Source organism: Pelophylax lessonae, assembly GCF_965119305.1.
Source record: "Pelophylax lessonae genome assembly, chromosome: 3".
NCBI classification, from domain to species: Eukaryota; Metazoa; Chordata; class Amphibia; order Anura; family Ranidae; genus Pelophylax; species Pelophylax lessonae.
Window position 1 is genome coordinate 315,984,077 of NC_138770.1, and position 144,179 is coordinate 316,128,255.

A 144,179-nucleotide genomic window follows, 5' to 3' on the forward strand; every position below is an offset into this window, starting at 1 on the left:
GACAGGCAGAGATACAGTGTAGAAGAAAACAGCAGGGGGAGTGTAGTAATAGCTGTACTCCAGCTGTAAATAACAGAGATAAATCCATGGGTGGCATGCACCTTGTTAGACTTTAGGAGGAGCTATACCCACATTACCTGAGAAGCAGCTCGGCTGTCGTTATAAGGAGCGGAATGGGACGTTCGCCCTCCCGCCGCCTTCTGCGGGTCGCCTGGGTCTCCCATCCCACTGGGAGACCCGGGCATCCTACCTGCACGGCCGCCGAACAGAAGACCCGATCAAAGCCACATTCGGCTCTGATCGGGTCTCCATGTAAAAAACCCGGAAGTGATGTCATGACATCACTTCCAGGTACTCGGTGTCACATTAAAAAAACTGACAGCATTCAAAACAGCTAAACTTGACATTTTGAATGCTTTTCAGTGCAGAGGAGGGGTTTGGGGTCTTTTAGACCCCCAGATCCCTCCTCAAGAGTACCTGGAAAAAAAAATACTAAATTTTTTTACATGCCCGAAAATATCGGCCGATACCGATATCCGATGACCAAAATATCGGTATCGGCATTAAAAAAACGATATCGGTCGATCACTACTTTCCAGGCTCCTGCAACAAAAATAATAAATGCACATTTTTTTGACTGCAAAAAATGTAAAAAGGTTGTAAACCCCCCCCAAAAAAAAAAAAAAGACAAAAACAATAATCCCTTTAAGACAAAGGCATAATGAGCTAGTATGCACCACATACTAGCTCATTATGAAATACTTACCTTAGAACAAAGCCCCCACAGTGCCGCCCGCTCACTGGTGACACGGCCGACATGTTTGGCTGCCCTGCTTCCTGGTTTGCATCCTCCGGCCATCTGATTGGCCGGAGGTGCCAAGACATCACTCCCGAACATGCGCGTGGGAGCCGCCGTTCACGGCACAGGGCTCTGAAGAAACGGCACGAGTGGCCATTCCTTCAGAGCGCATGCGCCGATGACGTCATCGGCTGTATGAAATGTAACTATCTCCTAAACGGTGCAAGTTTAGGAGATATTTACAGTACCTATAGGTAAGCCTTATTAAAGGCTTACCTATAGGTACAAGTTATAAGAGTGGGTTTACAACCTCTTTAAAAGTGAATTTATCCTTTAATGAACAAATTTAAACGTTATTATAAAAAACACACATTCTTGTGGTTGTACAAATACATTTTTCCAGTTACGACCCGTAGCCATTTGAATAAACATTTAATTTTTGCAACAAAAAAAATGCAGGCACTCCATTTTAAATTATTATTTACCATACTGTATTGCCGTGGGTTACATGTTTGACCAATTCTTTCACCCCTTTTTTTTTTTTTTTGCAAAGTGGATGGCAGGAGAGGAACAGGTTAAAACACAATCCCCTTTTCCAGTTCATTAGTCTGTGCCAAATTCCAGCATTGCAGGGGCTAGGAAAGTAAATTCTTCAGGCTTTCATTGTCCTGAGGCCCCTTGTAGACTAATAAGGCTGGCATTTAAGGGATACAAGATTATACAGCCTCCCTGTCTAGAAATCCCCAACACTTCTTGCATGTACCTTTCATTTGCTCTGCTGCCTTTGTGTCCAGTGGCAAGCAGTGCTTAGTCCTTCACTTGCTAGAATACATGCTAAGCACTTTCCTCCTCCTTATGACTGATATCAAAAGCTGAAAGCAGATTATTAGATTCACATCTACACTAATATTTGTTCAATGAGTCATCAGAAGGCCACTGAGGCAAGATGAAAAACAAATTAGCAAAATTGGGAAAGTGTGCATGTCTATATTGATCATCAAGCAATCTGGCAGCAGAGTGCCCCTCTTATAACAGGTTGTCACTTTTGCTTTAATTGTGTTGCACTCTAACTATACCTGTCTCCATATTCTCCACAATACTGAGGAATATGTTGTTGCAATAAAACAGAACAAAATAAAAACAAGTTGCCCTGGTGTCACTCTGGTTTTGGAAGCATGGAACCATGCCACCCACAGTATCTTCAAACATATACAGTGATTGTGAAGGATTAATAAAAACCAATCACACCACTTTTAGAACTCTTAAACAGATGGCAGCACTGATGTGCAACAGGTACTCACACTCTGCGTAGGTTCTTCTGTCTCCCCTCGACTAACATAATGTAATGACGGTAAAAGGCAAAACTTTTTTTTAGATTTTAGAACACTAGTTCTGGATACCCTGGTGACAACAAGGTATGTCCCTCACTTTGGAGGAATTACCTACTGTGGCTATGGGACAGGAAGTGAAGTGAAATCTCCGTAATGAGACACAGATGCCACAAACACACTGACAGGGGTTATAAACCTCCCTTAGCCAAAATGAAAAATGGCAATAGTTATTCTTTAAAGTGATTGTAAAGTATTATTTTAAAAAAGAAAATAAATAAATAACAAAGTTTGTTATACTTACCTCCTCTGTGCAGTTGGTTTTGCACAGAGCAGCCCTGATCCTCCTCTTCTCGGGTCCCTCATTCCTGCTCCTGGCCCCTCCCTTTTATCGAGTGCCCCCACAGCAAGCAGCTTGCTATGGAGGCACCTGAGCTGAGCTGCAGCTCCGTGTGTCCATTCAGACACTGAGCTGCCATTTGGCCCCGACCCCCCCTCCTGATTGGCTAACTGACTGATTGTCCACGGGTCCCAGGACGGCCGAGGGACTCGTGGACATCGCAGGACAGGTGCTGGGGGGGGGGGGGGGCTGCTACACACAGAAGGTTTTGTATCTTAATGCAAAGATTGCATAAAGATAAAAAACCTTCCTGACTTTACAACTCCTTTAAATGTAACCCTAATCTGGACCTTATCAGAGCTATTTAAGGAGAAACTTCGCTCTGGAAACCATATTAAAACTCAGCAGCTACTTTTACTGTAGTTGCTGACTTTTAATTAACATGCACTTACCAGTCCAGGGATCCGGTCCAGGGATCCTCACCCGGACTAGTTCTTCTCAATGGAACTGCAATGAAGGAAATAGTTGACATTGTGGGTACAGTGGCTGCAGAGTTTATAACAGCTTACCCTGTGAAATTAATGCAAACGTATTCACTTGATCTAAGTTCCCTGCCTGTCAGCACATTTGTCACTAGCAGAGGGTGTCTGATAGAAATGTTGCTCAATGAAGTATTCAGAATATGGCAGAGAGGAAGAGTTTTGTAAAAAAAAAAAAAATACAAGGACCTTTCTAATACTAGACTTCAGTGATAGTTTGAATAGTTTTTCACTGCTTTAATAGTGAGAAAGATATGTTTTCCTCATATGCTGCTGTGAAGGGAGGATAACAAAAACTATGCGAGATGGCGAAGTTTCCTAAAACATCACATACCCCCTCTCTCTGTTTCTATACTTTGAGGCACTGTGTATTTCACCCTGTTACCAATGTACTTACCGTAAAATCCATTTCTCTGAGTTCATTAACAGACACAGCTCTCCATAATTCAGAACCACAGGGTTATATTGCCCCCTACAGGACTTAGCTACGCCTATGGGCAATCCTAGGTGGTATACTCCCACTCTCTGCTACAGGCTTTCAGTTTAGTAACAGTGTCAGAAGTATTAAAACCCAGTAGAGGAATGGATTTTACGGTAAGTACAAAAATCTTATTTTCTCTTTCGCTCATTGACAGACACAGCTCTCCATTATTCAAAACCACAGGGACGTCTCCAAGCAGTGCCAAACATGAGGGGTGGGACAACAAAAAATCCCAAGGAGCTAAAAAGCAACTGGAGCCCAAACTGAACAATACACCCCTAAAAAAGGAACAGACTTTCAAAACAGCAGCCTGCGAAACTTGTGGCCAAAGAAACACATCACTTTGTAGAATTTAGTAAAAGTGTGCACCGACGACCAAGTGGCCGCCTTGCAAACCTGCGCCACTGGTGCCTGATGACGAAAGGCCCAAGAAGCACTAAGTGCCCGACTAGAGTGTGCCATTACAGGGAAAGGAGGAACCTGACCATTGATAGAATAGGCCTAAGTCACTGTCTGTCTGATACATCTGGAAATGGTCGCAGAAAACGTGGACAGCCCTTTTCTTGGCCAATCTGTGATCACAAACAGTGAGTCTGACCTCTGAAAAGAGTCAGTGGCTGCCAAATGCACCTGAATCCCATTAACCACATCCAGGGCACGCAAAGCAAAATTATTAGGATGTTTGGGCCTGGGACACAGGGAAGGCAACACAATGGGGTTTATTTACTAAAGGCAAATCCACTCTGCACTACAAGTGGACTTGGAAGTGCAGTCGCTGTAGATCCGAAGTGGACATGCATGGAAAATAAAAAACAGCATTCATTGTTGCTTGCACATGATTGGATGATAGAAATCAGCAGAGCTTTCCTCATTTCAGATCTCCTCCTCAGATTTACAGGACTGCACTTCTAAGTGCACTTGCAGTGCACTTGTAGTGCAGATTGAATTTGTCTTTAGTAAATCAACCCCAATGCCTTAAATCAAATGGAAATCAGAGACTACCTTAGGAAGGAAGGATGGACATGGGCCAAGAACCACCTTACCTTTGTGGACCACCAAGTAGGGGGTACGACAAGATAACGCCGACAGCTCCAACACCCTGCGAGCAGAGGTGATGGTGTAAGAAGAGGCTTGCTGTTCACATGCAAAGACATGCTCCTATTAAAACCCGCAGAGACTTGGCAATGGCGAATGCACATGCGCAAACCCACGCACTCACGTTCGCAAGTACGCAACGTGCGATAGATGCTGGCGCCAAATGGGCTATTTAAACCCAGCCTTTGCTCAGCTCCAGTGCGCTGCTTTGTCTTCAGCCTTGGCTACCTGCTACCTGCAAACCTGTATCCTGCTTCCAAGTTCCAGACCTGGCTTGTCCTAACCATCCTCTGCTCTCCGTCTGCACCGACCTCGGCTTCTCCTGTGACCTCCGCTTCTGCCTGCACCCACTGGCTTCTACATTACCGATTGGCTCCTGACCCGGCTTGTCTTACCGCGCTCTTGTCTTCCCCAGATCAGTCCATCCTGCCTGAGAAGGTTCACCCGGCTTCTCCTGCTATCCTGGCTACTGTCTCCAGCACCTGCAGCCTGCTCATCTTCCTGCTCACCGAAATCCCCTGGCAATCCTTGCCTGTGGCCACCTGTCCGCTTCCAGCAACCTTCAGGCACTCGTGCTACTCTACACTTTGGTGCCTCCTGTCTGCACTATCAGGGGCCCTGAGTCAGAGGCATAAGAGAGGCCTTCCTCACCATATCAGGCTCACCTCCAGGTACGTGATAGTACAAAGCAGCCAGATGTCTGAGCCTGAATGAGGAACCTCTGCCATGGACGAGTGAGGTCATCACCTGGCGGCACTTACCCAGTCTGTCAAGGACTTACAAGAGGGCTATAACTGGCTTGAAGAACTGGTCCAGTCACTAACCTCGTCAGCCCCTGCTTTATCCGCTCCTGGGGGATCTCCTGCCACACCCGCAGTAATGTTTTTGCCACCAGAACCCTGAGTACCTACCCCGGAAAGGTTCTCTGGTGATCGCAGCAAATTCAGGTCCTTCCATAATGCCTGTGAACTGTACTTTGCCCTACAACCCCATACTTTTTCACCTGAAGCTACCAAGGTGGGCTTTGTCATTTCCCTCCTGCAAGACGAACCTCAGTCCTGGGCCCACTGCTTGCTTGAGCAGAAGGACCCCTGCTTATCTAGTTTAACCTTATTCTTTGGGGCCATGGCCCAGTTGTATGAGGATCCCCAGAGAACCACTACTGCTGAGGCAGCCCTTCACACCCTTCAGCAAGGCTGCAGAGCGGCAGAGGATTATGTGAGAGATTTCAGACGATGGAGTGCTGACACTAATTTGAATGATGCTGCCCTCCGCTACCAATTCCGGATGGGACTATCCGACTCTCTGAAAGATGAATTGGCCCATGTAGGGATGCCAGATTCTCTGGAAGCCTTGATTTACCTGGCAATCCAGATCAATCGACGCCCAAGAGAACGTCGTTCAGAAAGATCGGCCGGACAGTCCCGACCCGTGTGGCCGATGCACCGAGTCTTCAACCCTCCTGGCCCTACACCCTCAGCCTCTGTTATTCCTGCTGCTGATACTTCAGAGCCGATGCAGCTTGGCATGCTTCCTCCCTCTCTCACTCCAGAAGAACGTCAACGTCTGCGACTGAACTTGTGCTTGTACTGTGGGGAGAATGGACACTATGTGAGGTCCTGCCCAGCCAAGAGCCGTAAGTGCCTAACCCTTTCCTCTACCAACCAACGGTTGCGCCCCCACAACTCATCTCACCTGACTGTTCTTATCTCGTTACAGCTTCCAGAAGGGGCTATCCAGGTCCCCACCATTATTGACTCAGGAGCCTGTAGTTGCTTCATTGACCTGGAATTCGCCAACCAACTCAAAGTCCCCTTACAGCTGATATCACATGGACTGGCAATTCATTTGGCAGATGGGTCACGTATCAAATCCAGACCCGTCACACAAGAGACTCTCCCCTTGCCTGCCATCATATTCGGTAACCACCGGCAGCTGTTACGCCTGGATGTCATCACCTCTCCTTTATTCCCCATCATTCTGGGTACGCCATGGCTACAGGTGCACAACCCCTGTATTAATTGGAAAACGGGAGAGATGGAGTTCCTGTCTCCTTACTGTCAACAGCTCTGCTCCTTCCAATCACAACCCCACCCGTCTCCATTACTGTGCATGGACTCTGATGCTGAAGCACGCTCTTCTGTTCCTGTGATCTACCACGATTTCTTGGATGTCTTTAGCAAAAGAGGAGCAGAGACTCTTCCCCCTCATAGACCATATGACTGTCCCATCGAGCTCCTTCCTGGGGCCGAAATACCCTTCGGACAGATCTTTCCTCTTACTTAACTTGCAGCACTAAAAGAATACATTGATGACAGCCTGAGAAAGGGTTTTATTCACCCTTCCACATCCCCGGCAGGAGCTGGGATTTTCTTTGTGAAAAAGAAGGACCACTTTCTCTGCACCTGTGTGGACTTTCGTGACCTAAATAAAATTACGATCAAAAATCAATATCCTTTACCATTGGTACCAGAACTGTTTCAGAGGCTCTGCTTTGCCACTGTTTTTACCAAGATGGACTTACGTGGGGCATATAATCTGGTGCGAATCAGGGAAGGTGATGAGTGGAAGACTGCGTTCCGCACTCGTTTCGGGCACTTTGAGTATCTAGTAATGCCCTTCAGACTTTGCAACGCCGCGGCCACCTTCCAGCACTTTATTAATGACATCATTCAAGACTTTCTGGACTTATTTGTCATTGTTTACCTTGATGATATTTTGATATTCTCTGCCACTTTAGACATCACAGACATGTAAGAAGTGTTCTGGCTCAACTCAGACAACATGGCTTATACGCAAAACCTAAAAAAAGTGTGTTTGGTCGTCAGAACATTCAATTCCCGGGTCTAATCCTTTCTACAGAAGGCATTAAAATGGATCCTCAAAAGGTTTCTGCCATTCTACACTGGCCTGCCCCCACAGACAAGAAAGGGGTACAACGGTTTGTGGGATTTGCAAACTTCTATCGAAAGTTCATCAAAAAAAATTTCTGCGGTTATATCCCCTATCACCCAGTTGACCAGACAGGGTAACCGGTTCCAGTGGACTCCTGAAGCACAGACTGCATTTGAAACCCTGAAAACCTTCTTCACCTCTGCATCGGTTCTCCGACACCCAGACCCTGTTCTGCCTTTACGTCCTAGAAGTGGACGCATTGGAGTCGGCAGTAGGGGCAGTATTATCCTAACGTCAAGAAGCCAAAAGCTCTGTTACACCCTGTTGCATTCTTTTCAAGCAAGTTATCTCCGGAGGAAAGAAATTATGACGTGGGTGATCGTGAACTTTTGGCAATAAAGGCAGCTCTGGAAGAATGGAGATACCTCTTAGAAGGGGCAGCCCACCCAATCCTGGTATACACAGATCACAAGAATCTGGAATACTTGCGAGCTGCTAAACGCTTGAATCCACATCAGGCCAGGTGGGCCCTCTTTTTCTCCAGATTTTCTTTTCATGTCACTTATAGACCGGGATCAAAAAAACCAAACCCGATGCACTTTCCTGCATGTTCTGTGATGCAGAAAGATCTGCGGTCCCGGATACAATCCTATCTTCCGGAAACTTCCTATTGCTGCAAGAAAACTTGCTATTGCAACTTAAAGCAGGCTTCTGAGGGTATTCCACCACCTCCCGGAGTAACCCTACAAGCTAAGGATGGACTTTTGTGGCATGATAATAAAATCTTCATACCTGAAAATTTGTGGGTCTCTATCCTGGGTCTCTGCCTTGACCATACCCTCGCAGGACATTTTGGAACCCATAAGACTTCTGAACTACTTCAGCGTACCTTCTGGTGGCCTAGTCTGGAGAAGGGCTATAAGAGATATATTGAAACCTGTGTCACTTGCATCCGGAATAAGACTACCAGGTCAGGGTCTTGGGGCTTACTCAAACCTTTACCGGTCCCTGACAGAGCATGGAAAATGATTTCAATGGACTTCATAGTAGAGCTCCCCCCATCTGAAGGCCACACTACCATCTTCGTGGTCCTAGACCGGCTATCCAAGATGGAAAATTTTTTACCCATGAAGGGTACACCCTCAGCTGTGGATACAGCCAAGGTGTTCATTAAAGAAATTGTGAGACTGCATGAAGTTCCTGCCAATATAGTATCCGACTGTGGGGTTCAGTTTACCTCTAAGTTTTGGAAGTCCCTTTGTGAGAAGTTAAAAATTGAATTGTCCTTTTCTTCTGCATATCATCCACAAACTAATGGTGAGACAGAAAGGACCAATAAGACACTGGAGCAGTATCTATGCTGTTTTTCTTCTTTTTCACAGGACGACTGGGTAACGCTGTTGCCACTAGCCGAGTTTGCATATAATAACTCAGAACATTCTGCTACTAAGGTTACCAACCTTCCTTCCTGATCACCACAGTTCCTGAGTGCCCTGTCCCTGCTGTCCAGGACACAGTAAACTTTTTTGCATCCAATAAAGAATTGCTGCAAGAAACTATGGCAAAAGCTCAGGAAAATTATAAAAGATTCTTTGACAGGAAAGGAAGGGGAGAGCTGATATTGGAACCTGGCGACCAGGTATGGTTGGCCACAACTAACCTGAAGCTAACCTGTCCATCAAGGAAACTTGGGCCTAAATATGTGGGTTAAAAGGAAACTTGGGCCTAAATATGTGGGTTAAAAAAATATCTGTTAAAAGGAAAATCAATGACGTCTCCTATGAACTGGTGTTACCCGACTCTTAAGATCCACCCTGTTTTTCATGTTTCTCTGTTGAAACCTGCATTGCCAGACCCCTTCCCTGAAAGGAACAATGGTCCCCCTGAACCTGTATTAATTGACGGAGAAGAGGAGTTTGAAGTAGAAGCAATTATTGATTGCAGGAAAACGGGTAACCAAATTCAATACTTGATTAAATGGAAGGGTTACGGACCCGAGGAGAATTTGTGGGAACCAGTAGACAATATCCATGCAAGAGACTTAATCCAAGCATTCAAGCCCAATCACCCAGAGAGATTGGCCCAGTTGGGCATCTGGAGGCTGCCCATTGGGAGGGGGCAATGTAAGAAGAGGCTTACTGTTCACATGCAAAGACGTGCTCCTGTTAAAACCCGCAGAGACTTGGCAATGGCGAATGCGGATGCGGGAAACTCGCACACTAACGTTCCCGAGTACACAACCTGCGATAGATGCTGGCGCCAAATGGGCTATTTAACCACTTCAATACCGGGCACTTTCACCCCCTTCCTGCCCAGGCCAATTTTCAGCTTTTAGCACTGTTGCATTTTGAATGACCAAATTTATGTCATTTTCCCCCCACAAATATTTCTTTTGGTGGTATTTGATCACCGCAAGGTTTTTTCTTTTTTGCTAAACAAATAAGAAAAAGACCGAAAAGTTTGAAAAAAAAAAAGTTTTTTTGTTTATGTTATACAATTTTGTAAATAAATACGTTTTTTCCTGCACTGATGAGCACTGATGAGGCTGCGCTGACAGGCACTGATGAGGAGGTACTGATGGGGTGGCACTGATAGGTAGCACTGATATGCAGCATTGGTGGGCACTGATAGGCGGCACTGATAGGCGGCATTGATGGGCACTGATAGGCACTGATAGGCGGCACTGTTTGGCACTAATGGGCACTGATAGGCGGCACTGGTGGGCAATAATGGGCAATGGTGGGCAGCACTGATAGATGGCAATGATGGGCACTGGTGGGCAGCACTGATGGGGAGGGCACTGGGGGGCTCCCTGAGCCCTGATTGCCATCCCTGGTGGCCATAGTGGGCATCCCTGGTGGTTCTAGTGGCACACCCCCCCCCCCCCCCCCGAGGGTCTGCACTGGTAATCAGTGATCTGATTACCAGTGCCGACCCCCCCCCCCGTCAGGGGAGCCGCCGATCAGCGCTCCTTTACTCGTGCCTGTCAGGCACGTACTGAGGAAAGCCGATCAACGGCTCTTCCTGTTTACTATGTGACCAGCCATGATTGGACACGGCTGATCACATGGTAAAGAGCCTACGTCAGTAGGCTCTTTACCGAGATCGGAGATGCGGTGAGTCGGACTGCCACGCCGCATCGCCGCTCTGTCATATGACGTCCGGTCAGGAATAATACAACCACATTCCCGCCGTCATTCTGCTATAGGGCGGGCGGGATGTGGTTAAACCCAGCCTTTGCTCAGCTCCAGTGCTGCTTGTCTTCAGTCTTGGCTACCTGCTACCAGCAAACCTGTATCCTGCTTCCAAGTTCCAGACCCGGCTTGTCCTGACCATCCTCTGCTCTCCGCCTTCACCGACCTCGGCTTGTCCTATGACCTCCGCTTCTGCCTGCTCCCACTGGCTTCTACATTACCGATTGGCTCCTGACCCAGCTTGTCTTACCATGCTCTTGTCTTCCCCAGATCCATCCATCCTGCCTGAGAAGGTTCACCCGGCTTCTCCTGCTATCCTGGCTACTGTCTCCAGCACCTGCTGCCTGCTCATCTTCCTGCTCACCGGACTCCCCTGGCAATCCTTGCCTGTGGCCACCTGTCCACTTCCAGCAACCTTCAGGCACTCGTGCTACTCTACACTCCGGTGCCTCCTGTCTGCACTATAAGGGGCCCTCAGTCAGAGGCGTAAGAGAGGCCTTCCTCACCATATCAGGCTCACCTCCAGGTACGTGATAGATGGCCACCAAAAAGGCCACATTTTGGGACAGCGTAAGCAGGGGTCACTGAAAGAAGACTGTCAGGGTCGACACCTGGCCCTTGATGGTACTAAAGGCCAATGTCTGCTCGAAACCTCATTGAAGGAAGGTAAAAATCCGAGCCACCAAAAAAGAACGAGGGTGAACCCCTGATCGACTCACACCACAAAATGTACACTTTCCACGTACGATAGTAGATCTTCCTAAGGGTAGCCTACCTAGCCTTCTTCAGCAGTGTCGAAATCAACAACCAAGGCAAACCTCTATCCTTCAGCACCTGGCATTCAACAGCCAGGCTGTCAAAGCCAGCAACTGTAAAGCAGGAAGGACAATAGATCCTCACTGAGAGGTAGTCTCTAAGGGGTGTCGGTGACCAGTTGCACCAGGTCGGCATACCAAGACCGGCGAGGCCAGTCCGGGGCCACAAGAATGAGTGGTATCCCTTCGATCCCGCACAAAAGTCGCTGCAGAAGCTTGAGAGGAGGAAAGGTGTAGATCAGATGATACTGGCCCCGCGGGGCCACCAGAGCGTCTGTGGCATCCGTGACCTTGCCACACCCTCGGTACCTTTCTGTTGAGCCGGGATGCCAACAGATCCACCTTAGGGGTACCCCACCAGAGACATATCTGATGAAACACGTCTGGGTGTAGGGACCACTCCACTTGGTCCAACGCCTACCGACTGAGATAGTCCGCCTGCCAGTTTTCCACTCCTGGAATGTGTACGGCAGAGAGGGCCAGAATGAAGCGTTCTGCCCACCAAAGGATGCTGGCTTCCAACACACTCTTTGTTCCATCTGGTGATTGACATAGGCCACCACTGTGGCATTGTCTGACTAGATCCATACCAGGAGCCCCTGGAGTCGATCTGCCCAGTGATCCAGGCACAGCCTGATCCCCTGAAGTTCCAAGACATTAATCGGTAGTATGGACTCTTCGATCATCCAACAACCCTGAGCGGAGCTCAGTCTCAGGACACCTCCTCTCCTGAACAGACAGGCATCTGTGGTGACCACTGTCCAATACAAGGGGAGAAAGGATTTGCCCTGTAAAGGATTTGTGGGATTTTGCCCTCCGCAAGAGCGGGAGAGCGAAGCCATCCCACTAGACCAAGAACCCCCTGGTTTCCCGGCTCAGCTGAATTGGATTGTCCAGAGACCTCGGACCCTTGTCCCATTTCACCAGGATCTCCTTTTGAAGAAACCCCAGTGCAAACTGAGCCACTTCAAAGGCAGATACCATCAGGCCCAGCACCCGCATGCAAGTCCAGGGGGGGGGAAGACCATCTGCTGAACAGCAGTAGATGAATCGCAGCATGCAACTTCTGGACTTTGTCCACAGGAAGGAACACTCCATCAAGGCCGCAGAGGTCTCCGCTCTCAAGAGGAGGTCATCCAGGTAGCCCAGTCCCACAATCCACCACTGACGTAGCAACGCCAGAACCAGGGCCAACACTTTTCTGAAGACCCCAGGAGTGGAGGGTAATGCCCCGATCTGATATTGCTCCTCTCCCACAGCAAAACAGAGGAAGCACTGGTGTCAGACACGTATTGGGATGTGCAGGTAAGCATCCTTGATGTTCATAGAAGCAAGAAAGTCCCTCTGATGTAGGGACACCATCACCGTGCAAATGGACTCCATTCTGAATGTCTGTACTTGCACAAAGTAATTCAGGGCCTTGAGGTCCAGAATCAGGCTCCTTCTTTAGGACCGTGAACAGGTTTTGAATACAAACCTTGAAACCATTCCGATACCGGAAATGGAACAATCACACCCTGAAACAACAGGTCTTGCACCACCCCAAAGGGAGCTTGCAATCAGTCCTGGGACAGACACACACTGGAAGGGAAGAGCCTTTCCAGGGGGCAAGAACAAAACTATCTTGTAACTGGACATTATTACTTGGTGGGGGGACATCTTCGCTGGTTTCCAGGCCTGTGGACCTCCTTGGTAAACAACAAATGGGTCCACGGGCCTGGACACCAGCGAAGATGTCCCCCCACCCTGAGCATTGGTGAGGGCGCACCTTCAGGAGGAAGGAGGAGCCCTGTCCACGGGTCTAGAGAATCCCGCTTTTGGCTTGCCAGACCAGGGCCACTTGGATCCTCCCGAAGAAAACTTGAAAGGTTTTGTCAGTGGACCCTGAGGGATGAAAAAACTTTTTGTGAACAAAGAAAGATGGGCCATGTCGGCGACGAGGTTCTTTTCCATTTCCAGACTGTGGAAGAAAGGTACTCTTCCCTCTGTGAGACTCTAAATGATGTTATCTAGTTTAGTCCCAAACAGAAAGATGGGCCATGTCGGTGATGAGGTTCTTTTCCATTTCCAGACTGTGGAAGATAGGTACTCTTCCCTCCGTGAGACTCTAAATGATGTCATCCAGATTAGCCCCAAACAGGCGATCGCCTTAAAAGGGTAAATCAGTCAGAGCTTTTTTTAGCAGTCTGCCGAAAGGCGGCACAAAAAAACTGCAGCCCCTGGACCAACTGACCTGCCAACTCAGCAAAGGAAGGGGGAATCTGCTAACCCTCTAGGTCATGGCTATGGTTGCCTTGTTCAACCTAGAGACAGGGGGATCCACCACTTGTGGCACAGTCCACTTCTTGAGAAGTGACTCTTCAAAGGGTTACGCTCCCATTCTTTATAGACAAACTTGTCAAAATAGTCACTATGTGGTAGATCAGGGAGTGTATACCACCCAGGAGTGCCCATAGGTATAGCCAAGTCTTTTTTCTTCCTAGTGTCCTACTCCTGTAGGGGGCAATATAATCCTGTGGTTCTGAATAATGTAGAGTTGTGTTCTTCAATGAACGAAAGAGAAAATTATTCTAGCAGATCTCTACCAAAACTTAGGAGACGGTCCTGATATAAAAAGATTCTGGCATCAAATAGCAAAGCATGCCCATGCACACCTTTTAGATTTTTTTTTACCCTGTACTGAATGGGCAATGCTGGGGCTGGCTGGACAGGATGACCAAAGGTTTTCTAAAGATACCAGGTGCCTGCTTCAGGATTAGATGCTACAAGGTCTTCTTTTCGTACACCAATTCCACCAAAAACTCCAAAGTGTTTTCAAATGGAGAACTCCGAGACTAAAGACCCTTACACACACGCCGAATATCGCGTGGTATTGCCTGGTTCAACAGAAACCGTCCGACATCTGACGGCAACCGGTCCAACAGAGGCCGGCCAAACGTTTAGCTTCTTTAGAAGGGGCATAATCGAAAAAGGTCTGCAGATCGGCATCCGCTATCCGATGTGTTCTATTGGGGCCGTCCTCCTGTCAGAACACTGTAGCTCAGCGGGGGAGATCGCTGTACTAACATTTGATTGTTAGTACGGGATCTCCTCCCGAGCTCTTCAGTTTTGTTCAGCCTGCTGGGTTGAACTAAAAAAAAAAAAAAAAAAAAAAAAACAACTTATAGTGTAAGGGCCCTCTGCATTACACATGCATCTCATTAACCACTTGCCGACCAGCCACCGCAGATATACGGCGGCAGGTCGGCAGGCTCCCGCGAAACGCCGCACCCATACGTTGCTCCGCAGGATCGATCGTGGAGGCGCTGCCCATTCGCCAGCGGGAAGCTGATCTGCAGAGCCGGCGGCCCTAATTGCCGCCACATGCCATCGCTCACTGTGGAGACAGAACGGCGGTCTGCTGTTGTAAACACAGCAGACCGTTATTCTGACAGCAATCAACACAGGACTCCTGTGTGCCCCCTATTTAGGAACACAGGTCCCTGTGTTGATTACACAAGCCCCCCCCCCCCCACAGTTGGAAAACACCCCCTAGGCATACATTTAGACCCTTTGATCGTCCCTGGTGTTAACCCCTTCCCTGCCTGTGTCAGTACAGTAACAGAGCATATTTTTTAGCACTGATTACTGTAGCAATGTCACTGGTCCCGCTAAAAGTGTCAAAAATGTCAGTTAGGTGTCTGATCTGTCTACCGCAATATCACAGTCCCACTAAAAATCGCTGATCACTGCCATTACTAGTAATAAAATAAATGAATTAATAAAAATGACATTTAAATCTTTCCCCTAGTTTGTAGACGCAATGATTTTTGCACAAACCAATCAAAAAACACTTATTGGGATTTTTTTACCACAAATATGTAGCAGAATATAAATTGGCCTAAAATTATTTAAAAAATTTGATTTTTAATTTTTTTTTATTTTGAATGTTATATTAGCAGAAAGTGAAAAATTTTGTTTTTTTTTCTGTTTATAGCGCAAAAAATAAAAATTGCAGATGTGATCAAATGCCACCAAAAGAAAGCTCCATTTCTGGAGAAAAAAATTGCCTAGTAATTAAGGGGGAAAATCTTCTGGTTCAGAAGTGGTTAAAATGTTGTGGGGGGGGGGGGGGGGATTCCGCAGCCTTACATATCCAAGAGATTGAGAAAGTGGTTACTCCCAGAAGAGAGGGTAACGCCTTTAGGGCCCTTTCCCACGGGCGTTCCGCATGTCCGTATATCATCCTATTTTTTTGCGGATGATATACGGACATAATGTATGTCAATGGCATTGCGGATGTCAGCGGATGACAATCCGCTGACATCCGATTTTCGTCCTTTCAGTTCTTTTCCGTTTTTTGGAACGGAACAGAACCCTATTTTTGTTCCGTTTTAAAAACGGAACGGATGCAAAATCGGATGTCAGCGGTGTCATCTGCTGACATTCGCAATGCCCATAGACATACATTATGTCCGTATATGATCCGCAAACGGATGGGATGATATGCGGACATACGGAGCGGATGACACAAGTGTCATCCGCTCCGTGAAAAAAAAAAAAAAAGTGCCGGAGCGGATCGCAATGCGGTCCGCTCCGTGTGAAAGAGCCCTTAGACTATTGTGTAAGCAAGAGGTTTTTTTTTTTGTTTTTCTTTACAAACTAGTATTGCCATCAGGTTTGAATTTTGAGTGGGGGCCTTATGATTAAAGTGGAGTTCCACCCATTTTAGTGACTTTAGATCTATGTAATCCCCTTTAAAACGACTTTTACCAATGGAAAGTTTTTTTTTTTTTGCTAGTAAATACCTTATTTTCTGCTTTATTTATCCTCTTCTCACTTCCAGGTCCGGTCGGCGATTACGTCATTCAGCGATTCGCAGTGTGTGCTGAGATGTATATCAGGCCATGAAATCTCGCATTATTACACAGGAGATGAGCTGTACCGCGTGCTCTGCCCTGCCTCCGCCCCGCCTCCTCTCAGTGAGCTGTATGTATGTATTGTATTGAGGCCGTGCTCCGCCCCGCCTCCTCTCAGTGAGCGTGGACTGAAAGCATTATATCCTCACTGAGCTCACTGAGAGGAGGCGGGGCGGAGCACAGCCTCAATACACTACAAACATACAGCTCACTGAGAGGAGGCGGGGCGGAGGCGGGGCAGAGCACGCAGTGCAGCTCATCTCCTGCGTAATAATGCGAGATTTCATGCCCTGATGTACATCCCAGCACACACTGCGAATCGCCGAATGACGTAATCGCCGACCGGACCCGGAAGTGAGAAGAGGATAAAGCAGAAAATAAGGTATTTACTAGCAACAACAAAAAAAAAAAACTTTCCATTGGTAAAAGTCGTTTTAAAGGGGATTACATACATCTATGTAATCCAATTTATTAAAAATGGGTGGAACTCCACTTTAAGGATCCTGTTATAACGAGCCACTATTTTTGCAGTACAGAGATGTACAAAATAATTTAAATAATGTCCTATCAGGGTTTTGATACTATGCAACGTTTTTTTAAAAGCTTTTTTGTTTATATGTTGATTTTGGTTACAATGTAGATTCTTTTTCTTTTCTTTGTATTGATTTGTTATGATTTTATTAGAAACATTGACAGAGAGAAACTGCCTTCTGATTGCTATGCTGCACCTGTGTGGTCTGCTTGTGTGTGGATAACAGATGCATCAATCAGGGGGCAGTATAGGTCTGGAAAAAGCACAGCAAGTGTGAAACATGTGTTACATGTCTCTCTCTCTCCCCCGTGTGTAAGTTTGTATTATGGAGCTTCTTCTATGGACTATTTTATATAAATATTAATAAATAAAAGTGTTGCTCTGAAGAACAAGGTAGTGCAGCCATCCAGATTTTTTACTTGTGCATGACCAGCAGCGAGCTGGGCTAGCACCCCTTTGTTTTTGTGAAAGTGGCAGGGTCTGCATCGCTTTAAGCTGGCCATACATGATACAATTTTCTTATTCAAATACCTTTGGATTTACCTTCAACTATGTTGTGCAGGGACTTGCATGATTGCATACAATTGTGATTAGGTTTAACTTCCTATTACATAGTTTTGGTAAATCTAAAAGAAGATTGTACAAGAAAATTGTATCATGTATGGCCAGCCTTGGACGTTATTTCCATTTGGGAGTATCCTACCAAAAATTACATTTTTGTTGCAGGGGATGCTGAAAATCTGACTTGTAGACTTCAGGGAAAATCAGTAAGCCAATCACACAAGCAGGAAATGATGTTTCTGGGGGCATTCTGTACACATTCTGTGTACAGAACACCTCCAGGTAGCCATATTGCATTGCACTTTACAGAAAATTACAGTAGCTGCAGATTGAAAAGGAAAGGTAATTTTCATTAACATTTAATTACAATATGTCTTGTGTCACAATTGTATATGCTATATTCTTTTTTTTTTATTTGATATTTGTTTCCCCATGAAAGTGGAGTTACCCTATAAATCACTGTTAAATACAGCATTACAGCACTAGTAGAAATACAAAAAACTAGAGTATTCACCTTCTCTCCAGCATACTGCTCTGAGGTCCAGTGTCAGTCCTCTACCAGTCCTGACTAATTCCTAATGTCATTAAATCCACTTCCTATGAGCTCAGGGAGTCATGTACCCCACCCCACTGGTAGTGTGTCAAGTTGGCTTTGGCTTACAATACTGCTCCATGAATGACGATCATGTCACCATGTCAGTGACGCCTTCTGCAACACTGAGGACCACCCCACTGCTGATGCAAGAAAAGGACCCAATGGCTGCACATGAGTGGATGGAAAAAAACGTAGGAGGTAGTGCCCAACCTGGAGCTAGGCTTTATTAATTCAGATTCCTAAGTAATCCTTAGTGCCCCACTCACACCTGACTGAAGCGTCTTTGGACGTTTTTCTGGCTCTTTTTTTTTTTAGTGTTTGTACCAGTGGTTTTGTGCAATTTTCAGGCTCGATTGATACAAATTACTAGGCAATAAAATGCATGTTGTGTGTGTTTTTTAGGCCCTCTGGTAATCACCTGCCTACTGGCCACATTCACCCCCTGCCCAGGCCAATTTTTAGCTTTCAGAGCTGTCGCACTTTGAATGACAATTGTGCGGTTATGCAACACTGTACCCATATGATGTTTTTATCACTTTTTTTGAGACAGATAGAGCTGTCTTTTGGTGGTAATAAATCACCACTGGGTTTTATTTTTTGCTCAACAAACAAAAAAAGAATGAAAATTTTGAAAAAAAAAAACAAAAAAACATTTTCTTCGTTTTGGTTATAAAATTTTGTAAATACCGTATTTTCCGGCGTATAAGACGACCCCCCTAATTTTCAAGTTAAAACATAGGTTTTGGGCTATACTCGCCATATAAGACTACCTCCCTTCCGAAACAAGGCAACACCATTGAAAAACATCAGATTTCTCATAGATCTCCAAGGTACCCCAAGTACTGTAATACATGTAATCTCTCATAATATCTCCAAGGTACCCTAAGTATAAGTATTAATGGTAGATGTAATCTCAAGACGCTGGCTGTGCGGGAATCCTGTACCGGTATACCATATGTACCGTAGCTTCGGCTACATACAGTGTACCGCGCTGAGCCAATCACGGAGAGCGATGTATTTGATTATTTAATGCAAAACCTGCTCGGATTGGCAGAGTCAGAGAGGCGGGCTGATGTTACTCCGCCAATCAGAGCAGGCTTTGCATTCAATACTACGGTTCATACGGTATTCCGGTACAGGATACCCACACAGCCAGCGTCTTGAGAAATTACATCTACCGGTAATACTTATAGTTAGGGTACCTTGGAGATATTATACTCGGCGTATAAGACGACTCCCTATTTTTGGAGGATTTTTTTTGAGGTTCAAAAGTAGTCTTATACGCCAGAAAATACAGTAAGTAATTTTTCTTCTTCACTGATGTGCGCTCATGAAGATGCACTGATGAGACTGCACTGATGATCAGTGCCCTGATTATCAGTGTAAATGTGTGCTGTCACAGGATAGTGTGTGCTGTCACAGTTGCAGTCATCTCCCTGGTATCTTTTTTTCAGCAGGCGATGCTGAATAATGTAAAAGCCATCCAAGTGGCTAAACAGCAGCTGGATCTCTTTTACATGTGGAGGAAGGTGCCCCTCCTTCTGCCTTCCCCCAATTTCCTGGGCTCTACCATTACACCCTTGTGATAGTAACAAAATTGATTAAAAAAAAAAAAAAAAAATTACAGTGCCCCAGTCCCCCCCATGCTCACTTGCACATGCAAATGCCTATATTAGTCCCACACACATATATAAATGGCGATCACACCAGACGTGTGATAAAACTGCAAACATCAGAGAGAGAGAACAATAATTCTAGCACCAGACCTCCTGTGTAACTCTAAACTGATAACCTGTAAAGGCTTTTAAAGCATTGCCTATGGAGATTTCTAAGTACTGTAGTTTGTCGCCATTCCACGAGTGCGCACAATTTTAAAGCATGACATGTTAGGTATCTAGGGAAATAAAGGAGAAAAAAATGTTGGACTTTATAGGCACTGTTAGTTAAAATTGTATGCTTTATTAAGGAATAGTTAAAAAGTCAAAACAAAGAAAGAGAAAAAAAAGGGGGTAAGAGACCTTAATAATAAAGGCATGTTACCTCAATAAACATACATCACATAGTCACACATATAGTACACTACATATGAATTGTTAAAAACAATAGTGACATAATACATCACATATTAATAGGCCTCAAAGACGATTACAAAAGGGGTTAATGAATCGCCCCCGAGTTCCACCTATGTGAGCGTTGATAGACAGACGTTGCATGTAGCCAGGTTGCCCTACATGTTTCGCTTACAAAGCAAGCATACAATTTTAACTAACAGTGCCTATAAAGTCCAACATTTTTTTCTCCTTTATTTCCTTATATCCATTGGGATGTGGCACTTTCCTATTCCTATTGCGCCCAAGCTTACTGCGGCTTGGTAGCGCAACAAACAATCCATTTAATGTTAGGTATCTATTTACTCAGCAGAACATCATTTTTTATACTTTAACAAACAATAGGGTGTTATATTGTGTTTGTGTGCACTAAAATTCATTAAAGTGTATTTTTTTAAAAAAACTTGTGTTTGAAAAACTGCTGTACAAATATTGTCATTAAAAATTGCAACAGCCAATTTTTTCCTTTGCCTTCAGAAAATATATAATGTTTGGGGGTTCTAAGTAATTATCTAGTAAAAAAAAAAATGCTAATTTTTACAAGTATATGAGAAGTGTCAGAATACATTAGGGACAGAATTAGATTAGGGACACTGGCTGGTAAGAGTCAGTTAAAAAGAAGAAAATATATATTATTTTACATTTTTTATTTTTCCCTACAATTTTTTATTTTTTTATACATACTGTCACCCTAGCACCACAGTGACACTGTATTACTCTGGGGGGAATCTACATTTTGCTTTTTTACTCTGTAATTGTCTTTACAGTCATGACGGCTGTGAAAGCAATGATTTCTCTTTGGTGACAGTTCTGCAGCTATTGGGAAATACTGTGATAGCTGTTGGTCACAGCTATCACATGGTACAGCGCTGCTGTGAATGGTCAGGGAAGAAAAATGCAGCTTAAAAAATGCATCTAAAGCCACAATTTGCATGTGCGTTTGCGCATTTATGCATTCTATTGGTCGGAATATGAATTTCATTGTGGCTATTAGAATACACTAATGCGCAAACACGCCTTAATGCTCTCCTTCTGAACAGCCAAGTGATGGTTTTTTTCTACCTCTAAATGTGGTGATTTTTACATCCTGTGTGTGAAGGGGTTCTGCCTGGCTTTGAAATGTCGCAATCTGCTATAACAATGGGATCACTGATTAAAGCTTAGAACCCCTTCCAGAGATCCTTGGTGTGCTGGTGACTAGAGATGGCCTCGGATGTGTTAGACTCCCCACCTGCCCGATCCCGCCAGGAAGCCAACACTGCACTCTGCTAATCACAGACACTGAGACATTTCCAGGTCTGTGCAGCTGCGGATCGGGAAACGTCACACTGCCTGTGATTAGCAGAGTGCAGTGTTGGCTTCCTGGCAGGACCCGGCACATGTGGACTCGAACACGCCCGAGCCCATCTCTACGGGTAACATTCTATTGCTCAGAGTTGACAGGGTTCTAACCGCTGGTCGCTTCAGCACCCGCTTATAGGCACAGCCACTTCTACAGTAACAGGTGCTTTGAAAGTAGTACGTTGGAAGTTAAAGCGGTGTTCCGGCCTCCCCCTCCAAAAATTAAAAGTCAGCAGCTACACATAATGTAGCTGCTGACTTTTAATATTAGGACACTTACCTATCCAGGAATCCAGCGATGTCGGCACTGCAGCCGATGTTTTCATTGGCTGTCAGATGATGCCACCACCATTGCCGGTAGGAGAACCCGACAGCCTTGCGGCTTCACGGCCGGGTCCCTACTGCGCTAAGCTCGGTTACTGTCCTGGAAGCAGAGAAAGGGGGATGGAGGAGGAGGGGGCCAAACTTCTGACGTACCTTGCCGCGGCGAGGTCAGACGGAAGTGGGGACAGGGTACCTGTCAAAAACAGGTACCTGCTCCACCCCTCCCCCAAAGAGGTGCAAAATGTGGCACCGGAGTGGGGGAGGAGACAGATAAGCGGAAGTTCAACTTTTGAGTGGAACGCCGCTTTAAGGTGCGTTTATATAGAACTTACTGGAGGCAGTTGCAAAGTGTCAAACCTTGCTGAACTCTACAGGCAGCGTTATTTTTGTGGCGCAGTGTGAACACCTCCATCCGCTCCCTATTGTAGCAATTTTGTGTGGCATTGATACACGTTTGGAAAGCATTTAACAACTGACCCAACTGCCTATTTTCAAATCCTCTGTGAAGAAGCCCGAAATTAACAAACGTCCAAGCGCTTAACATTAAAGCGTCTAAGCGCCTTATGGCCCATACACACTATAAGATTTTCTGAAGACTTTTTCCTTTAGACTTACCAAAACCATTTAATATGAGGTCAGACCTAAACACTTTCAATTTGTATACAATCTGGCAGGCCCTTCTACTACATAGAAAAGGTAAATCTGAAGGAAATCTAACCACAAAAGTTGGATAGTGTGTATTTCACACCTGAGCGTATCGTTTTCAGGCATTTTTTTGGGCATTTTTTGCAGGTGTTTGGAGGCAGGCATTGACATCTAACAAAAACGCTTGTAATCTGCCGAAAAAAAAAAAGTTCATGTACTTTTTTGTGCTTCAGGCGTTGAAATGAATGGGATTTTGCTGGTTGGGCGTTTTGAGACTTCAGAGAGGAGTGTTTTTTACGAGCTGAAAAATGCTCAGATGTGAACAGGGCCTAAATGCGCCTGAAAAACAGGGCTTTAGGTGTGTTTATGATGCTGCTTTTCTCCTGTCAGGAGAAAGGTGTTTAGAAGCGTCTAGTGTGCATGAGGCCTTACACTCACTCTTCTCTACACCTCATAAAAGCTAATTATCCGTGTGTTCACAGTATATCCATTGCAGCCATAACACCTTTCCCACCCTCTCCTACCTCAGCTTCCCTCGCCTGACTGCAGTCACCACCTACCCGGCCGGCGAACTACATTTCCCGTCATCCTCTGCGTTCCCGGAGTTCCTTTACACATGCGCGTTGCCGGCCGGCCAACATGGCGACCTTCGTGGAGATACTGAGGAGCGAGTTCCCGCAGCTGGATACCGAGCTTTTCCAATACGTGACTGGTGAGAGGAATGGCTGAGACTGGAGCTGTGTCTGGACGGCATTCCCCGGCCACACCGGCCTCACTGCCCCCTCCAGACACCTACCCGGCCTGAACATTCCATGGCTAGGACCTTAGAGCACTCACACATGCGCCTTCTGTCTGGGGAGATTCTTCATAGGAACACGTAGCCAGGCATTGTGTGGTGGAACTACAAGTCCCAGCATGCCTTGCTAGCCAGAGGAGACCTGCTGAAACTTGTAGTCCTATATAAGGTGGAGCCTAAGTAGACTGAATGGAGACTCTAGTCACCATGTGAATGTCAGCCCTCCTGTATGATTAGTGGTGATGACTGATTATGGGGAATTAGAAGAATTGTATTATCTTTCTGTTTCCTTTTTTCCCCCCACGTTTTATTGAACTGAATATCTTTAATTAATAGCTGATATGGCAGAAATACTATTATATGTAAAATAAGAGATTTAGGATAGGTTTATTAGAGTTCAGACTCTTCACACAATGACGGCTCATGCCTACACGTCCAGGGCTGTACATAACCCAGATCAGCCGGGATGACGAGCCGCTTCTGATTAGCCACATACAGGAAGCCTGTACAAATCAATAGGGATGAGTTTAGACATCTTCAGATCCCAGTCCGAATTAGGGCTCTTTCACACAGGCGTTCAGATCCGCCTGTCAGTTTTTTTTGGCGGATCTAACGGATGCCCCATGCATCTCTATGGGGCATCGGATGTTAGCAGAGACATGTCTGCTGACATCCGATCCGGTCCGTCAAATCTGGACGGATGGAAACCCTATTTTCCACCCGTCCAGCGGATCAGAACGGACCGACGGACCGTTCCCATCCGATTCCCCCATAGAGATGTATGGGGCTGTGACAACTGTGTCTCCGCCCACCGTGCAGAGAACAGCTGTCATTCTCCTGCTCAGCGGGGGATCGGCGGATCGATCCCACGCTGAGAAAAACGGAGTCCGTCTGACGGATGGAGTGTGTGAAAGGGGCCTTAAGGTGCATAAGCCTGCAGGGAAGCTGTCACTGTCCTGGCCAATCATAAGCAGTTCGAGGGTTTCCCCACCCTGTGGCCCATGCAAATCAATAGGGATGAGCTCAGGCGTCTTCAGATCACAGTCTGAATCCAGGTGCATGAGCCTGCAGGGAAGCTGTCACTATCCTGGCCAATCATAAGTAGCCGAGGGATTTCCCACCCTATGGCATGTATAAATTAATAGGGATAAGCTCAGGCATCTTCAGATGCCAGTCTGAATCCAGGTGCATGAGCCTGCAGGGAAGCTGTCACTGTCCCAGCCAATCATAAGCAGTCAAGGGTTTCCCCACCCTGTGGCCCATACAAATCAATAGGGATGAGCTCAGGCGTCTTCAGATCACAGTCCGTATCCAGGTGCTTGAGCCTGCAGGGAAGCTGTCACTGTCCTGGCCAATCATAAGTAGCCGAGGGATTTCCCACCCTATGTCATGTATAAATTAATATGGATAAGCTCAGGCATCTTCAGATGCCAGTCTGAATCCAGGTGCATGAGCCTGCAGGGAAGCTGTCACTGTCCTGGCCAATCATAAGCAGTCAAGGGTTTCCCCACCCTGTGGCCCATACAAATCAATAGGGATGAGCTCAGGCTTCTTCATATCACAGTCCGTATCCAGGTGCATGAGCCTGCAGGGAAGCTGTCGCTGTCCTGGCCAATCATAAGCAGCCAAGGGATTCCCCACCCTGTGGCCCATACAAATCAATAGGGATGAGCTCAGGCGTCTTCAGATCCCAGTCCGAACCTAGGTGCATGAGCCCACAGGGAAGCTTTCACTGTCCTGGCCAAGTGGCTGCAGTATTCCCCACCATGTGGTTGCAGAAAAGGGGAGGCCTTGACCACCTATGATTGGACAAGGATGGTGACCAACAGACAGATGCAGACATTTCACATCCCTGCTCCATGAGCAATTACAGCTACAGATCCTGTCAGCCTTTCATTGATTTGCACAGACTTCCTACTGATTGGAATTGCCCAGCTGTACCGGTTTCATAAATACACTATATTAGACTATGTATGGCCCTGCGCAGCCGTGGGGATGGGCTCTACATTGTGTTCACATCAGTTATCCTATTTAAAGTGGAAAACTCAGAGAATTTTATTTTTTTCTTTGCACACTTACATTGGGCCAGCTTGGTTTGATGTAAGTATGTATATGTGATATCTGGATGGCCAGTGGGAATACTGTAAACCACAATAGTAGCGCGCACTACACACAATGATAGCCGTGAATGGTGGCAGTTCTGAGTGAGCGACATCCTGTGGTCATTGTGCACTGCTAAGAGGAAGCCACTCACACAGAACCTGGGAATCACAGCTCCCACTGTATGTAGCACCGGCTACCACGGTGGTTTACAGTAGTGATCGACCGATTATCGGCAAAGCCGATATATCGAGGTCCGATCCGCACTTTCCCCGATACATCGGAATTGGCCCTGGAGGTTACCGATATTGCCAATATTTAGAGAAAGTGCTTGTACCGAAATGATGGCTGCCATTGCAGGGAGGGGGCCTCCCTCCCTCCCGCAGCTCGCCCGTGTCTGCTGTCCCACCAGTAGACCCGGGCAACCAGCCTGCACGGCCGCTGAAGACTGCAATTCGGCTCTAAACGTGTCTCTATGCAAAAACCCGGAAGTAATTTCATGACATCACTTCCGGGTACTGGTGCCAGTTTAAAAAAAATGACTGCATTCAAAACAGCCAAATTTGCCGTTTTGAATGCTTTTTAGTGCAGAGGAGGGGTTTGGGGTCTTTTAGACCCCAGATCCCTCTACAAGAGTACCTGTCAAGTTATAAAAATAAAAAATTTTAAATGTATGAAAATTTCGGCCGATACCGATGTTTACAGCATCCAAATTGTCCACCTGGACATCCGATATGGATACATACATACATCAACCAACCTGGCCCAATGTAGTTATGCCAAAAATAGAATTCTTGAAGTTGAGTTTTAAGGCCCCTTACACACGGGGGCAGGCTTGTCCACTTGCTTAGCGGGGAATCTGTAGATATCCACTGAACAGGCGGATGGCGGTCGGAAGTAAAGGGACGGCCTGTCCGTGTACACCCGACTGCCATCCCATCCACCAGACAGATGGGGAACGGATCCCCATCCATTTGTTTTTAGTGGACAGGATCAGATTGGATGTCGATGGCTGTCAATGGACATATGTCTGTTGACACCTGTGGCTCTGTACAGTATACTGGAGGGTCCCATCGGGTCCGCCCACGTGGAAAAGCCCTAAATGTGCAGATGAAATTAGTAGACAGGAATTGGATTTTTACAGGAATGGATAATTTCAATCAGTGTGAAATAAACACATTTTATTGTGTGAAGATTGTTACTCATCAATGTAAATCCCCCTCAGTGTGTACATGTTGGGCGAAGATGTTTGGTCATACCATATAAACCTAGTGCACTTACTGCTGGTGTCTATAAATGGCACATCCCGATTTGTAACAATGTAACAGTATATTTCAATTCTGCCCTGATCAAGCTTTTTACATATTTTTCTATCCAGATGTCCTGGACAGTGGTAGATCAGACTTTGAATCAGAGCACGATCTTTTTGAAGCAGTGGGGGAGCTACTACAGGATGTATCTGGAGATACAAAAGATGACGATGACATCAAAGACATCTGTCAGAGGATGTACAGAACAATGCGGTTGTAAGTAGATCTGAAGAATGTAAGAAGACATTAACTTTCTAGTATAGACCTCTAACTGTACAGTAGGTATAGAAAATAATCACCCCCTTTCAAATAATCACCTTTTTTTGCTTTGCAGCCTGAAATGAAGACCGATGCAGTTTTTGTTTCATCAAGCTGTAATTACTCAGTGCAACTTATAAAATGCAAGTGAAAGATATACACCAACATGTCAAAAACGGAATCAATGAGTTGGAAAAAGGATCACCCCCCCCCCCCCCCCCCTTGTGTCAGTATTTTGTTGAACCACCTTTTGTTTTACTTACAGCTTTTAGTCTTTTGGGATATGTCTCTGCTTACTTTGCACATCTAGACTTTGCAATATTTGCCAACTCTTCTTTGCAGAACTGCTGAAGTTCAGTTATATTTGATGGTGACTGTTTGTGGACTGCAGTCTTGAAGTTATTTCACAGAATTTCAGTGGGGTTTAAGTCTGGGCTCTGACTAGGCCACGCAAGGACATTCACCTTTCTCCTTCAACCACTGTGTGGTCATTTTTGCTGTGTGCTTTAAGTTATTGTCATGTTAGAAGGTAAACCTTGCCTTTGACAACTTTCTGGCAGAAGGCAGTAGATTTCCTTCAAGAATGTGACGGGGAATGTGTTATTTGGATGACGGTGTGACATATTCGTGTTTAAAGAGAAACACCCCCATGACAGGATATTACCACCTCCATGCCTTACTGTAGAAATTGTTATTTGGATGGTTCGCTGTATTGGACTTCTACCAGATATATTGTATGTGTTGAGGCCAAATAATTCAATTTTTGTCTCCTCTGACCATAACACCTTTTTCCATGTGGCCTCAGAATCTTCAAGGTGCAGTTTGGCAAAGCGCAGTCATTACTGCATGTGGCCTTTCTTTAAGAGTGGCTTTTTTCTTGCAACCCTCCCATACAAGCCACATTTGTGGAGAATTTGTGATATTGTTGTCACATGCACACAATGACCACTCTTTGTCATAAATTCCTACAACTGCTTTAGGGTTGCTGTAGGCCTTTTGGTAGCCTCTCTAACCAGTTTTCTCCTGGCTCTTTCATCCAGTTTGGAGCGACGTCCTGATCCAGGGAGGGTCTGCGTTGTACCCAATACCTTCCACTTCTTAATAATAAACTTCACTGTGCTTCTAGGCATTGCTAAAGCCTTTAATTTTTTTTCTGTACCCATCTCCTGACTTGTAAGTGTCCACAACTTTAAATCCCAGAGCTCTTTTGACAGTGCTGCCACCCATAGTTGACTGTGTGCTTCGTTTCCACTACCAGGGACTGAAATACTCCAAGAAAACTTTTCATACTGAGTTATCCAAAATGACCACAGTGGATGACAGTTGTAAGTCAACATTTTTGGAGGGGTGTGATCCTTTTTCCAACTCAGTGATTCTGTTTTTTAAAATTTTTTTTTTTTTCTGACATGTAGGTGTTCTATCTTTCACTTGGGTGTTATAAGTTGCACATGTAAATACAGCTGGATAACACAAAGACTGTCTGTCTTCATTTCAGGCTGGAAAGCAACAAAATGTGATTATTTTAAAGGGGGTGATTTTCTATACTCACTGTATATAATAGGTAATACAGTTCACACATGTAAATTAACATTGTGATATTTTCATTTTGCTAAGGGAGAATCATAAAGTCCCTTCACAGGACCAGGTGTTACTCGAGGCTCCAATACAATTGTCTCAGATTACTGAATATGGTAAGACTTGTTTATGACTATCACAGCCAATGCTACTTTCTTTGTAATAAACTTTTTTTGGTGAGTTGATCAAGACCTAAATCCAGGTTTACTTTCAATTTAAATAGCTAGTGTTAGTTCACTGTTTCAGAAAAAATAATTAGGTAAACTAACATCCTACACCCTCCCCAGTCACCACTGTATTTACCTCCTGTGGTTGATGCACTATCAGTCACGTAGCCAGTGTAGCGGTCCGGTAATTAAATATCCCCACTTTTCTCCCTTTTTATTCTCTAGGGCTTCTGGGATAGAACAGAACATTTCTTATAAGTCAGCATCAGCGTTGACCAATCAGAAGTGCTCTGAGCTGTCCTGGAAGCCCTACAGAGTGAGCAGAGATTTTAAATCCTTGAACTGCTACACCAGCTGTGTGGGCACTGACAGTGTATCGCCCATGGTAGGTAGGTACAGCAGGGCCCGGGGGATGGAGAGAGTGTAGAGCAGTGGTTGTCAACTTATGGGCTAAAGGGGACCTCAAATGCGGCCCCTGACCCCTCTGGACCATGCCTATCTGTTGCTGTTTATACCTGCTCTTAGGGGTTTTTTCATATATCATATCTTCTTTGCCTTTTTTTGCAAACTAACCCTTGTTACAATTGTTAAAGCTAGCCCAAGACAGCTAGCAAACAGGAAGTCCCCATACTGCTGCCAGAACACAGCAGCTGCTTACTGCGCCATACAGCCTTGACAGCAGTTTCATCTATTAGTAAAATAAATATTTTTTTCGGGCCAGTTTTGCCCAAACTAACAATTTAAAGTGTATTTAAACCCACACATTGTAAAACAGCCCATTCAGTTTAAAATATAAATGAAAGGCAAAACATATAAAAACAATTTAAATACTCCCTCCCCCAACATTTTTATAACTGAGCACATCACTTCACATGACCCAGAGCACACTGGTCTTCCCAGTGAATGGCTGTGAGTGTTTTGGAGGGGGGGGGTGGTGTATTTCACCAGATGTCTGCTCACTGGAGGAGAGATGCACAGCCAGAACACTGAACACGCTGTGCTCTCATGTCTAGTGTGGTCAGTTTTTTTTTTTTTAAATAGAAAAGCAGAGGGACTGACCAATGCAAAGAGAACATGATACTTTTTAATACAAGTACATGGTACAGGAGGCACATATCGGAAATATGAAATGTTGGGTTTACATATTCTTTAAAGTGAAAGTAAACCTGGATTTAGACTTTAAAGTTTAACTTGGGTTTAAAATGCCTTTTCTTGCCCTCCCCTCTCCACTGATGCATCTTCAATAAAAAGTTCTAAGTGCAAATATATTATTATACAGGATTTATTTAGCGGCAACAGTTTGTGCAGCGCTTTATAACGTGAGGGCAGACAGTAAAGTTACAATACAATGCAATACAGGGGGAATAAGTGGGCCCTGTTCGTTAGAGCTTACAATCTAAAAGGGAGGGTCGAGTGATACAAAAAGTAATAATTGTAAGGAATGAGCTGATGAAGAAAATAAAAGTACAGTTGTTAGGTGGAGACAGAATAGACTTCTCTGAAGAGAAGGGTTTTCAGGGATCGCCTAAACGTGGACAGAGTAGAGGATAGTCGGGCAGGTAATTCTAAAGGATGGGAGAGGCTCGGGAGAAGTCCTAGAGGCAAGCATGGGAGGAGGTGACAAGGGAACTAGAGAGCAGGAGGTCTTGGGAAGAATGAAGAAAACAATTTTGGTTGGTATTTTGAGACTAGGTTAGTGATTTAGCTGGGGGCCAATTTGTGGGTGGCTTTGTAAGTTATTGTTAGTATTTTTAATTAAATTAGTTGGCCGAGTAGCAGCCAATGGAGGGATGGGCAAAAAGGGGTAGCAGACTAAACGGTTGGTAAGGTGGATGAGTCTGGAAGCAGCAGTCAAGATGGACTGAGTAGGGGATAACCTGTGTAAAGGTAAGCCAATGATGAGGGAGTTGCGAGAGATAACCAGGGAGTGGATTAGGAGCTTTGCAATGTCATTGGTTAGGAAGGGGCGTATTTTGGAGATTTGTTTAGGAAGAATACTTGTTTATAAACCCAGTGACATCACCACTGGGTGATCTTTGCTGGGGACCAAGTTCATGTTTGGGATTGGAAGGGGGTGGGGGTGAGCCAAGACATCCTCTTTCCTTGTCCTATTCATAAGCCTTGGAAGAGACTGTGGACAGGGTTCAAAGAGGGTATATGTTAATTTGAACCAGTGTTGGACAAGATTGTCGGCAGGTGCATAGAACACATAAAACCACACCTGCAAAGATGGAATTCGTACACCCCCAACATGATGCAGCCAAAAATGACTGATGGCAGGAAGAATTAATAGATTTGATAGGCAGGTCAATAACAGCATGGATTTAAAGGAGTGAGGCTTTGTAACACAGGAAGTCATTAGGGCAGGAAATTAAGCAATCTCCAGATACTGCAAATTGCATAGCTCTCTCCCTGTCGACATGACAGCAGGTACACAATTGAGACTAATATTTTCACAAAGCAGACATTGCTACTTGTTTGCAGAAAAAAAGCTAGGGCTGGAGTTCAGCTTCAAGTGCTAAAAGGCCATTAGGGGATAATGGTGACACTAATAAAGATGAAATTGTGTGTGTACCTGTATCACTGTCCAGTTTGTCTACACAGACTAATTGGCCTGAATCTTATCATATGTCCCTGTGGCTAGTAGTTCATCTTGTACAAAAGGTAAAAGTAGTATTGTTCACAATAGGGCAATGGTGTTTGTATGGTGTTAGCCAAAAATTCAAAATTACTTCCGTTTTTTTACAATTAATAAAAGGCTAAAAAGAAGAATGGTCATAATGTTTTCTCTGAGGTCTCATTTAGTATGATGTCCGAAAGATTTTATTCCTTATTGCAAATACACGGTCAGCATTATTGCTAATATTGTTAAGCTGCAGGACTTATCGTTGTATTGTCTGGCCATTTCTAAGTGTAAGTTGTTCAATGCTTTTCTTGTTTGTTTTTTTTTTTTTAGACGCTGACCCTCAAATTTTGAATGTCTTGCTCATGAAGAAGGGCCAGAACTCGGTAAGATCATGCTCCTTTATTGAACCATGCAGGTGTAGTGTGCTTTTGAGGATTTGAGAAGACTGACATATGCCACCTTCAGATTGAATGACCACAATTATAGCTATAGCCGTTTTGTAGAGTATAGTTCCCATTCGCCTAGTTATTTGTTGACCGTAGTGGTTACAAGCATGCTCCCATGCCATCTCCCGTGGATTATTTATCTAACTTCTGCAGCCTTAGTGGCTTCAGAACCATTAGCCACAGAGACAGTCTGATTCTTGGTTGCTACAGTCCTTGACTGATGCTTTTGCTCCTTAGGTGTCAGTCTACTACCATCATTCCCAAATCAAAGGAGACTGTTTCAGCACTTATTGATGCTGGCATGCACCCCTATGAAACCTCCTGGGCCTTTTAAAGCTCCTAAGGCCTCAAAGATTGTCCCATTTCATCCACTATCCAGCTCTTTCTATACAGAGATTAGAAACATACTCATTTTTCTCCCCCAATGTACTTATTGGCATTGTACCCATCTGGGGAGGATTTTCTTTATATCTTTGGTCCAAAGTGGGTTTTTTCCCCACTGTGGATTCAGCAGTGTCCCACCTTAACAAGGCTCTTGCTATTCCAGTAGAAGACACACCTGTCTTTAAGTGGTTGCAAACCCTTTCTAGAGCACTGTTCTCACTGGCGGGACCTACCCTTAGCCCAATCCTGGCTTTGATTTTACTTTGTCAAACCATGTCTGACTGGTCTAAATATCTCGAAAGACACTCTGCCACTGCTGCAGTTAATCCCTTAATTATCAAATGCTTTGGAGCACCTGACTGTAGCCTTTTATTTCCGTTAGGATGGCCTGCTTGAATTCTTCTTTCACATGGGTCTCATTTCAGTACACATGTATAGGGCACTTTGGTTGAAGTGCTGGAATGCGCACCCTTGAGTACAAAACGTTGGATCTGCATGGCATTCAAGGGACAATGTCTCTGGACTGACTCTTGATACTATCATTGAGGATGCTGCTGTGGCAAAAGCACTCTCCTTTCCCTCCTCTGGCACTCAGTCTGCCAAAGTTTCCAAAGTGGAGGGATATTTATTACCCTTTGTTGATGCTTGGACCACTTTAATCTCCAATGCTTGCTGCATCCCAAAGCTACAAACTGGAGGTTGCCCCCTGCTCTTTCTCACTTCTAATCTTCCTATGTCACTGCACAGATTTGTAGATCTACTTCAAGTCTTCTGGACCATGGTGTTCTTGCCCTAGTACTTGTGACACAAAGGTTTCATTGGTCCTACTCCAAACTGTTCCCAAACCCAAAGGGAGAATTCGCCCCATATTGGATCTCAAAGCTCTAAATATCAATTCCACATGGAATTGACCAAATCTATCATCAAGACGTTTTGTCTTCTGTTGTCTTCTGTTGACATTAGAGACGTATACCGACATGTTTCCATCTTTTCAGTGCCTCAGTGTTTTCCTACGTTTGCTGTGAAACCCTTGCACTAACAGTTTGTGTCTTTGTCCTTCGGACAATCATCTGCACCTCAAGTGTTCACCAAGCTGTTAGCCCCAGTATTAGTCTGGCTGCAGTCTAATGGCATCCTTATTAGATTGAATCCTTTTGAGGGGCCTACTGGTGGGGGTTCTGTTGGACAAAGTGGCTTTGAATTTCCAGACGCTACAGAGGTTTGAGTGAATCCTGAACTTTCAGAAATCATTGCTTGAACTGACTCAGCATTTGGAGTATCTGGGTCAAGTCATAGACACACCACCGGCCAGAGTGTTTCTTCCACAGAAGAATATTCAGATTCTTTGATCCCAGATTCTAGCTCTCATGTGTAGCAGTTGTCCAACTCCCTGCCTTTGCATGGGCATGATGGTAGCCTACCTCAAGGCAGTTCCCTTTACCTAAACATCTACAAGAAACCTTCTGTCATCATGGGTCATTTCAATCAACTTCCTTGGGCAGATCACTGAAGACAGGTTGTCCCTGGCTTAGTAGCACAGGAATCTGTCTTTGGAACCCAGGAAGTCTTCCCTTCCTGTCTATTGGTGGATCCTTACAATGGATGGCTTGCTGTCGATGCAGGGGACTTGGTTGTCATTGAAGTCTTATCTTCCTATCAACATTCTAGAGCTTTGGGCAATTTGACTGTCTATACAGCTTTATATTATTCTGCTGGACAGTTTTGGATTAGGTAAGGTGTCAAGCAGACATCCCAAGCATGAGCAGCTCTAAATCTGTAATTGCCTTCAATGCTAAAAGCGCGTAATGCTACATTCTGCAAGGTCCATCGTTCTGTCCATCTGTCCTGCTTCAGTTCACCAAAAGAATACATATCTCCATTGTCTGGATGTGGTTCAGGTTATGAGAGTCTCAGTTGCTACTTTTTCAGAAAGGCTGATTTCCATTTTTATCATCCTAGATGGTCCTTATAAGAGTGCACCAGCTTATCATTCCACCTTCTCTAGGTGGCTTAGATAGACCACCATCCAAGCCTATGGTCTTAAAAACAAAGTTCCACTATTTCCTGTCAAGGTGCACTCTGCTAGATCTATGAGACCTAGGACTTTTCTGCAAGAGCTGTTTACCAGAGTTTCCAGTCTGCTATAAATTCTTCTGTTCACACATTCTCACGTTTTACCTGATGGAGGTTTTGTCTTTATCTGATGCCAGTTTTGGGTGTAAGGTCATTCAGCTTTAAGCTGCAAGCATTTTCCAGTTCTATTTTTGTGTAGGGCCTGTTAGCATTTGTTTGATGTGTTGAAGTCCATGCAGAAGTCCATTGAGAAATGTTTGCCCCACCCTCTATGTTTAAAGTGGTAATAAACCCAAAAACAAATGGTAGGCATTTTTTCCCCCCTTATTTTTACCTGATGATCTAGCCTGTAACTGACCTTTATCAGTCTGGGGACAGCGTAGTGTTCTATGCACTAACCGATTTAGAAGGACCAACAAATTAAAGCTGAACTCCTGCTAATCCTGCTAATACAGGAAGAGATGTTTTTTTTTATTGGCATAAAGGTTTTAACTGCCACTTTTGTTGAACAGCTTGGTCTGTGAAAGTGGAACTAAACCTCTTCCTATCCTTTACAGCCAAGGATGCTGCTATCTTGGTCTCGGTTTGATCTGCAGTTGCCTTGATGCTGCGTATGTGATCAGTTATAACACCAGCCATTTGATGGCTTCACAGTTCTGTTTGGGAGCACAAGCAACTATGACGGTTGTCATTCATGGCATGCCTTGAATGTAACTGTTTTTGGGAATTGATGGGTTTTATTGCGTATAACCGGCTCTAGAGGTAAAAATCAAGGAAAAAGACGACTAATGCAGTCACCACTTGGTAAGCTGCAAATATAATGCTTTTTTGGTTTTGGATCTTATACCGATTTAAGATCATGCTCTTGGAACTGCTGTACTGGGCTGGACTGGCCTAAAGTTATTTTGTTTGCCTGTGGCTAATCATCCTGCAGTTGACAGTATAACTCAAAGATAAAGCAGGAAGGATATTATGGTGAGTGCAAAAAGCAAACATTTTATTTTATCTTTGAATAGTGTGAGAAATGGTCAAAGCCATCTTCCTACTGGATAGTGATAGGAAATTAGTGCAGCGCTAAAACTAAAATGAATCAATTGAATAGGAAATATAGTCCATGCAAAGGAGGAAGGACCCCGTGTGGATAAAGATGCACTCAGAACAAATGCTGTGGTCTTGAAACTACAAATCCACCACCAGATAGAATGGCCTCTCACCTCAAAGCACTGACCACAAAGGGTCAAATCACCAGGACAGATTCCACTTGCAACTGAACACTGACGATAACACCTTTGGCAGAATGGATGGATGGGATGATCCTCAGTTGCTCCAAATACCTCCAGGGGTTATCGATTAGACAATCCAAAAGCTTGCTCTCTTAGTGGTGTGACTCAAAGAAAAGCAAGGGATCGCACATAGTGAAGTATGTCTAACACATTTATTGATTAAAACATAAGAAAGCCTCTTACTTAATATCAGCATACAGCAGGCACATCACATCCTCTTGCTGAACAGTCATACACTTCCTCGAGCGACTCTGTGAGACAGCGGGTGATTTCACGGCTCCTCCCTTCCGCACGCGTGACGTCCCATAAGGGAAGGGACTTCCTCAGCGGCTTTGACCCTTTGTGGTCAGTGCTTTGAGGTGAGAGGCCATTCTATCTGGTGGTGGATTTGTAGTTTCAAGACCACAGCATTTGTTCTGAGTGCATCTTTATCCACACGGGGCCCTTCCTCCTTTGCATGGACTATATTTCCTATTCAATTGATTCATTTTAGTTTTAGCGCTGCACTAATTTCCTATCATTGTTTTTTTGGTTATTTAGATTAACTTTGAGTGTCAGCTGCTTTTTGTCTTTAGTAGAGGTGTATGCGCTGATATATTTTCACTTTTGTACATTCCTACTGGATAGACTTTATCTCATTTCTGTCCCAGTGATTATTGTCATTGGGAGAGGAAGTGAGGAGAATTTCTCTACGAAGGACACAGACCGCAATAGAAAGTTCATAGGGGTCCTAAATCGTCTCTGCTCTACAAACAAATGTTTTAATAATGCCTGCATCCCCTTTAGAAAGATTTCTAGTTCTATTCCTGTCCTGGCTACTACACTCTGGACCAGGAAGTAAGGGGATAGCTTTCCAATGTGATACAGACTATAACAACATCAGTTCTTGCCTTTTTCTAATCTATCTAAAGCAGAAAAAAGCCGTAATACTGATCAGATTCATTATTTTAAAACTACTATTACTTTAAAGCGGAGTTCCAGCCTAACCGCAAACTCACTTGTCCCACGGTCCAGCGATGCTCTCTGCTCCGCGGCGCCGGCATCACTGATGTGGGCACCCGGCTGTGACAGTTCGCGGCTTCACAGCCGGGTACGCACTGCGCATGCGCGAGTTGCGCTATGCGCCGTGATTGGCCGGCAATCTTCTGGGACCTCTGACATGTCCCAGAAGATTGCAGGGAGGGAGAGCGGAGAACTTCCGCTCAGGGCACCGTGGCGCTCCGAGCGGAAGTGGGAGCGGGTACATGTCAAAACTAGGTACCCGCTCCCCCACCCCCCCCAAAAATGACATGCCAAAATGGCATGTCAGGGGGTTAGGACTATTTAAAGCGGAAGTTCCACTTTTGGGTGGAACTCCGCTTTAAAACTCATTTGAAAAGCTTTAATAGGTAATTCTTTTGAGAGCATTGTTGCAATAATGCGGTTATGGTCCCATAAAGGATGATCAGGGGAAATTGGTTACCACTGACCAGGAGAAGGCAACTGTACTAATGATTACTGCATTGTCAGTAGTAGAGAATAATCTGGTTGGCCGCACATCCAATAAAATCACCTTTTATATAGACATATTTAAGAAAGACTCTCCACACTACATCCAAGGAAATCTATCACTCTAGCTAACGTGTTGCACGCCAACATCAGCGCTTAGTCATAGCTGATACTAAATTGTTCACAAAGGTGTGTGTGTGTGTATATGTGTATGTATGTATGTGTGTGTGTATGTATATGTGTGTGTGTGTGTATATATATATATATATATATATACACATATACAGTAAAACCTTGGTTTACGAGCGTTTTGAAAGACAAGCAGATTTTTTTTTTAAAATTTTGCCTTGGTTTATGAACGCTGTCTTCATATATGAGCAATATCCAAACACTAGTTAAATGTAAAAAAAAAAAGAATGACACTCACAATGTTAAAGTGCTTGTTAACCCACACTGCTATGTTGCTATAATCCTCTGTTTCCCAATGGTAGTTGCTTCTGTCACTGTGCTTTATAACAAAAAATGCTGGCTTTATCCGATTTCAGAGCACTGCTCGGCCTTAATGTGACCCTCTGCCTCTCTCCTCTCCTTGCCTGACAGCTGCAGCAGGCGGATCTGAGATTCCCCCTGCTGACGTTAGGAGGAGGAGAGAGCCGGCCGGTCACGTGACAGCAGAGCGGCGCTCTGAAATCGGGTAAAGCCAGCATTTTTTTTTTTATAAAACACAGTGACAGGAGCAGCTAGCATTGGGAAACAAAGAGGATTATATAAGATATTAAAAGGTTTTTCAACATTAGAAGGGGAGGGGGCGGGCTCCTGACACGGACCAAATTACATAGTAGACTTCATACTGTATTTTGTATTGCCGTAATCATTTTTATATGAATAAATGGTTGTGGAACGAATTATTTGAGTTTCCATTATGGGGAAATTCGCTTTGATATAAGAGCGCTTTGGATTACAAGCATGCTTCCGAAACGAATTTATGCTCGCAATCGGTATTATTGTATGTGTGTGTGTGTGTGTGTGTGTGTGTGTGTGTGTATATATATATATATATAATATATATATGCACTTAATGATGAAACCTGAGGAACAATGAGGCACAGTTACCGACAACTGTCGGTTATTAACTGTGTCTCACAATCTGCAGCGCTAATACAGAAAAATCCTTTAAAAACAAATAAACAATATGTGCGTATAGATTATATAGTAGATCTAAATACAGCATATAAGAATATAGAAAAACATCATTATCCATGTACAGTATATATTTGTTACTTCCCATATAGCTATGCAAGAATACAAAGGTAACTTAAATGGGTGTCTACTCTCTAAAAAAGACAAAACAAGGACAAAAAACACTGACAATATCCGAGTATAAAAGAACCAACTGGCTCATTTTGAAGGGATATTTCCAATACAGTGAGGGAAAAAAGTATTTGATCCCCTGCTGATTTTGTCAGTCTATAATTTTAATGGTAGGTTTTATTTACAGTGAGAGACAGAATAACAACAAAATTATCCAGAAAAACGCATTTCAAAAAGGTTATAAATTGATAACATTGTAATGAGTTAAATAAGTATTTGATCCCCTATCAATCAGCAAGATTTCTGGCTCCCCGTGTCTTCTATATAGGTAACGAGCTGAGATTAGGAGCACTCTCTTAAAGGTAGTGCTCCAAATCTCAGCTTGTTACCTGTATAAAAGACACCTGTCCACAGAAGCAATCAATCAAATTCCAATCTCTCCACCATGGCCGAGACGAAAGAGCTGTCCAAGGATGTCCGGGACAAGATTGTAGACCTACACAAGGCTGGAATAGGCTACAAGATCATCGCCAAACAGCTTGCTGATAGGGTGACAACAGTTGGTAGTATTTTTCGCAAATAGAAGGAACACAAAAATGTCAATCTCTCTTGCTCTGGGGCTCCATGCAAGATCTCACCTTGTGGAATTTTAATGATCATGAGAACGGTGAGGAATCAGCCCAGAACTACACAGGAATATCTTGTCAAAGATCTCAAGGCAGCTGGGACCATAGTCACCAAGAAAACAATTGGTAACGCACTACGCCATGAAGGAATGAAATCCTGCACCGTAAGGAAAAACATTTATATCAGGCGCATTAGCCGCACAGTTTATTCAAAAAGTCCATGTAAGTCTATGTTTAGGGAGGAAGTCCAACATATAGGGCAGCCATCAAGTGAACCAATAAGCCAGGGGTTCCAACAGGGCTAGGAATGAACAAAAAGAAGAGGCTCGGTTTCATCTGACGGATTCCACGCCTCGTTCCCACTCCTGCTCCATCCACTGTAATTGACAGCAACAGTGAAGAGGGGACACGCTTCCTTGTGATGGCAGCGCTGACCGGATGATGCACACCCCCACCCGGGATACCCCCAGGGAGGGTGCCTACTTGTACCTGTCACCCTGAACCTATGTGAGTGTTTTATTACACACCAATAAAATGTCTTAAAAGTCTACACTTGCAGGCACCTCTTCTTTTTGTTAATTGAAATCCTGCAGCGCCTGCAAGGTCCCTCTGCTCAAGAAAGCACATTTACAGGCCCGTCTGAAGTTTGCTAATGAATATCTGAATGATTCAGAGGAGAACTGGGTCAAAGTGTTGTGGTCAGATGAGACCAAAATTGATCTTTTTGGCATCAACTCAACTGGCTGTGTTTGGAGGAGGAGGAATACTGCCTATGACTCCAAGAGCCCCATCCCCACCGTCAAGCATGAAGGTGAAAACATCATGCTTTGGGGGTGTTTTTCTGCAAGGGGGCCAGGACAACTTCACTGACGATGGACGGGGCCATGTACCGTCAAATCTTGGGTGAGAACCTCCTTCCCTCAGCCAGGGCATTGAAAATGGGTCGTCGATGGGTATTCCAGCAAGACAATGACCCAAAACACAAGGCCAAGGCAACAAAGGAGTGGCTCAAGAAGAATTACATTAAGGTCCTGGAGTAGTCTAGCCAGTCTCCAGACCTTAATTCCAAAGAAAATATGTGGAGGGAGCTGAAGGTTCGAGTTACCAGCCTAGAAATCTTAAAGCGGAGTTCCGGGCACAAAATCGACCTAATCGATTTTGTGGCCATCCGCTTGCTCTTCTTCACCTGAAAAGGAATTGGATAGTTAGGATTATTTTTTTTTTTACTTACCTTGTAATTGTAGAAAGAAATACTCACCTATTTTCCACTTCCTCCCTCTGTGGCCGCGGCCCGCGCTGTCCCTTCCGGTTTGCAATGATTCCTGGGAGCTGAACGTCATCGCTTCCAGGAATCAATGAGACGGCACCGGCCCCTCTCGTCACTTCCGGTGCGACGCCGCATTCCCTGCTAAACAGCTTCTGGGCATGCGGCGCCGCACCGGAAGTGACGAGAGGGGCCGGTGCAGGCGCATTCTGGTAGAAGAAGACACGGAAGAGGACGCAGAAGAGGATCGCGCTGGCTTTAGCTGCCCACAACAGAGATGGCAACGCTATAGAAGAAATTCTGTAAGTGAGTAGTTCTTCTTGCAGGTAAGTGCGAACCGGGACAGATCAGAGGCTAGCCATTGTGGAATGTACTAGCCCTGACTGTCCCGGGGGTATGTTCATTGAAAAAATGTTTTTGTGCCCGGAACTCCGCTTTAATGACTTGGAGAAAATCTCCAAAGGGGAGTAGGATAAAATCCCTCCTGAGATGTGTGCAAACCTGGTGGCCAACTACAAGAAATGTCTGACCTCTGTGATTGCCAACAAGGGTTTTGTCACCAAATACTAAGTCCTGTTTTGCAAAGGGGTCAAATAATTATTTCACTCATTAAAATGCAAATCAATTCATAACTTTTTTGAAATGCATTTTTCTGAATTTTTTTAATTCGGTCTCTCACTGTTTAAACAAACCTACCATTAAAATCATAGACTGATCATTTCTTTGTCAGTGGGCAAACATAGAAAATCAGCAGGGGATCAAATACTTTTTTTCCCTTTACTGTATAAACCAAAACTTTATTCATAATATGAGACCTCTTATTCATGGATTGAGTCCTAGCGGTTTCCTAGAACCTAAAGTAAAGATCCAAAATAATTCATTTTTTAACATATAATAGTCTACTTTTCTGCAGCTTCTCCATTGAAGTCTATTGAACCGAAAAAAGCAGAGTACCGTTTTTGCATTTAAAAGAAAAGTCCCTGGCCCTTTCTAAAAACGCAGTCACAAAAATGCATTGATGTGAGCATGTTTCATGTAAAAAAAATTGTCCTGCATTTCTGCAAAAAGCATGAAAAAGCGAATTGGTGTGAATGGAGACTTAACATATGAACAGCATGTACAATCGTTTATTCCACACTGAAAAGTACCTTTTAAATTGCAACCGATCAAAAGGGGTTCTACCTTTACTAGAATATAGACTGGGAGACAAAAATCTACCTACCGTAGGAGCTTTACAATATATTAAATGTATTCTTCTCCTCAGTTTTTACAAAGGATAATGAGGGGTATGGTAATCAGGATTGTATTGTTAGTAACACGTCACAGAATGTACCCTTGTGGCTAACGGAAGCCAGTGTCGGAAATAGACTTGAAAAACTTAATACAAACAAATATGGCTTACAACTGAGAGCCCATTCACACTAGCGCGACTTGTGAGGCAACTTGTGTTGCCCCAGGTCGCTTGGCACTACTGAAGTTGCTCCGACTTCAGAAAAGGGTCCTGTACTACTTTGAGGCGACCTGTGATCCGACTTGTCCCATATACTTCAATGGGAGTCTCCTCCTTATCTTAATTGAAGCGACTTATCAGACTTTCCAGGAAGAAGAAAGAGATTAGCCAGGCATTCCCCACATTGCGGCCATGCCTATATGGTGTGTGTGTGTGTGTGTGTATGTATATGTGTGTATATATATATATATATATATATATATATATATATATATATATATATATATATATATATATATATAATGTGTAATGGTATATATATTCCATTATATCTGCTTGGTCTGTGTGAGTGGCACTGGTGGACACAGATAAGTGGCACTGGTGGACACTGTTTCATGGCACTGATTCGTGGCACTGGTGGACACTGATTCGTGGCACTGATTTGTGGCACTGGTGGACACTGATTCGTGGCACTGATATGTGGCACTGGTGGACACTGATATGTGGCACTGGTGGACACTGATATGTGGCACTGGTGGACACTGATTTGTGGCACTGGGGGGCAGTGGCACTGGTGGACACATACGTGGCACTGGTGGACACATACGTGGCACTGGTGGACACATACGTGGCACTGGTGGACACATACGTGGCACTGGTGGACACTGATACGTGGCACTGGTGGGCAATGAGGAAATGAGTAAGAAAAAAACAGAAAAGGGGAATTAGGTCACAACACATCATATTATGACTGGCCAAACACAAAGTCGTCTGCCATATAAGTCGTGCAAAATAATTCACAAGTTGCGGTAAAATCACTGTAAAGTCGCGGTAAAATCGCGGTAAAAAGTCGCACCGACATGGGGCGACTTTATGGTCGTGGCAGTGTGAACCGGCTCTAGTCCTTAAAGTGATATTAAAGTTTTGTGGGTTTTTTTTTTTTTTTGTTTTGTTTTTGTTTAAAAATGACAAACCTGTTATACTTACCTGCCTAGATCCTCCTCTTCTCTTCTCTGGTCTCTCGCTGGCTTTTCTGGCCCCTCCATTCTGCTGAGTGCCCCCACAGCAAAGCTTGCTATGGGGGCACCCAAGCTGCTTGGCCCCACCCAGTCTTTCTCCTCATTGGCTCACTGACTTTGGTTGCCAGCAGAGGAAGCCAACGACACTGGCTCCTGTCTCAGCTAATGAGGGAGAGTCCCGGACAGCCGAGGCTCTCGTGCATCATCGCTGGATCAAGATAGGGCCCAGGAAAGTATTAGGGGGGCTGCTGCACACAGAAGGTTTTTTATCCAAATGCATAGAATGCATAAAAATAAAAAAAACCTTCTGCCTTTAGAACCACTTTAACCACTTGCTGACTATGCTGTAGTCAAATGATTGCTACAGCGCGGTCGGCTGGTTCTGGGAGGGTGTCTATTGACAGCCTCCAAGAACCCCACCCCCCTGCGCGCTGCCGGGCTGTGCTCTGTGTTCGGACACAACTGATCAGATAGTAGTAGAGGGCCAATCACAGTGGCCCTTTACCATGTAATCAGCTGTGTCTAATCACAGTGTAAACAGACTTGCCGGCTATCCGCGGTCTTCTCCTCATGCACTGTGACAGCGTGAGGAGAAAAGTCGGTAACCGGCGATTCACACAGGGGACATCTACGCTAATAATCCGGGCACTGAGTATCGGTGCTGCCCCATAGGTGTCATTCAGTGCACATTGATGGAGATTGCTCATGTGCAAAATTTTATAACGGAAACTAAGAAAAACTTTTTTTTTGTTTCCAAAATTTTTGGTCTTTTTTATACTTTATTTAGTAAATTAAAAAAACCCAGTGGTGATTTAATTTCCACCAAAATAAAGCTCTATTTGTGTGAAAAAAATGATCATTTTATTTGGGTACATTGTTGCATGACCATGCAATTGTCATTCAAAGTGTGACAGCACTGAAAGCTGAAAATTGGCTTTGGCAGGGAGGGGGTGGGGTGAAAGTGCCCAGTAGGCAAGCGGTTAAAGAACTTAGCCAGGTTATAGCCAGACCTTTTTTCCTATTTTTTATGGACAGCTTAATGACTGGAATGCTACCAGCCGATTGGCAAAAAAGTAAACGTGGTACCAATATTTAACAAAGGGCCGATATATATACCTGGAATCTACAGGCAAGTCATTCTAACATCAATAGTATGTAAACTATTAGAGGGCATGATAAGGAACTATATTCAAGAATTTGCTGATGAATACAGTATCATTAGTAGTAATCAGCATGGATTTATGAAAGATCATTCTTGCCAGACCAATCTGTTAACATTCTACAAGGAAGTGAGCTGTCATCTAGAGAAGGGAAGGCCTGCGGATGTGGTGTATCTCGATCTTGCAAAAGCATTTGATACAACCCCACATAAATATTTAATTTACAAACTGAGGTCTGTTGGCATGGACCACAAGGTGTGTTCCTGGATATAAAATTGGTTACAGGGACATGTCCAAAGGTTGGCGATTTAAAAAGCGAGAATAGTCTTGAGTGGCAAGTGGGGTCCCCAAGGTTCTATCCTGGGACCAATTCTGTTTATTCATAAATAGTATAGAGGATGGCATAAATAGTTCATTCTCAGTGTTTGCTGATGATACAGATCTAATCAGTACAATAACTTCACAGCACTATATAGAAACTGTATAAGAAGACTTTAATAAAATAAAGGGGTGGGCAACTACATGGTAAATGAGTAATGCATTTGGGGCTAAAAATATGAACGCAAGTTGCTCGATTCCAGGATGGAAAAACATCTGGGGGTCCCTGTAGATCACAGGCATAGCAACGACATTGAATGCCAAGGTGCAGCAACCAGAATATTAGCATGCATAAAAAAGGTACTCTATCATTCTACCACTTTAAAAGACTCTGGTCCAGCCGCATCTTGAGTATGTCTTCCAGTTCTGGTCACGAGTCCTCAGGAAAGATGTGCTGGAACTGTAGAGAGTCCAGAGAAGGGCAGCTAATAAGGCGATGGGAGCAGTGGTGGGATTTAGCCGGTTCGCATTGGTTCCATAGAACCGGTTACTAACTTTTTGCAAGTTCGCAGAACCATGAGTTTGACCATGATCTGTATAAAAATCATCCTCCTGATGACCGCTCTGCTGCTCCCTCCCCTGTCGGCGCTGTCTCTCTACAGGGAGGCGGCCGGAGCCCACACACAGTCAGTGGTTGCTAGGCTAGAGCCGCTTAGTGTCTAGCAACCAGTGACGTCACCCATTTCTCCTGCAGGCCGCCGCCTCCCAGACAGTCCCCGACTCCCGAGTCCCCGCCTATTAGGCTCTAGTAGGAAAGGAAATGGTGGGCCCGGGGCGCAGAGCAGTGTGTGCGCCCCGAGCCCACCCATTGTGTGACAATAGCGAATGAAAATTCGTTATTGTCACACGGATCCTCCTCCTTCTCGGCCAATGCCATTGGCCAGGAGGAGGCGGGACGCGGGAGGACTCGAGGAGACGCGGGGACTGAAGAGCAGAAGCCGCTACAACAGGTAAGTCACTGGTCTGGGGGCTTGGCAAGTTAGCACGCTGTTCACTCTGCATTGAAGGGGGCATGATGATGTCTGCATTGAAAGGGGACATGCAGCACGCTGGCCTGGTCTCTGCGTTGAAAGGGGGCATGCAGCATGGTGGTCTGTGCTACATTGAATGGGGGCATGAATGATGATCTCTGCATTGAAGGGGGCACGCAGCATGGTGGTCTCTGCATTAAAAGGGGGCATGAATGATGATCTCTGCATTGAAGGGGGCACGAATGATGATCTCTGCATTGAAGGGGGCATGAATGATGATCTCTGCATTGAAGGGGGCACACCGCACGCTGGTCTCTGCATTGAATGGGGGCACGAGCACGATGATCTCTGCATTGAAAGGGGGCACGCTGGTCACTGTGCATTGAAAGGGGGAACGCTGGTCACTGTGCATTGAAAGGGGGCACACTGGTCACTGTGCATTGAAAGGGGGGCACGCTGGTCATTCTGCATTAAAAGGGGGCACGCTGGTCATTCTGCATTGAAAGGGGGCACGCTGGTCTCTGCATTAAAGGGGGCACACTGGTCTCTGCATTTAAAGGGGGCACACTGGTCTCTGCATTTAAAGGGGGCATGCTGTTCGCTGTGCATTGAAAGGGGGCACGCTGTTCACAAGCATTAAACTTATTCTACTTGAAGAAGAGACTCTTGAGAGGAGATATGATAGCGATATACAAATACCTCAATGGTGATTCTAGTTTAGGGAAAAAAACGATTCAGTTTCAGGGAAACACGCGGTCACTTATTCAAATTCGAGGAGAAGCAGTTTAATCCTGCACTGCATAGACTGGCATAGAGGGTTCTTTATTGTCAGTGCAGTAATAATATGGAACTCCTTCCACAAGCGGTGGTGTTAGCGGGGAGTGTAGATAGTTTAAAGAAATTATTAGATGGGCAATATTACTGACAAAAACACACATTCACACCCACAGAGGTTGAACTGGATGGACTGGTATCTTTATTCAATTTTACCAACTGTGTAACTGTTTTACAGTATGGCTCTTGCTGAATTTCTCCTTGGTTTTATACACGGTGTAACCACATTTCTCAAGATAGCAGAATAAAGGTTATCATTTGATTTACAGTCACACAAACAATACCACATATAAGCGCTGAATGGGCCCACCAGGTGATGAGTAATGGCGGCAACAAATGTCATAGCTGGCGCAAGACCCTGTATAATGGATGAAGTATTAAAAAGTTTTGTTAAGGACAATTCCATAAATATGCATCTGTGATGTGAGACAATAGTAAGCCTAATGCAAAAAACTCCAGACCTGCGCTGTAAAGCCCAAAAGGGTAGAAAACTCACAGGATAGTTCCCATCCGACACGCTGTTGAAGGCATAAGACCAGCACCAGAGTCGTGGAGGAGGACAGAAAAGGTCACGTAGTGCCAGGTGGAAAAGAGGCAGGAGGGATGTGGAGTGGTGGTAGTGTCGCCGTGACCAGCCAAAAAAGGCCCACCTGCGGGAAATGCACAACGGGGGGAATATCCCGGATGTGACGTCAGTCTCTGAGAGTGGCTGTCCAAAGCGAGGCTTGAGTCGCTGGTGGTTGGCGGCTTGATCCGCTAGGGAAGTGCAGATGAAAGTGGAAGGCAGGAGAAATGACTGCTGTCATCTGTTGTCCTGACAACGCGTTACGGGCAACTCACTGGGACACCCCTCCACCATCATTCCAGGGCCTGGAGTACAGCATGGCTGCCTGCATTGCTGCACCGTCCTGGCTGGTCTCATGCCTTCAACAGCGTTTGCATAAGGCTTACTATTGTCTCACATCACAGATGCATATTTATGCATTTGTCCTTAATAAAACTTTTTACTACTTCATCCATTATAGTATCTTGCACCATCTATGACATTTATTGCCACCATTACTCCTCACCTGGTGGGCCCATTCAGCGCTTATATGTGGTTATTGTTTGTGTGGCTGTTTATCTTGAGCACCTATCCTGGTGCATCATTCCCACACAGCTGCTTTATGACCGCCATGTGTTATTTGCCCTTCATTATGGAGGGGGGCGCAGGTCCTGTCATTTTAGCGCCTGACTTTTTTTGCGTCTACAGTATCGTTTGTGATTATTTACTTTTTGATTGACATCACATTGCTAATTTCTCATTTCTGTACAGACTGTTAACGTAAAGAAGCTAGAAAAGGCTGAGGCTAAACTGAAGTCTAAACAAGAAAAGAGATCTGAACGTGACTCACAGAAAGTTGGTGGGAATATGTAAGTGTAAAAAAGATATTTTGTTTCAATCCTTTTTATTGAGTTTTTCTTGTAAAAAAGAATACAAACAGAGAAAATATTAGTTCAGCTTTGAGACATATAGCAAAGAGCTGTTTATGTGTTTACAATGCCAACAACCGAGTCCTATGAAATTTGAACAATAGATGCAATGTCGATACCAAGCCCACGACAAAAGCGTTGCCTGTCACACCCAAACTTCCCATTAGGGAACAAACTGTGCTGTAGGGTGGAGGGCAACACATCCAATCACATGCCCACAATCCCATAATTAAATGAATGGGTTTCATTTAATTATAGGGGCTTCTAAGGCCCAATCGGTATGCATATTAAAGGGTAACTCCACTTTCATGGGGGGGGGGGGGGGGAATAGCAAATAAAAAAAATTATAATATATTGTATACAATTGCGACACAAGTCCTATTGTAATTGAATGTTATTTAAAAATACTTTTCCTTTTCAATATGCAGCCCCTGTAATTTTCTGAAAATGTAATGCAATATGACTACCTGGAGCTGTTCTGTACACAGAATATGTACTGATCACACCCCAGAAACATAATTTCCTACTTGCGTGATTGGCTCACCAATTTTCCCAGAAGTCTGCCTAAGACAGACTTCGGGCATCCCCTGTCATTTTTTGGTGAGATACTCCCAACAGGAATACATCTCTAAAGGGATGCAGGCCTAGCAGATATCCTCATTAGTGCTCTGCAGCTAGACAGCTGACTTATAATCATGAAACCACTCCCATTAGATCCACTTAGCACAGAGAAACAAACAGGGATTTCTTCAGAATAACAAAAGGTAGGAATCTGCAACAAAGTTTACATAGATCACCAAGAGGGGAATGTTTTTTTTCTCAACAAAAGTGGAGTTACACTTTAAGTATCACGGTAATAAAGTGAAAAGAAATGAGAGTAAAACAAAAAGAGTGGTGTACCATCAGCATGAAATTATAACATAATGTACATTGTTTAGATGCCATACTGGACCATGTTGTTTTTTGGATACCAGAGAGTCCAAGGAAGCCATAGGTCATTGATGTTTTCAAATCTACTTTGTGTGTATGCAAATCTAAATTCGTAGCTATAATGGAGTTGGACTAGATTGATAATCTCAGTTATAGAGGGTACGGTTTGTAATTTCCAAAGTCTGGCTATACAAAGTCTAGAAGCAAGGAGAACATTGGTAACAACTGTCCTAAGGTTCGGAGGGATAACTTCTATACCAATGTTCAAAATCGCCAGACTGGGCGAAAATTCCTAAAGGCCTATGAATTTTTGAGATCATTGCAAAGACTGCCAGCCATAGTCTAGAAAGTGTACTGCAGGACCAGAAGATGTGATAAAGGCTGCCAATCTGTCCTCATTGTCTCCAACAATGAGTAGAGATGTCAGAGTGGAATTTGGAAATGCGATAAGGTGTTGAATACCAACAAAGTGTAATCTTATGAGATAATTGCCATAGTCCAACACATTTAGTTGCTGTATATATCATGGATAGTGCTTTCTGCCATTGGATTGGCGTAAAGGAAAGGTCGAGTTCCCTTTCCCAAGCCTGAAATGGGGGAGATTTGGAGAATAACTTCTTGTTATTAATAGTAACTTGGGACAGGGAGCTACCTCCTCGAGCGATCTTCACTGGTACTTTACAACTGATATTGGGTATTTTATGTATTAAGGAGATCATGCGTCGGTAGGTGAATTGTTCAGTTTGCAGAAGAGCATACACCTTGCATAATGTAGGGAACATTTTCAGGGTTTTGCCTCTGTAAAGTCCTGAAATCTGGGCTATGCCCTTCCGAATCCAAAGGGACAGCAACAAATTAAAAAATATATTTTTATGAGCAGATGGGTATAAAAAACCTTACTGTATGTTTAAAGCAAGCCTGTGAGCTCCCCAAGTCTATTGAAGATCCTCCGTTAATCTTCCTAATGCCCAGGTACTCCCAGTACTGTGTTATACAAAGATCCAGCAAGGCTTGTTTCATTATCCTAAGCCCGTAGTTGGGCTTAAAAAAGAAACTGAGATTTGGAGCATGCACCTGGAGATAAAGGTACAGTATGCTCACAGGTTTCCATTGCTGATCCTTCCCTCTGAAAATGCTAGCTGCCTGGCTGCATCTTTAGTCATTTCTTGAGTTACCGGCCCAAAAACGTGCGCAGGTCTGTGTGTTTTCAGCTTCAGACTGTTTTTATTTGCTGCTTACTTTTCCTGGTCAGTCATTCAAAGTTTTAAAATCCGTGGCAGCAAGGTAAGGAGCACCTTTAGAAGGAGAACTGTAATGACATCCTTTTATATTTCTCTCAATATAAATAATATTTAAGTATATAATATACTTCTAAAAAAGTTGGAATACTGTGTAAAATATACATAAAAACAGAATGCAATGATTTGTAAATTTTATAAACCCATATTTTATTCACAGTTGAAAATACAAAACATATCAGAGGTTTAAACTGAGAAAAAAAAGTACAATTTGCGGAAAAAATAGGGTGATTTTGAAACTGATAGCAAAATGTTATTCCAGCTTTACGGTGTTAGTGCCACTTACTTTGCCAGCTTTTTGTTGCCCTGTCCCAACTTTTTGAGACGTGTTGCTGCTGTCCATTTCAAAATTACCTTCTTGCTTTTTCAAAATGGTACATTTTCTCAGTTTAAACATTTTGATATGTTTTCTTTTGTGAATAAAATACGGGTTTGAGATTTTCAGATCATTGCGTTCTGTTTTTACGTAAATTTTACATGGCATCTCAACTTTTTTTGGAATTGGGGTTGTAGGCTACTTTCATTTTATGTCAGTGTTCATGCCTACCATTTTTGCTTCTTCAAACCTATATTACATTTTCACTTATACCCTACAGAGTGATGGAAGAGGCATCCGCTAGTCAAGCTGCCAGTAAAAAGGAGAATCGGATAGAAACCAGTGGCAAAAACAAATCGTATGACATTCGAATTGAGAACTTTGATGTATCATTTGGAGAAAGGTAGGTTTTTAGGGTGAAAAAGGGTAAAAAAAAGAAAGTTTTTTTGGCACTTATATTAACTTTATTATATGAAGACCCCCACATACTGTAGGTCGTTTCAGAAAATTGCACGTTCTTTACTATTTCAGTTTACCCGCTGCTTGAACTGAAAATTATGTAAGAAACTTGTCATAATTTTAAGTATGTAGTGAAGTCGAACTAAATATCCCTGAGAGCAGTATTTTTTACAAGGACATTGATTGTTTCAAGAAACAGTCAATGCCCTAACAATATAAAAGAGGATCCCTGCTAGATCATTTATTGATTTGAAAAAAAAAATGTCCATGTAAACAAATCAATAATGTTTAAAGACTGTCAGTGCCGGTTCACACTAGGGCGACCTGGGAGGCGACCTGGTCGCCTCACAGGTCGCCTCCCATAGGGAAGCTACGGACCCGTTCTAATAGGAGCGACACAAGTCGCTCCGACCTAGAAAAAGGGTCCGGAGCTTCTTTGGGGCGACCAGGAGGCGACCGCCATAGACTTCAATGTTATGAAGTCCGTGGCGGCCGCTCCGAGGTCGCGGCGCACTGCTCGCACCGCGACCTCGGAGGTCGCCACCTAAAGTAGCGTCGCGGTAGTGTGAACCGGCGCTTATTTGGATATGTTTAATCTGATTTTATTACATTTTTCAAATGTATGTACAAGCACAGAAAGGTATCCTGTACATTGAATAATGCATACATAAGGAGAAGAAAAACATCATGGGAGGAAGTAGAACATAGTAACATATTATTTGAATATCTGGCACAAATGACTATAACCCATAGTAGTTTTTTCCAAATGAAAAACCAAAAACCGTGTATCTATACAACAGCTATGATCTTTGAATAGTAAAGATTAGGGATCAGCCGATTATCAGTGAGGCCGATGTTAACTTTTTTTTTTTTTTTTTTTTTTTGAAGTATCGGTCACAAACTTGGCGATATGACCGACATTTCTTCAAGTAGTGGTTGTACCGGAGTAATGCCTGCAGCTACAGGTATCACTCCGATACTGTTTTTTTAGAGCTGGCTTTCTTGTAATGACAACCAATGCAGCTGAGCAGCCGCATGATTGTCATTACAAGGAGTGGGACGGGACGTCCCGCCACCTTTCAAGGCTTCCTTGATCTTCCTTCCCACTGGGGGACCCGAGCAACCAGCCAGCACGTCTGCCGGCGGGCCGAAGACCCGAACAAAGCCGCATTTGGCTCTGATCAGGTCTCCAATATAAAAACCCAGAAGCGATGTCTTGACATCACTTACTGGTACTGGAGCCTTAAAAGTGCCATATTTTTTTAAAAAAGACTGCATTCAAAAGAGCCAAATTTGGCGTTTTTTGAATGCTTTTAAGTGCAGAGGAGGGGTTTGGGGTCTTTTAGACCCCAGATCCTTCTATAAAGAGTACCTGCCAAAGGACAGTGTAAAATAAAAACTTTAAATGTGCAGAATATCGGCCTGAAGGGTGGCTGGAAAATCAGTATCATGCCCTGAAAAAACAATATCAGTCTATCCCTAGTAAAAATAAAGGATTCAAGTAACTCTTCATATATCTAGACTATATGCAAGATATGACCTCTATTTCATAATGCGATGTTATAAATCAAGTTGTAATGGGACCAACATTTTGGTGAATAGTATTCTGGTTGAAAAGGTAACGTTTAGATATATTACAGGAGAGAAACAGAGAGGTATTGACCTTTTTTCAAAGAAAACATCAGTAAAAAGAGAATGCGAGGGTGAGGGAAAAACAAACCAAAAAAAAATATGTGGGTATGTTCACCTTTTGAGTGCCTTCAATGATTCTGAACAACCCTAGGTAAGCGTAATCCCTCTACTGCCCTTCATAAGTCTATTCAAAGGTACGAGGAGAAAGTGGAGTACCTGAAGTATTCCCATACAGTCTTAATTGATCTTGAAAGAATCATGTCTGTCAGTGTCGCAAGAGATTATTCTTTCCATGTGACAGAGTCCATTTCGCAAGCCCAGTCTGTCATAGATGGGTACAGTATATGGTTTGCGCCAACGTCTGGTGATTGTAGTGCGTGGGGAGATTAAATGCTGCAATAAGCCCTATTTAATTTGTTTATATTACCTATGTAACCTGGATAAATAAAGGGGTCTGGTTAGCATTAGGAATTTTGTCACTAACCAGTTTGACATATATTGCCAAGACTTATTTTATCCTAGAAGGGACGAATCAGAGGGCATGTACCCCTGATATGCGTTAAAGTACCCAGGAGTTAGAGGTACCTAACGAATGTATCTGGGATAGAAGAGTAAATATTATGTTAGACCTTAGGGCATTGGTAGCTTCTAGACATCATTTTATAATTGCGGGAATACAGAGTCAGGTGTGTGAGCATAAAAATCCTATCCCAGTCCAACACATCAGCAGATTCCTTCACATTCCCATTTTGATTGAAAACCCAGAGTTTGGGGAATAATAATCTCAATAAGTTGGTATATTAAAGACAAAGAGTGATCCGGTCTGTTTGGGAGAGAAGGGATTGAAAGTCTGTGTGGGGCCTACCGAGTGTGACTGGGGAGGGTAGGGTCCCTAGATAATGTTATAACCTTGGGTATTCAAGCCAGGCCCTAGAATGGTTATAAAAGACTGTCAAACCTCAACGCTCACTCTGTTTGAATGGTATTGTTAGCGATGCGGTTCTCCTTGAGCGGGAAAACTCCAAATCACTAAAAACAAAATGCCTACTGCATTACCTTAGACACCTTAAATTTTTTATTTACAAAAGCATACCAACAAACATAAAAGGATAAAACTCAAATCAAATGCAACTCCAGTTTCGAGGAAGACACATCTCTGTGGTTGGACAGCTGGCGCTTTTCAGGAGGCACACTGAGGAAGGGAGCGTGTCTCCTGAAAAGCGTTCGCTGTCCAACCACAGAGATGTCTTCCTAGACACTGGAGTTGCATTTGATATGCGTTTTATGTTTGTGAGTGTGCTTTTGGCTTTTGTAAATAAACATTTTAAGGTGTCTAAGGTAATGTACTAGTCGTTAGGCCCTCCTGTCTTTCTGTTCCTAGAATGGTTGACTGGTTAGGATAATCCTTGGTAAGGGAAAACTTTTACCCCCTGAAATTAGATGGCACAAGAGTCCCATCTTTTTTTCCAGGAGAGAAAATGAGAGCATGATAGGGCAGGAGGAAATTCATTATTACCAAAAAGGGGGATTAAAGGCCTATGTTAATTGAAAATGTACATATTCTGACATAATGAATATCAACACCATATATTAATTTTCTATTGAAGTCCAGTATGTTAAAAAAAATCCCAGCTTAGTGAATAGGACACTAGATGAGATGTTGGACAGGTGGAATTTTCACATCCTCCCTGGAGCAGCAGTAGTATTCTCAGTAATCAGACTGGAAATCCTGTATCCACCTGCCATTCTAGTAAAGAATGCTGGTGGAGGAACCCTAATCCTACAATTTAAATTATTCAGAATGTAGAACCTGAAGGAGACGGACACCAGGGAACAATGTGATTTGGCCATTCAGATAAGTTCCTGCTTTTCACACACACTATATTCCATCAACCTTTGTTTGTATTTTTGTGTGAAGTTAGCCTTTAAAATGACTTGTAGTCTTATTTTTATGGAACATTTTATAATTGTGGTGTATTCTGTTCTCTGTTCAATAGAGTCCTGCTCACAGGTGCAGAGTTGCATTTGGCAACAGGTCGCCGATATGGATTGGTTGGCAGAAACGGTCTGGGTAAAACAACGTTATTGAAGATGCTTGCTAGTCGTAACCTTCGTGTTCCTTCACACATCAGCATCCTGCATGTGGAGCAAGAGGTGGATGGTGATGATACACCAGCATTGCAAAGTGTATTAGAGTGCGATACTTTGCGTGAGAGCCTTCTATGTGAAGAGAAAGAACTGAATGCAAGGATCAGTGCTGGAAAGTAAGCTAAAGTTCATACTTGGAAAAATGCAGCATCATATATGGTTCATAAGATTTGTCCTGTTCATTTTGTCATGTACAGTGCTAATGTTGAAATAATAAAGCTATCGTTCTTCTGCCTTGTTACTGGAGTCACTGGGGGAGAATTACTGAAACTAGTGCAGCTGTGAATAGTAATCAGTCAGCCTTTAGATTTTATTGTCAAAGCTTAATTGAACAAGTCAAAGTTAGAAGCCGTTTGGTTACTATGCACAGTTGCACCAGATTCTGTGTGCACCATTTTTAGTAAGTCTCCTCTACTGAGGCCAAGGGCAATGTCAGAACCCCTGACCTGTTACTTGCACTGGATCTGTGGAGCTAACTATGTTGTGAAGCCAGAGGATCTGCAGAATGCCACAAAAGTGTTTTCAGAACAGTGTTGACTATAGTATCTTTTAATTTTCTCATGAAAGGTTCTCTTTTTATTAACTGATGTTCTAATACATACTGTCTTGCTAGACCTGCCTGTAATAGGGTTTGTATTGATTGTTAGTAAAGTATATCTGGATTGTCATCTGTACTCATTTAGTAACAAAATGAGTTATTCGCTGTTCAGTATTATAAATAACATAATTTTCCTATATTTTATTGAAGGACAAAACAGACCTTTAAGGGTTTAGGCCATGCCACTACAATGATTCCAAGAAAATAGTTGCTTCTGCCTTAAAGTGGACCCCACCCTCCCACAGCACTCTCCACCTCTGCACCCCCCCCCCCCCCTCCAATCACCAATATCGGATTAATTTTATTTGTTCACCAGTGCCTCCTGGGATGCATGACGTGCAGTCCCAAGTTATTTGAATTTTGTACATGCTTGATCCAGGTCTGTAATTCCAAATTATGAATGTAGACACAGTAAGGCAACTAACTAGCATTTTTACAAGAAGAGCAGTAGCTGCAGCACAATTATTCCTCTGGTGACAGGCATCCTTAAAAGGGGAGTTTGGTGAAAAAGGAACATCATTTTTGTTGGGGGGGGGGGGAGACATTCCCCCCTCTGAATGATCAATCTACATTCCATGAATTTTACCAAGCTTTGTAGCAGATTACCTTTTGTTGTTGTGAAGAAATAGCTCTTGTTTCACTGATTGCATACCAATTCTGAATGGGATGGTGTGGTTTATTACTAATCAGCTGATGCACTGTGTTTTCTATGAGAAAAGCTGCATTAACCCCTGGGGAGTATCTTACAAAAATTTACATTTCTATTGCCGGGATGCCTAAAATCTGACTTGTATCTTGATGCAGGCTTCTGATAAAATTAGTGAGCCAATAACACGAGCAGGAAATTACATTTTGGAAGGCGCTCTGTACACCAGCTGAGTACAGGAGACCTCCTGGTTGCCATATTGCATTTCATTTTTCAGACAATAAAGTGCTGCAGATAGAAAAGGAAAGGTAGTCTTTAATCACTATAAATTACAACATTGCTTGTGTAGAAATTGTATATGCTATATTATTTTTTATTGACTATATTTTTTCCACAAAAGTGGTGTTATACTTTTAAATCAAGAAAGTTAATTCTTGCTTTAAAACATCTTCTTGCACTACTTTTTATATTACTAGCCTCTGTTGATTCCTCCGCTAACAATTCTGCAGGGAAACAATGGGGTTGATTTACTAAAGGCAAATTCACTGTGCACTGCAAGTGCACCTGGAAGTGCAGTCGCTGTAGATCTGAGGGGAAGCTCTGTTGATTTCCATCATCCAATCATGTGCAAGCAAAAATGCTATTTCTTCATTTTCCTTGCATGTCCCTCTCAGATCTACAGCGACTGCGCTTCCAAGTGTACTTGAAGAAGTGCACAGTGGATTTGTCTTTAGTAAATCAACCCCTATGTATTCTAGCCCATCCACTGAGATATAATAATGGCATTCCAGTCTACACTCTATATCGGAATGGGTGGATATAGCCCAAAGGACAAAATATGCTGCACAAGGATGTGTTATGCCTTATTTACTTCCCAGAGACACGTTTTTAAACCTTTTAATTTAAAACCCTTTCGTTTGAAAACTTAGGATGGCTTCACATTGCCCAGCTGCATTTTTGCTAGAGTGAAGCTTACCCGTGTTTTTTTTTTTTTTTTTTTTAACTACGCTTTCCCATTGACTTCTATGAGGCCCTGCAGTTTTGGTGTGGTTTCAGAAAGCACATCAAAATTCCTGCAAACTGTATCGCTTTCTGACACCGCACCCAAACCATGGAACATCATAGAAGTCCATGGGGAAGCGCAGCTAATCTGCACAAACCTGCTGGTTAGCTGCACTTTGCCCCAAGTGGGAAGCCGCTCTCAGAGCTAAAATGTCAGACTCACAACAGAGATACAACACAGACATAGGTCAGATGCTCCCAGGAGCCATGAAATGGACACCGACTGTAATTTGACAAGATCAATTCACTAAGTTATAATGCATGCATTATTGCTATAATAATCCTTATTTACAGCAGATGGCTTTTATATTTGTTATAAACATCGTATGCAAATAAACTGTATATTTTGTGAGCAAAACTGTTTTTAACTTGTAACCGTTCAGGATTACCTTTGTTTCATGTATATCTTCAGGGGTGATGGTTCAGAAAGTGTTCGTCTATCAGAGATATACAGCAAACTGGAAGAAATTGAAGCAGACAAAGCACCAGCCAGGTACAGTATAATATTTTGGTTCCCTCCAGAATTTTTTTTTTGAGAGTTTAATCTTATTGTTTTCTTTCATTTCAGAGCCTCTGTGGTTCTCGCTGGATTGGGATTCAAACACACTATGCAGCAGCAGATGACTAAGTAAGTGAATATTTCCAACAAAATTGATGATGATGTAATTCTGTCTTTGATCTTTCATCGAAGGGACACTACTGACAGAATTGCAATTTAAGACCAGAATCTTGTAATCTAAACATGCAACAAAGTTAAAATTTATCCATAATAACCAGGTTGTAGTCTTTCCATATTTACTTTTAGGCCTCGTTAACATTTGGGTGATTAAGATTTGTGGCAAAACGCTTGTTTGGGTTCCATTCATCCTGTCCTGACCATGACTATAATCTGTCAAACTAACTGGCTCGTCTAAGGCTTTTAGGATCACCATGGCAGTTGATACCTTGGTCATAGAGCGTTAGGAGCTTATGCATGCAGATTTGAATTACTGTGTGGTTGGGCTGTTAGAGGTCCCTTTTGTTACACTCAAGCATCAACTTCTAAAGCCAAACCTAAACTTGGCACCCAGTCTGCCCATAAGTCATGGACTTCCAGGTCCTTTAAATAAATCGTCTTCAGCATGAGGGGGCTTCCCAGCTTTCCAAAGCTGGGGACATCTGTGTTAGCCTTTGCAGACACTGTGACAACCTGCATCCTAGATGCTTGGGTGTGGAAGGCAGTTTCCATATGCTTTAAACTAGAGTTTTTCTACCAGCCCCCTCTCTGGTTTATTGCTTACAACTTACCTGTGTCACAGCACAGGTTAACACGTCCATATAACAATGGTGGGTCTCCTGGAGCAGGACGTCTTTACCTCAGTCCCTGTGGCAGAAAGATACTAGGGGTTCTACTCCAACATTTTCACAGTTTCTAAGCCAAAGGGTGATGTCTGCCCTATCTTAGATCTAAAGGCAATAAATGTCTTCATCCAAACCCAGAAATTTCGGAATTAATCAGGGTAGGTCATAGCCTCCCTTCATCAGAGAGACTTTCCGGCTTCTGTGGGTATCAAGGACTTATCAGCGATTCCTTTTTCTGTTAGCAAAGGTGCTGTCTGCTGTCTATGCTCTCAGGGCATCTTCAGTGTGGGCTATCTAGATGACCTTCTGCTGCAGTCTGTGTGGGTTCTGGCAGACCTTGCTGAGTTTCATTTGGGTCCTTAAGTCAGCGCTGAAACCAGGTGATACTTCAAAGTCTATCCTTCCCCCCCCCACCCATTGGTCTTTTGAGAGCAAGAGTTACTTAACCCTTCAGTTCTGCGTGAGAGTCCAAGTACTGCACTGCTGGTATTCTCCATTTGAGGCTGTCCCATTCGCCCAGTTCCACTCTAGCCCCTAAAGCACAACATCTGTCATCATGGGACAAGTTGGCCCAGTCCTTTGACTTCTTGGCTTGGTCATTCAGGAATTCTGCTCTTAAGTTGAGAAAGTCCTTCTTCGTGGTCTTTTGATTGATCCTCCTGAAGGATGCTTGCCTGTAGGGCATGAGAAGAGGGTTAGTCCTGGGCACCTTGTCTGTGTGGGGTACTTAGCATTGGAGCATTCTTATCTCCTGATTCTGGAGCTTAGGACTATTTCTCCTTGCAACACTGGACCTCCCGGCTGGAGGGTTGTTCAATCCAGATTCAGTTAGACAATGCTCAATTAACCACTTGCCGACCGTTCACTGAGCTGGTCCTGCGGCAAAGTGGCTCGTTATCGTCTGGCGACGCAGACCTACGTCACCAGACTCTCCCCTCTCTCAGCGGCGCGCTCCCGCTGTATTCAGACACAGCAGGGGTCGGGCCAGGGGAGGAGAGGCGGTGATCACCGCCGCTCTTCCCCCAATCGTCGGGGATCGAGTGAGGAAATCCGCCCCTTGTGTAAACAAAGCGGGCGGATCTCCTATGTGACAGACAGGGGCAGATTACAGGATTCAGCATAGCTGAATCTGCGATCTGTGTCACACAGCCCCCTCCTCCCACACAAGTCAGTAAGCATGAGGCATACATTTAACCCCTTGATCACCAATAAAGTTAACCCCTTCCCTGCCAGTGTCATTATTACAGTAACAGTGCATATTTATAGCACTGATTACTGTAGTAATGTCACTGGTACCCCCAAAAGTGTCAAAAATGTTAGGGGTCCGATCTGTCCGCCACAATGTCGCAGTTCGGCAAAAAAATCCATTTCTAGTAAAAATAAATAAACAATAAAAATGACAAATCTTTCCCGTAGTTGGTAAACGAGATAACTTTTGCGCAAACCAATCAAAATATGCTTATTGTGTTTTTTTTTTTTGGTTTTTTTTTTACCAAAAATATGTAGCAGAAAACCAATTGGCCTAAAATGTTAAAAAATTTAGATTTTTTTTTTACATTTTTTTTTGTTGAAGTTCTATATCAGAATGTAAAAAATATTGTTTTTTTTTTTTTTTCAAAATTGTCGCTCTTTTTTCAAAAATTTAAAATCGCACAGGTGATCAAATACCACCAAAGAAAGCTCTATTTGTGGGGAAAAAAAGGACATAAATTTAAATAGGGGAACAGCGTCGCACGACCACGCAATTGTCCGTTAAAGTAACGCAGTGCCGAATCGCATAATATAGCCTGGTCAGGAATGGGGTAAAATCTTCCGGTCTTAGAGCAGTTAAAAATACGCTCATTGAGACATTTTTTGTCAAAGACATATATAGCTAAATACATTTTGGCCTAAATATATGACAAAGATTGAATATATTGGATATTTTTTAACTGTCAAAGTAGAAAATGTTAATTTTTTCGCAAAATTGTCGCTCTTTTTTTTATTAATGTCGCAAAAAATGAAAAGCGCAGAGGCGATCAAATACCACCAAAAGTAAGCTCTGTTTGTGGGAAAAAAAGGACGTAAATTTCGTTTGGGTACAGGGTTGCATGACCGCGCAATTGTCAGGTAAAATCACGCAGTGCCAAGTTGCAAAAAGTGGCCTGGACGTTAAGCAGGAAAATCCTCCGGTGGTAAAGTGGTTAAAGGCGTGCATCAATCATCATGGATGAAGCAGAAGTCTCACCATGGCAAGAGGTAAAGTGGATCCTGTCCTTACCAGAACTTCATGTTCCAGCCCTATCTGCCATTTACATCCCAGACGTGGACAGTTGGCAGGCACACTTCCTTAGCCAACAGCTTGCCAACAGGTTTGCCTCCAGGGACAGGGACTCTTTAGCGGAAGCAGTGAATTCTCTGGGATCTCCAGTGGATCAGTACATACTGACCTATGCCTTTGCTTCCCTGAAACTCCTTCCATCAGATCTCTGAATTGAGAACATCACAGTGATCATAATCACTTCAGACTGGCCTAGGCAGATGTGGTACTTCGACTTGATAAGTTTGTCTGGATCAAGGACAAATTTTACAGTACTATTCTTCTTCATGGTCCCTGGCTTTTACAGCATAGTTGTTGAAACCCAGGTTTTAAGGGACATATAAGTGTCTTCTATGTGGCTTCCCTTTTTCTGTTCCCTGTGAGTCTGTGGGATCTGAATTTAGTTCTCTCTGCACTTCAAAATACTGACATTGAATTGATCAAGGATAGTCCCATTTCCACCCTCACTCACAAGCTTGTGTTACTTGTTGCTATCACCTCTGCGAGGTGAGTGTCTCAGCTAAAAGGCTACTCCTGTAAAGAAACCTTTCTGATCTTACACCAGGATTGTTGAAACCCTTTTGTCCTGAAGATAATTTCTGCTTTTTACCTAATCAGGACATAGTCCTTCTATCCTTCTTCCATCCCTCTATCCGACTCCAGCTTGCAGCCACCGCCTCCATTGAAAAGACTGACTCTCCTTGTCCTTCCTGATTATCCTCCTCAAGGGAACCTACTTCTCCTTCCGTCATTTTTCAGTGGCTCAGACAGATCAGTGTTCAAGCTTATAGTCTTAAAGCAGAAGTTAATACATTGATTTAACCATTTCAAAAAAGTTGTATTTCTGGCACTTGACATTGGTTGTGCTCTCAACTATACTGTCAAACCATCCAATAGCTGGTGTCATAACTGATCACATGCGCAGTATGATGGCAGTTTAGGATTAAACTGGGCCCAATATGGCAGCTTCCTTGGCTGAAAATGATAGGGTTTACTTCCACTTTCACAGACCAAGCTGTTCAAAAACAGTGGCAATTAAAACTCTTATCCCAAAAAAAAAAAAAAACTTTTCCTGTAACTGGGTTGAGGTTCCAACCTTTTCTTCCAAGGTGCACTCTACTAGATCTGTGAGTGCTTCTTGGAATTTTCAGAGTCAAGCAACCCAGATTTTTTGTTCATATTCTTTAAGTTTAACCAGGTGGATCTTCAGGCCTCTTCTGATGCCAGCTTAAAGTCATGCAGGCGGCTCTTTGAGCTGCAGGCAGTTCCTAGTTCTGTTGACTTTTTTTAGTTATGTTAGTGCTTGTTGCTCACCCTCAGTTGGGCTGCTTTTGGATGACCTGGTAGTCTCTGAATTCCTGGGTTTTTGTACTTACTGTAAAAGCCATTTTTTGGAGTCCATTGAGAGACACAGGTCCTACCCCTCCCCTCTGTGTTTATGATAATTGGTACTACTTTACCACAAACCTGAAGCATCCTGGGAGCAGGAGCGGTTATCTTAGGGTGACCCGCAACTTTCTTCCGACGTGCGACTGTCCTTGGTCCACTTACAGGCTCTTTTTCTTTTACAGACCTTTTACTTTATGGGTGATGGTTCCAATTTCGGAGCGTTTTCAGGGGTATTTAATCAGAATAATTAAGTATGTGCGCTCCTAGGTCGCAGGGTGTCTAGGCACACCAAAGAGAAGGTAACTAAAAGGTGCCACATCCTAATTGGCAAAATGATGAAAGTAGGGGAAGAAGAGATTGGACTTTATAGGCACCAATATAAAATAGTATATTCTTTATTGAAAAATTTACAAAAGCACATAAATAACAAACCACAAAAAAGGGACATATAAAAAGAACAACATGTCATACACGTCAATAATTACAATAAGGCGGCAGAGCCTCCAAACAGTAGTGCAAATCACATAGCCTTATCAGGTATTGGTTATCATACAGTGTTCACAGGTGATACAAAGATGACCTGTGTTCATGAGGCGGCCCTGGAGAAGGGATAGCCGTCTCCAAAGGGTCGTCTGTACATAGTAGATGCAGATGTTAGGTTGAATCCCAGCTGCTCTACATGTTTCGCTTAACCTATTAAGCTTCTTCTGGAGCATATATGGTAAAGGCAAACATCTGCATAAGGACAAAGCAATGACAATGAGTATTCTTATGTAAAGACACAACGTTTACCTTTTTTAAAAAACACAAAACGAGTTATTATACAGTCGTGACTGAGTAGGTCTAATAATCAGTCAACACATGATTACATTTGAGGCTACATGCCATACCCTTGTCACAGCAAAGGACCAAGAGAAAATGGAGAAAAAAAAAAAAAAGTAAGAATAAAAGGGCAGGGTGGCAGGAAGAGAAGAGAAAGAAGAAAGGGGAGGAGTGAACTGGGGAGGGAAAAAGAAAAAGCAATGAAAAAAAATTTTCTCTTGGTCCTTTGCTGTGACAAGGGTATGGCATGTAGCCTCAAATGTAATCATGTGTTGACTGATTATTAGACCTACTCAGTCACGACTGTATAATAACTCGTTTTGTGTTTTTTAAAAATGTAAACGTTGTGTCTTTACATAAGAATACTCATTGTCATTGCTTTGTCCTTATGCAGATGTTTGCCTTTACCATATATGCTCCAGAAGAAGCTTAATAGGTTAAGCGAAACATGTAGAGCAGCTGGGATTCAACCTAACATCTGCATCTACTATGTACAGACGACCCTTTGGAGACGGCTATCCCTTCTCCAGGGCCGCCTCATGAACACAGGTCATCTTTGTATCACCTGTGAACACTGTATGATAACCAATACCTGATAAGGCTATGTGATTTGCACTACTGTTTGGAGGCTCTGCCGCCTTATTGTAATTATTGACGTGTATGACATGTTGTTCTTTTTATATGTCCCTTTTTTGTGGTTTGTTATTTATGTGCTTTTGTAAATTTTTCAATAAAGAATATACTATTTTATATTGGTGCCTATAAAGTCCAATCTCTTCTTCCCCTACTTTCAGGGGTATTTACTCAAACCTGTTTACAGTCCCCAGAAAGGAAGGCAAGGTGCGTCCAATTCTGGACCTCAAGGCTCTGAACTGTGTGGGTGCAGAAGTTCAGAATGGAGTCCGTTCGCACTGTGATGGCTTCCCTGCATCAGGGGGATTTAACATAAAGGATGCTTATCTTCACATTCCAATATGTGTCGGTCTATAGCACTTCCTCCGCTTTGCCGTGGGAGAGGAGCATTATCAGTTTGTGGTGTTACCTTTTGGTCTTACCTCTGCTCAGGTCTTCATGAAATTGTTGGCCCCGGTGTCAGCATTGTTATGCCAATGAGAGATCGCGGTACTGGGCTACTTGGAAATCCTCCTTCTGCGAGCGGAGTCTCCTACTGCTCTCGTGGAAAACCTGGAAATCACCATATAAGCTTGAGGGAGTTGGGCAGAATTCTTAATTTGTAGACGTCTGCTCTGGTTTCATCCACAAATTACACTTTCTGACTCTGGACTCGGCCTTAGCCAGAGTGCTCCTTCCTCTGTACAAACTCCAGAAACTACAGGCTGCAGTTCGTCTCCTGCTGTCCAGCAGATGGTCATTTCTCTGGACTTGCATGCGGGTGCTGGACCTGATGGTGTCTACCTTTTGAGGCGGTTCCGTTTGCACAGTTCCATACGAGGTCTCTGCAGGGAGATTCTGGCCAAATGGGACAAGACTCCGCAGTCTCTGGACAATTAGACCCAGCTGAGCCGGGGAACAAAAGAGTCCCTGTTATGGTGGCTTCATTCTTTGGCGCTCTGGCTGGGAAAATCCTTCCTCCCCTTGTATTGGACAGTGGTCACCACGGATGCCAGCCTGTCTGATTGGGGAGGCATCCTCTGCAAATATTCTGCTCAGGGGATCTGAACACTGGAAGAGTCCATAGACAGACTACTGATCAATGTCTTGGAACTCCGAGCGATCAGACTGTGCCTAGAACATTGGATGGTTCATCTTCAGGGATGTCCAGTGCGTATTCAATCAGACAGTGCCACGGCCGTGGCTTATGTCAGTCACCAGGAGGGCACAAGAAGTGTCCTAGCAGCTCTGGAGGTAGCCGCCATTCTAAGGTGGGCAGAACAGTTGGTTCCAGTCCTCTCCATCGTACACATTCCTGTGGACAATTGGCAGGCGGATTACCTCACTCGGCAGCTGTTGGACCAAGGGGAGTGGTCCCTTCATCCGCAGGTGTTTCATCAGTTGTGTCTCCGGTGGGGCATCCCCCAGGTGGATCTGTTGGCTTCCCGCCTCAACAGAAAGGTGCAGAGGTTTGTGGCTCGGTCACGGGATCCTCTGGCAGATGCCACTGATACGCTGGTGGCCCCGTGGAAACACGGAGGAAAAATGGGAGTGCTTCAAAAGCATACTTAACAAAGGAATTGACCAGTGCATTCCAAAGGGAAATAAATTTAAAAGAGCAAAACTAAACCCTGGGTGGCTAAACTCCAACATAAAAATGCATATTAATGCTAAAGGGAAAGGCCTTAAAAAAATATAAGACTGAGGGGTCATTGGCAGCATTCAAGCATTACAAAGAGTGTAATAAGAAATGTGAAGACGAAATCAGGGCGGCTAAAATAGAACACGAGAGACCTATAGCGGAAGAGAGTAAAAAGAACCCCAAGAAATTCTTTAAGTATATAAACAGTAAGAAAGCGAGGCCAGAACACATTGGCCCCATAAAAGACGATAAGGGAGTTTTGGCCACAGAGGACAGGGAAAAGCCGGTAGTGTTAAATAATTTCTTCCTCTTCAGTCTTCACAAAAGAATCGGGGGGGGGGGGGGGGGGGCTACACTAACCCAGCTTGTAAGGCCAAACTAAACAACACACCTCAGGAAATACCGCCATGGCTAACAGAAGATAGACTTAGAACTAAACTAGAGAAACTTAACATAAATAAACCACGGGGACCGGATGGCTTGCACCCGAGGGTTCTTAAAGAGCTCAGCCAGGTGATTGCCAGACCATTATTCTTGATCTTTAAGGATAGTTTACAGACGGGTATGGTGCCAGCTGATTGGAAAAAAGCCAACGTGATACCAATATTTAAAAAGGGGCCGAGATATATCCCGGGTAATTATAGGCCGGTCAGCCTAACATCAGTAGTCTGCAAGATTTTGGAGGGGATGTTAAGGGACCACATACAAGACTTTAGTAATGAAAATGGTATTATTAGTAGTAATCAGCATGGATTCAAATCGTTATTGCCAAACCAATCTATTAACCTTCTATGATGAAGTGAGCTGCCACCTAGATAAAGGTAAGCCTGTGGATGTGGTGTACCTGGACTTCGCAAAGGCCTTTGACACCGTTCCCCACAAACGCTTACTGTTCAAACTAAGGAAGGTAGGTATGGACTATAAGGTGAGTACCTGGATAGAGAACTGGCTCCAGGGGAGGTTGCAAAGGGTGGTGATTAATGGGGAGTACTCAGATTGGGCGGGTGTGGAAAGCGGGGTCCTGTCCTGGGGCCAATCCTGTTTAATTTATTCATAAATGATCTAGAGGAGGGGATATCGAGTAAAATCTCAGTATTTGCGGATGATACTAAACTAAGCAGGCCAATATCTTCTGGGCAGGATGTGGAAACCTTACAAGCAGACCTGAACAAAATTATGGGGTGGGCAACTACATGGCAGATGAGGTTTAATGTTAAAAAATGTAAAGTAATGCACCTGGGTGCCAGAAACCAGAAAGCAAGCTACTCACTAGGGGGGGAACCTCTGGGTAAGTCTAGGATGGAAAAGGATCTGGGGGTACTGGTAGACAACAGGCTTGGCAGCGGCATGCAATGCCAAGCCGCTGCAAGCAAAGCCAACAGAATACTGGGATGTATAAAAAAGGGGATTCACTCCAGAAATAAAGAGATTATTCTCCCACTCTACAAGACTCTGGTCCGGCCACATCTGGAGTATGCTGTCCAGTTCTGAGCACCGGTCCTCAGGAAGGATGTGCTGGAACTGGAGACAGTCCAGAGAAGGGCAACAAAAATAATTAGGGAAATGGGGGACATCAGCTATGTGGAAAGACTACAAGCACTGAACTTATTCTCTCTGGAGAAGAGACGATTGAGAGGGGATATGATATCAATGTACAAATATTGTACTGGCAACCCTAGCATATGGAAAAACCTATTCAGAGAAAGGGAATACAATAAGACACGTGGCCACTCACTAAAACTAGAGGAAAGGCGGTTTAACCTTTAAAATACGCAGGGGGTTCTTCACTGTGAGAGCAGTAAGGATGTGGAATTCTCTTCCGCAAACAGTGGTATCAGCAGGGAGCATCGATGGTTTCAAAAAAACTATTAGATGGGCACCTTAAAGACCACAACATTGAGGGGTATACAATGTACGGTTGACAGCAAACACACAAACACATCATAGGTTGAACTGGATGGACTGGTGTCTTTTTTCAACCTCACTAACTATGTAACTATGTAAGTATTGTCTGATTTAAGCCTTCCCTCCTTTCAAGCTTCTGCGAAGACTTCTGCGCAGGATCGAGGCAGAAGGGATTCCATTCATCATAGTGGCCCTGGACTGGCCACACTGTGCTTGGTACGCCAATCTGGTGTGCCGATCTGGTGCGACTGGTTGCCAATGTTACTTGGAAGCTTCCTCTCAGGGAGAATCTGCTGTTCCAAGGACCAATCTTCCATCCTGCTTTACAGTCATGAGTCGGTGTTTCTAACGCTGTTAAAAGCTAGGAAACCTACTTCTAGGAAGATCTACCGTCGTACGTGGAAGACCTACATTTCGTGATGTGAGTCTCTTGGGGTTCATCCTCGCTCTTGTTCGGTGACTCGGATGTTGACCTTCCTTCAACGGGAGGGGGTTGAGCAGAAACTGGCCTTGAGTACTATCAAGGGTCAGGTATCGATCTTATTTCAATAGCCCTTGGCAACATACTCCTTGGTGCATACTTTACTTCAAGGAGTTAGGCACTTGACACCTCCAGTGCAGTCTCTGTTGCTGCCTTGGGACCTCGATTTGGTGTTCTGTCCTCCAGAAGCCTCTTTTTGAGAATCTTCAGGAGAGTCCCCTGCTTAAGCTGTCCCAGAAGGTGGCCTTTATATGGTGGCTTTCACCTCTGTGTGCAGGGTGTCGGAATTGGTAGTGTTATCCTGGTGTTCACCTTACTGGTGGTTCACAGTGGTTAGGTGGTTCTTCGCCCCTGTCCATCGTTCCTTCCTTAGGTTGTCTCTGATTTTCAGTTGAATGAATTCATTGTGTTGCCTTCCCTGTGTCCCAGGCCAATCCAAGGGAAATTGCTTTGCATGCTTTGGGTGTGGACCGGGCAATTAGGGTGTGCCTGGCAGCTACGGAGTCCTTTTAGGAAGTCAGACTCACTATTTGTGCTCACGAATGAGCCTCGGAAAGGGTTGTCCGTTTCCTCTGACCGTTTCCAGATGGATGAGACCAGACGGTGGTTCAGGTCTATTCTATCCAGGGTCAGGTTCCTCCTTTCCCTGTCAAGGCACATTCTACTCGGGCGCTTAATGCCTGCTGGGCTCTCCGTCATCAGGCATCAGTGAAGCAGGTTTGCAAGGCAGCCTCTTGGTCGTTGGTGCACACTTTCACAAAGTTCTATAAAGTGGATCTGTTGGCATCTGCGGATGCTTCCTTTGGCTGCAAGGTTTTTGCAGGCTGCTGTTTAGAGGATCTGGTCCTCTTTGAGAGTGTATTGTTTTTTCAGGTGAGCTCCATTTGTTTTGCTTGAGCTCCTGTTTACCTGGTTGGCCTATAGTTTAGCCTTGGGAATTTATTTTTCACTGTTCCCACCCCTCATGTTTAACACTGCTTTGGAACGTCACAATGGTTAAGAAGATCATATCTGGCTAAACAATGATGCAGCAGGCTAGTCCATTTTGCTGAAATTTCATTGCAACAACTCAAAATGGTACTTAGTAGTTTGTACGTTGGGGCATGCTCTTAATGAGACGACGGATGGTGTCCTGGGGTATTTCCTCCCAGATCTAGACCAGGGTATCACTGAGCTCCTGAACAGACTGAGATGCTACCTGGCGGTGTTGGATGGACTGAAACATAATGTCCCAGAGGTGTTCTATTTTATTTTGGTCTGGCGAGCATGGGGGCCATTCAGTGGTATCAATTAATTTATCCTCCAGGAACTGGTTGCATACTCTCGCCACATGAGGCTGGGCATTGCACCAGGAGGAACCCAAGACCCACTGCACTAGCATAGGGTCTGACAATGGGTCCAAGAATTTCACCCTGATAGCTAATGGTAGTCTGGATGCTATTGGCTAGCCTGTAGCGGTCTGTAAGTCCTTCCATGGATATGCCTCCCCAGACCATCACTGACCCACCACCAAACCGGTCACGCGGAACGATGTTACAGGCAGCGTAATGTTCTCTATGGCTTCTCCAGACCCTTTCACATCTGTCACATGTGCTCAGGGTAAACCTGCTCTCATCTGTGAAAAGCACAAGGCGCCAATGGCGGACCTGCCAATTCCATTGTTCAATGGCAAAATGCCAGTCGAGCTCCACCATGCCAGGCAGTGAGCACAGGGCCCACTAGAGGAGGTCGGGCTCTCAGGCCACCCTCATGGAGTCTGTTTCTGGTTGTTTGGTCAGAGATATTCACACCAGTGGCCTGCTGGAGGTCATTTTGTAGGGCTATGGCAGTGCTTATCCTGTTCTTCCTTTGCACAAAGGAGCAGATATCGGTCCTGCTAATGGATTTAAGGACCTTGTACGCCCCTGTCCAGCACTCCTAGAGTAACTGCCTGTCTCCTGGAATCTCTTCCATGCTCTAGAGACAGTGCTGTGAGACACAGCAAACCTTCTGGCAATGGCACATATTGATGTGCCATCCTGGAGTTGGACTACCTGTGCAACCTCTATAGGGTCCAGGTATCGCCTCATGCTATCAGTAGTGACACTGACCCTAGCCAAATGCAAAACTAGTGAAAAACAGTCAGAAAAAATGAGTAGGGAAAAAAAATTTCAGTGGCCTACATCTGTAAAACCATTCTGGTTTTGGAGGTTGTTTCCTTGTCGACCATCTAGTTCACCTGTTAATTTCATTAACACCAATGCAGCTGAAACTGATTAACAACCCCCTCTGCTACTTAATCGATCAGATCAATATCCCAGAAGTTTAATTGACTTGATGCTATATCCTAAATAAGAAGTGTTCCTTTAATTGTTCTGAGGTGTGTGTGTGTGTTTGTATGTGTGTGTTTGTATGTGTGTGTTTGTATGTGTGTGTGTGTGTGTGTGTGTGTATATATGTATATATGTATATATGTGTATATATATATATATATATATATATATATATATATATATATATATGAATATAGATTATTTAAAGGCAGAAAGCCTATCTGCTCACCACACTGTAATGGCTGCAGGAGTATTTGGGTCCCTCAGTAGAAGGTGACATGTTTCATATGTTTTTTTTTTTTTTCCAGGGAGTTTTCTGGTGGTTGGCGTATGAGGTTGGCATTGGCTCGTGCTCTTTTTGCAAGGTAAGTGTTTATTTTACTTTTAAAATTATTAGCAGTAGTGGTGTTAAAATACAAAATATAGACATGCAGAATATTAACAAATTATCTTTTGTTTTATCAGACCAGATCTGCTGTTACTTGATGGTAAGTATTTTCATGTGCAGGCATCCTACCATGTTTTATTTATAAAGTGTCAATGCTATATAGTACAGGATACATAAATCAATTCATATATACTCTTTCCTCTGAAGCGCTTACAATATTTTAATGTCACAGTTTTAAAAGCTTTTACACACAAACCAGGGCCCATTTGCTCAAAAAACAGGTAAACTACCAGTGTGATTTGGGGTGGTGAGAGAAAGTTTCCTGAGGAAAACTATATTAATACATAGAGAACATACCCCATGCAAAGAGTAGCATTGAGTAGGTAATGAGTTCAGGACCCAATAAATTTTGATGACCGATAAGCCACTAGACCCACCACACCACCCCGGATGCCTTAAGTCATACCTTTTTCATGGATTAAACTATTTTTTTTTATTTTTTTTATTTGCACAGAGCCTACAAACATGTTGGATGTGCGGGCCATTTTGTGGTTGGAGAACTACTTACAGGTCTGTATGCCACTGGTCGGTTTCATGGCCAGCTTTTAGACATTTGTCTCTGCATTTTTGTAATTTAACATCTTGAATCGTTTTACAGACCTGGCCCTCTACCATCTTAGTTGTTTCCCACGACCGTAACTTCTTGAATGCAGTGGCCACAGACATTGTGCATTTACATAGCCAGCGATTGGAAGGGTACCGTGGCAACTTTGAGAGCTTTCTAAAAACTAAGGAGGAGCGCTTGAAGAACCAGCAGAGGGAGTATGAGGCACAACATCAGTATCGTGAACACATACAGGTAATGCTGGGCAACTTACAGTTGTAGTCCTGTAAAGTGTAAGTCCATTTTGTTTTTGGCAGATATGCTGAGCTAAAGTGGAACAAAAGTCTCTATTCAAAGAACTGCAAGCAGGAAGGCTTTTTCGCAGAAGAGACATACAGTGCCTCTTCTGCAATAAAATAAGTCTACCTGCCTGCTCGCAGTCTTCTTTAGAATGTACAAGTGTACATTCTGGTACAGATCATGTGTGCCAGGATGACTAAACGCCTGCACATGCTAAGGAGTGATGCCATCCTCGGCCAGCCAATAAAGATGGCCACAAGCGACACCTGGGAAGAAGCTGGATATAAGATGTTAGTGAGGGACCTAAGACCATTTAGGGAGAGGTGAGTCGCAGATATTTTGAAAGTTAGATCTCTGTGCATGCATACTTATTCTGGGTATTATAAGGGGGATTCAATAATTTTTTTCATATATTCCTATATATTTTGGAGAATAAGTGTTCTGGAGAGTGGCTTTAGAGCCAGGAATCATTGACTGAGAAATATTGCTGCGGGAGCCTCCAAGAGATGTAAGATGCCAGTGGACGACTCCAAGTCGGGGGGTGGGGGGGGGGACTCCATTTCTAACTGAAATAGAACTTTTAGCTGGACTTTTCCTTTTTTAAGGGGTATTTCCACTTTTGCAGTCAAAGTTTAAGGATAACCCCACTATATGTTTGTGTTCCCATTCACACAGCAAAAAAACATATATATATTTTTTGTTTTTTAGTTGTTTCTAAAGGTGTCGTGGCTGATTTATAAGAATTTCTGGACAAATTTAAGCCGACCATAGATGATGCAATTTTCTTTCCAGCAACTATGGGTTGCAAGAAAGAAAATTGCTAGTTTCCTCCATCAACACAGTAAGTGTTGATGGGAGAATCCCTCATGCGGAGCTATTGTTGTGTTCTCCTGTTGTGTTTTACCGTAATAAAAAACCTTATTTATTAAGAATAACACTTACTCCAAAATATTGGCAGGCGAGCATAAACAGTATGTCCCATACATATAGATCGCAGCTGCGGCGTCCCGCATGTACTAGGAAAGTCTCGGGCCGACGTTGGGGGCGTGGCTACGTCGTTTCTGGAACCACCCAAAATAAGTTTTTTTTTATTACGGTATCATGCTATGTGCCTCTTCTCCTCCTTTCTGGATTATTCTTATATGGGCCTTACCCATCTCTATGTGAGGATTGGCTTTATTTTGATGACATCTGCTCCAGCTCTCCCTGGATCTACTACCTACGAGAACTCAGAGGAGTGTCCTGTGGGATCCTTTTGACTTGCCCCTATTGTTAAGCTTGCTGTGGTCTATCTATTAAACTTTCTTTTTTGGGCACTCTTTATTTACCCTCTTTTTTTCACGTAAGGACTTTTTATACTATTTTTGGGACTATTTTTGTATTGAAGGACATTTCTTTGGTGTCCTTTATCACTTGTTCATTATTCATTCTCTAGCGCAACACATATTGGTTATGTATTGTTTTGACTTTGTTCTATGAGTCTGTGTATGCAGCTTGTTTTGTTTCACATTTTTCATATTGTTTTGACTTAGCGCAGAAATTTTTTTGATTTATATTTTGAAAGATAACTCAAGGTGGCCCCAGTGTATTTGATCCAATGTTTGCTGTAGGTTCCCATTTAGGCCCCTTTCACACTTGTGCGACTTGTCATTCGATTTGGGACTGCAAAATCGCATGACAAGTCGTTCTCCATTATTTCCAATGAGTACCATTCATATATGTGCGACTTGAAGTCGCACCGACTTCAAAGTAGTCCCTGCACTACTTTGTCACGATTTTGAAGCATTTTAAGGCCAAAGACATTTAAACCTAATCAAAGTCGCGGCAAAATCGCTGTAAAATTGCGCGACTTTGAAGTTGCACAAGTGTGAAAGGGGCCTTAGTGACAATATTTAATGGAAGGGGTGTCCATTTAGCAGTTATGTTGTCATACAGGAGATCATTCCTGCTAAGTGGGGATCATTTTTGCAATTGGATTCAAAGGGTGTAATAGTCAGAGTTTTCGTCAAGATTGCACTGTGAATAACACTTAATGTTTGTCCTACGGGTATCAAAATAATTTGATTGCGATAGGTGCCGAGGACTACAAATCCGCAACGGATTTGAAACCTCTCGGGATAGGTAAGGTTTGGAAAGGAGTCATCTTTGAAGCAACCCAGTAACAAAAAACCCCAGGAGATTCAAATCCGGGTGGAAATGAAGGATTGGGAATGATTGATACTATTTAGGGATTTTTAAAGCAAACAAAAAAAGATAAAAATGTTGGTTACCTTTTTAAGGACTTTAAGATATGCTATGTTAATGGCAACATGTCACATATTTAAAGTATGTGTTATGCCAATATGGCAGCAAATGTGAAAATACACTTTATTGGAAACCTGTACTAAAAAGAAATATGGAGGTTAAAGGAATTGTAAAGGCAGAAGGTTTTTTTTATCTTAATGCATTCAATGCATTAAGATAAAAAAAAAAAACGTGTTCTGTGTACAGCAGCCCCCCTAATACTTACCTGAGCCCATCTCTATCCAGTGATGTTGCAGGAGTGTCTCAGCTGCCCCGAACTCCCATCCTCATTGGCTGAGACAGCAGTGTGGCGCAATTGGCTCACGCTGCTGTCAATTAAATCAGTCAGGAGATAGAAGGGGCCGGGTCGCGGCTCTGTGTCTGAATGGACAGAGGGAGCTGTGACTCGGCTCATTTGCCCCCACAGCAAGCTGCTTGCTCTGGGGGCACTCGTCAGGAGGGAGCAGCGGAGAGGGACTTGGAGCAGCGGAGAGGGACCTGAGAAGAGGAGGATCCGGGCTGCTCTGTGCAAAACCAACTGCACAGAGGGCATAAGTATAACCTGTTTCTTCTTATTTAAAAAAAAAAAACTGAGACTTTACAATCACTTTAGGACTGCAAACATCTTCTAAAGTAGTAATGGAAGGTTGTAACCCTGTCAGTTTTTTTTTTTTTTCCATGTGTATCCCATTAATGAGATTTCCCTTTACTTCTTGTCACCATAGCCACATAGTAAGTAAGTAAGAAGTAATCCCTCCAAAGTGAGGGAAATTCCTGGTATTCAGCAGAACTAGTGTCCTCCCTGGAGGATTTCTCCATTGATTCCATTTCTGGTGACCACTCAAAATGATTTTCTTTCACTTCTGGTGATAAGGGTCATCAGGACAAGTAAAGAGGGTGACTGTCCTCAATGGGGGGCATAGACAGCAGGAATAAACTGATCTGTGTTCTAATCCCTCTGAAAAACTGAAAAAAATTGCCTTCAGTTATACTTTAAAAGTATTAGTTTCTGACTGTCTCTGGTTTTAATGCTTGCTTAGTCACGGACCTAGGCTAAAAATGCAGAAATTAGTCATAAAAGTGATCTCAATGCTTACAGTATTTGAGGTCAGTGACTTACTCAGAAAGCTTCAAAGTCTATTGGATCAGCAGGAGAGCCAGCAAACACTGTTTCCAACCTAGTTCAGCATTGGGAGCCTACATATTTCTGTCATCTAAAGATTCCTTTCCAGGGCATTTAGACTGTTTTTGTTACAGGTCTTTATTGATCGATTTCGATACAATGCCAACCGGGCCTCCCAGGTGCAGAGTAAGCTGAAACTGTTGGAGAAACTGTAAGTTCTTCATTATAACCTTTATGGGAGTTATTTTTTGGAAAAGGGTGTCACTATAACTTATATATTTTTTTTTTTTTCTAAAGGCCAGAACTGAAACCTGTAGAAAAGGATACTGAAGTGATATTAAGGTAAAGGGGTTAAAATGGAAGCATGTTTTTAGTACGGTACTGGAAACGATAATAATTTCTGCCATTTACTTCTTTATGATCCCTGAAGGTTTCCTGATGGCTTTGAAAAATTTTCTCCTCCAATTCTACAGTTGGATGAGGTTGATTTCTGGTATTCTTCAGATCAGCCAATCTTTAATAAACTTTCAGTATCTGCAGACCTGGATTCACGAATCTGTGTGGTAGGTTCTAATATAGTGTGTCTGTATTACAGAATTTTGTAAAGGTATGGCTATGGCCAATGATCTGTGTTTTACATTACATGTTTTAGGTGGGAGAAAATGGAGCAGGAAAATCCACAATGCTAAAGCTACTGATGGGTGAGCTGTCCCCTGTGCTGGGGATTCGACATGCACACAGGTGAGCTGTGTTTTAAAGCATCCATATCTCTTTTAACTGATAACACCACTGGAACAGTGTAAGGCCTCTTTCACACGGAGCGGACCGTATTTCGATCCACTCCGGCACCTTTTTTTTTTACGGACACGGATGACACTTGTCATCCAGTCCGTATGTCCGCATATCATCCCATCCATTTGCGGATGATATACGGACATAATGTATGTCTATGGGATTGCGGATGTCAGCGGTTGACACCGCTGACATCTGATTTTGCGTCCTTTCCGTTTTTTAAATGGAAGAAAAATTGGGTTCTGTTCCGTTCCAAAAAACGGAACAGAACTGAAAGGACGCAAATCGGATGTCAGCGGGTGGTCATCCGCTGACATCCGCAATCCCAATGACATGCATTATGTCCGTATATCACCCGCAAACGGATGGAGTGATATACGGACGCCCGTGTGAAAGAGGCCTAAGGGACTTTTGAACCGGGCGGCTAGATGGACTCCCTACGAATATTCGGGAACACACAAAGACACACATGAGGGTAGAGTCAAAGCATGTTCGTTTATTTCAGGAAATGTCCTGAACATATATACAGTTAGAACAACAGAAACATTTATTTTGCAAAATGGGGCTTGGCTTCAGTATGACTCACAATCACATGATACTTTTTGGCATACTACACAAGGTTAAACTGTTCCCATAACAAATTTACCAATCAAGATGTTCTTATGTGCAACTATTTCTGCAGAGTCAAACATAGCCGAACAAACAAGATGTTATGACTATAAATCGGGCATAATTGCAGGAATAATAGAGAAGAATATACAGCATGAAAACATGAAAACACCACTAACCTTTCAAACTGCAATGTTCAAACAAATCCTAATTTAGAACTAAACGTTCAAATTAATTCAAAGTACCTGTATATTCTGTGTGCCACAGTTCACTGTAAACTGTAGTGTTGAGAGTGGATGCTGCTATCTGCTCTCCATACTACACCAAAAAGTATTCTTTTCCATGGCCTGCATTTTATGACCAATTCACAAAATGCAGGCTGGCATGGGGAGCCTGTAATGTGTCTTATATAACCTAATAGGTGTGTTAGGGAGTTCTCTCTGCTTAAAGCTGAACTTAAAGCGGAGTTCCACCCAAAAGTGGAACTTCCGCTTTAGGTAGTGCTAACCCCCTGACATGCCACATTTGGCATGTCATTTTTGGGGGGGGGGGGTACCTAGTTTTGACAGGTACCCGCTCCCACTTCCGCTCGGATCGCCGCGGTGCCCTGAGCGGAAGTTCTCCTCTCCCCCTCCCTCCCTGCAATCTTCTGGGACATGTCAGAGGTCCCAGAAGATTGCCGGCCAATCACGACGCGTAGCGCAACTCGCGCATGCGCACCCGGCTGTGAAGCCGCAAACTGTCACAGCCGGGTGCCCACACCAGTGATGCCGGAGAGCAGAGAGGGAGAAGATCGAGGCTTCGGGTGGCCGCATCGCTGGACCGTTGGACAGGTGAGTGTGTTAGGCTGGAACTCCGCTTTAAGAGAAAGTAAAAATCCTGCCTTGGAGTGGGGCTGTGGCCATACTGCAAGGGTTAAATACCTATTTATGTCTATGGGAAGTGGAAACATTGTTTTAATTACCCATTCCTCAGCTTCTGCAGGCTTTTCTACACTTGTTTTTAGTGGACAGTGAGCTACAGACTGCTGTCAGGTGACGTCACTCTGCCAGTGCTTGCTCAGGAAAGATCCCAACCATAGGGTCTCGATCTGCCCAGAAGCCTGGACTGGCACTTGGCTCAGCACTGAGAGGATGAACCAGCCCCTTCCTCCCCCTCCACAGCCTGGCGCTCCACTGAAAGATGGAGGGGAGAGCAGAGAGCCGCTGATTGACAGTCGTGGTTCTCTGCTCAGAGCAAAGGATGAGAACTGAGTGATCAGCGTTCTTTCATTGCTCAGTTCTCACTGCAGAGGCAGGTGGGTATAATTTTTTTAAACCCCAAACTTCTTTTCTAAGGCTGCAAATGGAATTGGAATAAGTAGATGATTGGCTAAGAGGCCAGTCTTATGACAGGTCACAAGGCTGGGTTCTACTTTTTTTTTTTCTCCATTTATTCACTTTGCTTGCTTTGAAATGCAATGCACATTTGTAAAGCACACCCCGCTGTGTTTTATAAATATGTAATGCTTTTCTTTTGACTACTTTTTTAAATGGACCCCTAAATCACACATCTTACAATTGCAATACTTTGGATGAATATGTGCTGCCACTTTGTCTCCTGTTTCTGATGTCTCTGCTTTACTATGTTCAGGAATTTGAAGATTGGTTACTTCAGCCAGCATCATGTGGATCAGCTGGATCTTAACATAAGTGCAGTGGAGCTTCTAGCAAAACGTTTTCCAGGTGACCTTATTTATTTTTTTATACTTTATAAATTATGAGTGCTGGACTAGTTGTGTTTAAAGATGGTCGATTTTGTGTTTTGAAGGAATTGATTTTTAAACCTCAAAAATCCATTAAGATTTAAAGATTAAGTCAGTTTAGGTGGGTACCGGTGTGCTGCAGCACATAAACGCTATGCCATACCTCTGGGGCAGACAAGTGTGATTCATCTGCTGCAATTTGCAGCCTTCCATCTTCTCCTCTGGGGCTGTTTTCACACCATTATTTGGTGCACTTTTTTTTTTTTTTTGCCTGAGGCATTTTTAATTGAATGAAAAGGAAATGTATGTTTCGTGTTTTTAAACGTGCATTGCAAGCCACTTTTACATAGCACGTTAACACATGTTAATATACAATTTGAAAGGTATTACCCTGCTTGTTAACATGTGTTTTCTATTCATTTTACTGGAAAACTGATCACAGTGAATTCAGCCTTTGAGAAATGACCCAAAAACAAACTATGGCAATAATATAAATATAAAAATGAAAAGTTAATTGCATTTAAACCTTTGCCACATTAGTGTTTGTTTCATGTTGTCTTTATGTAAATGCTTGTTCTATCTAATCAAATTTAGGTAAAGCAGAAGAGGAGTACCGTCACCAGCTTGGAAGCTATGGGATCTCTGGTGAACTTGCAGTACGGCCAGTGGTCAGTCTGTCTGGAGGTCAAAAAAGTCGTGTTGCCTTTGCCCAAATGACCATGCCATGGTGAGAATATAATGAAGAGTGTTTATAGGAATTCCAATGTAACTTTTTCTTTTCCTCATATGTCCTATGCATTATTATTTCAGCCCAAACTTTTACATTCTCGATGAGCCAACGAATCACCTTGATATGGAGACTATAGAAGCCTTGGGTCGAGCGCTGAACAAATTCCGGGTACCCTTTCTTCTGTTCTGCCTTTTCTACTCTCTAAATAATGCTTTCTGCAACTATGTTAAAAATAATATATTTAGCAAATGCCTAATCCTGTGGCTTAGCTCAAAGGATATGTTAATATGCTAGTTCCTTTTAAAAGCAGAACTTTATTCACTAGTGAAACATTCACTCCATTTGACATTCCTCACGTTTCAAAACAAGTACTGTGGTTGTGCAGCCATTGAAGTAGTCTCTGCATAGCAGTGATGTCAAAATGTGCACCCTACTCTGTTGCAGGGGCAGCTCTTTCAATGCTACAGTTGTTGCTCTGTCTGTGAGCAAGCCTCATATGTTAAATATAGCCATATAGGTATACTAACCTCATTCCCCCTTAGTTTAGTAGCGACAGCAAGGTGGTAGCATTAGGTTTTAACTTCTGAAGCAGAAAGCTGTTTTTACACTGGTCATTCTTTCTGGAATAAAGGAAGCAACTCTGCTAAAATTAGCAAGTACATAGAGAAAATTAATATAAGTACTAATGACTACTGGCTCTCATTTGATTTTTATAAAAAGGCTACATTTCTCTTACGTCCTCCGACAGTCGCCGCCCACTCATACAGTCTTCACCAATGGGGTATTGACTTCATCTCCACAGGAGTAGCTAGGCATAAGACTTGTTAGAAACAAAGCATTTACATAGACCCACCCATGGGGGCTGTCCCACTGGTCCAATACCCCCCCCCCCCGCAATAGCCATCCTAGCTCTGTTTGTCTTCTGCCTAGTTAAGGAGTAGATAGGCTTCCCTGTGCTGGGGCTACAGTCTCAGCCTTCTTCTATTTTATGATTTTTATTTTCTGCAAATGTCATTTTTTTCTTTGCATTACTAGCTGTTTGTCAGCATCAGTTAGTCAGATCTTCGGATGAAGACAGCGTTTGCGGAGCTGGGAATCGGACTGGTCACCCTGGTTTTTCAGGACAGAGGGTCAGATGGAATCCCAGCCCACCATCGAGCGTTTAATAGGCTATGTGTTCGCCCTGGCCTCATAAACGACCCGTCCCTGTTTTCAGGGATGCAGCCTGTGAGGTGGCTGCCTCACCGGACACATCCACGGTTCGCCCGTGAACTACCTGTGTCCTGTGCTTTTTGGCTGACGGCACTCCCCTGCCATCTGAGGGCGGGCGGTTTCCCGTTTTGATATGAGGCACCCCACGCTATCTGGTACAGGTAAGTACACTCTGTGTGGGGCCTCTGTCTGGTACTGGCAGTCCTGTGTTGTCTGTGGTGTCCCCTTGTGTCTGTGCATTTCGGGCTCTCTGCTCCCGATCCCTGCGGGGGTTTTTTTCTCACACAGTCAGCGCTGTGTGGATTATTGTGGGGGTCCCTCTCCTGTGTCACTTTTAGGGTGCTTGGAGATACAGACACGTGCGGCGACCACTGCGGGGTTAAAAACCGCCGGTCCACCATTTTATGTGTGGGCAGCATGTCTGGCTTCACTATGGGCGCTTATACAGCATGCTATGTAGTGTATTTTGGTGCCTGTGGCAAACGATCGTTCCGAGCACATGTTGGCGGCCATTTTGCCGAAGCCTCCCATTCTTTTCTATGGGCAACCATTTTTCCTTAGCCTGCAGCCTCAGTTCAGTCTCTGGTGGTGACATCACTTCCTTCTTTCACACAGGAGCGATCTTCTGCGGTGGTAACACACCTGTGGGGCTCTGTTCTGCTGTCCTTTTGTCCTTCCTTGTGCAATCTTCCTGGCTTTCAGTTTTGTCCCTGTGGGGGGTCTGTGTTCAACAGTCATTGTAGCGGTCTGCTGCGGGGGTCCGTGGCGCGCTTAAAGGGCCAGTACCTTCAAAAAAATATATATATTTTTTTGCAATGGAATCCCAGGACAGCAAATTTCCTTCAGCCTTGATGGGGGATTCAGGTTCCTCTGAATCCTCTACCCTGACTAATTTGTCTGCTGTAGTGGCGACTTTGGTGTAAAAAAATGGATGTGCTGATGACTAAACGTGCTGCTAGAAAAAGGCCTAGGATTTCTTTTTCTTCCGATTCTGAATGTGACATGGTTGCTGTAGGTTGCGTACCCCTTGAGGGGTCTCGCTCTTCTCAGTCTGAGGGGGAGGCGGAGATTGCAGGGGTGGATAATTCCCCCCCTGGGACGCCCGAAGAACGTGCAGCTATGGATGCGCTGATTCTTGCAATAAAAGAAATACTATATTTAGAGGATCAGCCCAATCCTCCGGGCATTGTGTCCTCTTTTGGTACACACAGGACCCACAAGATGGCGCAGGTTTTTCCCTGCCCCGCTGAGTTTCATCACACGGTGAATGAGCAATGGCGCAGTTTAAAACACACCTTCACGGTGCCTAAGTGGTTTCAACTTCTTTACCCTTTTGCGTCTTCTACGGTTTCGCGCTGGTGTGTGGCTCCTCAAGTGGATCACACTGTGGCCAGATTGAACAAGGCTACTCTGGTTCCCACCGAGGATTCTACGGTATTTAGGGATCCTACGGATAGGAGACTGGAATCCCTTGCCCGCCATTCTTCCATGGTGGCGGGTTCCATGTTAAAGACGATTTTTGCCTCTGTCATGGTGGCTCAGGCTGTGGCGGATTGGACCAAGGCGATCAGACGTGTCCTCGTGGCGGATTCTGCCCCCCTTACTACCTTGGAGATGGTGGACCAGGTATATCAAGGGGTGATGTATCTGTGCGATGTGGCCTTAAATGAGGCCCCATTAGCTGCGCGCCTGTCCAGTGTCACGGTGCTTAACCGTCGACTGATCTGGTTGAAAGGTTGGTCGGCTGACCAGAAATCCAGAAAAACGGTGGCTGACATTCCCTATGCGGGGTCTCGCCTTTTGGGGACTCCCTGGATGAATTGGTTAAGGGTGTCACTGGGGGCAAGAGCACTCTGCTGCCCCAGAATCCTAAGGGCAAGTTTTTCCACGGTAAGCGGGGTCCCGCCTTTAAACCTAATCAGGGGTCCTTTCGTGCCTTTAAGGCGCAGAACAAGGGAAAACCCTTCAAGGGCCAGGGTGGCCAGAGAAAACCCTGGGCCGGCAAACCAAAGTCCGGCCACGCTGGTGTGGCGGCTCAGTCCGCCTCTGCCTGAAGGGGCGCCCTCACCCGTTTCAGGGGTGGGGGGACGTTTGCGCGGTTTCCTCCAACCTTGGCTGCTCTGAATTCCGGACAGGTGGGTTCAGGAAATCATTCGATCAGGGTACAAGATCGAATTCCTTTCCCGACCGGCGGGCAGATTCTTTCCCTGGGGTTGATGGTGTCAGCCTTCGAGGCGATACCATTTGCACAGTTTCACACGCGGTCTCTCCAAGCGGAGATCCTGGCCAGGTGGGATAGACTACCTCAGTCCTTGGACCTGAGAGTGTCTCTGAGTCGCCAAACCAGAATGGATCTTGTGGTGGCTTCAGTCCCTGGCTGTATCGGAAGGAAAATCCTTCCGGCCGTTACTGTGGACAGTGATTAGCACGGATGCCCGTCTGTCGGGCTGGGGTGGCGTCCTGGGCAACCTGTCTGCCCAGGGCACTTGGTCGAAGGAGGAATCCTCCCTTCCGATCAACATATTGGAATTGAGAGCGATCAGGTTATGCCTGCTCCACTGGTCGGATCGTCTTCAGGGCCATCCTGTACGGGTGCAGACGGACAATGCCACTGCGGTGGCGTACATCAATCACCAAGGGGGCACCAGGAGTGCCCGGGCAGCCCAGGAAGTGACCAGTATTCTGTCTTGGGCCGAGACTCATGTCCTGGCGATCTCGGCAGTTCACATTCCGGGTGTGGAGAATTGGCAGGCCGATTATCTGAGCCGCCAGACCCTGGACCAGGGGGAATGGTCCCTGCATCCGGAGGTTTTTCAATTTTTTTTCAAATGCTGTGTGCGAAGTGGGGATCCCCGGATGTGGATCTGTTCGCGTCTCGGCTGAACCACAAGGTGGAAAGGTTCATGGCAAGAACGCGCGATCCTCTGGCAGACGCCTGGGATGCGCTGGTGGTGCCTTGGCATTGGTATCGTCTGATATATGCCTTTCCTCCGATTCAGTTGTTGTCCAGGTTCCTTCGCAGGTTGGCCTCGGAACAATCACTGGTGATTCTGGTGGCGCCTGACTGGCCACGCCGGTCCTGGTACACGGACATCGTTCACCTGGCCGTCGAGCCTCCGTGGCAGCTGCCAATGCGAGAAGATCTGCTGTCTCAGGGACCGATCTTCCATCCTGCTTTACAGTCGCTGGCTTTAATGGCATGGCTGTTGAAAGCCAGGCCCTGAGAGACAGGGGTGTCTCATCAGAGGTCATTCCTACTTTAATCAAGGCTAGAAAAGCCTCGTCTGGTAAGATTTATTACCGGACATGGAAAGCTTATTTTGCCTGGTGTGAGTCCAGGGGCTTCTCTCTTCGTTCTTACTCGGTGGCGAGAGTGTTGGCTTTCCTCCAGTCTGGTGTGGACCAGCGCCTTGTGTTGGCCATGCTTAAGGGCCAGGTATCTGCACTGGCTATTCTTTTCCAATGCTCTGTGGCGTCTAATTCTTTGATTCGCACCTTCATTCAGGGTGTGCGTCACTTGGCCCCTCCTAGGAGGGAGCCCTTACCTCCCTGGGATTTGAACTTGGTTCTGTCCATGTTGCAACGTTCCCCGTTTGAAAACCTCAGGGAAATCTCGTTACCTCTGCTGTCAAAAAAGGTTGCTTTTCTGGTGGCAATCACTTCGGCTCGCAGAGTGTCGGAGTTGGCGGCGTTGTCTTGCCGCTCCCCTTACCTGGTGGTTCATAGGGATAAGGTGGTCTTGCGACCTAACCCGTCCTTTCTTCCAAAGGTGGTTTCGGATTTTCACCTTAATGAGGTCATTGTTTTACCTTCGCCCTGCGCGAATCCTAAGCATCCTAGGGAGGTTGCCTTGCATTCATTGGATGTTGTCAGGGCGATCAGGGTTTACCTGTCGTCGACTGAATGCTTTCGAAAATCTGATTCTCTCTTTGTCCTTCCTGAGGGACCTCGGAAGGGTATGGCTGCGTCTGCGGCGACCATTTCAAGATGGATCAGACAGACAATTGTACAGGCCTATTCGTTGAAGGAACGGGTACCACCCTTCCCTGTCAAGGCGCACTCTACCAGATCGGTGAGTACGTCCTGGGCTCTGCGGCATCAGGCCTCTGTGGCCCAGGTGTGCAAGGCTGCGACTTGGTCGTCAGTGCACACCTTTTCCAAATTTTACAAAATTGATGATCTGGCATCAGCTGATGCCTCCTTTGGCCGCAAAGTTCTCTGTGCGGCAATACCTTAGGGGACCCTGGTTTTGTTGCGGGTCCCTGACTGTTGGGGTTGTTGACCCCCTTGGTTATTTGCTTTCCTGGGTTGTTGCTCCTGTTGAGCTTTCTTGTTGCCCAGCCGGTTCCCTTGCTGTTCATGTAAGGTTCCTTTCTCTGATATGGGTACTGCGTTGCCTTTCTGACGGTTGTGTTTCCCACCCCTCATGTCTACACTGCTTTGGGACATCCCCATTGGTGAAGACTGTATGAGTGGGCGGGGACTGTCGGAGGATGTAAGAGAAAACTGAATTTTTGTAAAATCTACCTGTAAAATTCCTTTCTCTGAGTCCTCCCGACAGTCGCCGCCCCCGCCCCTCTTTTGGGGTTCTTATACACTTGACTGCTTGCTACCAAACTGAGCTGGGATGGCTATTGCAGGGGGGGTATTGGACCAGTGGGACAGCCCCCATGGGTGGGTCTATGTAAATGCTTTGTTTCTAACAAGTCTTATGCCTAGCTACTCCTGTGGAGATTAAGTCAATACCCCATTGGTGAAAACTGTATGAGTGGGTGGCGACTGTCGGAGGACTCAGAGAAAGGAATTTTACGGTAAGATTTTACAAAAATTCAATTTTTAGCTTTAAGGACAGACTGGTCAACAAGGAATGGGGCAACTTTGCATGTAAAATTTCATTCAGTGAACTGGTTGCTATAGTCAACAGGAACACATTTATCTTCTGTTTATTGAAGGATACAGCCAGATCTTCATGACTGATGGGTTTTATGGCATCACCCGCAGAAGCAGGACACCAGGTGAAACTAAAACAGGACCTTGGGCCAGATCCTGCTGGTGGCCAAACCACCCATCTGCAATACATAGTTCAGTTTCTTTCCTAGTGCTTAGGAGTTAGGACCTGGGATCTTTTTCTGCCTTGATTTTTTATTTTTTTTTTCTGTCAATGGATTCTTGTTCCAGTCTATGGATTTTGTCTTCAGTCAAATACAGTGCTGGGTGACAGGCCAGATATACAGTATATAAAGATTTGAGTAGTTCCCCCAGCGCTGCCACCGAGTGCATGCCAGTTCCCTGCTATGGTGGGATCGGCTGTTGATGAGTGGGCTGACTCCCTTGGTGCATGTGTATGACGGTTGGACCTGGTTCTCTCATCACAGTGCAGACAACACCTGGATTATAGTAGTATCGGAAGTGGGCCCATCTTGTGGTTGCTAAACTGATGCATTTGCTTGTCTCACCCAAGGTGGCTTCTTTACTCTGTTCTGCTGTTCCTGAAGTCCTTTCTTCCCCTTAGCTGGCAGATTGTCACTTTGGACACCAGCCTCTTCCACAATGGACTCTGTAGGAAATCCGAATTCCCATCACACTCCCACCAGCATGGGGTTGCCCTGAGGGATTGCTTTGGTTTTGGTTGCAAGTAGCATCCTGCACTTGCAGTACGCGACATCACACCCATCCCTCATGAAGATCTGGTGGTGTCGTTCAGTGAACCCAGAGGAAAGGAATTTATACTTCTGGCATCATTGGACAATTATATGCATTCCACAAAAAAAAAAAAATCCTTTTTGTATATGTGCTGATGGGTTAAATCATCCATTGGCTTCCTAAGAACCACTGGACACGGTGTGTGATCAATTCCACTATTGTCCTATAACAGGAATATCAGTTCTAGCTGGACCAGTAGCTTAGCAAATGTCGTTTTTTATGGTTTTCTTTGTAGTAATAGGTAATTATTATTTATTTATTTTTTTTTTTTTAGGGTGGGGTAATCCTGGTATCCCACGATGAACGCTTCATCCGTCTAGTTTGTCAAGAGCTGTGGGTCTGTGAAAATGGAAGCGTAACAAGAATTGAGGGCGGTTTTGATGAGTACCGGGACATCCTACAGGACCAATTCCAAAAAGAGGGCTATCTATAAATCCACTTGCACAGGAGTGTGTCACTGCTCTTGTTGGTGTCCTCCAGATTTGCAGGTTTCCTGTGCATACCGTTACATACCTCAGTATGTGATGGTCCTGACCCTCAGTGAAGTCAGCATTTTTGCCATGACTATGCTCTGGGAGCCTGTAGCTAAGACTGGTATATGTAAGATCCAAAGGAAGGTATTTATTATGAAAACAACTGAAGCCAAGCAGAGATAGATGTGAAATAATGCTGCACATTACCAATAAATTACAATATAATGAAAACCATTGTCCCATATAAACAATTTATGTTTAACTCTTTAGTATTATTCCATTGTTGTATAATATGTAATACTGCTATGCTTCTCATGCTGACAGACATGGGTCAAACTACATCAAGTGTAATAGAGAAATCCTGGAGAACATGTGGTTTAAAAAAATAGTGGTAAGCAAGGTATTTCTTGCAAATGTGTGGTAAAGAATTGGGTGTTTTCCCTGGCAGCTTCATTTAGTCACTATGTCCTGATCTTAATGATTAATTATTCTACTTTTTAACCAAATTACTGCTTGTGTGTATATATATATAGCTTTGCTAACATTAGCTATTTATCCAAATTTGGTTCAGTGATGTATAGTCTCAACAATACAATGTGAAAATACATTTTAAAAGTAATTTATAGTAAAAATACATACATAATTCAGTAGGTTTAAATAGCAAATTAAATATATTTGTATAAAATAATGGAGCATGACATGCTCCAGGAGGTATATTGTAAGATTCTACCATTAACAATTCAATCTTTTATGACCTCTGCCATATTTCGCAAAGTAGATTTTATCGCCTGGCCACAGACCCCCTTTAAATCCCGAACCCTACCCGTTTACCTACCTCTTTCTGCCTCTCTATTGCTTTCCGCCCACTGGAAAATCTGTAAAATTACACTCTCGGTTGCACGACATAGTTTCTTGAAATTGTGAGTACTTGTACCATCATGGAATTAAAAAAAAAAAAAAAAAAAAAACAACCTTTTGTGTACTGCAACCCTGTCAATGAAGCTCTCTAAGTTGGGCTATACTTCTTGTATTTATACTTGTAAAACATCAGTTAAAAAAAAAACCTATTGAACAGATAAGTAGATTTTATTGGTGAACCATTTCAGTTAGAAAAAAAACCAATCTAGATATATACATATTATTATAATGGAATAATACTCTAAAGATAAATAACATGACAATCCATTCTCTTCTGGAAAATTGTCCATTTTTTTTTGTTTAGTTTACCACAGGTCCAATTTCTAAATAAGTTTCCATTATTTATTTTATAAATAGTTCAACTGTATGTATAGTTGAATTGTTAACTAATACTGCCAACATATTGTTCTTTTTTTATAGTGCAAATCTTTGATTTGTGATTTATCTATATTTAACAATATGATGTCTTGGTTTTGTGCAGGAATCTGTGTTTTCTTATCTCACCATGTAAATCAGAAATTGACCTTTTTACTATTGTACAAAATAAGTAGTGGAAACCTATGTCTGCGATTTAACTTCTTGATATACTTGGTAGAGTGCTTTACAGATGTTGGTATCCAGCTAAGCTTCTCTGACTAATAAAGGTTAGAGGCCAAGTCTTTTTCTTGGGTGTTAAATAAGCCTACCAGTGTTCCCCAGCATCCACACTATATGGATATATGGCCTACTGAGATGATCATCATCTGCTGAATGACTTGACTTAGGTCTCTCCCAAAAGCAGTATGGCTGCTGTTTATCTTCAGTAAATAACTATGTGCAGCCAACATCATGCTCAGATTGAATAACTATCTCTTGCTTCCTAAGTTATTAAAGGTGTCAGATGATGTGTAAATAAAGAGCAAATCTCCTTAATTTTGTTGTTGGGTTATCTTTTTGATTGCATGTTGTAGAACTTTAGTAATATAATATCTCAAGGTCCCAGATTTCAATTGTTTACATACTACACTGATCTTTCTCCACTGATGCCTACTTAGTGGATGTATATTTTAACATGTAATAAGGACTGGGGAATAATTGTGCTGTTACCCAAAATATCGTATGCAATCTCTAATTTAGGAGAGAGCAGACAAATTTGAGTATGTGAAACCTAAAGGGCCAAAGTTTTTACTGTATTTTAATGAAACTTATGGCAAAGGCACAAAGCGGCAGTTGATAAATTGTTCTCACAACTTGTGATCACTCGCCTGTCATTTCTTAAATGAAATATTATGAATTCTGCTTGTTTAAGCATAGTGCACATTTTATTAAATATAAGCAAAAAAAAAGTCCCACCATGTAAGCTGATGCTAAAGCTTTTATATGTAGAAGAGTAAGACCTAATGATTCACAATTTAATAATCGCTCGGCAATGTTCATGTTTTGCTTGAAAAAACAAAAGCATTTAACATGATGCAACATGCATTTTTCCCATTCTGTTCTATGTAAACTATGCTGCTCATTATGTAGTAGGCGCAAACCCTAAATGAGTCCTTTCAAAAAGTATATCCAAACTCAATCAGTGCAACCCTAAAATAATTAACAGATGAACTACTATACTGAAGAACTCGTTGCTTGCTCAAACACTGCGTAGGTGTTTCCACAACACTTTCTCAAAAAATCAAATAAACCAAAATTAGTGTAGTGCAATAATATAATGTAATTCTATAAATAAAGTCCATAAAATTGTGAAAAAACACCACTGTAATATGTTACTCTCTATTTTAAATCTTCATCAAGTGCAATGTGTGTCCCTACCAAATAGATGGAAAATCTGCTCACCTCATAAGTGATCAATTTGCGCTTATCAATATTCCAAAGATAATAATAATATCTGCCCGTTTCCTGCCGAAAACTCCAACCTGCCTAAATCTCCAACCTAATTATAATGTACTCGGGTGTATAGGCTGCCGGTGTTGTGTGAAAACACCAAGTGCTCGAAATCTCCAATTATTCCCAGTGTACAGTCACCGGAAATAACGTGGTTGGAGTTTTCGGCAGGACGCTATATTCTTTAAATAACCTTCTTCACGGTCCTTCTTTAGGTATAGGGTTTGTATACTGTCCGAAATCAAATATGCTCATATGCCATGAGACAGGGATCCCGTAAAACAAAAAAGCAAAACCATAGTGACAATCCACCACATCACATCACATTCTATGGCAGCAGTATGCCAGCACGGGCTTGGTCCTGGAGCTGGGATTGTCACAGTATTAGAAAGCTTTACTTTTTGCTGTTTTTGTAAGTGTTTTTAATCTTTTGGGTGTCTAATACATTTTATAAAACTGAGAGCACTATAGTTATACCTTTTTTTTTTTTTTTTTTTTTTTTTTTAATGGGATCTGTGTCTCATGGCGTATGAGCATATTTGATTTTGTAGTGTATACAAACCCTGGACCTAAAGGATTCCCTGTGAAGGGGAATACTTAAAGAATATAGCAGGAGAGCTCTTTGGGATATTGATGAGTGCGATTTGATCATTTTGAGGCAAACAGGTTTTTCAGTTATTTGGCTGAGGCACACATGGCACTTAATGAAGATTGAAAATAGAGTGCCCCGGATTGCACAGTGGTGGTTTGGAGTTTTTGCGCTATTTTACGGATATATATATATATATATATATATATATATATATATATATATATATATATATATATATATATATATATATATATATATATATTTGTATTATTTACATTATGTTGTTGTGCGACACTCATTTTGGTCCTGGACTGCAAAATTAAAGGGAACATACCCTTACAGAAAAAATTCGGACTCTTGCTCTGTAGAGCAGATATCCATAAGACCACCCTGAAACCCCCCAATAGGCTGCATTGATATAAATTACCAGGGCAGGGACAAGGGGTGGGCAGGAGGGGAGGTTGCCCTGTGCGCAATGGTTTATTGGAGGGATGGGGGGTGCGCCTTGACCCTAACCTTAAGGGAAGGGGGGGCGCAGTTTGGCATCCTTGCCCTGGGCACTGGATGACCTTGTCCCGGCACTGTAAATTACCAACATGCTTACATGGTGGCCAGCTCTCAACTCCTGTGCTGGGTATACAGTAGTAGATTTTCAACAAAAATTAAAATTTTAGGAACACTTGCTCAATTTTTGTAATCAATAATATGCTGAAAGTGATGTTCGTTTCTGACTGCAGTGACAAGAAAACTGAAAGGAACAGGATGGAAATTTGTTTCTCGAATGAACAAATTTCTAAAAGTGTATGTGGTTTTTGTTCAGTATAGTCCATTCACTCAAAAATCAAATATTAAAAGCGAGTGAAATTTTGAACTACTTTCGAATTGACTGAGCATTTTTCTACAGATTTTCATTTGAAAATCCACTGGTGTATACTCTGCTTCAGGGACCACCCCTGAAATTAGCAGCTTCACTAACCAACTGTAAGGCACAGGAGAATGCAGGCAAAGTTGGTGATCAGGAAGCTTGCTACAGAAGAATCCTGAAGGTGTCTGCTATCCAGAATAAGTCAGAATTTAATGTTTTTATTTTATTTATTTTTTTATCCTGGCCACAGGTTCCCTATAAGGAAACCTATATGCATATGCAGTCTGCTAGTGCTAACTTTTGCTTCTAAAAATACTGGTTACCTGGTGGCCACTGTGATCCGATGGCTTCAGTAAATTATCTGGAGCAGTTATGCAAGTCAGGCATTCAGGTTTCATTCTGACTATACTTGTTCTCAGTAAAGCAAATTTAATAAAGCCTCAGATTATTAAAGTGCTTCTAAAGCCTTAAGGTTTTTTACCTTTAAATTACTACTAAACCCAAGACACTGCGTTCATTATATCTGGTCTCCCTCAGTACACAGAACATGGAAATGAAATTATTTTAGTAAATATAAACTGCTAAATAACTTTTCTCATCAGCAGTATATAGCAGTTTTATGATTTCTATCAGTGTCCACCAGATCACTGGTTAAAGCTTGTAGGAGGAGTTTTCATTCTCCTTTGCACATGTCCAGTTTGGTTTTGACAGTCAGAGTGCCTCCAAGGCTTTCTTCTATCAGGAGATGGATTGGGGACAGTAAAAAGACAGGATCAAACAGTTTTTTTACACAGTGCAGAGGATTAACCCCTTAGGCTCCACAGCGAGTATAACAAGCATGCTTTCGGCTGGTTTTACATATGTGCAGCCACGGTTCCCAGCATGGGGTTCGGTGCGTTCCTGTTCACCGATTCGGACTGGATTCGCACCTGAACCAACACCTGTACCGGACCCAAACACGCACAGGACCCTTTAGAAATGAGAATTGTGGCCACCCAGGACCTATGTGGATTGGCCATCCAGTAACACTCGCATGTCATGCGAATTGGATGCAGGGAAAGCTCTCATATATGTGAACCCGGCCCTTACTGCATATGCAGACTAATTTTATTGTTGCGACTTTAGTAACACTTTAATACATTCTGTGCTGCTGATCCCCCCCCCCCCTTTATTCTTTCCTGAGCCTGATCCGATCCAGCGATGTGAACGAGAGCAACGGCTCACTGCTGTCTCCCTCCTCCCTGGATAGATTGATAACAGCTGCTGTCAATCAAATGCTTTGCCAAGCGAGTGGGGGGAGAGCAAGCTCAGACAGGGCAGCTAGGGAGCGAGCATGCACGGGTGCCCCATGGAAAGCGGCTTTCTATGGGTGCACTTGCCGAAGAGAAGGAGGGCTGAAGAAGAGGATGGAGGCTGCGCTGCAAAACCATTGCACAGAGAGGGTAAATATAACGTGTTTATTTTAATTACAAAAAAAAAATGAAGCTTTAATATTGCTTAAAGGCTAAATTAATAGAGACTCAAATTATTGTCAGCAGGGCAAATAGCATTTTCAGAAGGCAGTTATCAATGGCAGTTTTTTTTTTTGTTTCTTTTTTTAACCTACTTCCTTTTTGCAAGAGTAGTACATAAACTTGGTTGTATGTAATGATTTCAACAGCTGCTCAATTTTGAAATGATTTTCCACTTTTTCTTAGCTGTCATCTTCCCTCATTTTTCACTTATAGGGTACTCCTACTTTTATTCTTCTGGTGCATGGATATTATATTTCTGCTCTTCTTTGTCAGTTGCATATTGCTTCTTTATCTGTGGCACAACTGCCTCTTTATAGAATCTTTCCAGCTTTGGTTCTGTTTCTTTCCAAAACTCTGGGTTAAATTTCAGTGGGACAACAGCAGTTTCCTTATTTGTATGCACAACAAAGTCTGCATTTCTCATTCCTGTTGAAGCCAGCTGGCACTGTACCTGAGTATAATATGCATGATTTGACTTAAGGACATAGGAATCCCCATTCAAAGCCAGGCAGAAGTTGCGGTCAGCACACGCCTCCCGTATTGTGTGATCTTTGTGCTTGTATGGACACTTCACCTCTAAGATGCACAGAGTTTCTCCTGTAATCTTATCTTTTACTATTCCATCCGGACTTGCTGCCAGCCAGCTTTTGGTTGGATGAATGAATAGGCCGCAATCTTCTACCTTCACTTCCTTACCCTTATTCTTTAATGCCTGTTTCTCATAATTCCGCACAGCACATTTCTCATTTCTAATACCCCAGCTCATAGCTGCTGTTTGCACTTTTGGTCCTGTGCCCAGCACAGACTTTAGATAGGATTGTGGAATATCACTAGTTTTGTTATTAGCAAATTTGCTGTTAGATATCTGATGAGCCAAGGATGCTGTAATACGATTTTGACGCCAGTAGTGCCAGTCTGGATTATCCCTCTGACCTCGGGTTAGACATTCTATTCTCTCTGTATCTTTCTGAGATAAATGGGCTTGAGCACTAGCTTCCGATGTGCTTCTTGTCTCAGATGAAACTTCCTGAAGGACCTGCTCAGAATATCCAGCTGCTTTTGAGGTTGCTGCACGCTGACTTCCGTCAGTCCTTGGTCTTGCACCAGCAGAGGTGGATCTGGTGGTCCGTGTTGTAGGATGAATATCTCTTCTCACTGGCATTTTGGGTGGTTCGCTGGCACTCTTTGGTTCTTCATACCTCCTGGATGGTGCAGACGTACGGTGTGCTGTTTCATAAGAGGTGGGTTCCCTATGTGCTGTACTTCCAACGCTATTTGCTGCTGCCGTTTTCTTTACATGTTCCTTTGTTGTAGGTGGTCCCATTTTTAAAATTTAAAGACTGGAATACCTGTAGTGAGATAAAAATAGGTTTAGATTGCTGACTGTACAATCAACTTAAAGATTTTCTAAACCGCAAAACTTATTAAGTCTAGAGGAGAAGAAAAATGAACTAGTAATCTGCTAATGTTATCCTGGAAATACTATAGCTACAGTCAAAGACAAACTGAGAGAACTATGTAGGGTGCCATTTTTCCAGACCTCCTGGAAAAACTAGCAGGCTGGAAGTGTCTTGCTGCAAAAATTTCAGGGCTCTTTCACACAATATGTTTTAGGCTTGTTGGGCAGCCTTGCCAAATGCAGTGACAAGGCATCTTGCCTTGAGTCCTATAAGCTCAGGTAACGCAACTGCTCTGCACTGTAAAAAGGTTAGGGCATGCTGAGATGCATAAAAATGGATGAAATGCAATTTTGTGATTTTTCAGTAAAGTTGCAATGGGTCATTATTGCATCAGCTCCTTTCACAGTGGTATAATGCAGCCATTAGTGTGAATTGGCTCTTGACAGATAGTTTGCTGCATTCAGAGGCACTCTGTGCTATAGCGGCAAACAAACTAGCTGATAAGCTGCAGTTTGTGTGTGGCAAAAATTCCCCAGAAATATCAGGCGTAGGTTCTATTCATATGCAAGCGCTCAGTTGAGCGGTAAATGCAAACAAAGGTGGCAGCCAGCTATTTGGCCATCTGTATGTAGCCTAAGACTGACCAGTAATGCCAGCTAATATATTTTCTCTATCGCTCATTGACAGACGTAGTCTTCTTGATTCTCAAGAGCTGGGTTATGTTGTCTCCGCAGGAGTAGGACTAGGCAGAATGACAAAACGTTCTGGCTCCACCCTAGGGGCAGTCCCTGAGGGTATATCCTCCCTCTCTCTGCTACAGGGAATCAGTTTTTTTTTTCTGTCTAGTCAGGAGTAAGGACCTAAGTTCCTTGCTGGGATCTTTTGGTCCTGGCAAGACTTTTTTTCTTTAAGAAAAAGACATTTTTTAGGTAGTTTTTCTCCAGTGTTTTTTCCTGTGAGATCTTCAAGCAAAAATGCCGGACTGGGCGACACTTGTGGTCACCCCAGCCGGCCTACGAGCGCGCGCAGACCATGGCATTGCGCTTGGTCGGCCGCGACATATTCAAGTAAGTATGCGGGGCCGGGCGACGGGCTGGATGTTGAGATCCAGTGGTCACCCCGGTTTCTGCCTAAAAGCGTGTGCAGACCAGTGCGCTGAGTCGGCCGCGACGGAGTCCCAGTAAAGGGACTGACTTTGCGAGTTAAAAGCTCGCTTGGACGCCAGGTACCAGAGAGTCGAGGCGTCCACAAACCCCCACCCCGGTGGAGAGGGTATTGTGAAGAGAGGGTGCCTGTCGGTTCGGTATGGTGAGTAAACGTTCCCTTTTTTCCTCATTATGAGGCAGTATATATTATGGGCCCCTCCATATATGGTCAGTATATATCTGATACTTACAAGTCCCCCTTGTAATACAGCTTGTGTTTGTGGGAAGTGGACTTGGTTCAAGAGCTAACACTCTACCCAGCAGACTGTAACATTACAGCAGACAAAGGAGGTATAATCCTACCTTATGTGCAGTGTATCTCTGTAGATCCATATGTCACCTCTAGGTCCATTCGCACGGTAGCAGCCTTCCTGCATCCAGGGGATGTCCTAGCGTCCATAGACATCAAGGACACCTATCTTCACATTCCCATTTTCGCAGGACATCAGCGTTTTCTGCGCTTTTCCGTAGAGGAGAACCACTATCAGTTTGTGGCGTTACCTTTCGGTCTCGCCACGGCTCCGCGGGTCTTCACAAAGGTGTTGGCCCCAATGTTGGCACTTCTGCGCCAAAGAGGTATATCGATTCTAGGTTACCTAGACGATCTTCTGCTTCATGCAGAGTCTCCTCAGACCTTGCTACAAAACATAGAAATTACTATGATTTCTTTACAGGAATTCGGGTGGCTGGTGAACCAGCAAAAGTCATTTCTGGTTCCCACCCAGAGGCTCGAATATCTGGGTCTAATTCTAGACACAGTCAGGACAAGAGTTTTTCTTCCGGTAGGGAAACTCCGAAAGATTCAATCAGCAGTCCAGTTGTTACTGTCCAACAGCTGGTCTTCCCTTCGGACTTGCATGAGGGTTCTGGGGTTGATGGTGGCTTCATTCGAAGCAGTCCCATTTGCCCAGTCCCATACCCGAATTCTTCAGCAAGAGATTCTTCTCAGATGGAATCGGAATCCGGAATCCCTGGACAATCAGATACGATTGAGCAAACAGACCAGAGAGTCTCTGGTCTGGTGGCTTCGGTCTCCAATGCTCAGCCAGGGAAAGTCATTTCTGCCAATATATTGGACGATAGTGACCACGGATGCCAGTCTATCCGGATGGGGAGGAATTCTCGGTCAGTTATCTGTCCAGGGACTTTGGTCCCCGGAAGAATCCAGGTTACCGATAAATGTATTGGAACTGAGAGCGATCAGACTTTGTCTGATTCACTGGACCGAGCAGCTCCAGGGCAGCCCGGTTCGGATCCAGTCGGACAATGCCACGGCCGTGGCTTATGTCAATCATCAGGGGGGCACCAAGAGTGTCCGAGCGGCCAAAGAAGTGGCTTGCATTCTTCGCTGGGCGGAACGATTTGTTCCAGCAATCTCTGCGGTGTTCATTCCGGGGGTGGAGAATTGGCAGGCAGATTATCTCAGCCGTCAGACCCTGGATCAGGGGGAATGGTCCCTCCATCCAGACGTTTTCCACCAGTTGTGCCTACGGTGGGGCACCCCGGATGTGGATCTGTTGGCATCACGATTCAACAGGAAAGTTCAGAGATTCGTGGCTCGCTCCCGCGATCCTCTAGCAGAAACCGCAGACGCACTGATCGCCCCGTGGGGGCAATACCAGCTAATATATGCCTTCCCTCCTCTCGCGTTACTGCCAAGACTTCTTCGCAGGGTAGAGGAGGAAGGAATCCCAGTAATCCTGGTAGCTCCGGACTGGCCTCGTCGAGCTTGGTACGCCGACATGGTCAGACTGGTGGCGGACGTCCCATGGAGACTTCCTCTCAGGGAGGATCTACTGTCTCAGGGACCGATCTTCCATCCTGCTTTACGATCGCTGGCTTTAACGGCCTGGCTATTGAGACCCAGGTGCTGAAGGACAAAGGTTTGTCAGCTTCAGTTATTCCTACTCTAGTTGAAGCAAGGAAAGCGACTTCCAGAAAGATTTATCATCGCACATGGAAGTCCTACATTGCATGGTGTGAACCTTTGGGGTTCCGTCCTCGGTCTTATTCGATTAGTCGAATATTGGCTTTTCTGCAACAAGGGGTTGAGCAGAAACTGGCCTTGAGTACTATCAAGGGTCAGGTCTCAGCATTAGCCATCTTCTTTCAGAAGCCTTTGGCTACTCATTCCTTGGTGCGGAATTTCATCCAGGGGGTGTGACATCTGGCTCCGCCAGTGCACGCGCCGTTACCCCCCTGGGATCTTAATTTAGTGTTGTCGGTTCTTCAGAAACCTCCCTTTGAAGATATTAGGGAGATTCCTCTACCCACGTTGTCCCAGAAGGTGGCCTTCTTGGTGGCTATTACTTCTGCACGCAGGGTGTCAGAACTGGCCGCATTATCTTGTCGTTCACCATATCTGGTGGTTCATAGAGATAAGGTGGTTCTTCGTCCGAATCCATCCTTCCTACCAAAAGTGGTTTCAGAATTTCATCTGAATGAAGAAATTGTATTACCTTCCCTGTGTCCTAAGCCCAGTCATCCTCGGGAATTTGCTTTGCACTCCTTGGATGTGGTCCGGGCGATCAGGGTATACTTGAAAACGACAGACTCGTTTCGCAAGACGGATTCACTTTTTGTGATCCCAGATGGACCCAAAAAGGGGTTGCCTGCATCTGCCGCGACCATTTCCAGATGGATCAGACAGACGGTAGTGCAGGCTTATTCTATTAAGGGTCGGGAGCCCCCGTTCCCTGTTAAGGCGCACTCCACTCGGGCACTTAGTGCGTCATGGGCCTTTCGCCATCAGGCGTCAGTGGTCCAGGTGTGCAAGGCGGCTACCTGGTCGTCGGTGCATACCTTCTCTAAACATTATAAAGTTGATGTAATGGCATCGTCTGATGCCTCATTTGGCCGCAAGGTTTTGCAGGCCGCAATTTGAGGAGACCAGTGGTCTACCTCGAGGGTTTTTTTCCGTTGGAAAATTTTTTCTTTAGCCTCATTCTTTGTTTATAATGAGCCTTTGAAACTTCTAGTTTGGCACCGGTTGGGCCTTCTAGATTGGATTTGATTTTGTCAATCCCACCCCTCATTTGTGGCACTGCTTCTGGATGTCCCAGCTCTTGAGAATCAAGAAGACTACGTCTGTCAATGAGCTTAAGAGAAAAGGATTTTACGGTAAGTTCTTACAAAAATCCATTTACGTTCACTTCAGGTTTCCTTAAAGTGGAACTATATGGAAAACTTTTTGTTCTTTTCATTTTGGATAGACTAAGGGAGGGTCATAACCTGTGTCTGTTTTATTTTGTTGCCTCCTTTGTCCCATTGGGGAGAATTCCCTTCACTTACTGAAAACACATAGCCAAAACAGGAAGTGAGAGGAAATCCCTATCAATGAAAGGAATCCCTTGGAGACCCCCAAGTCACTAGAACTAGTGTCCCTATAGGAATATTTCACTTCTTACTTTTCTGGGGACAACCCAAAATTTGGGATTTTCTTTTACTTTCCCTTTCAATGATGATAGTAAATAGGACAAATAGAGCGGGTGAGTCTCCCCAACAGAGACACAGGTAGCAATAAAAACTGACTGAAGTGTTCTAATCCCTCTCTGCTGTGTCCAAAACTAAAAAAAAAAGAGCTTTGCCTTGAGTTGTACTTTCAAGCAAATCCGTGTCCACCTAATTGGAATAAAATAAAAGTTGCATGGAATCAAAGGCTTTTGATACTCCCCTGCCCTGCTGCCTGTGATGCTAAAACTTGCTGTATAGCGATACCACTGCTTTAAGAAAATTTGGCATCTCACACTTGTAGTGTTTTGAATGCCTGGTTTACCAACACCTGTGGTTACTTCTACTGACCCTAGTGTTGCTCCTATACTCTGTGTAGGTGCTGGGGGAAGGAATCACAGAGTGTAGAGGTTGACCAGGCTTCTGACACACCTGGAAGTGACAAATGCAGCATTATTTCTTCATTACAGTGAAATTCAATGGCACAGGCAGTGAAACGGTTTAAATATTAAAGGTGATCTTTTACATGCATTTTTTTCCTTTATCTAAATATGTATATAATGATAGCAGACTTTGTACAAGATTTTCTGGTTGGAGCTGTGACCCCCCCCCCCCAAGTTAGCTAATGTGACCCCAGTGCTGATGGAGAGGGGCAGGGGAGGCGACAGACATCCTCCTTAATTAACTGAAGACATAAATGGTTGTTAGGATGCCAGTGCCTAGGAAGTCGTAATGGTGCATAATGAAAAACCTGTGGTTTTGTGTAACCAAAAGGCAGGGTTCATCCACCTACTGGCTTGTAAACAACTTTTGATACGTTTTTGGGCATTTTGCTAAGGTACCCCTGAAGAAGACTTAAGGCACCCTGGTTGAAAAAGGCTGTTCTAAGTTGTACCTGTACACATCAACCTCCCACCAAATGTGCTACAGACTGAATTTGGTGTGTTTGGTATTTTTCTAAACCAGTGCTGGTCAACTTTCTTGATATAGGGGGGTCTCAATTGCGACCCCTGACGAAGGGCCACACATAATATCTAGTAATTCTAATGTTTAAAAACTGTCAGAGACGTCACATTTCCACAGACGCTGGACTGCACTCTTTTGAAGCCCTGCGGGAGCAATTCTCTCTTCCCAACCTCATGCAAAACAGGTACATACAACTTGCACATGCGTACCGATCTCAATTCCCTAACGGACCACCTAGACTTGAACCACTTACGACATTGGATATTGTTAAATGCACAGAGCCCAAACACCTAATTTCCATATTCTATTTCGAGCTTCACACACCTTCTTCTACCACAATAGCGTATGCACTTAAAGATGAAAAGGGACGTGGGTGCTATGGAGGACGCACTAGAGAGGTGTCTATGAGTTTCACCGAAGTTATCAGACCGACTCACCCAGACCTTTATACTTCACCAGGCGTACCTCACTCCCCTCAGACTGGCAAGATACAAACCTGCCCCTTCTTGTCCAATGTGTGGGGACCCGGAGGCCTCCTTTTTCCATTTGCTCTGGAGCTGCCCCCAACTGAAGGATTTATGGCGACAGATTGTCACTTTCCTGCATGATAAAATGGGATCCCCCTTACAGCTTTCCCCCAAGGAATGTCTCCTGCGTGTATATCCAGACGCAGACATGGATAAATCCACTACAGCATTCTTACAGGAAACGTTGTTTCTAGTTCGAAAATTAATAGCTAGAAAATGGATGAGGAATGATCCCCCCACTTTTGAGCTTTGGCTCAAGGAAATAAACAATACCCTTCCTTTCCATAAACTTCTATATAAACATAGAGGCTGTCCTCATAAGTTCAACAAGATTTGGGATAGATGGGTGCAATGTCCCGATACGTTTCAATAGTATTATACACTTCCACCTTTTGATGGCTGGCTATATTCACTACTGTCTGTGTAAACTACTGCACGCTGCATGACTGTTTTCCTTCTTTATATACTTGTACAGTTCCTGCATGACTTCTGTACCTTTAATAAAACTCGCTGTTTTAAAAAAAAAAAAAAAAACTGTCAGACTACAGACCTATAGTCAGTAATGACCAGCAGCCCCCCACAATCTGTGGCCAAAGAAAAAAAAATTACCATTTTCAGCCCACTAGGGGCGCCGGACCTACTGGTGGCTATGGGGGGGTGGGGTTTTGCACCCCACGTGCGGCAGGCAGAGGCGCCGATTGGCGGCCTTCTGGGGGTCATCGGGGTGCAGAGCAATGCGCCCGGACCCTCCCCACTTTACTGATGTCCTGGCTGTAATTGGTCCAGACTCCAGCGTGGACCAATCACATAGGAGGACATCCCGGGTGACGTGACACGTGGGGGCGGTGCGTGCGTCAGTCACTTACCATTCCGGCGTCACGTCATCACCTTCCCGCCCGCCGACGCCGTCAGACCAGAGAGGAGAGCCGGCGCGTGAGGAAAAAGACTGAAGAGGGACTCGTCTCGTGTTCTCGTCTGCATCTCACAGTAGTCCCGGGCTGACTCCCGTCAGCAGCAGCACGCGGTGACGGCACCAGTGTGAGTGAGGTAAGTGAAGTGATGCCACGGGGGGGGGGGCGGCCCACACACTGCTTTGAAGAGGGCATGCACGCACGCTGATCTCTGCATTGAAGGGGGCACGCACGCTGATCTCTGCATTGAAAGGGGGCATGTACGCTGGTCACTGCATTGAAGGGGGCATGTACGCTGGTTTCTGCATTAAAGGGGGCATGTATGCTGGTCACTGCATTGAAAGGAGGCATGTATGCTGGTCACTGCATTGAAGGGGGCATGTACGCTAGTCACTGCATTGAAGGAGGCATGTAAGCTGGTCACTGCATTGAAGGGGGCATGTACGCTGGTCTCTGCATTGAAGGGGGCATGTACGCTGCTCTCTGCATTGAAGGGGGCATGTACGCTGCTCTCTGCATTGAAAGGGGGCATGTATGCTGGTCACTGCATTGAAGGGGGCATGTACGCTGGTCTCTGCATTGAAGGGGGCATGTACGCTGGTCACTGCATTGAAGGGGGCATGTACGCTGGTCTCTGCATTGAAGGGGGCATGTACGCTGGTCTCTGCATTGAAGGGGGCATGTACGCTGGTCACTGCATTGAAGGGGGCATGTACGCTGGTCTCTGCATTGAAGGGGGCACGCTGGTCACTGTGCATTGAAAGGGGCACGCTGGTCACTGTGCATTGAAAGGAGGTATCCTGGTCACTGTGTATTGAAAGGGGGGCATGCTGGTCACTGTGCATTGAAAGGGGGCACGCTGGTCACTGTGCATTGAAATGGGGCACGCTGGTCACTGTGCATTGAAAGGGGGGCATGCTGGTCACTGTGCATTGAAAGGGGGCACGCTGGTCTCTCTGCATTGAAAGGGGGCACATTATACCTTAATTACTGAAGGCCCCTTTCACACTTTTGTGACCTCAAAGTCACGCAATTTTTTACAGCGTTTTTTGCCGCAAAGCAATGCCTATTACATTTTTCTGTTTGTGCCCCCCCCCCCCCCCCAAAGATTTTGAGCACCAGCCGCCACTGCATATAGTATATAGAAGATGGTCAGAAGCTACAGGCATGCTTCAAGATGTGGTCAAGGACTGCAGATCTGCTACAAGAGGTGGTCAGAGACTATGGATAAACTACAGGAGATGGTCAGAAACTATAGGCATGCTGCAAGAGATGGTCAAGGAGAGATAATACAGGAGGTGGTCAAAAACTACACATGTACTACAGGTGATCATAGCTCCCAGCTGTCCCTAATTTGTAGGGACTGTCCCTAATTTTCAACAATGCCCCTATGATCCTCTTCCTTCTTCATTTGTCCCTCATTTTGGTCTGATCTATATAGTATATAAAATGCACTTTTTATCTTTCAAAAAAGTGTTTTCCTGTGCTAAAGCTTTCATGTGAGTTCTGAATTGCTGCATTTGTAAATTTCAAAGCCAGTATAAAGGAATACTAGTGGAGAAAAAAAAAAAAAGTACTTGTGAGTTTAACTTTTTTAATGTATAATTCTCCTTAAGGGGGCATGGCAGGGGGTGTGTCCGACGCCTACTGTATATACTTTTGCTAATAGGTGTCCCTCATTCCCATCTCAAAAAATTGGGAGATATGTAGAAGATGGTTAAACAACATGCATGACTAAACATGCTATAGCAGTTGTAGGAGAGTTGAGTTAATACTTCAGGAGACAGATAACGTTTTGAGACCAATAGGCCAGCCATACACGGTTCAGTTCTCGGCCGGTTCAGCAGGATTCAAATCATTAATGAGCAGGCTGAATGTACCAAGTTGATCGATCAACTTGGGTACAACCAACCTTCTGGAATCGCTTGCGATCATCGCAAGTGGCTGCTATAGCAGCTAGCAATAATCACTGTCTTCTCCCCGTAGGGACGGCTTCTCCTGCCCTCCCCTGCCCCCTTAGACAATGGCTCAGCAGAAGGGATTCCTGCATCAACACTGTCTGTGTTGATGGAGGAATCTACAATAAGTTGACTTGTTAATTTTTTCACCTGAAGGAAGTTGGGTGGGGGCCATAAGGATTCATTGGGAACCCAGTCCAATATTAGCACATTGTATTGTTGTATTGTAACACAGACTACTGCCTGCAGATGGCAACTTAATAAATGCCACAGGGGCCACAGGTTAGATACCAGGACCTAAAGATTTCAGTATCTATAAAGTCACTTTGGTGAGCTGTAAAAAATTGCTGTTGAAAATAACATCATAAAAGCTGTTTACTATTACACATACATGAGAGATTAATTACTTTTCATCCATTAAAAGAGCATTTACAAGTACTAAACAATAATTTCTGGAACAAATGACCAAACCACTGTGGTGTCCATGGAATTTAGAGACTGGTTAAAGCATTGACAAGTTCACTGACTCATTTGTTCCAGTATTGGGTTCTGTTGCCAGCTGTGTCCTTTTGTGTGTAGGTGGGTGAGTCAGGCATGGATGGTGAAACCTTTTGCTTTGACATGCCCAGTTTGAAAGCGTATTGCCACTTTTGCAAACAGATTTGAGAAAAGCACACCATATGTTTTTTTTATGTGGTTCCATTCACACAGCATACCTACAAATAATAAAAAGATGATTTATTATATCTCTAGTTGTTTCTTTGGAGCAGATTTTTATATAGGACCCCAAAGGCAGCCTAAGATTGCGCAGAATAGTTTGCAATATGCAATTAGGGGACAGATTTATCTAAAAGTCCATTAATATACAATTTACTAAAAAGCTTTGAAATCTTTAACACTTTGTTAGGACAGACAGTGTATTCATCTAATTTACAACTGATAATGATGATCTACCAGCACAGTACATTCAAGGTTCATTATGGGAAACATAACTTTCCCGTTGCAGTAAGATTGGGCATGTTTGGACTAAGATCCAAGGCCACATGTGTGAACTGGTCAGGAAGCTGTCTCCTGTACTGGGCCAATCATCTGCAACTGAGGCATTCCCCCATCCCACAGCCGCACATATATAAGGGGTGTGTATGTGTGCAGATGCGGGGTCAAAAATTCCCTGGCTGCAAATGCTTGGCCCAGTACAGAGGAAAGCTTCCTGGGCGGTTCACACATGTAGCTTCAGATCTTAGTCCAAACATGCCTAAGCTTATTACTACAGGGGAGTTAGGTTTTCCATAATTAACCCTGTCTGTACTGTGCTGGTAGATCCTTATTATCAGTTGTAAACTAGATGTGTACACTGTCAGTCCTAACAAAGGGTTAAAGATTTGAGTGTTACATTGTATGTTAGGGAAGTTGACCTGCTGAAGTTCCTGGAAACATCAAGTGATTACTGCGCATGTGTGAAATTTGTTATTAACTTTCATTAAGAGCGAAAGCATTATTTGAGGAAATAATGGCCAGAAAGGTACAAAGAAGGAGTCAGCTACAGTACTAATGGGGGATAATTGGCCTACACCCAAAAATACACTTTGGATCATGCTGGAAATGTAGTTCAGTAAAAAAACAATTTTTAAATCAGGTTCTGTGTTTTACGGGATCAGAATGCTGACTTATCTTCTGCTGTAACATTACATAGAAAGAGAAAGTTAGAAAGGTAAGACTAAGCAGTAATAATATTACAAATATATACAGCCCAATTCCAAAAAAGTTGGGACAAATTGTGAGTAATAAAGGAATGGACTAATTTACAAATTTCATAAACCTATATTTTATTCGCACTATAATATAGATGACATATCAAATGTTGAAAGTGAGACATTTTGAAATGTCTACCAAATATTGGCTCATTTTGGATTTCATGAGAGCTACACATTCCAAAAAAGTTGGGACAGGTATCAATAAGAGGCCGGAAAAGTTAAATGTACATATAAGGAACAGCTGGAGGACCAATTTGCAACTTACTAGGTCAATTGGCAATATGATTTGGTATAAAAAGAGCCTCTCAGAGTGGCAGTGTCTCTCATAAGTCAAGAAGGGCAGAGGATCACCAATTCCCCCAATGGTACGGCGAAAAATAGTAGAGCAATATCAGAAAGGAGTTTCTCAGAGAAAAATTGCAAAGAGTTTGAAGTTATCATCATCTACAGTGCATAATATCATCCAACGATTCAGAGAATCTGGAACAATCTCTGTGCTTAAGGGTCAAGGCTGGAAAACCATACTGGATGCCCGTGATCTTCGGGCCCTTAGACGGCACTGCATCACATACGGGAATGCTACTGTAATGGAAATCACAACATGGGCTCAGGAATACTTCCAGGAAACATTGTCGGTGAACACAATCCACCGTGCCATTCGCCGTTGTCGGCTAAAACTCTATAGGCCAAAAAAGAAGCCATATCTAAACATGATCCAGAAGCTCAGGCATTTTCACCGGGCCAAGGCTCATTTAAAATGGACTGTGGAAAAAATGCGAAACTGTTCTGTGGTCAGACAAATCAAAATCTGAAGTTCTTTTGGGAAAACTGGGACGCCATGTCATCCGGACTAAAGAGGACAAGGACAACCCAAGTTGTTATCAGCGCTCAGTTCAGAAGCCTGCATCTCTGATGGTATGGGGTTGTATGAGTGCGTGTGGCATGGGCAGCTTACACATCTGGAAAGGCACTATCAATGCTGAAAGGTATATCCAAGTTCTAGAACATATGCTCCCATCCAGACGTCGTCTCTTTCAAGGACCTTGCATTTTCCAACATGACAATGACAGACCACATACTGCATCAATTACAACATCATAGCTGCATAGAAGAAGGATCCGTGTATGGAAATGGCCAGCCTGCAGTCCAGATATTTCACCCATAGAAAACATTTGGCGCATCATAAAGAGGAAGATGCGACAAAGAAGACCTAAGACAGTTGAGCAATTAGAATCCTGTATTAGACAAGAAAGGGACAACATTCCTATTCCTAAACTTGAGCAATTTGTCTCCTCAGTCCCCAGACGTATGCAGACTGTTCTAAAAAGAAGAGGGGATGCCACACAGTGCTAAACATGGCCTTGTCCCAACTTTTTTGAGATGTGTTGATGCCATGAAATTTAAAATCAACTTATTTTTCCCTTAAAATTATACATTTTCTCAGTTTAAACATTTGATATGTCATCTATGTTGTATTCTGAATAAAATATTGAAATTTGAAACTTCCACATCATTGCATTCTATTTTTATTCACAATTTGTACATTGTCCCAACTTTTTTGGAATCGGGCTTGTACATATTATATATTAAATATACATACTATATATATAATTTTTTATACGTTCTGCTATGTGAATGGAATACTGCAACAAATATAAAGTAGGTATTGTTCCACTGGCTGCAAAAAAGGTAAGACACTTTAAAATGGCCATACATGTATTGAGTTTTGGCCGATTCAGTGTGGATTTGATCCATGAGGTGCCCTGTCGGCAACACCCGGATTGAAAAAAGTTGACTTTTCAATTGACTTTCATCAAAGGAGCTGGGTCAAATATTGTCAGCCAAACAGTTCCTGCATCCAATCAGATGTAGATACTATTCACGTATTCTGTCAACGAGAAGCGCCACATATCAGAATACAGTACGCTGCACTGAGAGATTCCTTCACCTGCGTTGTTAGTGTGGATATTTGAATTGGTCAAATTTCAAAGTAATCTACACTGCTCAAAAAAATAAAGGAACACTTTGAAAACACATCAGATCTCAATGGGGGAAAATATCATGCTGGATATCTATACTGATATGGCTTGGGTAATGTGTTAGGAATGAAAGGATGCCATATTCCTTTGATGGAAATGAAAATTATCAACCTACAGAGGGCTGAACTCAAAGACACCCCGAAAATCAAAGTGAAAAAATCATGCAGCAGGCTAGTCAATTTTGTTGAAATTTCACTGTAGCAACTCAAAATGGTACTTGGTAGTTTGTATGGACCCCACGTGCTTGTATGCATGCTTGAAAACATGCTCCTAATGAGCTCATGGATGGTGTCCTAGGGTATTTCCTCCCAGATCTGGACCAGGGTATCACTGAGCTCTTGAACAGACTGAGGTGCAACCAGGCAGCGTTGGATGGACCAAAACATAATGTCCCAGAGGTGTTCTATTGGATTTAGGTCAGGCAACGGTGGGGGCAATTCAATTGTATCAATTCTTCCATCCTCCAGGAACTGGCTGCATACTCTTGCCACAGGAGGGCGAGCATTGCCATGCACCAGGAGGAACCCAGGACCCACTGCACCAGCATAGGGTCTGACAATGGCAGTCAGGGTGCTATTGTCTAGTCTGTAGAGGTCTGTGTGTCCCTCCATGGAAATGCCTCCCCAGACCATCACTGACCCACCACTAAACCGTTCATGCCGAATGATGTTACAGGCAGCATAACGTTCTCCGCGTCTTCTCCAGACCCTTTCACGTCTGTCGTATGTGCTCAAGGTGAACCTGTTTTCATCTGTGAAAAGCACAGGGCGTCAGTGGTGGACCTGCCAATTCTGGTTTTCAATGGCAAATGCCAATCAAGCTCCACGGTGAGGGGCAGTAAGCACAGTGCTCATTAGAGGACGTTGGGCCCTCGGGCCACCCTCATGAAGTCTGTTTCTGATTGGTCAGAGACATTCACACTAGTGGCCTGCTGGAGGTCATTTTGTAGGGCTCTGGCAATGCTCATCCTGCTCCTCCTTGCACAAAGGAGCAGATCCTGGTCCTGCTGATGGGTTAAGGACCTTCTACGGCCCTGTCCAGCTCTCCTAGAGTTAATGCCTGTCTCCTGGAATCTCCACCATGCTCTTGAGACTGTGCTGGGAGTCACAGCAAACCTTCTGGCAATGGCACGTATTGATGTGCCATCCTAGAGGAGTTGGACTGCTTGTACAATATATATAGGATCCAGGTTTCGCCTCATACTACTGGTAGTGACACTGACCCTAGCCAAATGCAAAACTAGTGAAAAACAGTCAGAAAAGATGAGTTGGGAAAACATGTCAGTGGCCTCCACCTGTAAAACCATTCCTGTTTTGGAGATTGTATCATTGTTGCCCATCTAGTGCACCTGTTGTTAATTTCATCAACACCAAAGCAGCTAAAACTGATTAACAATCCCCTCTGCTACTTAACTGACCAGATCAATATTCCAGGAGTTTAACTGACTTGATGCTATACTCTGGTTAAAAAGTGTTCCTTTCATTTTTTTTGAGCAGTTTATATTTCCCTATGGCCATTTTTAAGCAATATTAAACCCTCATCGTTTTCCAATACGTTGAGCAGAATTAAAAAAAAAAAAAAAAAACATTCACCAGTAAAATTATTGTTAAAATTCATATCCCAGCACTTGCAGTTTACATCTTTCAATATGTTGGCTACTTCCCTTAGTGCTACTTCCCTGAACTTCTGATTGTTACAGAAAAGAGTTACCAGCAGACAGTGCAATCTGGAGTCAGTCTGTTGGTTTGGGGAAGGGAGGGAGGAGCAGAAGAGTGCCTTTTCCTAGGTTACAGGTGTGTGTCACTGTCTACAGATGCATATAGTGTAGGGAGACGCAACTCTCTAGTCCCTGCATGAAAGGGTTGCTCCATAGCATGCAACAAGTGAAAGGAGCCACCCTAAAACAGGAAACTTGGGGCAGTGCTCAAAGTAGAAGCTTAAAGCGGAGTTCCGGCCTCAAAATCGATAAAATCGATTTTGGGCCATCCGCTTGCTAAGGGGAACCTGAAAAAGAAATGGATTTTGGCAATTTTTCTTTTTTTTTTGTCACTCACCTTATTATAGAAGAAAATATACTCACCTTCCTTCCACTTCCTCCCTCTGCGGCCGCGGCCCGCGCTGTCACTTCCGGTTTGCGATGAGTCATGGGAGCTGAACGTCATCGCTCCGAGGAATCAATGCGCCTGCAGCGGCCCCGCTCGTCACTTCCGGTGCAGGCACGGCATTCACTGCTAAACAGCTTCTGGGCATGCCTGTACCGGAAGTGACGAGCGGGGCCGGTGCAGTGCATTGTGGGACTCCGACGTCACGGAAGAGGGACGCTGCGGCTTCAGCTGCCCACACCTGAGATGGCAGCGCTGGAGAAGAAATTTTCAAGGTAAGTATTTCTTCTAAAGGGTAAGTGTGACCTGGGACAGTTCAGAGGCTATCCATTATGGAATGTACTAGCCCTGACTGTCCTGGGGGTATTTTTAGCTCAAATTGACCCCCGAGGCCGGAACTCCGCTTTAAAGTGGTTGTAAAGGCAGAAGGTTTTTTTTTATCTTAATGCATTCTTTGTAAAATTTGGCATATTTGGTATCTATATACTCAATGCAATCTCATATTTTATATTTTACATAAAAAATGGGTATTATATTGTGTATGTTTGCACTAAAATTTATTTTATTATATTTTTTTGTGCAAATATCATGCGACACAAACATTTGCAACTATCATCTGTTTATCCTACAGGGTCTCCACTTTCATAAATATAATGTTTAAGTGATTTTATTGCCAAAAATGAAGATTTTTACAAGTCTGCAAAAAATGAAAAAAGAACCTATTTAAAAGGAATACAGGCAAGAATTAAATGATAAAGAAGCTGCGTACTTTGTAAATTATTAAATCAGCGGCTGAAAGTACCTAAAAACTGTGGAATTAATATCACTTTAAAGAGGAAGTAAACTTCCTTTACTATATAAAACAGAAAGAAATCTGCGCTAGGTCAAGCAAAAAGAACGAAAAGGTAAGTAGCCACTTAACCAACTATGATACCAGCTGTAAATGATCAATAAAAATAAGAAGTGGCGCTAAATCCTAATAGTTCAATCATGAACTAGAAAAAAAGTTTGAGACAAACTTTAAGTTGGCTTGAAAAAGCCTGACCAGAAAGTTTGAAAAGTTTAGATCGATCGATCGATAGAAAAGGTTTGAAGATCGATCGATAGAAAGAAAAGGTTTGAAGATCGATCGATCGATAGAAAAGGTTTGAAGATCAATCGTTTGATAGAAAAGGTCTGAAGATCGATCGATCGAAAAGGTTTGAAGATCGATCGGTCGATCGAAAAGGTTTGAAGATCGATCAATCGAAAAGGTTTGAAGATCGATTGATCGATAGAAAAGGTTTGAAGAGCGATCGAAAAGGTTTAAAGATCGATCGATCGAAAAGGTTTAAAGATCGATCGATCGAAAAGGTTTGAAGATCGATCGATCGATAGAAAAGGTTTGAAGATCGATCGATCGATAGAAAAGGTTTGAAGATCGATCGATCGATAGAAAAGGTTTGAAGATTGATCGATAGATAGAAAAGGTTTGAAGATCGATAGATAGAAAAGGTTTGAAGATCGATCGATAGAAAAGGTTTGAAGATCGATCGATCGATAGAAAAGGTTTGAAGATCGATCGATCGATCGAAAAGGTTTGAAGATCGATCGATAGAAAAGGTTTGAAGATCGATCGATAGAAAAGGTTTGAAGATCGATTGATCAATCGAAAAGGTTTGAAGATCGATCGATCGATAGAAAAGGTTTGAAGATCGATCGATCGATAGAAAAGGTTTGAAGATCGATAGATAGAAAAGGTTTGAAGATCGATCAATAGAAAAGGTTTGAAGATCGATCGATCGATAGAAAAGGTTTGAAAATCGATCGATCGATCGAAAAGGTTTGAAGATCGATCGATAGAAAAGGTTTGAAGATCGATCGATCGATAGAAAAGGTTTGAAGATCGATCGATCGAAAAGGTTTGAAGATCGATCGATCGAAAAGGTTTGAAGATCGATCGATCGATAGAAAAGGTTTGAAGATCGATCGATCGATAGAAAAGGTTTGAAGATCGATCGATAGATAGAAAAGGTTTGAAGATCGATAGATAGAAAAGGTTTGAAGATCGATCAATAGAAAAGGTTTGAAGATCGATCGATCGATAGAAAAGGTTTGAAAATCGATCGATCGATCGAAAAGGTTTGAAGATCGATCGATAGAAAAGGTTTGAAGATCGATCGATCGATAGAAAAGGTTTGAAGATCGATCGATCGATCGAAAAGGTTTGAAGATCGATCGATAGAAAAGGTTTGAAGATCGATCGATCGATAGAAAAGGTTTGAAGATCGATCGATCGATAGAAAAGGTTTGAAGATCGATCGATAGATAGAAAAGGTTTGAAGATCGATAGATAGAAAAGGTTTGAAGATCGATCGATCGATAGAAAAGGTTTGAAGATCGATCGAAAAGGTTCTAAGATCGATCGATCGAAAAGGTTTGAAGATCGACCGATCGATCAAAAAGGTTTGAAGATCGATCGAAAAGGTTCTAAGATCGATCGATCGAAAAGGTTTGAAGATCGATCGAAAAGGTTTGAAGCTCGATCGATCGATCGAAAAGGTTTGAAGATCGATCGATCGAAAAGGTTTGAAGATCGATCGATAGATAGATAGATAGATTAGATGAGTATGAATGAGTTTACATTGATTAGCATCAAAGCTTGATTGAGTCTAATGGGATTTGGAGCTTGGGTCATCTGAACATCCTGTCAATGAAAGTCTATGGGCATTTTTTGGGTTTTTAATTTTAATTTTTAGGAAAACCGTAACTCAAACCAGTCTGAAAAGATATAGCACACCGAGTCAGAACAGTATGAAGGTCTGTGCCGAGTTTGGAGTATGTAGCTTGAACGGTCTAGGAGGAGATAGTGTCCAAAAATTTACCGCTAAGAAAAATAAGAAGAAGAATAATAACTAGAAAAAAAGTTCGTCGAGACAAACTTTAAGTTGGCTTGAGAAAGCCTGAACAGAAAGTTTGAAAAGTTTAGATCGATCGATCGATAGAAAAGGTTTGAAGATCGATCGATAGAAAAGGTTTGAAGATCGATCGATAGAAAAGGTTTGAAGATCGATCGATAGAAAAGGTTTGAAGATCGATCGATCGATCAAAAATGTTTGAAGATCGATCGATCGAAAATGTTTGAAGATCAATCGATTGATCGAAAAGGTTTGAAGATCGATCGATCGATAAGGTTTGAAGATCAATCAATCGAAAAGGTTTGAAGATCGATCGATCGAAAAGGTTTGAAGATTGATCGATCGATCGATCGAAAAGGTTTGAAGATCGATCGATAGAAAAGGTTTGAAGATCGATCGATCGATAGAAAAGGTTTGAAGATCGATCGATCGATAGAAAAGGTTTGAAGATCGATCGATAGATAGAAAAGGTTTGAAGATCGATAGATAGAAAAGGTTTGAAGATCGATCGATAGAAAAGGTTTGAAGATCGATCGATCGATCGAAAAGGTTTGAAGATCGATCGAAAAGGTTTGAAGATCGATCGATCGATAGAAAAGGTTTGAAGATCGATCGATCGATAGAAAAGGTTTGAAGATCGATCGATAGATAGAAAAGGTTTGAAGATCGATAGATAGAAAAGGTTTGAAGATCGATCAATAGAAAAGGTTTGAAGATCGATCGATCGATAGAAAAGGTTTGAAAATCGATCGATCGATCGAAAAGGTTTGAAGATCGATCGATAGAAAAGGTTTGAAGATCGATCGATCGATAGAAAAGGTTTGAAAATCGATCGATCGATCGAAAAGGTTTGAAGATCGATCGATAGAAAAGGTTTGAAGATCGATCGATCGATAGAAAAGGTTTGAAGATCGATCGATCGATAGAAAAGGTTTGAAGATCGATCGATAGATAGAAAAGGTTTGAAGATCGATAGATAGAAAAGGTTTGAAGATCGATCGATCGATAGAAAAGGTTTGAAGATCGATCGATCGATAGAAAAGGTTTGAAGATCGATCGATAGATAGAAAAGGTTTGAAGATCGATAGATAGAAAAGGTTTGAAGATCGATCAATAGAAAAGGTTTGAAGATCGATCGATCGATAGAAAAGGTTTGAAGATCGATCGATCGATAGAAAAGGTTTGAAGATCGATCGATAGAAAAGGTTTGAAGATCGATCGATCGATAGAAAAGGTTTGAAGATCGATCGATAGAAAAGGTTTGAAGATCGATCGATAGAAAAGGTTTGAAGATCGATCGATAGAAAAGGTTTGAAGATCGATCGATCGATAGAAAAGGTTTGAAGATCGATCAATCGATAGAAAAGGTTTGAAGATCGATCAATCGATAGAAAAGGTTTGAAGATCGATCAATCGATAGAAAAGGTTTGAAGATCGATCGATAGAAAAGGTTTGAAGATCGATCGATCGAAAAGGTTTGAAGATCAATCGATCGATCAAAAATGTTTGAAGATCGATCAAAAATGTTTGAAGATCGATCGATCAAAAATGTTTGAAGATCGATCGATCGATCAAAAATGTTTGAAGATCGATCGATCGAAAATGTTTGAAGATCAATCGATTGATCGAAAAGGTTTGAAGATCGATCGATCGATAAGGTTTGAAGATCAATCAATCGAAAAGGTTTGAAGATCGATCGATCGAAAAGGTTTGAAGATTGATCGATCGATCGATAGAAAAGGTTTGAAGATCGATCGATTGATAGAAAAGGTTTGAAGATCGATCGATCGATAGAAAAGGTTTGAAGATCGATCGATCGATAGAAAAGGTTTGAAGATCGATCGATAGATAGAAAAGGTTTGAAGATCGATAGATAGAAAAGGTTTGAAGATCGATCGATAGAAAAGGTTTGAAGATCGATCGATCGATCGAAAAGGTTTGAAGATCGATCGAAAAGGTTTGAAGATCGATCGATCGATAGAAAAGGTTTGAAGATCGATCGATCGATAGAAAAGGTTTGAAGATCGATCGATAGATAGAAAAGGTTTGAAGATCGATAGATAGAAAAGGTTTGAAGATCGATCAATAGAAAAGGTTTGAAGATCGATCGATCGATAGAAAAGGTTTGAAAATCGATCGATCGATCGAAAAGGTTTGAAGATCGATCGATAGAAAAGGTTTGAAGATCGATCGATCGATAGAAAAGGTTTGAAAATCGATCGATCGATCGAAAAGGTTTGAAGATCGATCGATAGAAAAGGTTTGAAGATCGATCGATCGATAGAAAAGGTTTGAAGATCGATCGATCGATCGAAAAGGTTTGAAGATCGATCGATAGAAAAGGTTTGAAGATCGATCGATCGATAGAAAAGGTTTGAAGATCGATCGATCGATAGAAAAGGTTTGAAGATCGATCGATAGATAGAAAAGGTTTGAAGATCGATAGATAGAAAAGGTTTGAAGATCGATCGATCGATAGAAAAGGTTTGAAGATCGATCGATCGATAGAAAAGGTTTGAAGATCGATCGATAGATAGAAAAGGTTTGAAGATCGATAGATAGAAAAGGTTTGAAGATCGATCAATAGAAAAGGTTTGAAGATCGATCGATCGATAGAAAAGGTTTGAAGATCGATCGATCGATAGAAAAGGTTTGAAGATCGATCGATAGAAAAGGTTTGAAGATCGATCGATCGATAGAAAAGGTTTGAAGATCGATCGATCGAAAAGGTTTGAAGATCGATCGATCGAAAAGGTTTGAAGATCGATCGATCGATAGAAAAGGTTTGAAGATCGATCGATCGATAGAAAAGGTTTGAAGATCGATCGATAGATAGAAAAGGTTTGAAGATCGATAGATAGAAAAGGTTTGAAGATCGATCGATCGATAGAAAAGGTTTGAAGATCGATCGATCGATAGAAAAGGTTTGAAGATCGATCGATAGATAGAAAAGGTTTGAAGATCGATAGATAGAAAAGGTTTGAAGATCGATCGATCGATAGAAAAGGTTTGAAGATCGATCGATCGATAGAAAAGGTTTGAAGATCGATCGATAGATAGAAAAGGTTTGAAGATCGATAGATAGAAAAGGTTTGAAGATCGATCAATAGAAAAGGTTTGAAGATCGATCGATCGATAGAAAAGGTTTGAAGATCGATCGATCGATAGAAAAGGTTTGAAGATCGATCGATCGATAGAAAAGGTTTGAAGATCGATCGATAGATAGAAAAGGTTTGAAGATCGATAGATAGAAAAGGTTTGAAGATCGATCGATCGATAGAAAAGGTTTGAAGATCGATCGATCGATAGAAAAGGTTTGAAGATCGATCGATAGATAGAAAAGGTTTGAAGATCGATAGATAGAAAAGGTTTGAAGATCGATCAATAGAAAAGGTTTGAAGATCGATCGATCGATAGAAAAGGTTTGAAAATCGATCGATCGATCGAAAAGGTTTGAAGATCGATCGATAGAAAAGGTTTGAAGATCGATCGATCGATAGAAAAGGTTTGAAGATCGATCGATCGAAAAGGTTTGAAGATCGATCGATCGAAAAGGTTTGAAGATCGATCGATCGATAGAAAAGGTTTGAAGATCGATCGATCGATAGAAAAGGTTTGAAGATCGATCGATAGATAGAAAAGGTTTGAAGATCGATAGATAGAAAAGGTTTGAAGATCGATCAATAGAAAAGGTTTGAAGATCGATCGATCGATAGAAAAGGTTTGAAAATCGATCGATCGATCGAAAAGGTTTGAAGATCGATCGATAGAAAAGGTTTGAAGATCGATCGATCGATAGAAAAGGTTTGAAGATCGATCGATCGATCGAAAAGGTTTGAAGATCGATCGATAGAAAAGGTTTGAAGATCGATCGATCGATAGAAAAGGTTTGAAGATCGATCGATCGATAGAAAAGGTTTGAAGATCGATCGATAGATAGAAAAGGTTTGAAGATCGATAGATAGAAAAGGTTTGAAGATCGATCGATCGATAGAAAAGGTTTGAAGATCGATCGAAAAGGTTCTAAGATCGATCGATCGAAAAGGTTTGAAGATCGACCGATCGATCAAAAAGGTTTGAAGATCGATCGAAAAGGTTCTAAGATCGATCGATCGAAAAGGTTTGAAGATCGATCGAAAAGGTTTGAAGCTCGATCGATCGATCGAAAAGGTTTGAAGATCGATCGATCGAAAAGGTTTGAAGATCGATCGATAGATAGATAGATTAGATGAGTATGAATGAGTTTACATTGATTAGCATCAAAGCTTGATTGAGTCTAATGGGATTTGGAGCTTGGGTCATCTGAACATCCTGTCAATGAAAGTCTATGGGCATTTTTTGGGTTTTTAATTTTAATTTTTAGGAAAACCGTAACTCAAACCAGTCTGAAAAGATATAGCACACCGAGTCAGAACAGTATGAAGGTCTGTGCCGAGTTTGGAGTATGTAGCTTGAACGGTCTAGGAGGAGATAGTGTCCAAAAATTTACCGCTAAGAAAAATAAGAAGAAGAATAATAACTAGAAAAAAAGTTCGTCGAGACAAACTTTAAGTTGGCTTGAGAAAGCCTGAACAGAAAGTTTGAAAAGTTTAGATCGATCGATCGATAGAAAAGGTTTGAAGATCGATCGATAGAAAAGGTTTGAAGATCGATCGATAGAAAAGGTTTGAAGATCGATCGATAGAAAAGGTTTGAAGATCGATCGATAGAAAAGGTTTGAAGATCGATCGATCGATAGAAAAGGTTTGAAGATCGATCAATCGATAGAAAAGGTTTGAAGATCGATCAATCGATAGAAAAGGTTTGAAGATCGATCAATCGATAGAAAAGGTTTGAAGATCGATCGATAGAAAAGGTTTGAAGATCGATCGATCGAAAAGGTTTGAAGATCAATCGATCGATCAAAAATGTTTGAAGATCGATCAAAAATGTTTGAAGATCGATCGATCAAAAATGTTTGAAGATCGATCGATCGATCAAAAATGTTTGAAGATCGATCGATCGAAAATGTTTGAAGATCAATCGATTGATCGAAAAGGTTTGAAGATCGATCGATCGATAAGGTTTGAAGATCAATCAATCGAAAAGGTTTGAAGATCGATCGATCGAAAAGGTTTGAAGATTGATCGATCGATCGATAGAAAAGGTTTGAAGATCGATCGATTGATAGAAAAGGTTTGAAGATCGATCGATCGATAGAAAAGGTTTGAAGATCGATCGATCGATAGAAAAGGTTTGAAGATCGATCGATAGATAGAAAAGGTTTGAAGATCGATAGATAGAAAAGGTTTGAAGATCGATCGATAGAAAAGGTTTGAAGATCGATCGATCGATCGAAAAGGTTTGAAGATCGATCGAAAAGGTTTGAAGATCGATCGATCGATAGAAAAGGTTTGAAGATCGATCGATCGATAGAAAAGGTTTGAAGATCGATCGATAGATAGAAAAGGTTTGAAGATCGATAGATAGAAAAGGTTTGAAGATCGATCAATAGAAAAGGTTTGAAGATCGATCGATCGATAGAAAAGGTTTGAAAATCGATCGATCGATCGAAAAGGTTTGAAGATCGATCGATAGAAAAGGTTTGAAGATCGATCGATCGATAGAAAAGGTTTGAAAATCGATCGATCGATCGAAAAGGTTTGAAGATCGATCGATAGAAAAGGTTTGAAGATCGATCGATCGATAGAAAAGGTTTGAAGATCGATCGATCGATCGAAAAGGTTTGAAGATCGATCGATAGAAAAGGTTTGAAGATCGATCGATCGATAGAAAAGGTTTGAAGATCGATCGATCGATAGAAAAGGTTTGAAGATCGATCGATAGATAGAAAAGGTTTGAAGATCGATAGATAGAAAAGGTTTGAAGATCGATCGATCGATAGAAAAGGTTTGAAGATCGATCGATCGATAGAAAAGGTTTGAAGATCGATCGATAGATAGAAAAGGTTTGAAGATCGATAGATAGAAAAGGTTTGAAGATCGATCAATAGAAAAGGTTTGAAGATCGATCGATCGATAGAAAAGGTTTGAAGATCGATCGATCGATAGAAAAGGTTTGAAGATCGATCGATAGAAAAGGTTTGAAGATCGATCGATCGATAGAAAAGGTTTGAAGATCGATCGATCGAAAAGGTTTGAAGATCGATCGATCGAAAAGGTTTGAAGATCGATCGATCGATAGAAAAGGTTTGAAGATCGATCGATCGATAGAAAAGGTTTGAAGATCGATCGATAGATAGAAAAGGTTTGAAGATCGATAGATAGAAAAGGTTTGAAGATCGATCGATCGATAGAAAAGGTTTGAAGATCGATCGATCGATAGAAAAGGTTTGAAGATCGATCGATAGATAGAAAAGGTTTGAAGATCGATAGATAGAAAAGGTTTGAAGATCGATCGATCGATAGAAAAGGTTTGAAGATCGATCGATCGATAGAAAAGGTTTGAAGATCGATCGATAGATAGAAAAGGTTTGAAGATCGATAGATAGAAAAGGTTTGAAGATCGATCAATAGAAAAGGTTTGAAGATCGATCGATCGATAGAAAAGGTTTGAAGATCGATCGATCGATAGAAAAGGTTTGAAGATCGATCGATCGATAGAAAAGGTTTGAAGATCGATCGATAGATAGAAAAGGTTTGAAGATCGATAGATAGAAAAGGTTTGAAGATCGATCGATCGATAGAAAAGGTTTGAAGATCGATCGATCGATAGAAAAGGTTTGAAGATCGATCGATAGATAGAAAAGGTTTGAAGATCGATAGATAGAAAAGGTTTGAAGATCGATCAATAGAAAAGGTTTGAAGATCGATCGATCGATAGAAAAGGTTTGAAAATCGATCGATCGATCGAAAAGGTTTGAAGATCGATCGATAGAAAAGGTTTGAAGATCGATCGATCGATAGAAAAGGTTTGAAGATCGATCGATCGAAAAGGTTTGAAGATCGATCGATCGAAAAGGTTTGAAGATCGATCGATCGATAGAAAAGGTTTGAAGATCGATCGATCGATAGAAAAGGTTTGAAGATCGATCGATAGATAGAAAAGGTTTGAAGATCGATAGATAGAAAAGGTTTGAAGATCGATCAATAGAAAAGGTTTGAAGATCGATCGATCGATAGAAAAGGTTTGAAAATCGATCGATCGATCGAAAAGGTTTGAAGATCGATCGATAGAAAAGGTTTGAAGATCGATCGATCGATAGAAAAGGTTTGAAGATCGATCGATCGATCGAAAAGGTTTGAAGATCGATCGATAGAAAAGGTTTGAAGATCGATCGATCGATAGAAAAGGTTTGAAGATCGATCGATCGATAGAAAAGGTTTGAAGATCGATCGATAGATAGAAAAGGTTTGAAGATCGATAGATAGAAAAGGTTTGAAGATCGATCGATCGATAGAAAAGGTTTGAAGATCGATCGAAAAGGTTCTAAGATCGATCGATCGAAAAGGTTTGAAGATCGACCGATCGATCAAAAAGGTTTGAAGATCGATCGAAAAGGTTCTAAGATCGATCGATCGAAAAGGTTTGAAGATCGATCGAAAAGGTTTGAAGCTCGATCGATCGATCGAAAAGGTTTGAAGATCGATCGATCGAAAAGGTTTGAAGATCGATCGATAGATAGATAGATTAGATGAGTATGAATGAGTTTACATTGATTAGCATCAAAGCTTGATTGAGTCTAATGGGATTTGGAGCTTGGGTCATCTGAACATCCTGTCAATGAAAGTCTATGGGCATTTTTTGGGTTTTTAATTTTAATTTTTAGGAAAACCGTAACTCAAACCAGTCTGAAAAGATATAGCACACCGAGTCAGAACAGTATGAAGGTCTGTGCCGAGTTTGGAGTATGTAGCTTGAACGGTCTAGGAGGAGATAGTGTCCAAAAATTTACCGCTAAGAAAAATAAGAAGAAGAATAATAACTAGAAAAAAAGTTCGTCGAGACAAACTTTAAGTTGGCTTGAGAAAGCCTGAACAGAAAGTTTGAAAAGTTTAGATCGATCGATCGATAGAAAAGGTTTGAAGATCGATCGATAGAAAAGGTTTGAAGATCGATCGATAGAAAAGGTTTGAAGATCGATCGATAGAAAAGGTTTGAAGATCGATCGATAGAAAAGGTTTGAAGATCGATCGATCGATAGAAAAGGTTTGAAGATCGATCAATCGATAGAAAAGGTTTGAAGATCGATCAATCGATAGAAAAGGTTTGAAGATCGATCAATCGATAGAAAAGGTTTGAAGATCGATCGATAGAAAAGGTTTGAAGATCGATCGATCGAAAAGGTTTGAAGATCAATCGATCGATCAAAAATGTTTGAAGATCGATCAAAAATGTTTGAAGATCGATCGATCAAAAATGTTTGAAGATCGATCGATCGATCAAAAATGTTTGAAGATCGATCGATCGAAAATGTTTGAAGATCAATCGATTGATCGAAAAGGTTTGAAGATCGATCGATCGATAAGGTTTGAAGATCAATCAATCGAAAAGGTTTGAAGATCGATCGATCGAAAAGGTTTGAAGATTGATCGATCGATCGATAGAAAAGGTTTGAAGATCGATCGATTGATAGAAAAGGTTTGAAGATCGATCGATCGAAAAGGTTTGAAGATCGATCGATCGATCGAAAAGGTTTGAAGATCGATCGATCGATCGAAAAGGTTTGAAGATCGATCGATAGAAAAGGTTTGAAGATCGATCGATAGAAAAGGTTTGAAGATCGATCGATCGAAAAGGCTTGCGATCGAAAAGGTTTGAAGATCGATCGATCGATCGAAAAGGTTTGAAGATCGATCGATCGATCGAAAAGGTTTGAAGATCGATTGATAGATAGAAAAGGTTTGAAGATAGATAGATAGATAGATTAGATGAGTTTGAATGAGTTTACATTGATTAGCATCAAAGCTTGATTGAGTCTAATGGGATTTGGAGCTTGGGTCATCTGAACATCCTGTCAATGAAAGTCTATGGGCATTTTTTGGGTTTTTAATTTTAATTTTTAGGAAAACCGTAACTCAAACCAGTCTGAAAAGATATAGCACACCGAGTCAGAACAGTATGAAGGTCTGTGCCGAGTTTGGAGTATGTAGCTTGAACGGTCTAGGAGGAGATAGTGTCCAAAAATTTACCGCTAAGAAAAATAATAAGAAGAAGAAGAATAATAATAAGTTTAAATACAATATCAGTAAGTTGGCTCTTCCAAGCCAACTTAACTAGAAAAAAAAGTTCGTCGAGACAAACTTTAAGTTGGCTTGAGAAAGCCTGACCAGAAAGTTTGAAAAGTTTAGATCGATCGATCGATAGATAGAAAAGGTTTGAAGATCGATCGATAGATAGATAAGGTTTGAAGATCGATAGATAGATAGATAAGGTTTGAAGATAGATAGATAGATAGATAGATAGATAGATAGATAGATAGATAGATAGATAGATAGATAGATAGATAGATAGAAAAGGTTTGAAATTTTTTTTACCGCCCCCCACCCGCGGTCTGTCTGTCTGTCTGTCTGTCTGGCTGCCTTGCGACAGCAATATAAGTCATCGGATTTGTTTTTGTTTTTTTAAAGACAAGCTAAATGGAAAAAAAAAAAAAAAATTTTACCGCCCCCACCCGCGGTCTGTCTGCCTGTCTGTCTGCCTTGAGACAGCAATAGAAGTCATCGGATTTGTTTTTGTTTTTTTAAATACAAGCTAAATAGAAAAAAAAAAATAATAATTTTTACCGCCCCCCACCCGCGGTCTGTCTGTCTGTCTCTCTGTCTGGCTGCCTTGCGACAGCAATATAAGTCATCGAATTTGTTTTTGTTTTTTTAAAGACAAGCTAAATAAAAAAAAAAAAAAAAAAAAAAAATTTTTTACCGCCCCCCACCCGCGGTCTGTCTGTCTGTCTGTCTGGCTGCCTTGCGACAGCAATATAAGTCATCGGATTTGTTTTTGTTTTTTTAAAGACAAGCTAAATAGAAAAAACAAAAAAAAAAATAAATTTTACCGCCCCCCACCCGCGGTCTGTCTGTCTGTCTGTCTGGCTGCCTTGCGACAGCAATAGAAGTCATCGGATTTGTTTTTGTTTTTTAAATACAAGCTAAATAGAAAAAACAAAACAAAAAAAAAAAACTTTTACCGCCCCCCCCACCCGCGGTCTGTCTGTCTGTCTGTCTGCCTTGCGACAGCAATATAAGTCATCGAATTTGTTTTTTGTTTTTTTAAAGACAAGCTAAATAGAAAAAACAAAAAAAAAAAAAATTTACCGCCCCCCACCCGCGGTCTGTCTGTCTGTCTGACTGTCTGTCTGGCTGCCTTGCGACAGCAATAGAAGTCATCGAATTTGTTTTTTGTTTTTTTAAAGACAAGCTAAATAGAAAAAACAAAAAAAAAAAAAATTTACCGCCCCCCACCCGCGGTCTGTCTGTCTGTCTGACTGTCTGTCTGGCTGCCTTGCGACAGCAATATAAGTCATCAGATTTGTTTTTGTTTTTTTTAAGACAAGCTAAATAGAAAAAACAAAAAAAAAAAATAATTTTACCGCCCCCTACCCGCGGTCTGTCTGTATGTCTGTCTGTCTGTCTGGCTGCCTTGCGACAGCAATAGAAGTCATCGAATTTGTTTTTGTTTTTTTAAAGACAAGCTAAATAGAAAAAACAAAAAAAACAAAAAAAAAAATTTTACCGCCCCCCACCCGCGGTCAGTCTGTCTATCTGCCTGTCTGTCTGCCTTGCGACAGCAATAGAAGTCATGGGATTTGTTTTTGTTTTTGTTTTTTTAAAGACAAGCATGATTATCAAAGTTACTAGCATGTTGATTGAGTCTAATGGGATTTGGAGCTTGGGTCATCTGAACATCCTGTCAATGAAAGTCTATGGGCATTTTTTGGGTTTTTAATTTTAATTTTTAGGAAAACCGTAACTCAAACCAGTCTGAAAAGATATAGCACACCGAGTCAGAACAGTATGAAGGTCTGTGCCGAGTTTGGAGTATGTAGCTTGAACGGTCTAGGAGGAGATAGTGTCCAAAAATTTACCGCTAAGAAAAATAATAAGAAGAAGAAGAAGAATAATAAGTTTAAATACAATATTAGAAAGTTGGCTGTTCCAAGCCAACTTAATAAGTTTAAATACAATATTAGGAAGTTGGCTTTTGCAAGCCAACTTAATAATCAGATGATAAATAATGTGGCATGAAAACAACTAAACATGCAATGAATAAATTATAAGCAAAATATATCATTGAAAAAAATCAATCATATGAAAGTGATATAATGAAATAGATGCAAAATCCAGTGTTGGGTGAACATAAAAATGTCTTTTTAATGAAAAAGTCCTTTTCAATATTAAACAAAAGTGTCCATAAGGCCCCTTTCACACATATGGTCTGTTTGTCCGTTTTTCATCCATCCGTTGATGGATGAAAAACGGACATCAATGCATCTCTATGTAAAAATGGATGACAACGGATGATCATCCATTAACATCCATTTTCATCCGCTACCGTCAATGTCCATTTTTTGGAACGGATGGATGCCCTATTTTTCATCCGTTAAAAAAAACGGATCGGACAAAAAACGGATGTAAACGGACAAACGGTTTTGCAGTGGTAGTGAATTAAAAAAAAAACGGAAGAAAAAACTGATGGAAAACGGATACATTTTGATGTGACTGAACTGATGAACTGAAAAAAAGTGTATAAGTAACGTTGATTGATGAAATCTACCACCAAGCGTCAACACTTAGCATACGCTTCTTACCAGATAGCATAGACCATAAATTAATATGGTCATAAAAGTACAAAATAACCCGACATTCAAGATATTTGGTGGCTGCTCAGAAGCAGCTCCAAATGGATTGGGAATAAAAAAAAAAAAAAATGAACAAGCATAATGAAGCCTGCTAACATTTAGACCCCGTTCACACTGGGGTGACTTGTCAGGCGACCTGGTCGCCTGACAAGTCGCCGTGGGTCGCCTGCCATAAAGTAGCACAGGACCCGTTCTAATAGGAGCGACACAAGTCGCTCCGACTTAGAAAAAGGGTCCTGAGCTTCTTTGGGGCGACCGGGAGCGACCTGCATTGACTTCAATGATATGAAGTCCGTGCCGACGTACGAGCTGCGCACCGCGACTTCACAGGTCGCCCCCGCAAGTCGGGTCGCACCTGTGTGAACCGGCTGTTAAGTCCTTTTATTTAAAATATATGAAAAGTTCCTTTGATGAGTTGTAAACAGGCACAAACGAGTAAAAGAAAAGCAAACTGTCAGCTCTTGAGAAAGGAACACCGTGAGTGACGGCTAAGCAAGTGTGAGGTCTTCAGTAACAGCCTTTCACCGTTAGGTAAGCCTATAATAAGACTAACCTATAGGTAGTGTAAATATAGTAGATATTTACATTACATGCAGCCAGGGACATCACTGGCGCATGCACTCTGAAGGAACAGCCACCTGTGCCATTCCTTCTGAGCCCTGTACCATGAACCGCGGCTCCCGCGCACATGTGCAAGAGTGACATCATTGCTGCTTCTGCCAGTCACAGTGCTGGAGCCCGTGAACCCGGAAGCAAGACGGATGAAGATGGAAGCGGCTGCAGCACTGACATCTCGGCACTGAAACAGCTTCATTTTAAGCTAAGTTTCACATAATGTGCTAGTATTTGATGCATACCAGCACATTATGACCTTGCAGAAAAAAAAAAAGTCCAGCGGTATACAACCGCTTTACCTACTTGTTGACCGCCCTATAGCAGTTTTACATCAAGTTCTATGTCCGCGTGCAGGGGGCGTGACTGCACTGCCGGCACTCACAGCAGAAGCCAATTTACGGGTGTCGGGCACTTAATGTCCTCCGGCACCTGCCGATGGTCCATAAACCACACAGAATGGGGATCTGCCTATGTAAACAAGGCAGATCTTCGTTCTAACAGGGGGGAAGGGATGGATTCTGTGTTCCTGCAAAGCAGGAACTAGAATCCATCTCTTCCCTTAGTAAAAGCAGCACATACAGTACACAAAAACACTGGCTAGGCACACAGTTAACCCTTTGATTGCCCTAGATCAGTGATGGCAAACCTTGGCACCCCAGATGTTTTGGAACTACAATTCCCATAATGCTCAACTACACTGCAGAGTGCAGTAGCATCATGGTATATGTAGTTCAAAAACATCTGGGGTGCCAAGGTTCACCATCACTGCCCTAGATGTTTAACCCCTTCCAAGCCAGTGTCATTAGTACATTGACAGTGCATTGTTTAGCACTAATCACTGTATTATTGTCAGCGGTTCCTGCAAAGTGAGAAAAGTGTCAGTGTCCGATTGTCCACCGCAATACCGCAGTCCCGCTAAAAGTTGCTGATCGCCGCCATTACTAGTATAAAAAAATAATAAAAACTGATTTAAAAATAAATAAAAATCTTAGAAATATCAATATATGCTTATTGGGATTTTTTTTACCAAACACATGATTACATATTGGCCTAAATTTTAGGGATCAACCGATATCGTTTTTTTTAGGGCCGATACTGATATCGATTTTCCGCCCACCCTTCAGACCGATAGCCGATATTAGGTGCCGATATTTTGCACATTTAAAGTTTTTATTTTTACACTGTCCTTTTAATTAATTTTTTTTTAACACTTTTATTGCTGTCACAAGGAATGTAAACATCCCTTGTGACAGTAATAGGCAGTGACAGGTACTCTTTATGGAGGGACCTGGGGTCTGTAAGACCCCAAACCCCTCCTCTGCACTTAAAAGCATTCAAAATGCCAAGTTTGGCTGTTTTGAAAACTGTTTTTTTTTTTTTTAAATCTGACGGTACAACCATTAGTGCCGGTTCACACTAGGTCGCTCCGACTTCGGGGGCGACCTGTGAAGTCCCGTGCACCGCGACTTTGGCGCGACTTGCACGGACTTCATATAATGAATGTCTATGCAAGTCACTCCAGGTCGCCCTGAAGTAGTACAGGATCCTTTTTCTAAGTCTTGTGTCGCTCCTATTAGAACCGGTCCTGTAGCACTGCATGGACCGCAACGGACCGCGACTTGCCTGGCTGAAAGGTCGCCTGACAAGTCGCGGTAGTGTGAATGGACACTTAGAAGCAATATTGACCATATTGGCAAGTTTGTGACCAATACTTAAAAAAAAAAGTGAAGATTGGCCTCCGATAATCGGTCGATCCCTATCAAATTTTTTGAAGAAATTTGATCTTTTTAATTTTTTTATTGGGTTTTATAGCAGAAAGTAAAAAAAAATATATATTTTTTTTTTTCGAAATTGTCAGTCTTTCTTTGTTCATAGCGCAAAAAAAAAAAAAAAAATGCAGTGGTGATCAAATACCAAAAGAAATCTCTATTTGTGGGGAAAATGTCATTTATGTACAATGTTGCATGATCGCACAGTTGTCAGTTAAAATAACGCAGTGCCCTATAGCAAAAAATGGACCAGTCATGAAGGTGGGTAAATCTTCTGGAGGTCAAGTGGTTAAGGACAGCTGTGAACTATCACTTTGCAGTGAGCACATGATCACGTGGTAGTATAAATAGACAGATAAACCTTCAGATTATGCCCAGGCTTGTCCCAGACCTCATGAATGACTAATACAGATGACTCAGCAGCACCACCCAGTGACCACCCAAGGAAAGCAAAAGTTTCGTATAGACAGCCATTCACTGTCACAACATTCTGATGTCTCCAGCCACTGATCAAATCAAAACTGATTTCTAAAGCAAGACCTACACATGGTCCTCATCACAAATACATGCCTGATCCAGGAACATTTTCTTGTAAACAAAACACACACACATTATGAACTTCTGAAATCTAGCAGTAAACTTCTCTTGATGTGATACATAAACACACAGCAAACCCCCTTGCTCGTTTTGTCATATTACCTTGTATATGTCTCCTGAGGGTAAGTCAAGGCAGCTGTGGGGTTAAAGATTGCTCAATCACGTCCAGATCTGGAGATTTCAGATGATGTATTCAGTTGTTGTTGTATCAGCTTAGCTGTGACACTAAACTAGTTTCATTTCTGTCTAGTTCCTGCTCATGGTCCCTCCTTCCCTCCACCCACCCCAATTATTCCAAGGGTTACAAGTCATGAGTACTGTGCCTAGGGGAGGAACATTATTTACTCAGTGTCAGGAGATATCAGAACTATAGCTGCAGAGTGCAGACTGTCACAGGAAATTCCCTGATTCACAGTTATTTATTGGTATACATTCACATCTGTCTCTGCTCTCAGGGAGCTTACAATCTAAGGCTCGGTTTACATATATGCGATGCGGGAAGGCTGCGAATTCGCAGCCTGTTCCCGCATCGCACACGCACCCCCGGCAGTTCACACTGCCATATGCGATACGCTGGGGGTGTCAATGTAATCTTAACGACACCCCCAGTTTGATCGCATATCGCAGTGCGATCGTGCAGCTCGCACAGGATCGGATCGCACAAGTGTGAACCGCTGTGCGATCCGATCCTGATGCGGCTAGAAAAAAGGGTCCTGTGCGTGTTTGGTGCGGCTGCGGTGCGAATTTAGCCATACAAACTGTATGGCTAAACTCGCACCGCACAGCCGATCGCATGTAATGTTGGAGCAGTGCGCTCCGATATTACATGCGAACCCCGCACACGCACAAGTGTGAACCGGGGCTAAAGCTGTCCATACTCCTGTATATTTTTGAATCATACGAAAACGTATGCAAATATTCTCAGTACGTTTGATAATTACCAAATGCTATTTGAAAGTACCTAACATTTTTTTGCTTTTACAAAAGAACTCCAGTCATTTACAAAAATAAAAGTCAGCAGCGACAAATACTGTAGCTACTGATTTTAAAAAAACACACAGTAACAGCACGCAAGTCTAGCACTGTCTTTACTTGGGCGAGTTCTTCACTGGGATCAGGATCCCCATCGCCATCTTGGATGTGGGAGCGAACTGTGACTTTCTGTTTCACTGCCAGCTCCCCACTGTACACAAGCAAGATTGCGCTATGCTGTCAGATTGTTCCTGCAGCATCATGGGACATGTGACATGTCCCCAGAGGCTGCAGGCATTGGGGAGGGGGTCGGACCAAGCTAACATAATTCTCGCCTGGGCGAGAATTGCAGAAGTGGAGGCAGGTACCTGTCAGGAAAAGGTATCCATTCCAAGAAAAAAACAGATATGTTGGGGGGGGGGGGGGTGAATTTTGAACAGTACTTTCACCTTAAAGTGTTTGTAATCCTAAAACAACAAAAAAAATCCTGTTCCTTTAAGGCAGGGGTGGGGAACCTTTTTTCTGCCGAGGGCCATTTGGGTATTTTTAAAATCATTCGGGGGGGCCGTACAAAATTATCAACTTAAAAATGAGCCTGTTATATTTGGTCAAACATTTAATTAACTCACTCACTCCCTAATCTGATTGCTGCAACTGCTTCTCTTTGGTTTGGTGTGTGTGATGTCAGCTGGTATTAATGATGTTGCTACTGGCAACTGGTTTTTCAGGTTTGCTACCCTTAATGCAGAGTGATTAGTGCCCCAATTAATGCAGAGTGATTAGTGCCCCAATTAATGCAGAGTGATTAGTGCCCCAATCAATGCAGAGTGATAAGTGCCCCCCTTAATGCAGAGTGATTAGTGCCCCCATCAATGCAGAGTGATTAGTGCCCCAATCAATGCAGAATGATTAGTGCCCCCATCAATGCAGAGTGATTAGTGCACCCCTTAATGCAGAGTGATTAGTGCCCCCATCAATGCAGAGTGATTAGTGCCCCAATCAATGCAGAGGGATTAGTGCCCCCCATCAATGCAGAGGGATTAGTGCCCCCCATCAATGCAGAGTGATTAGTGCCCCCCATCAATGCAGAATGATTAGTGCTCCAATCAATGCAGAGTGATTAGTGCCCACTTAATGCAGAGTGATTAGTGCCCCAATCAATGCAGAGTGATTAGTGCCCCCCATCAATGCAGAGTGATTAGTGCCCCCCATCAATGCAGAGTGATTAGTGCCCCCCTTAATGCAGAGGGATTAGTGCCCCCATCAATGCAGAGTGATTAGCGCCCCCATCAATGCAGAGTGATTAGTGCCCCAATCAATGCAGAATGATTAGTGCCCCCCATCAATGCAGAGATATTACGCCCCCATCAATGCAGAGTGATTAGTGCCCCAATCAATGCAGAATGATTAGTGCCCCCATCAATGCAGAGTGATTAGTGCCCCCCTTAATGCAGAGGGATTAGTGCCCCCATCAATGCAGAGTGATTAGCGCCCTCCATCAATGCAGAGTGATTAGTGCCCCAATCAATGCAGAGTGATTAGTGCCCCCCATCAATGCAGAATGATTAGTGCCCCCCATCAATGCAGAGTGATTAGTGCCCCAATCAATGCAGAATGATTAGTGCCCCCCCATCAATGCAGGTCGATTAGTGCCCCCCATCAATGCAGAGTGATTAGTGCCCCCATCAATGCAGAGTGATTAATACCCCCATCAATGCAGAGCGCATGGGGATTAGAGCGCCTCCTGATTACAGTAAAAACAAAACCTCCTGCGCTCAAGTGCTGTCTGATGGAGTAGAAAGAGGTGCACTACAAACTCAGATGTAAAGAGAGCTGTTTGGTCTTGCTGCCCCCTTCAGGATCAAGGGTATCCAGAACCACTGGTAGAAAAGACAAAAAAGAAAAAGAGGGGCGCACCGACCTAGTGCATTACCATAAGAACGTTTATTAAAATATTAAAAAGTGTACAAAGTACTCACAAGACTGGTGTGATACAACACACATCAAGAATAGCATATACATGAAAAAACAAAAAGTAGTGGGGGTGGTCCAGGAGGGAACCCCCCACGGAAAACCAACTAAGGATACTCAAGCTATTAATGAAAAAAGGTAAATTTTATTAAGGCACGTATGCCTATAAAGGTAAAAATAGGACACAATACAGGGTAACGGAGAAACACACTGCAATGACACTGATTAAAAACATAAAATAAAAGATGGCACTACACACATATGAAAATAGGACTGGAGCATATCAAATAGCATGAGTATAACCAAGATTAGCTAAAATTATTAATACACCCTAAGGGTGGTGTAGGTCTAAGACCAGCCAATAAGTAGGTCACTCAAAATAGCCTGACAAACCACGCGGCATATGTCGAACAATGAAGTCGGCACGATTGCCGGGTGGTGTGTGGTAACCTCTATGGATGCATCCAATAACACAGCCTGAAAACGTGCTTCAGTGAAACATTGACCCGCTGTCACCTCAATGACTCATAGTGTTCCTGTGTAGGTATGTGTATGAAACAGGAAAGCCTGTGGATCAAACAGTCCTCTCATAGGAGAGATGTAAAGGGGCTGTGGGCTCCAAATGAAAAGGGACAGAGGGTTGATCGCAAAGAGTTGGCAAATCGATGTAATAGTCAGCTGTTTGAGTCCCGTGAAGGCTCGGGTTCGCTGTTACAAATGCTGATGAGGGGACGATATCCTCATAGGGTAGGTTTGAGTACAGGAAGCAGAGGAATGTTCCACAGGTATATGAATACGGACAGCTTTACCTGCAGATATTTGGATGGATATGCGATCCGACTGGGCTTTAAATGGAATCCATAGAGGGATGAAGCTCCGTCCCAGTCCCGTTGTGCTGTGCAGTCCGGTCCACTGGCTTCTTCCGTGCGGCGTTCAACCCGGGTCTCGGCTACCACGGCATGAGGGATTCAGTAGCTTCCTGGTGTGAGTAAAGAACGTCACTTCCGGTTAGTACGATCCGCCGGGTGCCTGGAAAGGGGAACAGCCGCTGACAGTGACCATAAGGATGGCAAGCAATGTGGATGATGCTGCACGGGGGGACACAGTGTGTGGGGTGCCACCACACCAACGCTGACGCGTTTCACCGACACACAGTCGGTTTCTTCAGAGCTAGTGGTGTTATCCAAGGTGCCCGCCTTTATGTTGGACATAATTGGCGGCAGTAAATTAACTATGTCATCACCATTGCGGCGCTTAACCCATTCAGGGGACACCTGTAAAGAGTAACCCATCAATGAATTAACAGCATCCACATCTTTGACTAAGGTGAATGTACTAATCACAAAGGGTGGCACCAGGAAATGTCCAAATTAATGAACAGGCAGGATAAAAATACTGCATAATACGTGGATAATTAAGCTATAGACACAACATGGAAATAAAATAATGGTCTGTGTGATTGCCATCACCGTGGGAACTCAAACAAAAAAGGGGGGGAAAAAAAGAGAAGATTTATCCATGATAATCATATAGAATCTAACTAGTACCTATGTTAGACAGGCTAGAGAGAATCACAATATTGGTGACCTATGATTGAGGAGATCTGTGGGCTGAGCTTATCCTGAACAGACCAGGACTGTAAGTTACACAGTAAACATGCTAACTGTATGTCTACTTACGGAAAAGAGGAAATATAGAGAATTTAGCTGAATAGACACAGAACCGTGCCCCTCCCGTCAGGGCAACCAGGGGGTGCGTCCAGGGGGGCCCAAATCATGCATTAAGAAAAGGCTGGAGGTTAAATTCAACATTTAAGCCGTGGGGTACCCGGGACCCCATCATGTATATCCACATCTTTTCTTTTTGAAGGAGGACATTATCAAAGTCCCCCCTTCTGGCTGGCAGTTTTAATGCATAGATCCCCCTAACTTTCAGGCCCTCCGGGTCAGCCCCGTGGTGCTCAAGAAAGTGGAGGGGCACGGTTCTGTTATCTACCTTTTTCTTGATGTCAGAGATATGTTCCAAAATCCGCACTTTGAGCTGTCGTTTCGTCTTGCCGATGTACGACTTTTTACAGGGGCAGATTAGTTCGTAGATAACGCGCTCTGTTTGGCAGTTTATGAAACTGTTAATGGTAAACTCCCTCTGTCCATCACAGCTTGAAAAAGTTTTACATTTGAGGACCGATTTGCAGATCGCGCACCTTCCGCATGGGAACATACCTTTTAGTCTAGGCAACGAGGAAAGCCAAGTGTCTTCCCCTCGTGAGCGCGTAAACTCCGAGTGGCAGAGGTTGTCCCTAAGGCTCGGTGCCCGTTTAGCTGTAAGTAAGGGACGTGGTCCGACAATGCGTTCAATTAGAGGAGAAATTGTAAGGACCTGCCAATGTTTATTCAACACAGTCCTGACCTGCTCCCATTGCGTGCCGAAAGGTGTGATAATGCGGGGATGGGTAGTCTCTTTGGAAGTTTTTTTAGGAATTGAGTTGTCACCCTTACCAAGGAGGGTTGTCCTGGGTCTCAAGGCCACTTTTTTGCGGGCTCGTTTGATAGTTTGGTGTGTATAGCCCCTTTCATGAAATCTCTTATGGAGCTGCCTAGCTTCGACTTGGTAGTCCTCTGGGTCAGAGCAATTCCTTTTGTGACGGAGAAATTGACCCACTGGAATGCTCTGGACCAGGGGTCTAGGGTGGTGGCTGCTTGCCGCTGGGAGTGTGTTAGCTGCTGTCTCCTTACGGTATGTGGTTGTTTTTAACCTACCACTCTCATTGGAAATGAGCAGGTCTAAGAAAGGAAGGTGATTGAAAGAGGCATTAAATGTCAGTTTGATGTTACGATTGTTGTTGTTGAGCTCATGCATGAATTCCTCCAGTTCATATTGGGTACCGCCCCAGAGGAGCAGGACATCGTCGATGTACCTCAGCCACATGCGTGAATGGCTGAGGTACATCGGGGATGGATAGACCACCTGTTCCTCCCAGAGTCCCAAGTGGAGGCACGCGTAGGCCGGGGCCCACGGTGCCCCCATCGATGTGCCTCTAATTTGTTGGTAATAGTTATGTAAAAATTGAAAGTAATTGTGTTGGAGTAAGAATTCAAGGAGCTCAACAACAAATTCATTATGTGCCCCCAGGTGTGGATAGTGCCGATCAAGGAAGTAGGTGACTGCCTGTAGGCCCCACTCATGTGGGATGGAAGTATATAAACTTTCCACATCGATCCCAACTAGGGTGATGTTATACATATTGGAAGTTTGTGATAATTTAAAGAGGACATCTCTGGTGTCCTGTACAAAAGAAGGTAGGTTAGTCACCATCTCCTTGATCAGCACATCAATAAATTGGCCCACCCTTTCGAGTGGTCCCCCTATCGCTGAGACAATGGGTCTACCTGGGGGGTTGTTCAAGGATTTGTGCAGTTTAGGGATGATGTAAAAAGTTGGGGTGTTATAACTCTTTACAGTCAAATGGTCTGCCTCTCTCTTGGAGATCAGGTCTGCCTCCCTGGCAAGGAGGATCTTCTGGTTAAGGGCAGCGACAAGGGAGGGAAAGGGGTTCCCCTGGAGCTTTAAATATGTGTTAGTATCACTAAGTTGTCTAAACACCTCACGGGTGTACATTTCTTCGCTCATGAGGACCACATTGCCTCCCTTGTCACTGCCCTTAATGACCACACCGGTGGCTTCTTTCAATTCCTTAAGGGCTATCCTCTCCGCCTTAGAAAGGTTATCCTGCCCCTCCCTAGTCCATTTTATTTTGGTAAGATCTTGTTGGACTAGATCCAAGAATATTTTTATATTTTTATGTTTGGAAAGGGAGGGCATCTTTTTGGACCTGATCTGGAGGTTAGCATCCCTTCGTATGGGCTCATCGGATAGGTTATCTGTCTCAATTTCATTGCCCTCCAAAAGAAGGGAAGCCAAGATTTCCAATACCTCGGCGTCTTCCTCTGATGGAGGGACGCTTTGGTCCGGAGAGCCATCTTCCCTGTTGTGCCATATCCTGAACAGTACCTTTCTAAGAAACAAGCAAATGTCTTTGTAGACATCAAACTCTGTCATGGAAGAAGTGGGTGCAAAAGAGAGTCCCTTACTGAGTAATTTAATATGTCTCTCTTGTAGATTAAATGTTGAGAGATTCACCACTCTGAGGTCACTGGACGTGGTCTCTAGCGGTATTTCCTCAGGGTGTTGGATCTGGTTTCCCTTTGGGGGCCTGGGTTGTTTTGAGTGTCCCCGCATTTGTTCTTGGGGTTTCCCCTGCCCCTCTGCGACCCCCCCACAGGTTCCGTATGTTGGGGATGTATTTCCCCTGCAGTTGGGTCTGATCCCGGGACTAAAAAAGTGACCGATTTTTCAGTACTATCAGATTCACTACCAGATGACTGTCCCCTATGTCGGCTTGATTTTCTATTTTTATTGTATCTACTTCTGGATCTGCTACGGTTCCTGGTGATTGTGGGATTAAATAAATCCTCACTTTCACAATCAACTAGATTCTGTCTAAACTTATTCTGTTTAGTCAATTTTAGATTTTTTTGAGTTTTCTCGACTTCTTTCTTAAGGTTCTCGTTTAATCTCTGGAATTCCTCTTTTTCCTTGAAAGGTTCAAGGGCCGCTGTAGTGGCTTCAATTTCTATCTGTAATTCACCCAGCTGTGTTTTCTCTTCGTCCACAATTAGGTGCATCACATGTAGCCCCCGTTCAACACAATCTTTTTTCCACACCTCCAGAAATCTGGGGGTGTGGAGGTGCTGAGCTGGGAGTAATCTTTCTCTCAAACCCCTTGGAATGATACGATGTGCTATATGGGACTGAAGCGATGCTATATCCCACTTCCGATTAAGCGATTTCAACACCAATTTCTTGTGCTGTTTAAAGAGGTTGAAAAGGGGTTCCGTGGGTGAGGTTGTGGTATCACCCTGATTAGTAAAGGCCACCTCAATCTCTTGCTCAATATCTAGATCAATACAATATGCCATATTAATAGTACCTAACTATCAAACGAGCCCGCAAAAAAGTGGCCTTGAGACCCAGGACAACCCTCCTTGGTAAGGGTGACAACTCAATTCCTAAAAAAACTTCCAAAGAGACTACCCATCCCCGCATTATCACACCTTTCGGCACGCAATGGGAGCAGGTCAGGACTGTGTTGAATAAACATTGGCAGGTCCTTACAATTTCTCCTCTAATTGAACGCATTGTCGGACCACGTCCCTTACTTACAGCTAAACGGGCACCGAGCCTTAGGGACAACCTCTGCCACTCGGAGTTTACGCGCTCACGAGGGGAAGACACTTGGCTTTCCTCGTTGCCTAGACTAAAAGGTATGTTCCCATGCGGAAGGTGCGCGATCTGCAAATCGGTCCTCAAATGTAAAACTTTTTCAAGCTGTGATGGACAGAGGGAGTTTACCATTAACAGTTTCATAAACTGCCAAACAGAGCGCGTTATCTACGAACTAATCTGCCCCTGTAAAAAGTCGTACATCGGCAAGACGAAACGACAGCTCAAAGTGCGGATTTTGGAACATATCTCTGACATCAAGAAAAAGGTAGATAACAGAACCGTGCCCCTCCACTTTCTTGAGCACCACGGGGCTGACCCGGAGGGCCTGAAAGTTAGGGGGATCTATGCATTAAAACTGCCAGCCAGAAGGGGGGACTTTGATAATGTCCTCCTTCAAAAAGAAAAGATGTGGATATACATGATGGGGTCCCGGGTACCCCACGGCTTAAATGTTGAATTTAACCTCCAGCCTTTTCTTAATGCATGATTTGGGCCCCCCTGGACGCACCCCCTGGTTGCCCTGACGGGAGGGGCACGGTTCTGTGTCTATTCAGCTAAATTCTCTATATTTCCTCTTTTCCGTAAGTAGACATACAGTACCCATGTTTACTGTGTAACTTACAGTCCTGGTCTGTTCAGGATAAGCTCAGCCCACAGATCTCCTCAATCATAGGTCACCAATATTGTGATTCTCTCTAGCCTGTCTAACATAGGTACTAGTTAGATTCTATATGATTATCATGGATAAATCTTCTCTTTTTTCCCCCCCCTTTTTTGTTTGAGTTCCCACGGTGATGGCAATCACACAGACCATTATTTTATTTCCATGTTGTGTCTATAGCTTAATTATCCACGTATTATGCAGTATTTTTATCCTGCCTGTTCATTAATTTGGACATTTCCTGGTGCCACCCTTTGTGATTAGTACATTCACCTTAGTCAAAGATGTGGATGCTGTTAATTCATTGAGGGGTTACTCTTTACAGGTGTCCCCTGAATGGGTTAAGCGCCGCAATGGTGATGACATAGTTAATTTACTGCCGCCAATTATGTCCAACATAAAGGCGGGCACCTTGGATAACACCACTAGCTCTGAAGAAACCGACTGTGTGTCGGTGAAACGCGTCAGCGTTGGTGTGGTGGCACCCCACACACTGTGTCCCCCCGTGCAGCATCATCCACATTGCTTGCCATCCTTATGGTCACTGTCAGCGGCTGTTCCCCTTTCCAGGCACCCGGCGGATCGTACTAACCGGAAGTGACGTTCTTTACTCACACCAGGAAGCTACTGAATCCCTCATGCCGTGGTAGCCGAGACCCGGGTTGAACGCCGCACGGAAGAAGCCAGTGGACCGGACTGCACAGCACAACGGGACTGGGACGGAGCTTCATCCCTCTATGGATTCCATTTAAAGCCCAGTCGGATCGCATATCCATCCAAATATCTGCAGGTAAAGCTGTCCGTATTCATATACCTGTGGAACATTCCTCTGCTTCCTGTACTCAAACCTACCCTATGAGGATATCGTCCCCTCATCAGCATTTGTAACAGCGAACCCGAGCCTTCACGGGACTCAAACAGCTGACTATTACATCGATTTGCCAACTCTTTGCGATCAACCCTCTGTCCCTTTTCATTTGGAGCCCACAGCCCCTTTACATCTCTCCTATGAGAGGACTGTTTGATCCACAGGCTTTCCTGTTTCATACACATACCTACACAGGAACACTATGAGTCATTGAGGTGACAGCGGGTTAATGTTTCACTGAAGCACGTTTTCAGGCTGTGTTATTGGATGCATCCATAGAGGTTACCACACACCACCCGGCAATCGTGCCGACTTCATTGTTCGACATATGCCGCGTGGTTTGTCAGGCTATTTTGAGTGACCTACTTATTGGCTGGTCTTAGACCTACACCACCCTTAGGGTGTATTAATAATTTTAGCTAATCTTGGTTATACTCATGCTATTTGATATGCTCCAGTCCTATTTTCATATGTGTGTAGTGCCACCTTTTATTTTATGTTTTTAATCAGTGTCATTGCAGTGTGTTTCTCCGTTACCCTGTATTGTGTCCTATTTTTACCTTTATAGGCATACGTGCCTTAATAAAATTTACCTTTTTTCATTATTAGCTTGAGTATCCTTAGTTGGTTTTCCGTGGGGGGTTCCCTCCTGGACCACCCCCACTACTTTTTGTTTTTTCATTTTCACATTCCCATCCAACGGCCACTCAATGCCTCTTTTTAGCCCACAAGTCGTGTCTATATACACAGTACTGTGTGGCTAGGTATATCATTTATTTTAGTAATTTTGAGGCCCATTATGGAATACCACTAATCCCGTTTATTTTTGTATCGTTTTTTTGGATCTACTTATGATCCCTTGGTATCCTGGGCCCATTGGCTATATGTGTATTCTCACTACAGCTAAAAAAAATTTTTTGAATTTCTTCTATAATTGACACAATTCTTGAGGTAACTAGGTGACAACACTGCTTGACCACTATATACTGCATAAATCATTTTTATTATTTGTTGATTGCCATCCGTGTAAACCATCAACTAGGCGGAGGATAAGATAGAGATCTGTACTATTAATATGGCATATTGTATTGATCTAGATATTGAGCAAGAGATTGAGGTGGCCTTTACTAATCAGGGTGATACCACAACCTCACCCACGGAACCCCTTTTCAACCTCTTTAAACAGCACAAGAAATTGGTGTTGAAATCGCTTAATCGGAAGTGGGATATAGCATCGCTTCAGTCCCATATAGCACATCGTATCATTCCAAGGGGTTTGAGAGAAAGATTACTCCCAGCTCAGCACCTCCACACCCCCAGATTTCTGGAGGTGTGGAAAAAAGATTGTGTTGAACGGGGGCTACATGTGATGCACCTAATTGTGGACGAAGAGAAAACACAGCTGGGTGAATTACAGATAGAAATTGAAGCCACTACAGCGGCCCTTGAACCTTTCAAGGAAAAAGAGGAATTCCAGAGATTAAACGAGAACCTTAAGAAAGAAGTCGAGAAAACTCAAAAAAATCTAAAATTGACTAAACAGAATAAGTTTAGACAGAATCTAGTTGATTGTGAAAGTGAGGATTTATTTAATCCCACAATCACCAGGAACCGTAGCAGATCCAGAAGTAGATACAATAAAAATAGAAAATCAAGCCGACATAGGGGACAGTCATCTGGTAGTGAATCTGATAGTACTGAAAAATCGGTCACTTTTTTAGTCCCGGGATCAGACCCAACTGCAGGGGAAATACATCCCCAACATACGGAACCTGTGGGGGGGTCGCAGAGGGGCAGGGGAAACCCCAAGAACAAATGCGGGGACACTCAAAACAACCCAGGCCCCCAAAGGGAAACCAGATCCAACACCCTGAGGAAATACCGCTAGAGACCACGTCCAGTGACCTCAGAGTGGTGAATCTCTCAACATTTAATCTACAAGAGAGACATATTAAATTACTCAGTAAGGGACTCTCTTTTGCACCCACTTCTTCCATGACAGAGTTTGATGTCTACAAAGACATTTGCTTGTTTCTTAGAAAGGTACTGTTCAGGATATGGCACAACAGGGAAGATGGCTCTCCGGACCAAAGCGTCCCTCCATCAGAGGAAGACGCCGAGGTATTGGAAATCTTGGCTTCCCTTCTTTTGGAGGGCAATGAAATTGAGACAGATAACCTATCCGATGAGCCCATACGAAGGGATGCTAACCTCCAGATCAGGTCCAAAAAGATGCCCTCCCTTTCCAAACATAAAAATATAAAAATATTCTTGGATCTAGTCCAACAAGATCTTACCAAAATAAAATGGACTAGGGAGGGGCAGGATAACCTTTCTAAGGCGGAGAGGATAGCCCTTAAGGAATTGAAAGAAGCCACCGGTGTGGTCATTAAGGGCAGTGACAAGGGAGGCAATGTGGTCCTCATGAGCGAAGAAATGTACACCCGTGAGGTGTTTAGACAACTTAGTGATACTAACACATATTTAAAGCTCCAGGGGAACCCCTTTCCCTCCCTTGTCGCTGCCCTTAACCAGAAGATCCTCCTTGCCAGGGAGGCAGACCTGATCTCCAAGAGAGAGGCAGACCATTTGACTGTAAAGAGTTATAACACCCCAACTTTTTACATCATCCCTAAACTGCACAAATCCTTGAACAACCCCCCAGGTAGACCCATTGTCTCAGCGATAGGGGGACCACTCGAAAGGGTGGGCCAATTTATTGATGTGCTGATCAAGGAGATGGTGACTAACCTACCTTCTTTTGTACAGGACACCAGAGATGTCCTCTTTAAATTATCACAAACTTCCAATATGTATAACATCACCCTAGTTGGGATCGATGTGGAAAGTTTATATACTTCCATCCCACATGAGTGGGGCCTACAGGCAGTCACCTACTTCCTTGATCGGCACTATCCACACCTGGGGGCACATAATGAATTTGTTGTTGAGCTCCTTGAATTCTTACTCCAACACAATTACTTTCAATTTTTACATAACTATTACCAACAAATTAGAGGCACATCGATGGGGGCACCGTGGGCCCCGGCCTACGCGTGCCTCCACTTGGGACTCTGGGAGGAACAGGTGGTCTATCCATCCCCGATGTACCTCAGCCATTCACGCATGTGGCTGAGGTACATCGACGATGTCCTGCTCCTCTGGGGCGGTACCCAATATGAACTGGAGGAATTCATGCATGAGCTCAACAACAACAATCGTAACATCAAACTGACATTTAATGCCTCTTTCAATCACCTTCCTTTCTTAGACCTGCTCATTTCCAATGAGAGTGGTAGGTTAAAAACAACCACATACCGTAAGGAGACAGCAGCTAACACACTCCTAGCGGCAAGCAGCCACCACCCTAGACCCCTGGTCCAGAGCATTCCAGTGGGTCAATTTCTCCGTCACAAAAGGAATTGCTCTGACCCAGAGGACTACCAAGTCGAAGCTAGGCAGCTCCATAAGAGATTTCATGAAAGGGGCTATACACACCAAACTATCAAACGAGCCCGCAAAAAAGTGGCCTTGAGACCCAGGACAACCCTCCTTGGTAAGGGTGACAACTCAATTCCTAAAAAAACTTCCAAAGAGACTACCCATCCCCGCATTATCACACCTTTCGGCACGCAATGGGAGCAGGTCAGGACTGTGTTGAATAAACATTGGCAGGTCCTTACAATTTCTCCTCTAATTGAACGCATTGTCGGACCACGTCCCTTACTTACAGCTAAACGGGCACCGAGCCTTAGGGACAACCTCTGCCACTCGGAGTTTACGCGCTCACGAGGGGAAGACACTTGGCTTTCCTCGTTGCCTAGACTAAAAGGTATGTTCCCATGCGGAAGGTGCGCGATCTGCAAATCGGTCCTCAAATGTAAAACTTTTTCAAGCTGTGATGGACAGAGGGAGTTTACCATTAACAGTTTCATAAACTGCCAAACAGAGCGCGTTATCTACGAACTAATCTGCCCCTGTAAAAAGTCGTACATCGGCAAGACGAAACGACAGCTCAAAGTGCGGATTTTGGAACATATCTCTGACATCAAGAAAAAGGTAGATAACAGAACCGTGCCCCTCCACTTTCTTGAGCACCACGGGGCTGACCCGGAGGGCCTGAAAGTTAGGGGGATCTATGCATTAAAACTGCCAGCCGGAAGGGGGGACTTTGATAATGTCCTCCTTCAAAAAGAAAAGATGTGGATATACATGATGGGGTCCCGGGTACCCCACGGCTTAAATGTTGAATTTAACCTCCAGCCTTTTCTTAATGCATGATTTGGGCCCCCCTGGACGCACCCCCTGGTTGCCCTGACGGGAGGGGCACGGTTCTGTGTCTATTCAGCTAAATTCTCTATATTTCCTCTTTTCCGTAAGTAGACATACAGTACCCATGTTTACTGTGTAACTTACAGTCCTGGTCTGTTCAGGATAAGCTCAGCCCACAGATCTCCTCAATCATAGGTCACCAATATTGTGATTCTCTCTAGCCTGTCTAACATAGGTACTAGTTAGATTCTATATGATTATCATGGATAAATCTTCTCTTTTTTCCCCCCCCTTTTTTGTTTGAGTTCCCACGGTGATGGCAATCACACAGACCATTATTTTATTTCCATGTTGTGTCTATAGCTTAATTATCCACGTATTATGCAGTATTTTTATCCTGCCTGTTCATTAATTTGGACATTTCCTGGTGCCACCCTTTGTGATTAGTACATTCACCTTAGTCAAAGATGTGGATGCTGTTAATTCATTGAGGGGTTACTCTTTACAGGTGTCCCCTGAATGGGTTAAGCGCCGCAATGGTGATGACATAGTTAATTTACTGCCGCCAATTATGTCCAACATAAAGGCGGGCACCTTGGATAACACCACTAGCTCTGAAGAAACCGACTGTGTGTCGGTGAAACGCGTCAGCGTTGGTGTGGTGGCACCCCACACACTGTGTCCCCCCGTGCAGCATCATCCACATTGCTTGCCATCCTTATGGTCACTGTCAGCGGCTGTTCCCCTTTCCAGGCACCCGGCGGATCGTACTAACCGGAAGTGACGTTCTTTACTCACACCAGGAAGCTACTGAATCCCTCATGCCGTGGTAGCCGAGACCCGGGTTGAACGCCGCACGGAAGAAGCCAGTGGACCGGACTGCACAGCACAACGGGACTGGGACGGAGCTTCATCCCTCTATGGATTCCATTTAAAGCCCAGTCGGATCGCATATCCATCCAAATATCTGCAGGTAAAGCTGTCCGTATTCATATACCTGTGGAACATTCCTCTGCTTCCTGTACTCAAACCTACCCTATGAGGATATCGTCCCCTCATCAGCATTTGTAACAGCGAACCCGAGCCTTCACGGGACTCAAACAGCTGACTATTACATCGATTTGCCAACTCTTTGCGATCAACCCTCTGTCCCTTTTCATTTGGAGCCCACAGCCCCTTTACATCTCTCCTATGAGAGGACTGTTTGATCCACAGGCTTTCCTGTTTCATACACATACCTACACAGGAACACTATGAGTCATTGAGGTGACAGCGGGTTAATGTTTCACTGAAGCACGTTTTCAGGCTGTGTTATTGGATGCATCCATAGAGGTTACCACACACCACCCGGCAATCGTGCCGACTTCATTGTTCGACATATGCCGCGTGGTTTGTCAGGCTATTTTGAGTGACCTACTTATTGGCTGGTCTTAGACCTACACCACCCTTAGGGTGTATTAATAATTTTAGCTAATCTTGGTTATACTCATGCTATTTGATATGCTCCAGTCCTATTTTCATATGTGTGTAGTGCCACCTTTTATTTTATGTTTTTAATCAGTGTCATTGCAGTGTGTTTCTCCGTTACCCTGTATTGTGTCCTATTTTTACCTTTATAGGCATACGTGCCTTAATAAAATTTACCTTTTTTCATTAATAGCTTGAGTATCCTTAGTTGGTTTTCCGTGGGGGGTTCCCTCCTGGACCACCCCCACTACTTTTTGTTTTTTCATTTTCACATTCCCATCCAACGGCCACTCAATGCCTCTTTTTAGCCCACAAGTCGTGTCTATATACACAGTACTGTGTGGCTAGGTATATCATTTATTTTAGTAATTTTGAGGCCCATTATGGAATACCACTAATCCCGTTTATTTTTGTAAGAATAGCATATACAGTCTCCAAGGTAGCCAGGTCCCAATTGTGACGAATGAGCATGCAGATAGTCGCATGGGGCTGCTGTGGCTAGGCTGACGCGTTTTAGGGGCGAGCCCCCTTCCTCAGAGCCAGAAAAAATGCTGCTAGATCACAAGCCGAACGGCCGAAGGCTAAATGGGAGTAGGCCCCACCTCTTCCTGCTCCGCCTCAGCCCTAAGGGCGGGACAAAGGGGAGGGGGGAAGGGAAGAAAAGGGAAGAGGAGGGGAGAAGGGAAGGGAGAAAAATAAGACGGAAACGGCAGCAAGAAGGAGAAAGAGGGGAAGGAAAAGTGGGGATGCTGGGACACGGAAGGAACATGGAAGAGGCGGGGGGGCAGAAATCTGCATGCTCATTCGTCACAATTGGGACCTGGCTACCTTGGAGACTGTATATGCTATTCTTGATGTGTGTTGTATCACACCAGTCTTGTGAGTACTTTGTACACTGTGTAATATTTTAATAAACGTTTTTATGGTAATGCACTAGGTCGGTGCGCCCCTCTTTTTCTTTTTTGCCTCCTGATTAAAACCAGAGCAGGTTCTTCTACTTACCCAACGCGGCGCTCTCATACGAAGTCACGCCTCCTGGACTGACTCCTATGATAGACGTCACCACTGTGCTGTCTATCATAGGTAGGAGGCGTGACTTTGTATGACAGCGGCCACGCCGGGTAAGCAGAGGAACCCGCTCTGTGTGTAATCAGAAGGCACTCCACCTCCCCTTCCCCTCCGGAGGCAGCCCAATGGCAGGGCCGGATCAGATGGCTTCGGGGGCCGCATACGGCCCGCGGCCATAGGTTCCCCACCCCTGCTTTAAGGCATGCGCTTGTGCTGTGCAATTCTTCTCTACCTATCTTGTAATAATCCTAGTTGATCCTGCCAGTTCCTTTGTCCCCCTGTGCGTGCTGACCACGATAATCATGGCTGCTGAGCCCTGATTACCGTGGTCAGTTTACACGCCTCCGTCATCCGCTGTCTCTCCTCTGACAGTCTCTCCCCTCTCCCCCTCCCTCGCTGTCATCATTAGAGCACTTTCCTCCCCGTCCCTCCCATCGCTATTCAGCTGCATAATGCAGCACATATCAATATATTCCATGCAGGTATCCAGCCATTAACAATAGTGTATGTGTTTGTTTAAATGAAAAGGCTAAATACCCTTTGTCACACCACAGCTGTGCGGTCACATGTTCCCCCTGTGCTGGCCAGCCCCGATCTATGGAGAGAAGTGGGAAGGGCCAAGATTTATGTCAGCCAACCAGCAAAGGGAAATCTCAGCTCCTCCCACTTCTCTATACATCAAGGCAAGCACAGGGGGATCAGGTGACCGCACAGCTGCGGTGTGACAAAAGGTATTTAGCCTCTTTATTTTAAACAAATGTCTGTGTGCTGTGTGAAGGTGGGTGTGTCCCTTCCCTCCAATCAGCTTGCAGATCTCTTCTAACTGAGATCTGCAGAGTGTAACTTCAGCTGCCTGCCCCTTGCATTCTGGAAGCTCCCACAAGCTGTATAAATTCTGGACTTTGAACAGCTGTAGAGGAGAGAAGACTGCAGATAAACCGGTACAACTTATGTACAAGGATTTGTTTCATCTATCTGTATTACCTGCGACCAGTCACGTCAGTGGGTATGTGAAGGTTTACAACCATTTTAAAGTATAACTAAAAGTAAACTTTTTTAGTTATAGACAGGGTGGAGAGGGATTAGAACACCTGTCAGGTTTTATTTGCGGACTGTGCCTCTGTTATGGAGATTCACCCTCTTTGTTTGTCCTGTTTACCATTATCATCAAAAGTAAAAGTAAAAAAACATTCCTAAATTTTGACTCATCCCAGAATAATAGAGGGGAAATCTTTCAATGCGTACACTAGTTTTGGTGACAACCAGGAATTATCTCACTTTAGGGGAGTTTTTCTCTAATTTCCATTTTCATTAGAGAAAAAGAGTGAAAGAGTGAAGAAGAATTTCCCAATGGGACACAGATGGCAAAAATAACCTGGCAGGGGTTATAATCACCTTTAAAGCCGGCCATGCATGGATCAAAATTTAGCTGGTTCAGTAGGGTGGTTGTACAGAAGTTCATCTACCGATCGATTTCTGTACAACCAACCTGTCAACTTTTCTCTGCTCGATTAGCACTGCAGGCTATAGCTAGCAGCACTGATCATTGTATTCTGAAGATGGGGAGGTCTCCCCGCTGTTAGAATACAATAGCTCAGCACGCAGGATTTCCCCCATCCACATTCAGTATCTGGATGAAGCAATCGAGTCAGTTTTTTTTGTTCAACCCACTAGTTGGAAAAAAAAAGGCTCATCTATGGGCAGCTTTATTCTATCCAAAATAAAAAAAAAAGATTTTACCTTTAGTTCTACTTTAACCGCCTCCCACCCAGCCAATGTACATATACAGCCAGGTGGGAGCTTCCCTGTTCTGAATGGACATTTAAGGAGGAGTTTAAGGTACAAAGAACAGATGCAGATAGCACGCCCCAGCTTCAGATGACGCCCAGTGGGAAGGGCGAGACGCATCAAGCAAGTGACTGGCGTCTATCGTCATTTCCAGTGGTTTGAACGCACGCAGAGGCGGCGAGATACCACGAGAATTCCTGTAGTACTGCTGCAATTTTAATGTAAGTGTACTATGCACATTTGTACTATAGTATATCAGATTACACTATGAGGATCTCTTTCTTCATTTCAATATCCTATATGGGGAGATATTAAGCTGAGGAGTCATTCCATCGGGTAGCCTCTGGTACAGGACTCAGATCCAGCTCCAATAGGAGGAAGCCACAGAAGTACCAGGATCACTTACAGTGTTTTTAGCACTTGATGCCATTATCCCTTATTGTTCCGGTGAGTGGGGACACATAAGGGGAGCACAGAGTGACTCACATACAGTACTGAGATTTTTAAGCACCAGCACTTTGATGTACGGAAGAATTTACATATTTATTTATTCATTTATTCACTGATCTTAATTTGAACTTGGATTTGATGGACTTTGCACAAAGCACTTATATTTATTTCAGCATCAACATTTTTGCTGCATAGTGAGAAATACACAAGTATATTATATTTGAATTAGAAGGACTGTTCACAAAGCACTTGATTTACTTCTATGTATGCACAAGTCACTTTATTTAATTCATGTATTTATT

At 43.4% G+C, this 144,179-nt stretch overlaps 2 protein-coding genes across 2 annotated transcripts; one reads left to right on the top strand and one right to left on the bottom strand.

The window, feature by feature from the left end:
* Positions 1-23,046: 23,046 nt before the first annotated feature.
* On the top strand, positions 23,047-85,880 carry ABCF3 (ATP binding cassette subfamily F member 3). Its single transcript, XM_082252509.1, has 21 exons — positions 23,047-23,202; positions 26,765-26,912; positions 28,569-28,645; positions 31,653-31,705; positions 47,325-47,422; positions 50,307-50,429; positions 54,115-54,381; positions 56,984-57,064; positions 57,140-57,199; positions 69,683-69,739; positions 69,840-69,862; positions 70,277-70,332; positions 70,421-70,621; positions 74,207-74,283; positions 74,370-74,414; positions 74,503-74,635; positions 74,725-74,813; positions 77,106-77,197; positions 77,812-77,944; positions 78,028-78,115; positions 85,137-85,880. Exons 1-21 carry the CDS (start codon positions 23,130-23,132, stop codon positions 85,293-85,295), a joined length of 2,133 nt encoding a protein of 710 aa, XP_082108635.1. The 5' UTR covers positions 23,047-23,129; the 3' UTR covers positions 85,296-85,880.
* Positions 85,881-91,203: 5,323 nt separating this feature from the next.
* On the bottom strand, positions 91,204-92,337 carry LOC309551816 (uncharacterized protein). The gene has a single exon (XM_082252511.1). The coding sequence runs from the start codon at positions 92,250-92,252 to the stop codon at positions 91,317-91,319; it is 936 nt and encodes a 311-aa protein (XP_082108637.1). The 5' UTR covers positions 92,253-92,337; the 3' UTR covers positions 91,204-91,316.
* Positions 92,338-144,179: the final 51,842 nt, after the last annotated feature.

Bases quoted from the DNA above. Each gene is read 5' to 3' on its own strand.
- ABCF3 (XM_082252509.1), top strand. From the start codon at position 23,130: ATGGCGACCTTCGTGGAGATACTGAGGAGCGAGTTCCCGCAGCTGGAT. The intron at 57,200-69,682 runs GTAAGTGAATAT...TTTTTTTTCCAG, and splicing joins ATGCAGCAGCAGATGACTAA to GGAGTTTTCTGGTGGTTGGC. The intron at 74,415-74,502 runs GTAAAGGGGTTA...TGATCCCTGAAG, and splicing joins GATACTGAAGTGATATTAAG to GTTTCCTGATGGCTTTGAAA.
- LOC309551816 (XM_082252511.1), bottom strand. From the start codon at position 92,252: ATGCCAGTGAGAAGAGATATTCATCCTACAACACGGACCACCAGATCC.